Source organism: Schistocerca cancellata, chromosome 4 (assembly GCF_023864275.1).
Source record: "Schistocerca cancellata isolate TAMUIC-IGC-003103 chromosome 4, iqSchCanc2.1, whole genome shotgun sequence".
Taxonomy (NCBI): Eukaryota; Metazoa; Arthropoda; class Insecta; order Orthoptera; family Acrididae; genus Schistocerca; species Schistocerca cancellata.
In genome coordinates this window covers 78,060,206-78,204,384 of record NC_064629.1, presented here as the reverse complement: position 1 = coordinate 78,204,384, position 144,179 = coordinate 78,060,206, and the positions used below count along the sequence as shown (strand labels likewise).

Genomic DNA, 144,179 nt, shown 5'->3' with positions numbered 1-144,179 from the left:
AGGTTCGAATCCTGCCTCAGGCATGGATGTTTGTGATGTCCTTAGGTTAGTTAGGTTTAAGTAGTTCTAAGTTCCTTTTTTTTTTTTTTTTTTTTTTTTTTTTTTTTAATGAGTCTACGGTACAGGAATGATGAAACACACAGTATAAATGAAAATAAGAAACATGCCTACTTAAAAACTTTAAATTCTCTGGATGATCAAGATTTGAGACTAGATTATAAAAGAGAATCAGCTCTAGTGAAAATGGAAGTGAGGCAAGTTAGAAAATTGCTGGGAAAATTTTATTACAGGTATTGAACGTGATGTAAGAGTGAGACAAGACAAAGCACACAAAATAATGAACCATTTAAACAAAGAAGATAAGAGCAATCTAGAAATGAACACAATATCTGAAACTACTTGGTTAAAATACTACAGAACACTCTGGGCAGATGTGCAAGATACTCATATGGTTCTGGCTGATGCAGACAGGGCTTAATAACACCAGAGGAACTACAAGATGCAATAATTTCTAGCAAAAAAAAAAAAAAAAACAGGAAAACTCCAGGATGTGATAAAACCAATATAGAACAGAAAAATATGCACCAAATACAAAGAAGGGAAAGCAGAAAGGTGGAAGAAGTATATAGAGGGTCTATACAAGGGCAATGTTCTTGAGGACAATATTATGGAAATGGAAGAGGATGTAGATGAAGATGAAATGGGAGATATGATACTGCGTGAAGAGTTTGACAGAGCACTGAAAGACCTAAGTCAAAACAAGGCCCCAGGAGTAGACAACACTCCGTTAGAACTACTGATAGCATTACCAACTGGTGAGCAAGATGTATGAGACAGGCAAAATACCCTCAGACTTCAAGAAGAATATAATAATTCCAATCCCAAAGAAAGCAGGTGTTGACAGATGTGAAAATTACCAAACTATCAGTTTAAAGAGCTATGGCTGCAAAATACTAACATGAATTCTTTACAGATGAATGGAAAATCTGGTAGAAGCCGACCTCAGTGAAGATCATTTTGGATTCCGTAGAAATATTGGAACACATGAGGCAATACTGACCCTACGACTTACCTTAGAAAATAGATTAAGGAAAGGCAAACCTACATTTCTAGCATTTGTAGACTTAGAGAAACCTTTTGACATCATTGACTGGAATACTCTCTTTGAAATTCTGAAGGTGGCAGGGGTAAGATAAAGGGATAAAAAGGCTATTTACAATTTGTACAGAAAGCAGATGGCAGTTATAAGAGTTGAGGGACATGAAAGAAAAGCAGTGGTTGGGAAGGGAGTGAGACAGGGTTGTAGCCTATCCCCTATGTTATTCAATCTGTATATTGAGCAAGCAGAAAAGGAAACAAAAGAAAAGTTCAGAGTTGGAATTAAAATCCATGGAGAAGAAACAAAAACTTTGACATTCACCAGTGACATTGTAATTCTGTCAGATACAGCAAAGGACCTGGAAGAACAGTTGAACAGAATGGACAGTGTCTTGAAAGGAGGATATAAGATGGATATCAACAAAACCAAAACAAGGATAATGGAATGTAGTTGAATTAAGTCAGGTGATGCTGAGGGAATTAGATTAGGAAATGAGGCAGTTAAGGTAGTAAATGAGGTTTGCTATTTGGGGAGCAAAATAACTGATGATGGTCGAAGTAGAGAGGAAATAAAATGTAGACTGGCAATGGCAAGGAATGCGTTTCTGAAGAAGAGAAATTTGTTAACATCGAGTATAGATTTAAGTGTCAGGAAGTCCTTTCTGAAAGTATTTGTATGGAGTGTAGCCATGTATGGAAGTGAAATGTGGACAATAAATAGTTTAGACAAGAAGAGAATAGAAGGTTTCGAAATGTGGTGCTACAGAAGAATGCTGAAGATTAGAAGGGTAGATCACATAACTAATGAGGAGGTACTGAATAGAATTGGGGAGAAGAGAAATTTGTGGCACAACTTGACTAGAAGAAGGGATCACTTGGTAGGAAATATTCTGAGGCATCAAGGGATCACCAATTTAGTATTGGAGGGCAGCGTGGAGGGTAAAAATTGTAGAGGGAGACCAAGAGATGAATACACTAAACAGATTCAGAAGGATGTAGGTTGCAGTAGGTACTGGGAGATGAAGAAGCTTGCACAGGATAGAGTAGCATGGAGAGCTGCATCAAACCAGTCTCAGGACTGAAGACCACAACAACAACAATGTAAAAATAAGAATACTTGGTTTTATGAATATGTTCTGACAAATTAGTTACCTACATACCTGAAAAATGGAACCCATCCTAGATACACCCAGTTTAAAAGAAAGGAAATAGACACAAAAGTCAGAATTACAGAGGTATCATTCTTCTAAATGCTTGTTATAATATATACACTACAATTTTAACAAAACAACTAGCACCAATTGGTGGGACTATATTATCAGATATCCAATGTGGTTCCCACAAATGAAGGTTATAGTTAGACCGTATCTTCACTATGACAGAAGTAATAAAAGAATACTGTGAATTCAATTTACCAACTCTTGCCTTCATTGACTACAAATAAGCATTTGATAAAGTAAACCGGAATAAGTAGTGGGAAATTTTAAGAAACAGAGAGTTCCCATCACATCTTTAGGAACTGTGCAGGGTTTATATATGAATTACAAAATACAAATAAAAATAGTAGGCAGCAGACATAAGATGACTGAAATAAAACCTGGAGTTAAAGGGTGTCCCCTTTCACTCACTATTGTGTGCATAAAAACTTGGGTACAGACAATAAAACATTTTAAAACTAACATTGTTAATGTTAGCACACTGCTTTTCCCTGTTGACTAAGTCATTGTTAGGCTGAATGAAAATGGCCCATAAGAAGCTGCTTTTAATTTAAGTACAGTAGACAGAGAATAAAATCTGAACATCTCCATTACGATGACAAAATCAATGAGTTTTAGGACACCAGTCCATACAAGTAAAGATCGAAATTGATAAACAGATTATAGAGCAAGTTAATACGTTTAAATATTTAGGGTTCAGCTGCTCAAATACAGAAAACTGGCTACACTCAGTACAGATTGCCTCCACTGAGGATCCATTTTAATGGTCTGCTTTCAGGTACTACTCCTTCAGGGAGAAACATCCAGAATGAGAGGTGGTAACTGGACTAGAGGGCCTCCATCACTTCCCACTGTACACTATCTGTGAGGGTTGAAGGCAATATCAGTGACAAGAAGTGATGGACACTATGTAAAGAGGTTCATTTGGTAGTTCACACAGAGAGCATATTGAGATGTTTAGTTTAGTTTAGTTTAGTTATGTCATGTTCCACAGATCATTTTCAAGATTATTTTATCGATATGACGTGGAACAAGTCAGATAACAAGATACATATACACACAAATGAATAGTGCTAATATTAATACTGCTGAAATTTTTAGTTCTACACATGCCACTACATTTAGGGGTACTTTTTATTTTATTTTTTTCTGAAACAGAAACTCTTCCATGGAATAGAAGGAGTTGTCCAAAATAAATGAATCTAAGCTAGATTTAAAACTTGATCTGCTACTTGCCAGACACACTATGTCGTTGCGCAAATGATCAAAGATTTTTGCTGCTGAATAATGTACTCCTTTTTGAGCAACTGACAGCTTCAATAGGGGATAGGAAAGGTCATTTTTCCCTCTAGTGTTGTACACACAAATTGAGATGGATTATCTATAATGAATTTCATGTACTCTGATGGTGCAGTTAAAATACCTAACTTCCTTCAATAGGTGCCTACATGATGTCCTTGGGTGAACACCACTAATTATTCTCACTGCTCTCTTTTGTGCAATCAATACTTCATGTCTAAGTGGTGAGTTACCCCAGAAAACTATTCCATAACACATTATTGAGTGGAAATATGCAAAATACATTAGGACGCTGATCTGTTTATTACCAAGACTAGCGATTATACGAAGAGCGAAAGAAGCTGAACTTAATTGTTTGAGAAGCTCAGCAATATGCTTCTTCCAGTTCAAGTTGTCTTCAATGTGAACACCCAAAAATTTGGAGAAATCTACCCTGTTAACTGAGCCCTGTTAATATGCTACATCAATTGTTAGTATGACTCTATTCAGTGTACAGAACTGGATATAGCGAGTTTTTTTCAAAATTAAGGGAGAGTCCATTTTCTGAGAACCACTTAATAATTCTTTGAAAGACATCTTTAACAATATCTTCAGCTGCTTTTTCTGGAATGGGATTTATTACAACACTCGTATCATCTGCAAAAAATACTAGTTCTGCTTGCTAAATGTTAAGTGCAAGGTCATTCACACGAATAAGGAACAGCAGAGGAACCAAAATTGAACCGTGTGGGACTTCCTTTGTGATAACTCCCCATTCACTAGAATTTACCACCCTCACAACATTATTTGTGTTATTCAGCTTTTTTGCTTTCTGTTCGTTAAGTATCATTCAAACCAGCTGTGTGTATAGCCTTCAATTCCATAAAACCTGAGTTTTCCTAAGAGTGTGACATGATCCACACAGTCAAATGCCTTAGAAAGATCACAAAAAATACCAATTGGCAATAATTTGTTATTTAGGGCTTGTACTATTTGATGGGTAAATGTGTAGATAGCATTCTGAGTCGAGGAATCCTTCTGGAATCTGAACTGTGACATGCTAAGTAAATTATTTTCACTTAAATGTGAGACTACTCTTGAATACATAACTTTTTCGAATATTTTAGAAAATCAAGTCACCAATGAGATTGGTCTATAATTATTTAAGTCACTCTTGTCCCCTTTCTTATGAAGAGGTTTGACAATTGCGTATTTCAATCTGTCTGGAAAAATTCCCTGTGCCAGCGAAGCATTACATACAGGGTGTTACAAAAAGGTACGGCCAAACTTTCAGGAAACATTCCTCACACACAAAGAAAGAAAATATGTTACGAGGACATGTGTCCGGAAATGCTTACTTTCCATGTTAGAGCTCATTTTATTACTTCTCTTCAAATCACATTAATCATGGAATGGAAACACACAGCAACAGAACGTACCAGCGTGACTTCAAACACTTTGTTACAGGAAATGTTCAAAATGTCCTCTGTTAGCGAGGATACATGCATCCACCCTCCGTCGCATGGAATCTCTGATGTGCTGATGCAGCCCTGGAGAATGGCGTATTGTATTACAGCCATCCACAATACAAGGACGAAGAGTCTCTACATTTGGTACCGGGGTTGCGTAGACAAGAGCTTTCAAATGCCCCTATAAACGAAAGTCAAGAGGGTTGAGGTCAGGAGAGTGTGGAGGCCATGGAATTGGTCTGCCTCTACCAATCCATCGGCCACTGAATCTGTTGTTGAGAAGTGTACGAACAGTTCGACTGAAATGTGCAGGAGCTGCACCGTGCATGAACCACATGTTGTGTCGTACTTGTAAAGGCACATGTTCCAGCAGCACAGGTAGAGTATCCCGTATGAAATCATGATAACGTGCTCCATTGAGAGTAGGTGGAAGAACATGGGGCCCAATCAAGACATCGCCTGCCCAAACGTTCACAGAAAATCTGTGTTGATGACGTAATTGCACAACTGCGTGCTGATTCTCGTCAGCCCACACATGTTGATTGTGAAAATTTACAATTTGATCACTCTGGAATGAAGCCTCATCCGTAAAGAGAACATTTGCACTGAAATGAGGATTGACACATTGTTGGATGAGCCATTCGCAGAAGTGTACCCGTGGAGGCCAATCAGCTGCTGATAGTGCCTGCACACACTGTACATGGTACTGAAACAACTGGTTCTCCCGTAGCACTCTCCATACAGTGACGTGGTCAATGTTACCTTGTACAGCAGCAACTTCTCTGACGCTGACATTAGGGTTATCGTCAACTGCATGACGAATTGCCTCATCCATTGCAGGTGTCCTCGTCATTCTAGGTCTTCCCCAGTCGCGAGTCATAGGCTGGAATGTTCCGTGCTCCCTAAGATGCCGATCGATTGCTTCAAACGTCTTCCTGTCGGGACACCTTCATTCTGGAAATCTGTCTCGATACAGACATACCGTGCCACGGCTATTGCCCCGTGCTAATCCATACATCAAATGGGCATCTGCCAACTCCGCATTTGTAAACATTGGACTGACTGCAAAACCACATTTGTGATGAACACTAACCTGTTGATGCTATGTACTGATGTGCTAGATGCTAGTACTGTAGAGCAATGAGTCGCATGTCAACACAAGCACCAAAGTCAACATTACCTTCTTTCAATTGGGCCAACTGGCGGTGAATCGAGGAAGTACAGTACATACTGACGAAACTAAAACGCGCTCCAACATGGAAATTAAGCATTTCCGGACACATGTCCACATAACATCTTTTCTTTATTTGTGTGTGAGGAATGTTTCCTGAAAGTTTGGCCACACCTTTTTGTAACACCCTGTATATCACTAAGGACTCCACTTATTAAATTAGAACAACACTTCAAAATTCTGTTAGAGACTCCATCAACACCACGTGAGCTCTTGTTTTTCAGTAATTTATAATTCTCTTAATTTCAGTGGGGGATGTTGGTGCTATTTCTAAAGGCCTAAATTCCTGGGGAATGACATTGTTAACATATTTTTTTGCTTCTTCAACTGAACCCTTTAACCCTATTTTTGCTGCTACATTCAGAAAGTGATTGTTAAAAATACTTGCAACTTGTGAATTATCACTCACATCATCATCATTTAGCTTTATTACTATGGTATGCTGTGCACTGTCAGGCTGCCCCGTCTCCCATTTTACAATATTCCATATAGTTTTAATCTTATTATCCGCATTATTAATTTCTGTCAGAGCACATAAGCTTCTCGACTTCTTAATGACTTTCCTTAAAATAATATTACAGTATCTTTTGTAGTAAGCAAGTAACGTCGGATCCTGACATTGAGGCCTGTCCATATATTTCCCTCTTCCTATTGCACGATATCTTAATTCACTTAGTAATTCATGGCTTACTTGACTCTGTAATGGCTTTTTTGGATATCGTTTCAGGAAAGCAACTCTCAAATATTGAGACAAATCTATGGTGGAATAAATTGAATTTGGCATCAGCATCATTTTCTTGTATACTTCATCTCATTCTATCTCTTCTAGGCTGCTCTTAAAACTCGGTACCCTGTTCGCATCAATAAGCCTCCCTGCCTTGTATGAATCTGCCTGAAGCCTGTAAGGTGCTATACCATGTGTTATTTCCATTAACTGCACATCATGATCAGATAGCCCATTAACAACTGGGTACACATTAATTGTTTCTGCCTGAGCACTGTCTATGAAAATGTTATTGATAAGCGACCTACTGTTCTGCTGCACACGAGTTGGAAAATTTACAACAGATACTAGACTGAATCTACCAAATGAAGATTCTAGCTCATTTTTCCTATCCTCACAAACCACTAACTGCTTCTTTTAGTCTGACAGGTAGCTCAATAATGCCTCTAGATTTTTCATGAATGGCTGAAAGTTACCTGGAGGGGATCTGTAGATTGTTACATTTACTATAGAAGTATATTGCAGTAGCAACTCACAAGCACATGCTTCAAGGATCTGAGGAACACAAAAACTATTTGTTTCAATATTTTTGACTTTGTGTCCAGTTTTTATATAAGTAGCAACTCCTCCTTTTTCCACATTGACTCTACATGAATAAGATGATAATCTGGAATCCCTTAACTTCTCCATCCCTGTGGTTACATGGTGTTCAGAGAGAGACAAAACATCTATACCTTCAGAAATTACCCAATTTTCTAGGCATACAAGAAGCTCGTCTATCTTATTTTTCAATCCTGTAATGTTCTGATGATATACACAAATTTTGTTTCTTTGGATACAGCTACAGACATTATGGCACTGTTCTGTTTTAATTTCTTTCAATACTCTCTGTCTGTAACCTGACTCTAACCTAAAAAATGTGTCCCTCTGACTCCACTAATCACAAATATGTTATCTTGTGTGCACGTGGCCCCCCCTTACATTTTCTGCAAAAAGATCAACTAATCTATCCTTCCCCCTCCTTTCAGGTGCAGGCAGTTTCTGCCAACAGTAACAACCAAATCCCCCCTCCCCCACTCCCCCCATAAGTTCTCTGTTAACATGGTTGACAGCTGTATTAACCCAGGGCTGGTCATGGCACTGCAAAACGCCCACAACAAACCCCACACAAGTGTAAGCTGTTGCTGCTCCTATTACATCCAGGTCACACCCAATACTATAGTCCGAATTGCTAGCCAGGCTGTTTCCTGCTCCTTTTACTGTAAGAACATGGTCCTCACCATCAAAATCTTTGCACAAGGCCCCTAAGTTTTCTGTAACCTGGCTAAGCTTAGGTGATGAGTCATGAGTGGTAGGTGTCAGACAAAGGCAGACAGCTTACCTTTTGTCTGATTGTATCATGTGAGCTGACACTGTAGGATAGTAATGCTTAATTTAATCCTTTCATAATGTGGTTCAACTTGGAAGTGACCTGTAACTGTTTATTTATTATGTGTGTTCAATAATCCTTTTTGTACCTCTAATTCTTCGTATATTTCACAAGAATCTCACTTTGTAGTGAAATTTCACACTATGAAGGCACCACAGTCACATGACTCAATTTGAATAAGTGTCTGATGAAAAAATTAGTCAGTAGCACATCAGTCTTTGATGACTGAGTGATATTTAAATGACTGCACTTAGACTGTATCTAGCAACTGCTCGGCTCAGAAGTGTATTTATTTTTTTAGATAAAGATGGATAAGAGCCTGTGACTGTTGTGTAAGGGAACAGCAAGAAATAGTCACTGTCTGAAACAACTGGATGCTGCACTGGCCACGGTCAATGGACTTCAGGGTGCTCTCCTGTACTGCAGTGGTTTGAGGCAACCGTTGCAAAAGCTGTGGTATCTACTCACCTGAGGGCAAATGGCAAACAATGACTTGGTCACGAATATCTGGACAGAAGGTAAAAGTGGGTACTGGCCACATGGCTGCCCCCTTACATCTCTAAACCCAATTTTAGATCATGCACATTGCCTGGACATGTGAAGACAATGTAACTGGCAGTCACTGGGATGTAGCAGGCAGGTCAGGGAGGAAGGCCAGCAGACATGCAGCAGGGGGGAGAGTGGGGGTGGTGTGTCTTTAGAGATGTGAAACAGGCTCTGTCAGGGATTAATGAACGCACTGGGTGCAGGCTGCTACAAAAAGTGTCTTATGTCTGGATAAAATATGCCTACCACCACAATTCAGAGACTACTGCTACAGCAAAATGGGCAAAATTCATACGAGTTCAGAAGTTTGCTCACTTGGTGAGACACAGCAGTTTCAACCAAACAGCCTTGACAAGATATGGGATTTGCACAAAAGGATCTGTTGGTACAAACAAGAATCATATATTCAACAGATCTGCCACAAAAGTCTGATGTCTCACACAAAGAAGATTACAGTTTGTATATTTGATATCACTAGTGATAGCAGTGTTGTACAAATGCAAAGATTCCATCCTCAGATAAAGGCAGAGCTGGAGTGTAATATCTCCTCCAATATGTTTAAACCTTAACTGCATGCAAGAGGTTTTTCCCCTGTAGCTGATCTTTGACACGGTGAAAAACAAAGGTAGCCAATCCCGTGTAAATTCCTTTTTCTGTGTGGTTGTCTGTTGCACGCTACTTAATACCATTGTCACCCTCATTGTTTCATTGTTACATGCATTTCAACCTGACGCAACTACCTGCATCCCTCCATATTACAGCAAAGTGACCAGATGCGACCACCTGTGCTATTCAGTATTCCAGTGAAGCAACCCGATGTGAGCATTTACACGTGTCCACCGTCACTGTCTTTCATATCCGTCAACTCGTAAGTAAATTTGTTACTATCTCTTTTCTGACCAGTTATACACTTGAGGAAGTAGTCATTGAATACAGAGACGGTTTCAGTTTTTGTTTCCCTCATCATTTCAAAACATCTGCAAGTTTCTCACAGATGAGGAAATTATGTCAGAGCTGCTCTGAACTGATGATGAACAGTCACTGCCTGAGGAAAGTTAAGAAGATGGAGAGAACAAAATTGAAATAAGTAAGCACGATACAGATTCACAAGTGGTTGCCTCTACCACTGACAAATCATAGAAAACATTTCTTAGTAAAGCTATATGGGTAAAGATGAGGAGACTAAATTGCATATGAAACCTGTCAGTCATAGGTGAAGACCAAACAGCTGTAACATCATTCCTCATAAGCCATGCACTTTAACACTCCCTATCGCAGGAAAGACTCCAACGGAAATGTTTTGTTATTACTTAGATGATAAATTAACAGATGATGATGTTATGGACACTAGTTTGCACGTAATCAACATTCATGGACAGTTTGACAGATCTCGTGATGCACAAGGCAAAGACCATGTGGAGATGCATGCCTTTGTGGGTCTGCAGTTATATGCAGGAGCTTCCCATCTCCATTTCAAAGACGTGGGTCTGGCATATTTGCATTTAGTATGCCATATAGAAGATACCTGTTTTTACTTCACTGTATTTTGCTTCAATGTTAAACACACTAGGGATGAGAGGAAAAAGACTACAAGTTAGCTGATGAGCACGACCTTATCATGCCATTGCAAGAAAAATATCTGAAGTTGTATACTCCTGGAGAATAAGTGACAATCGATGAGCAACTTATTCCATTTCAAGGGTGACATTCCATATGACAATATCTGCCAAAAACCCAAAGAAATATGGCATAAAGGTTTTTGTTTTGGTAGACTTCAAAAAACTGTATCTTATGAACTATGAAATATATGTAAGTACACCGCCAGATTGTCCTTTCAACAAACCAAACAAGCATTCAGAAATAGTGCAATGTTTTGTTACTCCTCTATAGATGCTGGCCGCAGTGGCCGAGCGGTTCTAGGCACTTCAGTCTGACACCGCACGACTGCTACGGTCCCAGGTTCGAATCCTTTCTTGGGCATGGATATGTGTGGTGTCCTTGGGTTAGTTAGGTTTAAGTAGTTCTAAGTCTAGGGGACTATGACCTCAGATGTTAAGTCCCATTGTGCTCAGAGCCAGTTGAACCTCTATAGGTACTGGCAGAAATATAACTACTGACAAGTGGTACACCAGCGTGTCTCTTGCAAGAACTCTATTGGAAGAAAAGGTGGACATTTGTAGGAACATTGCAATAGAATAAAGCAGATGTCGTCCCCCCCCCTCCCCCCCCTCCTCCCACCCCCACCATTTTTGCCCAATTAACAAAGAACTCTAGCTTCAAGCCTGTTCAGTTTTACACAAGCTATAACAATGGTGTCGTATGATCCAGGCAAATCATGATTAGTTGGACCCATCTCCATGATGTACAATAACGGAAACACTGATGAAGATGCACTCTCTCAGAAAAAGCCAGAAAACATTTTACAACCATACAAATGGTGGAATAGACTCGTGTGATCAATTATGTAGTAATTAGCATGTTGACAGAAGAATGAGATGATGGCTACTGGCAGTGTTTTGTCATTTGGTAAACATGCCTGCTCTGAATTAATATATCCTTTACAAATTGAGCTCTGGGTGCTCAAGCTTTATCTCTCATCCACAATAAATATTGCTCAGTTATTCATTAATAACTTTATTATGCTCACAGAGGATAAAAGAACTAACTATAGATAAACAGTTGTAGATAACAACAGTCACTATGCCAACTGTGGAGAAGATGCTTTTTATAGTCTGCAATGTTTTTGCTCACTTAGTTCATTGAAGTAATTGGTGGTGTTGCTACAAAAGTTACAAGGTGTGAATTTTTGAAGAATGTGGCTAAGGACTTAATAACTGACTATATTTTCCAGAGACTGAATGGTCCTTACATACATCGAAAACCACAACAAAAATAAAACTTTATCTACCAGAGAGAGGAACTGGTACCAGCACACAAGGCTGTGAAAAACACGACCAGCTTGCTTCCATTGCCTAGCATGAGATGAAGGTGTCACATGTGTCCAAGTAGAATGACAGCAAGTATTCCACAGAATGAGAGATCTGTTCCAAATATGCACGTAAACAGCACAATAAAGTGATCTGGACAGTCTGTAAAGATGACAAGAATGAACATTTTATATAATTTAAGTGTAAAATACTATGCCTCTGTCTTAAAAGGTTACTGAAACTTCATGTTCAAAAATCAGTTAGTTGGAAACAACAGGCAATCAAAATATCATAGAAATCATCATCATCCTTTCAGAAGGGAATAGAAAAGTATATTTTAAATAATTATTTCAAGAAATGATGTATTGTTTTCTTCTTTGTGTTTTAATTTTACGTCAAATAGACACAACCGAGTAATTGCACATTGAAATAACATATTTGTATTTAAGGGTTAAGCCTATTAAAGAACAGCAGTTTTCACGAATCAACCACAGGGCTGATTGTCATTCCCCTTTTTAAGCAGTAACGTGAAAACAGCACAAGCTGACGAAGGTCAAAGAAAGCAGCAATGCTGGAAAATTTCTGTTGCAGCATATTGAAAATTTCTAGAATTTATTAACAGTGTAAATAGTTTATGTTATTATTCTTCACATTCCTCTATTAACACATAAGTGAAGCCAGAATCAGTGGATCCATCAAATGCTATAAATACCTACAATAGCTCCTATTTGCTATTGTAATGAACAAACTTAATGTGCACTGCTCTACACAGTGCATTTTATATTTACTCTTATATTTATGAAGAGAGCTCCCAGATTTTGAACCATTTGAACAACATTTCAATGACTTAAATGAGAGACAGCATAATTTCTAGTGGTAATTCATGTTAGTTCATTTTGGCTAAAGTTCTTGTGTTATTCAAATTTGTGAACACTCCTGCACTTAGTGACACGCTGCCCCAAGTGCCATGCATCCACAATGATCTGTAGATCACTGAAGCACAGTTGAACTCTATTGACCTTCAATGGCACATGATGACACTTCACACTAGGAAATCAAATGTCAAGAAATAAGTTCTTAAAATGGTTCAAATGGCTCTGAGCACTATGGGACTTAACATCTGTGGTCATCAGTCCCCTAGAACTTAGAACTACTTAAACCTAACTAACCTAAGGACATCACACACATCCATGCCCTAGGCAGGATTCGAACCTGCGACTGTAGCGGTCGTGTGGTTCCAGACTGTAGTGCCTGGCCGGCTATGAAATGTTGTAATTTACATATTTCTTGTTACTTCACATTCATTTTATTTCCATCTTAATTTTGGTTACTTATTGGTTTAGTCACAATATATCCTGGAACATGAGGGACAGGCCAACATACACGGTCTTGGAAGTTTATTCTATCTTCTTCCTTTATAATACTAATGCTGAAGACGTCACAATGTATCCAATTAATAATGTCAAGAATTACACTTCTAAATTAACCTTCTTTTAATTACTTTCCATAATAATCTGTACATTATGCACGCATCAGTGACCTCTAAGACAGCCTTACAGCCATTATCTATCAGGTTAAAGCATGCATGGCAGTTTTGACTCCTATTGTTATTACATGGTTATAACTTGTTTCAGTGCAGCAGAATGAGAGGTATATCATGTTTATATTATATTTTCTGTCCTTTATTTTTAATCTCTTATTGTAGTAGATAGTAATGTTATTTCTTTTACTTCTGTTGTACATTTTGAAGATGGCTATCGTATAGCCAAAACTGGTAATTGTGTGTGTGTGTGTGTGTGTGTGTGTGTGTGTGTGTGTGTGTGTGTGTGTGTGTGTGTCCAAGAAACAGGTAGAAGGCATAAAAACAAGAGAGCAGATGACCGTGGTTGGCTGACCATGAGAATAATAAAGAAAAGCCAGACAACCTGCGACACAATAAAACATCAACCCTAAATGCATTAGAGTGGAGAACACAAAGGGAGAAACGACATGCACTAAAACTTATACAGAGTAATAAAACCCACCGTCACGTATAAAATGTTAAACTAAATTAGCCGATGAGGCGATGTCAGCTAAAATTAATGGCAATGAGTCCGGTAACTGAAGAGTCCATCACAGGGCAGCCAAAGAACAGCCGGGTGCCGCACCAACACTGAGGTGGGTCATCACGGCGCAGGAGGTAGCCGTGTGTCGACAAAGTGTGGCAAATGCAGAGCCGGCAAAGAACCAGAGTGTCCCTGCGAGACACCTGCATGGAGGTCTGCCACACATTCGTAGTCTCCTTAATGGAATGCAGTTTGTTCGTGCATGCTGAGGTTGTGCCATTTTGTCTCCCAAAGCCGCAAAACCTTGTGGCGTAGTACTGAATGCAGGTCAGTTGCAGAGAAGCTGATCTCCATAAGCGGTTTCCCTACAGCCTGTTTGGCCAGCCTGTCGGCAAGTTCATTCCCTGGGATTCTGACGTGACCTGGGGTCCAGACAAACACCACTGAACGACTGGACTGTTCCAGGGCATAGACGGAATCCTGGATGGTTGCTATCAAAGGATGACAAGGGTAGCACTGGTCGAGAGCTTGTAGGCTGCTCAAGGAATCAGTACACAGAAGAAACACCTCCCAAGGGCATGAACGGATGTGCTCAAGACCATAAGATATAGTCACCAGCTCGGCAGTGAAAACACTGCAGCCATCGGGCAAGGAATGCTGTGCAATATGTCCTCCATGGACAACATACGTGAAGCTGACACGAGCATCAGCAACCAAGCCGTTGGTGTAAACCACTTCGTGGCCTCGGTACTTGTCAAGAATCGAGAGGAAGTGACAGTGGAGAGCTGTGGAGTTAACTGAGTCCTTAGGGCCATGTGAAAGGTCCAGGAGAAGCTGTGGCCTAGGTGTACATAACAGAGGGGTACGTGAATGGACCTCAAGTATAGGTGGTAAAGGCAAACTCCAGTTCAGAAAGAAAGGATCGGACACGAACTGCAATTGAAAGCCCTGACCTGGGCAGCCAATGTAGGAGATGAATTGCCGCGGGTGGGAAAAGCAGACGGTAATTTGAATGCGCAGGAGAACTACGAACATGTGCTACATAACTGGCCAGCAGTTGTGCATGTCTAACCTGCGTCCACAAGGATGCTGGTCACCGGAATGGTCCTAAAACCTCCCGTCGCTAGGCAAACACCACAGTGGTGCACTGGGTCGAGTAAACCCAATGCTGAGGGCACCGCCGAACCATAAACCAAACTCCCATAGTCAAGGCGGGATTGACCAAGGGCCCTGTAGAGCTGCAGCAGCATAGAGCGATCTCCACCCCTGTTGATGTTGCTCAGGCAGTGGAGGGTATTGAGGTGCTGCCAGCACTTCCACTTAAGCTGACGAAGGTGAGGAAGCCGAGTCAATCGGGCATCGAAAACCAGTCCTAAGAATTGATATGTCTCCACTACAGTGGGTGGATTTTCATTACAGTAAAGTTCTGGTTTTGGATGAATGGTACGACGCCGACAGAAGCGCATATCACATGACTCTGAAGTTGAAAACTGGAAATCATGGGCTTTAGCCCTGCGCATTGTGGATAGCTCCCTGTAGGCGCTGCTCAGCAATACAAGTACTGGTGGAGCTGTATGAAATGCAGAAGTTGTCTGCATATAGACACACTCATTACAGAGTCCTGCAGGACCCCATTCTCCTGGATATGGGGGGAACTATGGGAGGCACCAACTTGTACACAAAAAGTACGAAGCGACAGGAAATTCTGGATAAAAATCAGGAGTGGGCCTCGCAGACACGACTCATACAATGTGGCAAGGCCACTTGTACAATGTGGCAAGGATATGATGTCGCCCGTTCGTGTCACACACTTTTTGTACATTAAAAAAGACAGAAACCAGGTGTTGGCGTCTGGAAAAGACTGTTCGAATGGCAGATTCTAGGGCACAAGATTATTAGAGGTAGAGTGACCCTGGCGGAAGCCACCCTGACATGGAGTCAGTAGACCACATAACTCCAGGACCCAACACAACCACCAACACACCATACATTCCAGGAGCTTACAAAGAACATTGGTGAGGCTGATGGGCCGATAGCTATCCACATCAGGCGGGTTTTTACCGAGTTTAAGCACCAGAATGATGGTGCTCTCCTGCCATTGGGATGGAAAGACGCCATCGCACCAGATCCGGTTGAAGATGACAAGGAGATGTCGCTTGTAGTCAGATGATAGATGTTTAATCATCTGACCGTGGATCTGATCTGGCTCAGGGGCAATGTGCAAGGGCACTGAGGAGCTCCCACTCCGTAAATGGGGTGTTATAGGGTTCACTGTGGCGTGTAGCGAACAAGAGGTCTTTCCTTTCCATCTGCCATTTAAGAGTGCAAAAGGCTGGGGGGGGGAGGGGGGGCAGGTAGTTCTCCGACGCAGAGGCTCGAGCATAGTGCTCAGAAATCACGTATGTTTCGGTAGATGACATGCCATTGATGTTAATGCCAGCGACACCTGTTGGGGTCTGGTACCCAAAAAGATGTCTGATCTTCGTCCATACTTGGGAAAGTGACGTATGGCATCCAATAGTCAAGATGTATCACTGCCAACAACCTTGATTCCGTCATTTGATAAGCTGGTGAACATGGACACGGAGCTGCTTAAAGGCTACGAGGTGATCCAGGGAAGCGTGCCGCTTATGATGCTGCAGTGTTCGCCGATGCTCCTTCTTTGCCTCAGCAACTTCTGGCAACCAGCAAGGGATCGTGTTTCACCAGGGGCACCCGAAAGAGTGCGGGATCATGTTTTCTGCCGCATTAATGACTGTTATAGTAACCTGCTCGACCATCACATCCATGTTACCGTGTGGGGGAGAGTCGATGGTGACCACAGGGGTGAAAGTTTCCTAGTCTGCCTTGTTTAAAAGCCCATATGGTCAAGCGACCGTGGGCCTGACGCCAGGGTAGTGACAGAAGATGGGGAAGTGGTCATGACCACACAGGTAGTCATGTGCTCTCCAGTGGATAGATGGGAGAAGTCCTGGGCTGCAAATTGATAAATAAATGGCCAAGTAACTACCATGAGCCACGCTGAAATGTGTGGCGGCCTCAGTATTTAAGAAGCAGAGGTCGGACTGAGACAGTAAAGTTTCGACATCTCTGCCTCAGCCACTAAGCACAGTGCCACCCCACAAGGGGTTATGGGCGTTAAAATCTCCCAAAAGTAGGAAAGGTTTAGGGAGTTGATCAATCAGTGCAGCCTATATGTTGAGTGGTACAGCACCATATGGAGGAAGATATATGTTGCAGACAGTTATTTCATATGTCGTCCTTATTCTGACAGCCACAGCTTCACGATGGGTTGAAGGGGCACATCTTCACTACAGAATGAGTTTAGGACACAAATGCAAACTATATCTGACACTCGATTATAGTCGCTACGATTCCTGTAATATCCCTTATAGTCGCGGAGGGCAGGGGTCCTCATTGCCGGGAACCAGGTTTCCTGGAGGGCAACACAGATAGCAGGTGTAAAGCTTAACAGTTGCCATAGCTCAGCCAGGCGGTGGAAAAAACCACCATAATTCCACTGGAGGATGACATTGTGAGACTGGGAAGACATGGAACATTCAATGAGGCATTTTACACCTCAGAGTCACCTGCTGCCACCGATTTATTGCCTAAGCAGTCTATATCCGTTTTTTTCTGAGGGTCTGGCGAGATCTAGGTCCTCAGTGGACGCCAGAATCTCCACCTCATCCGCAGACGCAGAGCTTGGAGGTAGCGGTGGTGTGTTTGCGACCACAATACACTTGGTCTTCGGGACCTTCTTTTTGGATTTCTCTCGCTGTTCCTTGGGTTTCCCTAGCTGGGAGGACTTCACTGATTCAGTCTCGGGGCCTGAGGATGAGCGTGAAGCCCTGTGACCAGCTACTTTTGGGCTCTACAGCCACTGGCGAGTGTCATCTTTCCCACTAGCAGAAACATGGGAAGGGAGTGACCAAAGGACCTCTTCCTAGCGAGAGCAGCCGAAGAAGTTGTATGCCTCTCTGGCTTGGAAGTGGGGACGGATGTCCCCGATGGTTGAGGGGGGGGGGGGGGGGGAGCAGGAGGGAGTGTTGCTCCTGAATTAGATGGTGCAGGAGTAACAGGGAGGGAAGTGCCGCCCCCCCCCCCCCCCCATTAAGGGGGCAGGTGTAACTTTCTGGCTCTGAGAGGTGAGTGGGGTTGGCAGAGCTGATGGGGCTAGAACTGTTGTAGCAGCGGCGTAAGACGATGTCATGCGTACAGGATGTAGGCATTCAAATTTCCTCTTAGCCTCTGTGTAGGTCAGTTGGTCCAGGGTCTTGTACTCCGTGCTTTTCCTTTCTTTCTGGAAAATCCTGCAGTCTGGCGAGGAAGGCGAATGGTGCTCTACGCAGTTGACACAGATGGGAGGCGGGGCACATGGAGCATTGGGATGTGATGGACATCCTCAATCTCGACATGTGACGCTGGAAGTACAGCGGAATGACATATGGCCAAACTTTCAGTACTTAAAGCAAAGCATAGGGGGAGGGATGTAGGGCTTTACATCACAGAAGTAGACCATCACCTTGACCTTCTCGGGTAATGTATCACCCTCGAAGACCAAGATGAAGGCACTATTGGCAACCTGATTATCCCTCGGACCCCGGTGGAGACGCTGAACGAAATGTACACCTCGCCATTCTAAATTGGCATGCAGCTCATCGTTGGACTGCAAAAGAAGGTCCCTGTAAAATATGGTACCCTGCACAATATTTAAGCTCTTATGGGACGTGATGGTTACAGAAACATCCCCCAGCTTATCACAAGCAAGTAACACCCATGACTGGGCAGAGGATGCTGTTTCTTATTTATTTATTTAATGTTCTGTGGGACCAAATTAAGGAGAAGTCTCCATGGTCATGGAACGAGTCAATACATGAAATTATAACACGGCATTAGAAACAGATAAAATGAAATGTAAAAAAACATATTCAGGTGACAAGTCATAAGTTTAAATAAAGAAAATCAACAATGTAACACTGGAATTTGCTTAATTTTTTAGCTCTTCCAGGAGCTCCACGACAGAATAGAAGGAATGAGCCATGAGGAAACTCTTCAGTTAAAACTTAAAAGAGTTTGGGCTACTGCTAAGATGTTTGAGTTCTTGTGGTAGCTCACTGAAAATGGATGCCGCAGAATACTGCACTCCTTTCTGCACAAGAGTCAAGGAAGTGCATTCCACATGCAGATTGGATTTCTGCCTAGTATTAACTGAGTGAAAGCTGCTAACTCTTGGGAATAGGCTAATATTGCTAACAACAAATGACATTAAAGAAAATATATACTGTGAGGGCAATGTCAGAATCCCCAGACTATTGAATAGGGGTCGACAAGAGGTTCTCGAACTTACACCACATATAGCTCGAACAGCCCATTTTTGAGCCAAAAATACCCTTTTTGAATCAGAAGAATTACCCCAAAAAATAATACCATACGACATAAGCGTATGAAAATATGCGAAGTAGACTACTTTTCGTGTTGAAGTGTCACTCATTTCAGATACTGTTCTAATGATAAATAAAGCAGCATTTAGTTTCTGAACAAGATCCTGGACATGGGCTTTCCACAACAGCTTACTATCTATCCGAACGCCTAGGAACTTGAACTGTTCCGTCTCGCTTATATGTCCATTCTGTCTGATAAAAATATCGGTTCTTGTTGAATTGTGAGTTAGAAACTGTAAAAACTGAGTCTTACAGTGATTTAGCATCAAATTATTTTCCACAAGCCACGAACTTATTTCATGAACTACATTATTTGATACTGTTTCAATATTACACACAAGATCCTTCACTACCAAGCTCGTGTCATCAGCAAACAGAAATATTTTTGAATCACCTGTAATACTAGAAGGCATATCATTTATATAAATAAGAAACAGCAGTGGCCCCCAGCACCGATCCTTGGGGAACGCCCCACTTAACAGTGCCCCATTGGGACTGAACATCACTACCACTCTCAATATTGCGGAGAATTACCTTCTGCTTTCTGTTCTTAAAGTAAGAGGTGAACCAATTGTAAGCTACTCCCCTCATTCCATAATGGTCCAGCTTCTGCAGTAATATTTTGTGGTCAACACAGTCAAAAGCCTTCGTTAAATCAAAGAAAACACCTAGCAATTGTAACCTTTTATTTAATCCGTCCAAAACCTCACAGAGAAAAGAGAATATAGCATTTTCAGTTGTTAAACCATTTCTAAAACCAAACTGAACATTTGACAGCAAATTATACGAATTTAAATGCTCCAGTAACCTTGTATATACAACCTTCTCGATTACTTTAGCAAACACCGATGGCATAGAAATAGGTATAAAATTGTCAACGTTATCAATGTCTCCCTTTTTATAAAGTGGCTTCACTACCGAGTACTTTAATCGGTCAGGAAACCGACCACTTCTAAAGGAAAAGTTGCAGATATGGCTAAGTACTTGGCTAACATACATAGAACAATACTTCAGTATTCTGCTAGATACCCCATCATATCCAAGAGAGTTCTTGGTCTTTAGTGATTTAATTATTAACTCAATCTCCATCTTGTCAGTATCATGGAGGAGCATTTCAGGTAACAGTCTCAGAACACTTTTTTCTGAGAGCGCTATATGATTCCCTGTTGGGACTATGTTTCTATTTAGTTCACCTGCTATATTCAGAAAGTGATTATTAAATACTGTACATATATGCGACTTATCAGTAACACGGACATTCCCACTATGCACTGATTCTATATCCTCGACCTGTATCTGCAGACCAGCCACTTCCTTTACGACTGATCATATGGTTTTAATTTTATCCTGAGACTTAGCTATTCTATGATCAAGACTGACCCAGATCTCATTTTGGACAAGCCCTCCACCTCTCCAAACTTGTCCTCTAAATGCTCAACAAAAAACTGAGGCTTCATCATCGTGAAAGATTCCCGATCAGCTCTCGAACATACAAGGTATCGGGGTGAATAAGATCCACTGCCATCCTTAGCCTGACGTTCCTCCCATGGTATGGCCAGGGAGGGGAATGATTTGGGTTTGTACTTCTGTGCATTGAATTGAGCCCATGAACGCTTAGAGACTGCTAGTGTTTGACCACCAGCAAGAGATGATGTACTATCCTTCATCGCATGTCATCCACCCTGGTGACACGACCAAGGGACCTCTCCATGGGCACCACCCTGCAACAGCACAGGCGGCCTGGCAGGATGGCCATTGTCAGAAGTCCCGATGCCCCAGGGGGATGGGCATCTACCACATGGCATACATGGGGAGTTAACGGCGCTGGCATCAGCAGAGCGATCCGTGTGTGGTCAGGGGGCTACAGCCAACAGGGTACATGGCGGCCCCACCACAACGGACTGGGTACTGTGCTGCATATCAGGTGCAACCAAGCAACCAAGTCCATTATCATCGTCAGCATAGAAAATGATACTGCACAATTGATGGAAAAATACGCACCCAGGAGGGTGACCTCGCCAAACAGTTGGAGAATGAGCAGAAGTGCAGATCCACGTCGATGAAGGATGCGATAGGTCTCAGCACATGATGCAACATGTAAGGCGACCTTCCCCATTTGGCTTGCTCTTCGGAAAAATTTTGAAAAATGGAGGTCAAACCCTACAGGGGACCATCAAAAGGCCGAAACATGTGAGACTCCTTTTAGCCGCCTCTTATGACAGGCAGGAATACCTCAGGCCAATTCTAAACCCTGGACCTGCAGGGAGGACACCATTGAGGAAAATGTGAAGGTTGATTTCAGTTAATTAAAATCACGTTTCTTTATACGTACCATATATCATATGTTGGACCTCTATGGCTACAGTTTATGCGCCAGTGAACAGCTGGGAGTAGTTTACCTCAGTTCATAATTGCAACAATATTTTTCTGTTCTTAGGGTAGGTATTTTTTTTTTTAATAATATGATGCACTTGTCCAATGTGGTCTGTATTGTTGAAATCAGAAAACTTTAGTTTTTTAAATGCAGTTATTAATGCAAGGTTTTGGACAAGATCGGTAATAGTAATAGTTCTGGTATATATTTTGAAAATGATGATCCTGAAAATGACATTCAAGGAACATAGCTGGCAGAGTCTGAACAAGTAATGTACACACAATGAAAGTACAGTAGTGCCCATACAGTCTCCTGAAATTAAAAGTCAAAGAGATCCAACTCAACAATGTTGGCTCAGTTTAAATGAGTATGTGATTTTTAGGTAAATGTAATGTCACTACACATTAAGGAGTATCAGTGATTGTGGAACAACTTTCTTAACCCCCAGGGACTATATTACCTCGATGTTGTGGATGAAGTATAGTATTCAATAAATAAGACAACTGTACTATGAAAGTCTAGCTTGGTTTGGTTGTTGCTTGGTAACAGGCAACCAAACTAAGTATAGTCTGTAACAAGAGAAGCAGTGTCTGTTCCTGGATTGTGTGGCTATTTCAGGCTTATTGAAGGCTTCAATATAATTCACAGTGGAAAAAAACTCTTTTGTATGGGGAAAATTGTGAAAGTGGCAACCCATCTCTCCTGACGATAATACAGTAAGAACTATTTCCTTGCTAAGAAGCAAGGACTTCAAAGTCTAAGGAAGCCACCCACTACAGAAAGGAGGGTCCAGAACACTGAGGTGGCAGCCCCATCACTGGCCTTGCCTAACAATGGACTGGTACTCCATAGTAAGGACATTCAGCTTACTTGAAAAACTACAGAAACAATCCTCTGGCAAGGCCATAACATCAATAAAGTGAACAGTTTATATATTCACGGAGTGGGAACTTATGCAATGCTGCTAATAAATGATGATAAATTTTCAAACAATTATATTACTCCTTTCCTAGAATTTCATCTCATTCTTCACTCATTTGATGCCAACATCAGTTTCCCACGCCAACTCTGTCAGTGATAATTAAGTTTATATTTGAATACATAAAGCGATATTTGACTTATTGAGCTGTGTTGCAGCTCACGATGGTAGGTTGGCATCGTGTAATAGGGATAGTGGCATCTCGTTTTCCTCTCATGTTACTGGCGCCACTACATTTGCAAGCGTTGTCTGTCCACCAGTGGCAGCAGCAGCAGCAGTTATCGATACCTAGTACCATAGTACTATCTTTGGAAGGCCATCAGGTGTTTTCTGGATCGGAGTGTGTCGGATAGTTTGGTAGGGACAGAGCAGCAGTGAGGTCCGGCAGCGTGAGACTAGCTGGGACCGCAGACAGCACACAGACACTGCCGGCTCGAGGAGCTGTAGTTGCGAAGTCGACAACCTCGTTCTCCATCAGACCCAGGATGTTTGAGTTGAGTGAACAGTAACACAGTAGTGAAACCTCCACTATCTTGAGATCACGCCATTTGTTCATGTGTTGCTGCTGGCAGGGTCACTGAGACGAAGAGCAATTAGTGGAGTGTTTGGAGTTGGTGAAATTAATTAGCCGTCCTCCATCTTTTATTATTAATCATTAAATTCCTTGTTTTTATTGATGAAGTTCAACCAGCGGTATTTTTCTGCCTAGTGGCTGTTAACGTCCCAGTTACCTGCCCTGGAGGTTAGCGTATTTTCGCGGCAGTGTACCTTTCCTCGCCTTGCCGCTGCTGTCCGGTAAGGCATGTAGTTGAACAGTCTCCTTGTTTGTGATTCGGATATTTGTTTCTTTTGGACTACTTTGCTTGTAGTGGGTCCTCCTGCTTCTGGATGTTCTAAACACCGGATTCTGAAGACGCAGTGCCATCCACCAGTTCCGCCTTGCCTGGGTTATTCCATTGCTGTGTTGGTTATCAGACATTAGGTAGATGTTGCAAGAGTGTTGGCCTGTGTTTAAACCGTCACTAGTCTGAGTTGCCATCCAGTTAAGTGAATACAACTCTTGACCGCCTGTCTCATCGTTTATGAAGTTGAGCGACTTTCCCAGATCGATCCTTGGAGCACTGTCTGAGGCCCGCTTCTCTCTTGATTTGGTCAGATTGTGATAATTGTCAATGAGGCCTTCAGCCATGAATGAAATTTGTCTTAAGAATTTTTAATTAGATATTGTCTCTTGATAGTGAAAATTTGATGATTGTTCCTTTTTTTCTAATATTTTAGTATCTCTTGGAGAAGTTTAACTCATTCTTAAGAATCTGCTATCTAGGCCTTCAGCCATCAAATTGTTTTTGAGTTATTACTATTGGGGCCTTCAGCTGACAAATACTTTGAATTTCTTATCAATAAGGCCTTCAGCTGTGAATGCAACTTGCTTAAGAAATTGTTTATTAGACATTGCATCTTAACAGTCAAATTTGATAATTGTTCCTTATTGTCAACCTTATTTGCAACTGTCTTCAAGTAAGTGTACGTGATTTAAACAAAAAACTGAGCAACCAACGGTAACTGAGTACAGCCCCGTCCACAATGAATCCTGCCTTTCCCTAAGTACCACGTCTCACTTATACCTTTGGTTTAAAAATTAAATATTGGAAGTCAGGAAAGTAACAACAATAATATGTGATACTTTACCTCCAGAAACAAAGAAATTTATGGACCATTATTTTTACCCATTCTGAGTGGTCTTCTGTAAGACAGAACAATGTAAGATTGTAGATCGTTAATGATACCAGAAACAACAAGAGGTATTAGTTTTAAGGCTCCTGTAAACGATCAAATAATATGTCAAACTTTTTTATGTTTGCCAAATATCTGACGACGTACAGTGCTGCTTGAAGTATTTGTCAACATAGAACATGCTTCACGCGTATGAGAGAAATTTTGATTGGCGGAAAATTTGACAAGATGGCCGTTGTTGTTTGTGTTGATGTTTTGCTGAATATGTTTAGTCAAAACGAGTTTTACTACAATTTATCTCAATGTGTCATGAGTTCCCACAACTACAGAAACTACGATGAAGGAGAAAAACACAATAGCACTGAAAATTACCTAAATAGTAGAGGTGTTACATATTTCCCAGCCATATATTTTATAGGAAGAGAGAAGGGAGCCATGTCATATTCTAAGCACATCATCCAAGTGGGAGTGTAATAAATTTAAAAAATTGAAGCTCTCTGGTTCTTCAACAGATGGCGTATGCTTATAAACTCTCATTAAATGAGCAAGTAGAAAACTTGGGTCTCCTTTTTCAACACGAGGACGAAGTAACTCTAAAGAAATTATTAAAAGTTTTACTGTACATTCAGAGAAAGTTGATGTAATCATCATGTTTCAGGTGTAACATCTCCTTTAACAGATATTCATGTGTATATGTATCTCACTCATTTTAAACTATCCTCTTAACCTGCATCTTCTTCTTCTTCTTCTTCTTCTTCTTCTTCTTCTTCTTCTCCTCCTCCTTCCTCTTCTTCTTCTTTAAACACAGCATCAGAGTCAATGTCAGAAATGTTTTATCTGCATTTGTAACCACTACAACTACTGTTAAAATACAAAAAAATTGGTAATTTGTGGTAAGATCTTACAGGACCAAATTGCTTACGTCATCAGTCCCTAAGCTTACACACTACTTAATCTAACTTAAAGTAACTTATGCTATGGACAAGACACACACACTCATGCCCGAGGGAGGTCTTGAACCTATAACGGGGGGGAGGGGGGGGGGGGGGGGCCACACGGACCATAACAAGACGCCTCAGACCACGCAGCTACCCCGCACAGCTGTTAAAATACAGTGTGTGCTTCAGAAGTGAGGTTAAATTGACAAACTTTGTTGGTACATGTACAGTCTTGTCTGACAAATCAGTGGCTTGATAAGAGCAAATGTGACAAACAAGTTTCACTGTTTATGAGGGCCTTTACAAAAGTTGTAACCAAGAACTGAAAATTAATGCTACTTTAGCCATAAAATATTATGATCATTTCAGCATTTACTTAGCAAGCAACACGAACACTACAGTGTGATTCCCCAACTGATTGCTGTACAGTCCATGTACCGGGTGGTTATAATTAAACTTTTCCTATCTGACATGTTATAACATGGAAACTAATTACCGTATGAGTACCAAAGTTGGTAGCATTAATGTCCAGTGTATAGGGTACATGACATCCATGTGTCGCAGCACCACTGTCCAGTTCCAACTATGACCACCAGGTGCCATGATCGATCATCGTGATTTATAGTCTCTCACACCTGACTAGTCGCAGGCACTTGTTTATGTTTCAACGTGAGCTTGGACAAAAGGAGCAGGGCATTATTGGTGAAGCTCTATTATCAAAACAACAGTAATGCTGCAGCTGCACTTCGAGAATATCGCTGGCTGAAAGGATTATGAAAGGGTCCTCTTTCTCCACCTGCTGTGCAGAGCGTGATGAAGTTCGAATCAACTGGAGAACAGGGTGTCGCTCAGGGAAGAGCCCAACAACCGGTTGCACCAAAGGTGGCTGATGAGCTCACTGTTGCAATAGCAGACAATGCTGCGCCAATTCCTGCAGACAACGCTGCACGCAATTCCCGATCCTCAGGCAGTGTGCGTGTTGTGTCACAACAGTTGATCATCCCATGGTCCATTATACAGAAGTTGCTTTGAACCATTCCCAAATGGTATCTGTACAAGATCCATATCGTACAGCAGCTTGTACCACAGGATCCAAAACGACGTGTTGACTTTGTTTTCCACTTTCTCACAAGGACTGAAGGTGACAAGGGCTGGCCCTGGACCGTCCTATGGGCAGACGAAGTTCATTTTTCTTCGACGGGTGAGGTGAACACACAAAATTGCCCAGTGTGGGGATTTTCACCTCCAGTCACTGTGCACGAAGTTCCTCTGTGTGGTGAATGTGATACAACTTGCTGTGGTTTCATGGCTAAGTTCATCACTGGTCCATTCTTTGTAGAACAGATTGGCACTCAAGGACCAAATACGTGTAGTGTGACTCGCCAGCGGTACTGTGTTATGCTTAGCCAGCATGTCATACCCACCCTACAGTAGAGAGACGCATTGAACTCAACAGTTTTCACGTAAGATGGGGGCCCACTGCACATCGCTCAGGAAGTTCACCAGCTTCTCCAAAACACATTTGGAAACGATCGAATTATGAGCTGATCATTTACAAATGCTTGGCCGGCACAACCACCTGACCTCACTCCCTGTGATTTGTGGTTGTGGTGCTACCTGAAGGACAGGGCTTACCAGGAGAACAATCACACATGTGCTGATCTGAAGCATAGCATATCAAGAGAGGTAGGCAGCATATTTACGGGACATTCTTTGTTCTCCTGTGCAGAATGCAATCCTGTGCTTTCAGACTCTTCTGGACACTGATGGGTGCCATATTGTGCCCCTTTTGTAGCAGTAATGTTACTGAAATATAATGGTATGATGTAACGTAGCAGCACATTAGAAGTGGTTCAATTGAACTGAGTCTCCATTATTTCTCTTCCCCATGTCCTTGACACTAATGCTACCAAGCTTGTCCTTGTGCTGTGATTAGCTTCCATCTTATAATATGTTAAATAGGGAAAGTTTAATTATAACCACCTGGTATAGGAGGCAGGGATTGTTATGTAACCATCTGGATCGCGTTAGTTATGATAATTATGAAGCAGTTCAGAAAATGGTCCATCAACAATAATAAACTACTGCAACAAACAGTATCTGCAAACCAACAAACCCTTGTTGCCTGCAACCCCTTCAGTTTAGTACTGAAGTGAACAAATTTAACTTAGGTAAAGTAGGTACAGCCATAATACCTTTATCCATTATGGATATGGAACACTGCAATAGTGATGAATAAAGATTTTCAAGAATAACTACAACCAATTGTCTTTTTTGATGGTTCAATTTTTAGAACACCATGACCACTTTCATATCATTAAGCAACTTTTAATTAAAAAGTGAGTATCATGTCTTGATGAGTTGCTAGGCAACTTGAAACCAATCGCGATATAATAAAAACTGAACCATCACAAAAGGCTACTGGCTGCAGTTACTTCTGAAAACCTTTATATAAGCCACAGTTGTTATCAAAAAAATCTGTTATAAGTCTTATATTATTAATACTTATTGTTGATGATGTAACTACATTATAAATAGTTTGTTTACAAACAGTCCATTTAAAGAAACAATCAAAAGTTTTGAATCTACAAAATGACATTCTCATAAAATTTTTACCTTGCTGCTAATGATTTGTTTTTAGGACTGATATACTTTATTTGAAAGCCATCATTTCCTTGTTTGTAAAGAACATTTTGTCTCCTTTGAAACATGGAATGTATGGCATAGCTTTACTCAAAATTATTATTGTTACATGAATTCCAGAATTTTGAAATTCTAAATGTCAATCTTTTCCAAACTGCAGTCTTACTGCATTTTAGCCATTTTTTCCTGATACTAAAATGCATAATGTTACTAGGAAAATATTGATTAATGAAATGTTTCAGTTGTATAATTTTCTTTCTAGAAAAATCTTGGCAGGCTTTAAGAGCAACTACAAAAATTTTAAGTGCTCAAAACTCCAACTATAAGAATAGAACCCTATTTCAGAGTCATCTATTATACCTATTAGATTATTGATTATTTGATTGCCTATTCTGTACAGTCAGTCTGTGTTCAGCTATATGAACTTCAGGCTCAAAGTTTTTAAAAAACTCAAGAAAGTGTGGCTGCCTGATCACTTACCAAGAACCAGGATGAACCAACCATCCTAGCAACACATTAAAACATTCTCCCTAATAATTTAGGGAGCAAGTCAGATACCTTATCAAATCTTAAAACATACCACGTTTATCTCATTTTCTGGTAAAACAGAGGATATTGGGAGCCTAATCTCATTATACCTGTCTGAATACAAAATATATTCATTTAAAAGGTAGTGCACTGTAAGCTGCATACCACAAGCACCAAACATTTGGGGCACCAGAGCAGGAAGCCATGTGTCATCTGATTGTGCCTTCTCCAAAGGAGAGTAACTATGATTTCATGTTGCCTCAGAAGATGGAACTGCCAAGTAGCTGGTTTCACCAAACTCTCTCTTCTTCCCACCAACACACAACCCTGTAGCTCAAAAGTATACAGCACATAGGGTGCACATCATGTTCAGCCACAGATGTATTATCAGCTCAAAAAAATTCCAGGGATATTACAGTAGAAGGAGAAACAAAAGAAATCCTCTAAGCAGTGAAAACAAGTCAAGAAAAATCGCTCTGGAAACTAGGTGTTTATGTCAAGTTACTGATGGTCTGCCAGGGCCTTTACACCATTTGTTAGCAGTGTATAACACCATGCCCCTATCATCTACCAGTCATGCATTTCCTTTCTCTTTGAGTCATGCCACATTCTCTTCCCTTATATTAATTAATTTTATATTATAAAGTTCCTTTTTCCCTCCCTCGTCCATCCATTCTCTCATGCCCATCGCTTTTACCACTCATAATTAAAACCTAACTTTCCATAACTTCTAATTATTGTTGTACTTATCGTGCACAAATACGCAAAATGTGCAAGTTTTTCCTTACCTGCAATATTGTAATTTGTAATTTCTAAATATAGTATAACATGCTTATTGTAATATACAGGGGTTGGGCACAAATACGGAAACACTGTGAGAAACACATTCTCGAACATAAATGCAGATGCTAGCCAAGGCTGTGCTGTTGTATTTGTCAATGAACAGTGTCTCTGCAATGTCATTAATATGTTACAAGTGTCAGTGTAGTCAGAACAGTGCTCTGTGTAGTTGCGAGTGCATTACGTCTGAGCAAAATGAACGTGGAGGAAATTGTCAGTGCTTACACGGTGGGTACTTTCGTGAACAAGGCAGCTGAAGTGTTTGGTGTTTCAAGAGGCACCATATCGAAGATTTACAATGTATATTGGGAAGAAACCAGAAAAATATCACCCACTAAGTCACAACATGGACAAAAGTATGTATTGAGGGACTGTGACATACGGTCATTGAAAGGATTTTGACGAAAAATAGGGGGACGACAGCTGCAAAAATCAGTGCAGAATTAAATGTCATGTTCGTAAATCCTGCCAGCACCAAAACAACATGAAGGGAGCTTCATAAGCTGGGAATGGCAGGGTAAGCTGGAATTCCAAAACCCGTTATCAGTGATGCAAATGCCTGTAACAGGAGAATGTAGTGAAGAAAGCATAAAATCTGGACTATGGAGCAATGCAAGATAAACATTTGGTTCGATGAATCTTGTTGCACACAGTTTCCAACTTCTGGTCAAGTTTACATCCCAAGAGGGAAGGATGATGGGATTTCAGTGGTGATTCGGATAGCCATATCACAGCATTCCACGGGTTACTCTGCAAGATCACATTATTACAGAGGATTCTGTGACCATTTTAGCTGATCGGGTCCATCCCATGACAAAATGTTTGTTCCCCAATGGTGATGCCGTGTTCTGAGACAACAGATCACATCGTCTAGGACTAGTTTTGAGATCACGAGGATGATTTGACTGACCACCACAGTCACCAGATCTCAATATTACTGAGCCTTTGTGGTCTACTTGGGAGATCACTATCTACCTCAATCATTGTTACTGGAACTTGCCACTATTTTGCAGGAAGAATGGTGTAACATTCCCTTGAAAACCATACGGGACCGGTATTTATCCATCCCGTGACGACTGGAGGCTGTTTTGAATGATGACAGGTTTCCTGCACTATATTAGGCATAGTAACGTGCTGTGTTTTTGTTGTTTCTACATTTTTGGCCAACCCCTGTATGCAATGTAAATATGTAGGATAGCATGTGTAGATGCGAAAGAGGGCTCAATGGCCTTAATCTTGCCAGGTTACATAAATAAATGATTATTAACAGCACAAACTGCATGGGAGGAACCACAGCCTATTGTCAAAATGGAATGGAATGGACTTCTTTGAAAAACGAACTTTTGTGAGAGCAATTCAGCAATATAAATATGCTTAACTGGCTGTGAAGTTGCATGTTAAAATACAATCTCAAGAAATTTTCCAAAACACATTTTATCAGTAGGTAAAATGATTGCGCCAACCTATATGGAATGGCAGTTAATATTTGCAAACATCAAATTCACTTTCCCTTATTATTCTTACCTACTCTCAAATGAAATACAATCTTTCTACCTGAATGTGCCATCGGGAACTGGAAGAATAGCTGTTCTCCTTAACAGAATCTTCAGTCAGTTCTCGGTAGAACAACATTATAATAAATTAAAAGCACCAGTTTGCTTTTGTTCCACAATATTACTTTTCTTGTGTTAACCGGTTTTCAGCTTACAAGGCCATCTTCAGACATTTACTGAGTATTGTCACCAAAGAGGTTACAATGTTTGCAAACAACATTGGAAGAGAAGTAACACATCTAGACTGAAGCAGAAACATACAGTAAGTAACATCTTTAACAGTGTGGTGGTAATGCAATGAAAAAGTAAAAAATTGGACTGTAAATAATTAACAATGGAGTAGACAGGAAACCCTTTAACACAAAATAGGAACAGTATGCCTCCATAGCAGTTTCTATTAATAAACAAAACTAATAAAATAAAATTAGTACTAGACAAGGCTACATCACAAGCTATGAAACTTGGAGAGTGATACACAAACCAATTAAAAGAAGAAACAATTATCAATGTAACTACAGATTCTGTTTCATACCTCCTGATGTAGCCTTGTCTAGTACCGTCAAATGGGGTGATTTTGGACACCAGGGCGAATTCGGAGAGTATGGCTTATTTGCTCTTTGCCACTGCATGGAAACAAAGAGTTACTTATTTTAACGTCTGTGCGCCAGTTATTTTAAGCGCAAGATTGCATTTATCACTTTCCACAACTTTTATTTTGCGTCAATTGTTTCCCTAGGTGAATAACTGATGAACAGTCTCAGTGTTAAAAATCCATGCATTATCGTAAAGTGGAAACTTTCTATCATTGCGCCGAGCGGGAAGTTATTGTAACCGTAATTGTCGATGCGCTCAGTAACTAACAGCATTGAGACAATTTCTGTACAAATTTGTCAAGTTTCTTGTGCAATGTTATAAAATAATGACGGTTTTTGTAAAATTGTGTACTGTGTGGAGTGATTTTGGACAATGCCAAGAACTTATAAGAACAGGAGAGGTGCTACAGTATGGTGTAATTATGACCCAGAACTTTTAGATAAAGCTGTTCGTGATATTCAGAGTTGTAAATTATCGTACAGAAAAGCGTGAGATTTGTATGGTATACCTAAATCAACCCTACAAAATAAAGTGCAGAAAGCACATTCGGGGGGTGGGGGGGACAGCCAGAGCTAAATGAAGAAGAAGAAGAAGAAGAAGAAGAAGAAATGTTGAAGCAAGGTATCTTGAGGGCTGCACATTGGGGATTTACCTTCACTAAACTGGATATTAGATATTTAGTTAAAGGCTACCGTGATAAATCTGGCTGAAAAGAGAAAAAATTTCGTACTAATTTGCCAGTAGAAGAATGGGTGCATTTATTCCTCACACGACAGTCAGAAGATCTTTCTGTTTGATAAGGTGAAAATATTAAACGAGCTCTTGCAGAACTTATCTGTAACATATAAAAGTCATTATATCATTCCATATCACTTATTCGTAACAAAGGGCTACCATAAAATGTGTAAAATGTCACCAAAATCAAATAAAAAAAACATGTAGAATTTTAAAAAAAGGCAGTAACTGTCCAAATTCACCCTCTATATACTGTAAGTTCTGACAGATATTTAAAAAACGCACGTGTCCGAAATCACCCCAATCCAAGGGGTGACTGGACACTTTTATTTAATTGCCTCAGATAAATATACCTACACATACACGTTCTGGGATATTTTACTCGTTACACATATACCCTACCACTTCCATAACAATCAATTTAATCTAACAATATAAACGAAAGTTACAATCAAAATAAACGAAAAAACCGTCCGAAATCACCCTGTTTGATGGTACTAGTTTCATTTTATTAGTTTTGTTTATTAACAGAAAATGTTATGTAGGCATGCTGTTCCTATCTTGTCTTAAAGGTTTCCATGTCTACTCCACTGTTATTTATTTACTGTTAAATTTTTTACTTTTTCATTGCATTACCACCACACTGTCAAAGATGTTACTTATTGTACGTTTCTGCTTCAGTTTAAACATGTTACTTCTCTTCCAATGTTGTTTGTAAACATTGTAACTTCTTTGGTGACAATACTCAGTAAATGTCTGAAGATGGCCTTGTAAGCCAAAAACTGGTTAACACAATAAAAGTAATATCGTAGAACAAAAGCAAACTTGTGCTTTTCAATTATTAATAGCTGTTCTATTCACAGAGACAACTTCTCAATTTGCATATGGCACATTTTCTGTCATCATTGGCCTTTGGAGACTTAACATGATCAAAACCTACTCCTTACATTGTAGTTAGTATTTGTTAATTCTAATGCACTTTCGCCAATCTAATCTATGTATTGTGCAAATCCATAACAAACAACACATATTTTATATGTAAAATGTACACTTTTATTACAATGGAAAAAATATAGTTCGGAATTCACATAAAATTTAAAATACAATATCCAGGTTGATCAGTGTGTCACATTTCACTGTTTGTCAACCAGCAAACTGAGATCATGAGTGTATCACCACTTGCAAACAGGATCCAAGAGTTTTGGTATTTAGGTAGACTAGTTAGTTTACTCTGACACTTGTTGCAATATAATTTTTTATTTTATTTTATTAGCATGTTTTCAGGCTACACTCAAACTCCCATATCCCGAGATTCTATCCAAATTAGAACCTTTGAAACCAAAATCCATGCTTTTACGGTGATGTTTCTTAATGGCCTTTATAGGCTTCAAAGCACTCTTGATGTCATACTGATGGGGCTCTTCTCTGCAAGAAGGAATTGATTCACTGAAGAAACCTATTGATCTCTGAATATTATTGACCCCAGCTCTGTTGTCTGGAGATGATGGACTGACAATCTCAGACGTAATGTTCTCCACTACATCTGATTCATTAAGAGACTGTGAACACATTTTCTTTTTCTTTCTTTTCTTCATTTCAGGGGGCTCTTTATGTCCTTCAGAAATCTGAGTTTTATGTGGCTTACCCACTTTTTTTACCTTGATCTTAGAGCCTCTAGTGTCAACTTCACTAATCATACTGGCATTTTCAGAATCTTTGTTTCCAATTTCTTCAGCATCTGACGTAACTTCCCTAAGTTCTTCTATCAATATTTTACCGCCTTCTTTGTCACTCTCGTGTTCAACCACTGGCTTGTTTTTCTTGTCTTTCTTCTTCTTCTTTTTCTTTTTTTTCTTGTCCTCCTCATTTTTATCCATTTCCTCACCCTCATGGGCCACAGTATCACATTCACTCACTCCAATTTGTGAGCTTGAAATCTTGGTCGCTGTAAAGACTTGTTGGTTGTTTCGTGAATCTTTTTCACGTTTTCTCTTTCTTTTAAACCTGATCTTTTCTAAAGATTCTGACGAAGAATGACTGGCAGAATTATCTTCCATTTCACTTTTCCACTCCTGAACTATATCCATACCTGTAACAGAATTTTCATTCACATTTGAGATTTCTTTCAAAATATCATTCTGCTTCTCTTGCTCATCTTTATCTTCATGCCTGTAAGGCCCAGGTTCACCTTTTACCCTACGCTTGGGCAAATGTGAGGATAAACAGTCATCAATAGTTTTTTCTTCACATACATTTAAACTCTGCCCAACTGTATGTTCAGCAGAAATCACGCCATCCTCTGAATCAGCTTCGGAGATGTTTATTGTATTAGTGTGGTATGAATACTGTATCTCAGATGATTTACTGTTAGCAGAACTGTACTTCTTTCCAAATATACAAGCCAGGTCATTAGCACTATATCGACTGACATCCTTTCCCCTTGTAAACTTCTGGTAACTGCAAAGAAAAGAAACAGACTCTAAGCAATAGCTTCAAATACAGAAATTTATCATTTAACAATCAAACTTCATTTACAAACAATACCATAACATGCTTAATTGTTCCAATACTTTCCAGTTACATGCTTTTACTCTATTCAGTGTTAGTTAATAATATGAACTGTTAATTGTTGCACGATGGAAAACTTGGTCACAGTAGGCCCTGTGCCACAAGTGACAGATGACATTATTAAAGATTATCAACAAAACACGCTTAAAAAGCAAAACTTGTAGGAGACCAAGAAAAAATATAAGGAAAGAAAGGGATGTAACACCCTAGTCTATAGAATTATAAAGGCCTAAAATGAAAAATTTCTCCAAGTTGCATATCATCCTGTAAACCACAATAATGAAAAAAATAGACTTTTACATTACAAGTTAATTCCAAAGATAGTTAAAAATCAGACGTGACTTACTCAAATCAGACTCTACTGAAGGTTCTGTAGCCGAGCTACTACATCACAAATGTTAGTTTTCTATATCAGCATACATTTCAATGATAACAAAATTATCATAGGGTATACAGTGAAATTGTTGCCTTTTTTTCTGCTTAACACCAAACACAAGTTACGTCTGAAGCAACAACACACGTAATAACTAACACAAGTTACGTCTGAAGCAACAACACACGTAATAACTAAGTACATAGGTTACAGATTAGCTGTGCATCATTATCAAATACATTACAGTCAGTGCATAACTCAGTGGAAGTGGACAGGTCTTGTCAGTGTTCACCTGGACTGATTTAGGGATGCCACGGAAAGTCTAAATCAATACAGTTGCATAGTGGTTTAACGTCCACTGCAGAGAAATATGAGATTAGTTTATGTATCATATTCTCATCATAAAAAAGGTCTTAAAAAACAGAACCAATGTCAAACAAATCATCAACAAATCAGCTTATACTAGCATAGAGGTGTGCTGTTTATTTTAACCCTTTTGCAGGCACATTTTTTGTAGCGACTCAGTGAAGTTAATAAAAAAAAAATATATATTCATTTCTTGGATAATTTTATTTTTGTGATTTAGGACAAAAAACTATGGTGGCATGTTTATCTCCCACAGCTCTTTTGTGAGCTGTTATTTTGGTGATAAATGTAACAATTTCCCACTGTAGAAATGAAGCAATCTTTTCTGACTTCACAAGTGACAATCAGAAACTGACTGTTGTAGCAGTTTTTATACACACAATACAGCTTATTATTACAAGATGTCAGGCACATTCAGAGGAAGGAAGACATATTCCCAAAGGCCTTGAAAAACCATTAAATTGGTGGTAAGTATGCTTCCCAAGATCCACAAAAGACACAAATTTTGTGGCAGGTATACCTTCCAAGCCTCTTGGAGAAACTATTTAAATGGTAACCGTATTTCCCAAGGGCCTTTAAAACAACATTGTTTGGTGGGATTTATAATTCCCACAACCATAAGAGCTGTATATAGTAACAAACAGAAACTACAACTGGTGCAGCAGATTACTGCTAGTTGCCAGGAGTGTGCAGAAGTGATACGACATATTCTCATAAATGCAGTAAAGAAATTCAGTTAGTAGTAAGTATAACCCCCAGGGTCCACGAAAGGATTAAAAAGTTGTGGTGTCAAATGCAGCAGTGTTAGTTGTATTAGATGTCAGAACTGTGTATCAACCATTATAGGCAATGGTACATTGAGATGAGACTATCATTCTGTACTGCATCACATGATAAAAGTCATAGTGTTCAGTAACAAATATATTTATCATTCCTGTGAACCTGGATTGTTTCCAAGTTAAATATTTCAGACTGTTCAATTTTTAATAAAGTGATCTAATATTTCGAGTTTGTTGTTGTACCCTCCAGAAATAGAGCCAGGTTTGCTAGGAACAACTACAGTAGCCTCTGCTCTGGCAGATGCCACAGTTTGAGTATTCTCATAACAGGTTGTTGTTGTTGAGGTCTTTAATCCAAAAACTGGTTTGATGCAGCTCTCCATGCTACTCTACCCTGTACAAGACTCTTCATCTCCAAGTAACTACTGCAACCTACATCCCTCTGAATCTGCTTACTGTATTCATCTCTCGGTCTCCCTCTATGATATTCACCCCACACACTTCCCTCCAGTACTAAATTGGTGATCCCTTGATGCCTCAGAATGTGTCCTACCAATCGATCCCTTCTTTTGGTCAGGTTGAACAACAAATTTCTCCTCTCTCCGATTCTATTCAGTACCACCTCATTAGTTACGTGATCTGCCCATCTAATGTTCAGCATTTTTCTGTAGCATCACATTTCAAAATTTTCTATTCTCTTCTTGTCTAAGCTGTTTATCATCAATGTTTCACGTCCATACATGGCTGCACTCCATACAAATACTTTCAGGAAGGACTTACCGACAGTTAAATCTATACTTGATGCTAACAAATTTCTCTTCTTCAGAAATGCTTTTCTTGCGTCTAAATTTTTTATCCTCCTTACTTCAACCACCAACAGTTATTTTGCTTCCCAAATAGTGTCTCATTTCCTAATCTAATTCTCTCAGGATCACCTGATTTAATTTGACTACATTCCATTATCCTTGTTTTGCGTATATCTTCTTTTCAAGATACTGTCCATTCCATTCAACTGTTCTTCCAAGTCCTGTGATGTCTGTGACAAAATTGCAATGTCATCAGCAAACCTCAAAGTTTTTATGTCTTCTCCCTGGACTTCAACTCCTATTCCAAATTTTTCTTCTGTTTCCTTTACTGCTTGCTCAATATACACACTGAATAATATCAGGGATAGGCTACAACCCTGTCTCACTCCTGTCTCAACCACTGCTTCCCTTTGGTGCTCCTCGACTCTTACAACTGCCATCTGGTTTCTGTACAAATTTTAAATAACCTTTTGCTCCCTATATTTTACCCCTGCCACCTTTTGAATTTGAAAGAGAGTATTTCAGTCAACATTGTCAAAAGCTTTCTCTAAGTCTACAAATGCTATAAACATTAGGTTTGCCTTTCCTTCACCTATCTTCTATCAGAAGTTGTAGGGTCAGTATTGCCTTGCATGTTCCTATATTTCTCCAGAATCCAAACTGATATTCTCCAAGGTCGGCTTCAATGAGCTTTTCCATTCATCTGTAAAGGCTTCGTGTTAGTATTTAGCAGCCATGACTTACTAAACTGATAATATGGTAATTTTCACACCTGACAGCACCTGCTTTCTTTGGAATTGGGATTATTATATTCTTCTTGAAGTCTGAGGGTATTTTGCCTGTTGCATAAGTCTTGCTCACAAGATGGAAGAGTTTTGTCACGGCTGGCTCTCCTAAGTAGCTCTAACGGAATGTCATCTACTCCCAGGGCCTTGTTTTGACTCAAGTCTTTCAGTGATTTGTCAAATTCTTCACTCACTATCATCTGCCTTCTCATCTTCCTCTACGCCCTCTTCCATTTCAATAATATTGCCCTCAAGTGCATCTCCCTTGTATCGACCCTTTATATACTCTTTCCACCTTTCTTCTGAGTGAAATGCACTGACCCAAAATGTTATCACTATTGGTATTTATACCATACTGCAATCTGCAACAGTTTTGTTCGTGCAGCTTTTTTAAACAGTCATGTGGCATGTGTTTGTTTCAAACAGCTAAACTGGAACGCTATGTTGGCAAAGTTCTTAGTATCAGCAATGGAAATTCAGTCAAATCTAATGACAATCTACAACCTACATCTACATCCTAATTGTCAACAGTTGTGAAATCACAGATGAAAATATTAATACTGTGCTGAACATGATAGTAGACAATTAGCAGTTAATGGTGTTTGAAAGAGCTCACACCATAGGTATATATGAACAAGACGTATTTCAGATTTTATATGAAAAATTAATTATGGGAAAACGTTATGCAAAATTGGTTCCACTTTTGTTCACTGATTGTCAAAAGCAAATGTGAAGACTAATTTCTCAACAGTGTTTTTGAGACCATTTAAAAGAAATCTGACTGGTTTTGTACATTCATTTGTTACTGTGCACGAGACACGAATCAACGCATGACAACAGAAAGGAAACAGCAATCAAAGCAGTGTGTGTAAACTAGTCACTCTGCATTATGAAAGGCAATTGCCAGCATTTTCTGGGAGGTGAAAGGGATTTTTCTTATTGATTATCTTGCAATAAATGGTGAATACTAAGGCATTCATTTATCAGGACAGTGTATCTGCCCCAAAAGATGCTGTGTAAATGGTAAAGCAGATTTAAAATACTGATTGTTGGAACATCCACTCCATTCACCAGACAGACATCACTTCTCTTTCAGTTATTTCTAAATCTACAGAAATTTGCGGCTGGAAAATATTGAGGCAAACGAAGAGATAATGGTAGCCATAGACTGGTTTATTGCTAGACCTTCCAGAACTGCATTGCAGGGATGACTGAAATGCACTGACCTAAAATGTTATTAGTAAAACAAATAAATGAAATAGAGAGGCATTTTAATAACAAAAATAGTCTTTCATTGCCAAGCTGCTAACTTTTCACCTTGCCTTCATATTTTGTCCAAACTAATTATACTAATAGGGTAGTAATAATAATACCAACTGGTTACATATGAGAATCGAGCAAGCTTGATAAAGGAGCATTTTGGAGCAACCCGAGTGTCATGAAAGTCAGTTTCAAAGAGCTGGAAACTGAATCCATAAAAATGTATGTGATTGGAAATGTCAGAACTTACAATGGAACCTCTAAAGATCCTGCAGATAGTCTTCATGACAAAATCTTGAAGAATGAAATTACAATGAAATCCAGACCATTAGCTGCTTACAGGTGTTCATAAATATCAATGGGGACAGTTGGAAATGTGTGCCCTGACTGGGACTCAAACCCAGGATCTCCTACTTACATGGCAGACACTCTCTCCAACTGAGCCATCGAGGACACAGAAGACAGTGAAACTGCAGGGACTTATCTCTGGCACACTTCCTGTGAGACCCACACTTTCAACTTATTGCCCCTACCCACTATACTCATTATACTCATTATACTCATTATACTCATTATACTCATTATACTCATTACCGATTCCCATAAGAGTTCGAGCAATGTGAGTGCATCCATACTGGAGAAGATCATTGGCTGGTAAACCTTATCTATATGAAGATGGTATCTGTTCTTTCGGACATGTCCAAAAGAACAGATACCATTGGCGATCTTGCAGCTCTCTAACAATGAAATTACAATGAAATCCAGACCATTAGCTGCTTACAGGCGTTGATAAATATCAATGCACTCACATTGCTCAAACTCTTACGGGAATTGGTAGATTGACTGCCACGAGTTATGAGTATTGTGGGCAGGGGCACTATAAATGTAGTGTGTGGACAGTAAGTTGGAAGTGTTGGTCTCACGGAGGAGCATGCCAGAGATAAGTCTCTGCAGTCGCACTATCCTGTGTGTCCTCGATGGCTCAGTCGGATAGTATGCCTGCCGTGTTAGCAGGAGACCCTGGGTTCGAGTCCCGATCGGAGCGCACATTTTCAACTGTCCCTGTTGGTATTTATCAATGCCTGTAAGCAGCTGATGGTCTGGATTTCATTATAATTTCATTTTTCAAGAGCTGCAAGATCACCAGTGCTATCTGTGGTTTCTGACATGTCCAAAACAACAGATACCACCTTCATATATCATCTTAAAGAGGTTGCATCAGAATTCCAGCACGCATTTGCCAATTAACACTGGCAACAATTTATTCTTAAACATCAACAAAGATGTAACCATGCCTTTTTCACTCTTACTGTTTCTTCTGTCTGTGGTCTCTAAAGTGATTCAGATTTGCCACCCAACCGGAGTAACAATAGGGAGAACACGTCAGAGATACTTGGGCTACATACTTTGGCCACAGCTTGCTCCCTTGCAAAGTGCTGCTGCAGCCACAAGCATGTCATGGAGAGTTAGCCATTGATGAGAGTATGCCAGTAAATACTACAGTCCGGCTCTTGCTACTTCATCTCTCGCTAGTCTTTGAAGTCTTTAATAATGTGCTATTGAACAGCAGTTTTGATCTTGCCTCACATTTGTGACTTGGATTGCTCCCTGGACTTTTGTACATGCTTAAGGTGCCTTTGTTAGGCTCTGGACTTGTTTTTGGTTATCCTTACACTTTGTGGGTTCTGCTGTCATTGAGCTCAAGAATCACCTGTTTGTTCTGCAGGTCTCTGCTTTACCACTAGCGCAATGATCATAAACTGTGTTCTACCTATGCTGAGTAGGATAGAAAAGTGGCAACAAGTGCTTTCCCATTGTGCAACTATCACAGTGACACATGGATAACAAGTTTATAAAGTTATGGCAACAGTAGTTGCAGCTGCAGCAGCAACTACATCTGTGGCAACGGCAGCAACAACAGCTCGAAAAACAGTGGGAGCAACAGCAGCAGCATGAATAATGGTGGGAATTCCAATAACAGCAGCAAAAATAGCTATTGAGACTACTGCAAAACCAACAAGTCTGCAACTGGAATTTCCTAGCTTCCCCCTGTGCAGTTTGCTTGCTTCAACGTGGCACATGAGATCTGGGAAGTCTATTTATGTGGTCTTGTTCTTCATTGCAAGGCAGGTCAAGTGAATGACCCATAATGTGAGACTGCACATTGTCTTCTAGTTATAAGATGTATTAAGTAGTGCAAAAACTATGCCCATTTTCGAACACCATTAGAAGGAGCTTTTCTGATATTTGTGGTTTGCTGGCTAACTACTATGGTCACCAAACCCATGCAGCTGCAGCTAGGCTTAAAATTAATCAGTGCGTTAAGCAACGTCTGCAAACATTCACAGCATGGGCTGCTAACTTGCAAGGCTTTGCACACAAGTGTAAAATTTCCTGAAAACCTTGTTTTAAACTCTGATGTTGTTATCTGACAGAGAAATTAGATTTGACTGATGGAGAAATTAGAGTGAAATTTGATCCCACCTCAAGTGATGTGTTAATGACTGCCAAAGCTCACAAAGAAACTGCATCAGTGCAAACTATTTTTTACGATTCCTCTGGTGTCGACATTGTTAGTAGTATTAGTTGCCGTTGTGCTCTACGATCAACTGATAACTTCCAATCCACATCATCATGTGACTCACTGAGCACCCGTTCATCCTGTAACATGGGATTCAGTAGTTTGCGATCCACCTCCCTTAAATTATCAGTAGACACACAAAAACAGAAGCACTCAGTTCACTATCATTGCGCCCCAAAGTGAGTGGAGGGTCAGCAACGATTTCTCCCTATTGTTGCTAAAGTGTCCCAGGAAAGTTCATGGAAGATTGTGGCTCACAGCATAAATGGTGTCACTGCCATTTCTGTGACATCACCTGTTTTGCATGCCACAAAGTGGGGCAACTAGTGAGTGTCTGCCTCATCCGACATGTGTCAACAACATTGGCTACAAGTGCCTGCATGCTATCTTGCCAGTGCAGTAGCAGCAGCTGGGATGTAGAGGCTCATGTTGCCACTGGACATTAATGGAGTGATCGAAGACTTCCAGATGGACACAGGTGCAGCCACATCTCTGATTAATGAGAACACATACAAACACACTGGCTCCCCACAGCTGAGGCCCCTCAGCACAGGGTGGTGACTTATGATGGCCAGTCAGTACTGTTATGGGATCAGATCAAAGTCCAATCTAACTAAAGAAATTAGTCCAGCGACTAATCCTGCTAGTAGTCAACATTGGGACAAAAACTATCATTTTTGGCTTATATGCTTTTGCACTTTTTGGGTTTCAAATTCAGGTCCAGGTGAATTTCATTTCAACTGCAATACCATTCACAGAACTTGATATGTCATGTGTATAATCTAAGCAACTGTTTGAATCTACATTAAGTTGTGTAACAGGGTTCCAGGCTCATGTATCCTTAAAGCAATCGGCAATACCTATGTTTTGTAGAGCTTGTTCAGTGCCTTTTCCCATGCGTGAACAAGTTAAAACAGAACTAGATATGTTGCCAAGTATGGGAGTTATATCAGCAGTATTGTCAAGACAGTGGGTCACTTAAGAAACCAAATGGATTACTCAGAATTTGTGGTGATTGTAAGTCCACCATTAATACTCAACCAAATTTCTATCTGTATCCAATTTCTGGGCTGGAGAAATTATTGGCAAAATTGGCTGAAGGGTCATTAATTTTCAAAGGCAGATCTCACTGACAAAGCAGTTTCTAGATATTACCAAATCATTTGTCATATATCCATGTGTCACTATAACAGGTTGCCATTTGGGGTCACAAGCACTCCTATGTTCCACAGGTATCTCGAGTAAATCCTCCAAAGTATTCTCAACGGTAATAACTATATAGATGACTTGCTAATTACCAGGGACAGGTGGGAAAAGCACCTGTGCAACATACTGATGTTGCTCGAGTGGCTCAAAGCCAGTAGTCTGCATTGTTGTCTCGACAAATGTAGTTTCTTTGATCTGAGTGTCAAGCACATGGGACAACCCCTAACAACTCCAGTCACACCTCAGCAAAGTAAATTACAACAAAAGATTCTCACAATGCTTTCAAGTAACTCAAAAAGCACCTTCGGTCAGCCCCTTGTTTAGCAGTGTCCACCTGGGCAAACTCTTGCCATTGTTATGTCAGGTTATGACATTGGTGCAGTTCTATCCCACGAATAAGCTGACAGCACAGAACAGTCCATTGTGTCTGTCTCTAAAACATTAAATGTGACACAGACGAATTATTTTCAAATTGAGGAAGAGGCAATGGCCATCATACATGACGAAAAGAAGTTTTAAGTCTATTTATATAGCACTAAGTTTCACCTAATAACTGATCACAAGCCTCTCATTTCGTTATATAGCCCCAATCCAAAACTTCCTAATAAGATAGCACAGCAGCTGCAATGGTGGCCATTATTCCTTATTATCCATGCCTATGAGATCCATTATCAGCCCACCACATAGCACTCCAATATAGACGCACTTTCCCCCTTGTTGTGTGGCAATGTAACTGACAGTTGTCAGTGTTCTCTTTAACTTTCTCTCTGTCACATGGATGGCTACCATCACCATCACAGCAGCTACAGTCCATGCCCTATCCATCATCTTTGCAATAGAGGGGCACCTTCCATTGTGGTTTCCAACACTGGCCCTCAGTTCACAGTGTCTGCATTCCAGGACTTTTGTCAATGCAATGGGATCAAGCACCTGACTGCCACTTTCCATTCTGCATCCAATTTGGAATCCCAGCAAATGGTCAGGACCTTCAAAACACAAAATGATGAGAACAGCTGACTCCAAGAAAGCATTCAACAGCTTCCTCACCACTTATCAATCCACTCCACTAACTGACAAAATTTTACATGGGCAGAGACTCTGCAGCCTCATTGACCTGCTGTGCCCACCGCCCATGCACCGTGCCATACCACCGTGTGGGCTCCCAACCCTAGGGTCGTATTTCCAGCCAGAACCCCGGGTATTCCTAAGGTGTCATTGTTGGCAATACGGGGTGGCACAGGAATCAGCTTCATCCACAATGTGACATACGCCATTCCCTTTCCATTCAATTGCCAACTGAGCACGACCACCGCAACCATGCCAGGGACAGGCCTGCCCACCAGCCTATCTGCTACCGCTATAATATCCACCCTCACGTTATGTGCGATGGATTCAACAATGACTAGTGATGAGAGAGCCACTTCCAGCTCCCACCACCACTACTACCGGCCTCCTCACCACATCATCGACGAAGGTTGAGTGCTTTCGGACTGAGGTGCCTGTGGAGGCAAAACCATCGTTCCCATCTCCATCATAGCTGGTACCCATTCCCCGGCAGGCTGGCCTAAGCTGTGCCCTGGAACCCACCGATCAGCCAGGACTCCCACAGACAGTACCGCCGTCTTCTGGCCCAGCTGATCAACGTTGAGGAACTACCGTGGGAGCCGCCGGCACGGATTTATCACGTCTCCCCCCTCCCCCCCCCCCCCTTCCTTGATGGTGTCAGCACATGCTGGGCCATTTACGGCTACCCAGGCAATGACCTCCGTCTGTGCGAATGCGCACAGGTTTCCCGAACTCTTACGGGAATCGTCACCTCAGTTAGTACGAGTAATGAGTGGATGGGCAAATATCTATTAGGAACATTACGAATGTAGATCACGGACAGTTGGGAATGTGGGTCTCACGGGAAGTGTGCAAGGGATAAATCCCTGCAGTCGCGCTATTCATCTGTATCCTCGGTGGCTCAGATGGATAATGTGTCTGCCGTGTAAGCAGGAGACCCCGGGTTAGAGTCCCGGTCGGGGCACACAATTTCAGCTGTCCCCACTGAGATATATCGACAACACCTGTCAGCAGCTGAGAGTTTCAATTAATCATCATTCACTACTCGTCGTTTCTGCTTAGTCACCTACATGTTTGGTAGTGGACGATAACTTGTGCGAACACCTTCTCTTCGACGTGAAACCACACTGGCGGTATGCGACATCAAATGGTGCACACGCATCAGTCTCTCTACCAACAGATGGTGCTACCATACCAACAGTTACGTGGTGCCACCTTACGTGTAAGGCAAAAGTAGACAGACTGACCAGGTTTCATTTGAATGAACCTAATACATAAATGGACTACAATTATTTCTTTTCCCCTTACAGCCAAAGGTATTGCTCAAGCACACTCTATTCAGAAGCACTTTGCTATTCACTTTTTTTGTTTTTTAAATAATTATTACATTATCTCCTGGGAAAAAATACATACCAGAGTATCATACCTGATGATGTAGGACTACACATTTGACAACTTTCTGGTGTACCTTCAGTAATGACGTGTGATTGTGTGTCTATACAGCTCACAGGCCTGCTTATAGAAGTCACCTCGGTCCCTGGCACACTCTGGTGAGCCACCAAAGAAACAGTATTATTTAAATGATCACAAACGAGTGCTTGGTCTATTCTGTAACCTGTATTACTGTTGTCCACTCAACATGTCCAAGGCTATGCACAATACGTACTTCATTGTATCTTACGTATTGCTCTATAAAGAACTTTGTTCCATAAATCTTGTTTGTTCTTGCTACAGCAAACTTGGCAACGAGTGATGGTTACACTTTCTCCACATGTTGGTGTCAGTGCTCTAAGTCACATGACAATAATCTCAATGGAAGAAATACTCTAACATATCACTGCCCAATAACAAGCTTTCGTGGAACAGCAGTAGGCTCTCACCACCGCTCTCAATCAAATGGCACCTGCTTGTTCATAGCAGGTCACTCACCCATCGGTGTACCCATTGCCCTTTCTGGCATATTACAAATTGGCTGAAGACTGAACTCCTATGAGACATGGTTACACCAACATTTCCAAGTTTTTCACGTGGGAGATGCAAACCTGTGTAGGGATTCTTTCTTTCCTGGCTTTTGTCGTGCCTTTATCAGTTGTTGTGCCAACTTGTGCCTTTGCAACAACCACCAGCTTATCATTTGATGAAATGTGCAAGCTTCTCTGAACCTATTACTGTGACAGAATGCATGTCATTGAAACGTGTGTAGAATTTTACTATTGTCAGAAATGTCCAAACAAATCTTACAAAGCCTAGGCTTCAGAATTACGTGGGTTGAACTATCTTTGTGAATTTGTCACCAGTACCCATCATGAATCCTATGCTGATCACACGGTTTGTGACGTCATTATTTGCCTGCCCCCAGAAAGGGAAGTCTGCGAAAAAGCACTTCAATGTGAAAATCCGACACTTACAAGCGTGCCCAATATAGCATATTGTGATCAGATTGTTGCACGGGGGGAAGGTACTGGAAGTTGGTCAGTCAACCATTGTTAGGCATGCTGCAAGTGTTCAGGATAACAGGGAATCCATTTTAGAAGTACAAACTTTAACTCAGCATCACATGGGGCATCAGTTATGGCCACAGCAGCAAGAGGCCACGTCAAAACAGTGACTGCATACCCCCCCCCCCTCCCCCTTCCGTCTTGCCCATACAGCTTCATCCAACATCAGCATGCTGTGTGACCTAATTGTTGGGCTGTTTGCAACTGTTGAAAGAAAGGCCACATTTCATCGGTGTGTAACTCCTCTTAAAACATGGCAGACACAGTAGTACCAATGGACATACATTGTATCTCTACAATGACTGTCTTCCCAAACAAATTGTTTATTAACTTGTGTGTTGGCACGGAGTTGGCACACAAATACACAGGCAGGTCATTCAGACCCATTGCTTATGCTTCTAAGACTCAGCAGCAATATTCTCAGACTGAAAAGGAGGCTTTAGCGATTGTGTTTGTGCTCAAGAAATTTCAAGTCGTCTTGTATGGTTCTAAATTCCATTTAGATAGGATCCAAAAGCCCTTGATTGCTCTTTTTAACCCTTCAGCTCCTGTGGCAGACAAGGCAGCGCATCATTTGCAGCAGTGGGCTCTCTTCCTCTCCTGTTATTATCAGGCCCATTATGGTGCAACATGTCAACACCAATGCCTTACCTCACCCGCCAATCGGACCAAACCCATTGTGTGATCTTGATGAGTTGCTTTGTTTCTATTTAGATATTGACAACCAGAATGTGGTCAATGGTTTTCCCATCACCAGTGCCACAATAGCATCGGCTGTCACCGTGGATCCTGTACTTAGTCAGGTCCTCTCTTTTGTGCAGCACAGTTGTCCAGAAAACCCCCAGGCCATGCCTCGGATCGATGCACAATTACTTCTCCGTCCAGCACCGCCTTTCTGTGTTTGATGGGTTTCTTTTGTTAGCTATGGAGGATGCTCCTCCTGAGGTTGTGATTCCCGCCTCCCTACACCATGATTTAATGCGGCTTCTGCATGTCAGTCATTGGGGGACCTCTCACACCAAAGCTGTGGCCCACTGGCATGCATATTGGCTGGACATAGATGGGAACATTACACAGCTTTTTGCTGCTTGCACTCACTGTGTTCACAGTGTTGCCACAAGTTTCCCCAAGTGAAATCCCTGATTTTCAGACAACTTTTAGCATTTTTCCCTGACAAATTTTGAGATGTAACAGGTAAGTAAAGACATAAGTTGACAAAAAACATGTAAGGTCTTCTGTATTTCTGTGAGCAAAAATCTTACTAACATCAACATCTTTTGTAATGAACTGTTTTTAGATGGAAAAAGCAATCCAAATGATATGTGTGTTTCATTAAGACCACTGTTGTTATTTTATTTCAATAGCACAAAATATGCATTTCCTTGGAGTCGCAAGACAAATTTAAAATGTCTTCACTGATTTCAGAAATAACCTCAGAAAAAAGTAGGCCTCTTGAAAGAAGTGTATAAGGCACGGAAGAGTTGTGTAAACCAACACCATAGGTGACCACCAATAAAATGTTGGTTCTACTATGTTTCTTATTGTCAATTATTACCCACTGTGTTATGTCTATTATTTTTCTTTCGAGAAATATATGAGTATGTAGCATATAAACTGCCAGCAACTGCCACAGTTTGCTTCTTCTTATCATCCATACTTTCTAATATGTAAACTACTTTCGAAGTGCCAAAATCTATTTCTATAAACAAAATGTCTATAAAACACCGCACTGTACAATGTACAATGTACTTGTGGTGAGACAGTCACAGTTCCTGAAATCCATCAACTGTGGTCTCTGGCCTAGCAGCAAGAAATTGTGACAACACTGACTGCAAGCTGAGGGGAGTGGTAGGAAAGGGAGAAGCAGTAAGAATGGGGGCATAGGGAAGTGGTGCACATTCTCAGCTGCGCCCAGCCAGCGACAATGCATGACATCTCAGTAAACAAACCATTTCATCTACTGAGACAAAAATGAGATTTTTCCAGTGTACCCCCCCCCCCCCCCCAAATTTACCTTATATGTTTGAAATTCCCTGACTTCCAGAACTTGGGGCAACCTTGGTTCAGGAACAGGCAGCCCCACAGGTATCTTTTTTCCCCGGCTGACACCATAGTATCTGTGAGCAGTGTGTACATATCGATTTTGCTGGGCCCTTCCTAAATCACCTGTGGCTCAAGGTAGTGAACGCCTATTCCTTACCTACATGGAGTGTTGTCTGTCCACGTCCGTGGAGACCTCTATTTCAACCCTGTCCAAGATTTTTGCACTTGAGTGAATTCCATATACCATGGTTACTGAAAACAGTCCCCAGTTTGTTTCTCGACAATTTGCATCTTTTTGTCAGGCTAGCAGAGTTCGCCATCTCACAGATCCTCCGTTTCATCCTCGATCTAATGGTGACGCCGAACTCATGGTTTGGACATTTAAAACTCAGGTGCAGAAGTATGTATCCGGCAGGTCTTCCCAAGTTGCTTTAGACCATTCTTCGGGTTTGTACCATTTCACTGCGGTGGGGAACAAGAACCGAGCAGTGCTGCTACACGGATGCCAATCATGAATCCTCCTCCACCTGCTGCATCTGACACCGAATCTGCCATCATCGCTGGCTCTGTGACAATTCCAGCCATGTATGCCTGTTTGGGCTCGTGCTTTCAGACATCAGATGAACTCTGTTCCTGCCGTCAATGAGCACTGCCGGGGCCACCACCAGTGTGTCATCTACACTCCCGATGGGCAGATGTCCGGTCCCTTCGACCAGCTGCGGGTGCGCATGTCGGGGTCTGTTCCAGAGGGCTACTGCCTCCCCCGCCCCCCACCAATACCAATGCCTGTTCCTGTGTTGCAGATGGTCCGGTTTGCGACGCAGTGGGGGTGCTGCCTGGCACATCACTGCCTCCACCCCCACTTCTCGACTGTCATCGCCAGTGCAGCCTCCACTGCACCTGATGCTGCAGCCACCGCTGCCTCTGCCAGAGGCGTTACACCATCGTCTCCAACGGCCCCACTGACGCCTCCAACGACAACCACTGACCTCGATGAGCACGTCGCTAAGGAGATATCAATACCCAGTCCTGCCCTACAGACTCTCACGAGAAGAGGGATGGCATGCCAACCTGCTCCCTCATCAGCTCTGCAGCCACTCGACGATGTCTGCCTGCCACATGCTGCAGCAGCCGTCATCGTCATCAGGCGATGAAATGGATTACCAAATAAGCAGCAACCAGTCGCGATTTTGCATATCGATTTCAACTGATTAACAGCCAGCATCGGTTATTACTCAGAGAACATACACGTTGAAACACCGATGATGGCTGTTAATCAGCTGAAATCGATAGAAAACTGCTATGTAAACAAAGAGAACTTCATCTCAGAGGTTCAAGGGAAGAAAAAACATAGCTGACAAACAAAAGCTGAATGAAGTGAAAATGAGCATACGGAGAGCAATGAGAGAAGTGTTCAATGACTTTGAAGGTAAAAATCTGTCAACCGATCTGAGTAAAAACCCTAAGAGGTATGGGTCAAATGTAAAATCAGTAAGTGGTTCAAAATCATCTATTCATTCACTCAGTCAACATATTGGCAATGAAATGCAAGATAACAGAGAGAAGGCTGAAATAGTGAATTCAGCTTCCAAACTTGTTTCACCACAGAAGATCATAACACGTTCCCTCCTTACAATCATTGTATGAAAGTCAAAATGGCAGGCATTGAGATAATTGATTGTGGAATAGAAAAAAACTACAATTGCTTAGTAGTGGAAAGACATTAGGACCAGATGAGACACCTGTAAGATTCTACAAAGATTATGCAAAAAACATGCTCCACTTCCAGCAGTAATTTATCATAGGTTGACGAAGGGTACTTAGCAACTGGAAGAGACAACAGGTTTTTCCCATTTTTAAGAAGGGCCGTAGGAAAGATGCACACAATTATAGACCTATATCATTGATGACAATCTGTTGCAGAATTATGGAACACATTTTATTCTCACAATTATGACATTTTTGGAGAAAGAAAATCTCCTCTGTAAAAATCAACATGGATTCCGCATAGAGAGATCCTGCGAAACTCACTTGCTCTGTTGGTCTACAAGATCCACAGCACTGTAGACAACAGCACTCAGAATGATGCCGTTTTCCTTGACTTCAAGAAGGCATTACACACTGTCCCGCACTGCAGTTGCTCGCGTTTATTCAAAGTCTTCACGTATGCCTCTGAATTGATGGTTGACCCTCTTGGCATCACATACATGAGAATGACATCATCAAAATCCCATAAGACTGTCACCATGACTTTTCCGGCAGATGGGGTTGTCTTGAATTTCTTCTTTTGTGGTGAATGAGTAGGATGCCACCCCATGGACTGCCTTTTTGTTCCCGCCGCGAAGTGGTGCACCCAACTTTCACTCCCCATAAGAATCCGTTACGGAAAGGCCTCTCCATCGGTCTCAAAACACTCAAACAATTCAGATGAAATAGCCTTTCTTTGAATCTTGTGGTCTGCTGTGAGCGTTTGTGATACCCGCCATGAGCACCTCGTTGAACATCTTGCAGACGCACTTCCACTGCTGACCAACAACTGTAGAGCCAAATGTCGAGTTGTGATGCGTCAGACGGCATGAATAATGGCATCCGCATGATTCAGCATGTCTGGAGCACTGGCTGTGAAAGGATGTACCGAGTGTGGCTGATCAAGGAGCTCTGTTTCTGCATTTCCTGAAGCTGTAACTTTCCTGGCCTATGACTCAACTGTACTCCTATCAACTGCAGCATCATCATACACTGCACACCAATGTTTACGGAAGTTTACCATGGTTTCTTTTTCTGCCACAAGAGTTCAATAACAGCTTGCTTCTTGTAACATGAGCTGTATGTAGACACCATTTTGATGCTGTACTGCGGCTCTGCCATCTGCCAGAATGGTTCAAAACTTCACTGGCACACAGAACAAACATCAAATGTGAAGCACCAACAAGGACATTTGTCTGTGTATATTAAGGGCTTTTTTGAAAAAATGAAGGGCATTACTTACTGAATGACCCTCATATTACCTGTGTGTGAACATGAAAGCCGTAGACATTTGTAGTGAACTTCACGCAGTGTGTGGAGAGAACATTGCATTTATGTACATCTGCATGAGGCTTATCATATTCACTCTTGCATGAAACTTTGCACTTATGAAAAATCGAGCGAAGTGGTGCAGTGTTTAGCACAATGGACTCTCATTCGGGAAGACGACAGTTCAAAGCTGTGTCCAGCAATCCTGATTTAGGTTTTCCATGATTCCCTTGAACCGCTTCAGGCAAATGCCGGGGATGGTTCCTTTGCAAGGGCAGGGCTGACTTCTTTCCCCATCCTTCCCTAATCCGCTGGGACCGATGACATCCTGTTTGGTCCCCTCCCCCAAATCAACCAAGCAACTTATGCAAAATGGTATGAAATTTATCTCATTAATAAACATTTGTTAAGTTTAAAAACATAGCTTTAAACACCAAATGAACAACAGTTACTATAGAATTAATGGTGCTATGGAAAATAGATGGATGGCTCTTGTCTTTTGGTCCTACAGAGTGTGTGAAAGCAGTTTTTGTCTTTATTAGAACATAAGTTTACCTTGCACTTCTCACACAGCTTTTGCAGCTAGGACATTCGTACATTTTTCTCTTCTCATTCTACACTGACCAGTCCTTCAAGGGATCTAATCTTATATCCTTTGGAGGTAACAATGATCCCTTGTATTTACGCCTGTTGGTCTCTATCTGATCTTTGCTAGCTGGTCTACCTCTTTTTTCACTCCAAGACCAGCCTGGTGAAGAGTTTGAGCCAATTCAGTTCTAAACTCATTCTGGTTCATTGACGTGACTGCTAGTTCTTCACAACCCCTCCCCCCCCCCCCCCCCCCACCCTCCCTCATCCTCCCTCCCAGTTATAACACCTTCTGTAGAGGATCCAGGAATTTATTACAATTATGTCAATTAGATGGAAAAACAAACTTAAATTCCACCTTTTGGATCTAACCTTTATATAGCATCTGTCAATGTTGCTGTCTAATAAACCTACATTTTCCATATATGAGCTACAAACAGAAACACCAAGACCTGCTACCATTCTGTGTTCTCTTTTCGTTTTGTCAAACATTTTCACTTCAGATTTTGGCAGCTCACCGACAAAAGTAAACAGGAAATGGACAATGGTATTGTCTAAATACAAAATGGAGGAAATGACCATTCTGTCAATAGTAGTAATATATTCCTCAATACTCGCATACTTCTTTCTTCAGTTCCTTTACATTTTGAAATTTATAGTTTGGTATATTATTCCTTTGGAACCTACTCACTGAATGCCTTGCTTGAATTGGTAAATATCTAGATCTATAGAGGTATAATATCTGACAGAACAGATCTTGTAGATCTGGTCCCTTGGAACTTCCCTTCTACTACAATGTTTCCTGATGCTACTATATCTGGTTCATGATCTAATCTGAATTTTGGATTATTTTCTTGCCCATTGTAGATTTCAATTTGCAATTACCATTTTTATCACTCAAAAAGATAAGTTTATACCCTCTTTATGCGGTTTCTCTTTCATGGCAGGAATATCTCTGGTAGACGCACGTCCACGAAGCTCTTGCTAAGTTAAGTTATTAATATTTAAATAAAAGCTAATTTAGTTAATATTACATTTTAGACTAGTGCATTTACTCCTTCTCTGGGCTATCTAGTGAAGATTTTGCTTTTTTGTATTTAGATAAAAAAGAAAGTATTTGAGAAAGGCCGGTATTCATTAGTTTTGTTTACATTTTAGGTGTAAATTTCATGTGAGTGCAGATCTCTATTTTTGACTAGACTTGATGGTTCAAAATTAAATTAATTCATGTCTGTCATAAAGAGTTTAGGTAGTTAATTAAACTTTCGAAAGTAAGTTTAAAAGTTTGTTCGCATTAGCATTTAGTTACGTATTAGTACAGGCTGCAAAATTTCAGTGCTCTTGTGCCAAGTTATTCTCTGCTTTTGTATAAATTTTTCTATCAAATCATGTGTGACAAATGTGGTGGTTGCCGTAGAAATCTGAAGGAAGAGGTGTTGTGTGAAGACTGTAGGTTATGGTTTCATTGGGGCGAATGTAGCAGCGAGGAAATGGGGGTAGATAGTGAGGCTCTTCAATGGCAGTGTAGGTTATGGAGAAAGCACATAAAAATCGCTGAACTGGAGGAAAACATTTGTGCCCTTAAGGCTGAATTAGAAAATGCGAACTTGGAATTATGTAGGCCAATGGAGGAAAAAGAGGCAGGATGCTCAGAAAAGGCAGCAAGCAAAGAGTGGAAAAAGGAAACCATTGAAAAAAAAAACTTTCAAAATTCAATTAGTAAATCAGTTTGCTTGCTATCTGAAGTCGTGGTGGGAGGGCCTCATCCGGATGTAGTTGAATGTACATTGAAGCAGAATATTAGCTTAAAGAAAAAATGCTGGGATCAAATCAGAATAGGAAAGAAGAATTCTGCTTCTAGGTAACAGTCATGGGAGGTATGTAGGCCAGCAGCTTCAGGAGAAATTAAGTGCAGAGTACCATGTCACAAGTTTTGTGAATCAAAGTACTAGCCTTATGCTGTCTATCAGACAAAAAAATGATGATCTGTGGTGATTTCGATGTAAACTTTCTATGCAATTCTGATAGGAATAGTGCAACAGAAGTTATTAATGACATATAACTTAGAATCAGTGATCAATTTCCCTACACGTATAGCTCAAGACAGTAGCACTCTAACAGATAATGTATTTGTGCATCAAGAGGATGTAAAACTAACATATGCTTTCCCTGTGATAAATGGATTATCAGACCATGATGCACAATTGATTAACTTACAAAATCTAGCAGGGAGTACAGTTTAGAAAGCATTAAGTAAAAGTGTAAGGTTGCTCAAACCAGCATCTACAGAGCACTTCAGAAAAAGTTTAACAAATGTTAATTGAGGAGATTTATGTAATGAGACAAATGCTAATGATAAATGCCACATATTTCTTGACAAACTTATATCCCATTTTGAACATTGTTTCCCAAAATAACTACTAAAAGTAACACCAAACAGTTTTCGAAGAAACCTTGGATTATTAAAGGTGTTAAAGTGTCTTCAGAAAGAGGAAGAGAACTGTATGAGACATCAAGAACTAGTTAAGACACAGAAGTGATTTTACACTATAAAAATTATTGTAACCTACTGAGAAAAGTTGTCAGAAAATCAAGAATATGTATGTTAGAGATACAATTAACAACTTGGGTAATACAATCAAATCAATATGGAATGTTTTTAGATGGGAGACAGGAAAAGTAACCACTGGGGTAGGTAGTATCACTATTAAAGAGAATGAGACCATCTTAACCAATAGTACACAAGTAGCTAATGTATTTAACAAAAATTTCTTAAGTGTTAGGTGAAGAAATTGACAAGAATCATTCAAAAGAAAAATCCAAGCAGTACATGAAAGAGTCAGTTTTGAGAAATATTAGATTAATTTTCACCTAACATCCTCTTGTTAAATAAGGAAAATCATTACACCTTTGAAAAATAAATGTTCTGCTGGAGTATATGACACCTCTAACAAGATATTACAACAATATGGAGCAATTACAGCTGATGTTCTGAGTCACATATGTAATGCATCACTAACTCATAGTATTTTCCCAGACAGGTCAAAATATGCCATAGTCAAGCCTCTCTACAAAAAAGGGAACACCAAAGATGTCAATAATTACCGGCCTGTATCCTTGCTTGCAGCATTTTCAAAAATAGTCGAGACAGTAGAATACACAGTACTGGTTAGCCATCTCAACAGTAATGGGATACTTAGTAAATCAGAGTTCAGACTTCAAAAATGCTGTTTCACTCAGACAGCAATATATAGGGGGCATTCAAATGAAACCGGGTCACTAGTGTAAAGTAATGGTAATGACTGTATTAACTCAAAAATGTAGTTATACACAGTACACATACTCAAAAATAATCACCAAAACTGTTGGCACATTTATACCATTGCTAGACTAGTCGGTCAATTCCATCCTTGAGGAAACTAGTGGGCTGCTTTCGGATCCAGGCCTAGACCCAGTCACACTTCATCATCCATTGCAAATCGATGTCTGCAAATAGCTTGTTTTAGAGGTCCAAACACATGAAAGTCACATAGTGAACGGTCAGGACTGTACGGTGGATGTTGCAGCGTTTCCCACCAAAACTGCTGCAATGACATCTTCACCGCATTGGTCGTGTGGTCTTCACCGCATTGGCCATGTGTGGGAAGGCATTATCATACAGGAGGATAAGGCCATTGGACAACATGCCTTGGTGTTTCAACTTGATGGCTCATCTAAGGTTCTGTAAAGTGGCTTGATAATGCTGGGCATTGATGGTGGTTCCCCGTTCCAGGAACTCTGCAAGTAGTGGGCTCTTGTGGTCAAAATAGGGGGACATCATGACCTCACCAGAAATGGTGTGCATGGCCTGTGATTTCTTTGGAGAGGGTGAAGACGCATGTTTCCACTGCTTGCTCAGACACTTGCTTTCCAGTTCAAAATGGTGACACCATGTTTTGTCACCTGTGACAATATGCAACAGAAAGCCGTATTCCTCCTCATGATAACATTGCAAATGACTCAAAGACAGCACCATTCAAGTATTGCACTGTTAGGTGATCAGTTGGTGGGGAACCTACTGCACACAGATTTTTCAAAAGTTCAAGTGTTGATGCATTATGGTGTGGGCGGTGCCCAAGCTAATACTCAGTAACAGATGATCTCGTCCACGGTGATTCTGCGGTTGTCCAAGACTAAAGCATTCACTTCCACAACCATTTCCAGTGTGAGCCTGTCCAGGACAAGCATCATCTTCCAGTGATTCACACACCTCAAGGAATTATTTGCGCCATCCCACAATACTTGAACACCTTCATCAATCAATACATTTCACAGTCTCCAACTCCCTCCGCCACCAAACATTGAATCACTCCTCGTTGTGCCTGCTTACTCGCCTGCATGATCGGTAGTGGACAATAACTTGTGTGACCATCTTCTCTTCGATGCGAAAACACACTGGTGGTATGCAACATCAAGCGGTGCACACGCATCAGTCTCTCTACAAATATATGGCGCAGTTATGTGGTGCCACCTTACATGCAACGCAAAGGTAGACGCACTGACCAGGTTTAATTTGAATGAACCTCGTACAATATCACTGCCCACATAATAGAATCTTTAAATAGTAAAACATCCCCAACAGGAATTTTCTGCGACTTATGCAAAGCATTTGACTGTGTGTACCATGACATTATGTTATAGAAATTACAATTCTATGGCATAAATGGAACAGCATATGAGTGGTTTATGTCATATCTACAGAACAGGAAGCAAAAAGTTTCCTCATATGGTTTAAGTGATTTAAGGAAGTTTGCTACGTCATCTAACTGTGGTGAAATTACATTAGGTGTTCCACAGGGTTCGATCATGGATCCCCTTGTGTTCTTGATATATGTGAATGACCCTTCTTATCAGATACAAAAAACTAAACTGACATTGTTTGCTGGTGATACAAGCATCATTATTAATTCATTAAAAGGAAACTCCAACAGAAAATGATACAAATGAAGGGAGCGGATGAACCTCATCTAGCTGTAGGTCACAGCAGGATGCAGCAAACTTCCAGTGAAGAAACTCAGTGTAGGACAGTAACAAAAGAGAGTGAGAAGAAAGGTGTCTTGCTCCATAGTAGTGTAGGCCAGATACTACAAGACATATAAGGAACAGGGTACCAGGTTACAAGTATTGTGAAGATAATTGCTAGCCTTAGCCAGGTGACAGAGGACATAGGGAATTTGGGCAAAGAGGATCATGCTATTATACAATGAAGAGCTAAAAAAAAAAATAGGTGTAGTTGCCTAATACCGTGTAGGGCCCCCACGAGCACACAGAAGTGCCGCAACACGATTTGGCATGGACTCGACTAATGCCTGAAGTATTGTTGGATGGAACTGACACCATGAATCCTTCAGGGCTGTACTTAAATCCATGCGATTACGAGGGGTTGGAAATCTCTTCTGAACAGCACGTTGAAAGGCATCCCAGATATGCTCAATAATGTTCACGTATGAGGAGTTTGGTGGCCAGTGGAAGACTTTTAAACTCAAAAGTGTTTCTGGAGCCACTCTGTGGCAATTCTGGACATGTGGGGTTTCACATTGTCCTGCTGGAATTGCCCAACTCCATCGGAATGCACAATGGACACGAATGGATGCAGGTGATCAGACAGGATGCTCAAGTATGCGTCACCAGTCAGAGTCATATCTATATGTATCAGGGATCCCATATCACTCCAACTGCACACGCCCCACACCATCACAGACCCTCCACCAGCTTGAACAGTCCCCTGCTGACATGCAGGGTCCATGGATTCATGAGGTTGTCTCCATACCCGTAGAAGTCCATCTGCTCGATACAATTTGAAATGAGACTCGTCCAACCACGGAACATGTTTCCAGTCATCAACAGTCCAATGTCAGTGTTGATGGACCCAGGCGAGGTGTAAAGCTCTGTGTTGTGCAGTAATCAAGGGTACACGAGTGGTCCTTCAGCTCCAAAAGCCCATATCGATGATACTTTGTTGAACGGTTCACATTCTGACTCTTTTTGAGAGCCCAGCTCTGAAATTTGCAGCAGTTTGCAGAAGTGTTGCACTTCTGTCACATTGAACGATTCTCTTCAGTCGCCGTTGGTCGCGTTCTCACAGGATCTTTTCCAGCCGCATTGATGTTGGAGATCTGATGTTTTACTGGATTCCTGATATTCAAGGTACACTCGTGAAATGGTGATACAGGAAAATCCCCATTTCATCGCTATCTCGGAGATGCTGTGTCCCATCGCTCATGCGCCAACTATAACACCACATTCAAACTCACTTAAATCTTAATAACCTGCCATTGTAGCAGCAGTAACTGATCTAAGAACTGCATCAACACTTGTTGTCTTATGTAGGCATTGCCAATCACAATGCCACATTCTGCCTGTTACATATCTTTGTGTTTGAATACGCATGTCTATACCAGTTTCTTTGGCACCTCAGTGTAGTAGGTGGAGCAGGGAACAGCCTGGCTACAGGCAGTAGTTACAGCATTTGGGGTGACCTCGATGAAACAGGTGTAGCAACTACATGCACAAATGTGAGTTTTGTGGAGGTCCTGCTGTGCCATGACCAGCCCTGGGCTATGACTGATGTGAGCCATGTGAACAATAAGTTGAGGAGCTGCTACTGGCTGAAATGAAATATACGAGTGTCGTGCCAGTTGCACTAATTGGGAGATGGGAATATACTCGGGGTTGCCACAAGTTTCCCCAGGTGAAATTCCCTGGTATTTCCCTGATTTCTAGACACGTTTTATCATTTTCCCTAACAATTTCCGAGATCTCAAGGGTAAGTTAAGATGTAAGTTGACAATCTGTCGCCGGCCGCGGTGGTCTAGCGGTTCTGGCGCTGCAGTCCGGAACCGCGGGACTGCTACGGTCGCAGGTTCGAATCCTGCCTCGGGCATGGGTGTGTGTGATGTCCTTAGGTTAGTTAGGTTTAAGTAGTTCTAAGTTCTGGGGGACTTATGACCTAAGATGTTGAGTCCCATAGTGCTCAGAGCCATTTGAACCATTTTTTTGACAATCTGTCATTGCAGTTACAGTATAAGAAACAATAGAGCAAACAAGCAAATATCTAAAAAAAAGAAATTACAAGCAGATGGCGTTTCCTGATGTGAGCAAAAATCTTAAGTACTAATATCAACATCTTTTGTAATGAACTGTGTTTAGATGGAGAAAGCAATCCAAATGGTGTGGTGTTTCATTACGACCACTGATGTTATTTTATTTCAATGAAACGAAACACATTTGGTGACAAAAATACGCATTTCCTTGGAGTTGCAAGACAGATTTAAAATACCTCCACTGATTTCAGAAATAAACTCAGAAAAAGTAAGCCTCTTGAAAGAATTGTATAAGGTGGGGAAGAATTTTGTAAACCAACACTGTAGGTGACCGCCAATAAGATGTTGGTTCTACTATATTCATGATTGTTGCTTATTACTCGCTGTGTTATATCTATTATTTTACAGGTATTGTGTGATTTTCCTTTCAAGAGAAATATGAGTACATAGCATTCAAACCGCCAGCAATTGACAATTTTCTTCTTTTCGTCCATACTTTCTAACATATAAACTAATTTTTAAGTGCCAAAATGTACTAGAACAAATAAAAGTCTATAAAATGCCACACTGTACAACATACTCACAGTTAGACAGTCGCAATTTCTGAAATCCATTGCCCATGGCCTCTGGCCTACTGAGGAGCACCGCAGTCCTGGGTCCATGATAAACTATGAAAGTCTGTTGCATTACACCACACACAAACAGATCTGGCCTGCAAACAGATCAGTGAGACTATATCCAACGAGCAGGACCTGCATTAGTGGGAAATTGTGTGCTTCAGATCGGCAGAGATACCCGCAGAAACGGCCTGTGGTTTTGGCCCGTCACGGGAATCCACTCGTGTGGCCAGCTATTCACGTGTCACACATGCCATGTTGATGAAATGAGACTGCGGTGATCAATCCATACAACAGATAACGTGCACAAATACTCTGAGAATTAGTACTGATGAGGATAGGTAGCATCTCACTGTAACTATGATCGCTGAGCTATAGACAGGCACGTACAAAAAACAATCACACTCTCTCAACTAAATTTTCGGCCATAGCCTTTGCCAGAAAATGAGAGCACACACACATTCACACAAACACTTAGACACAACTCATGCACACATGACCACTGACTCCAGCCACTGCATCAACAGTCTCTGAGAATCCGATCCAAACAAGCCTCTCGTCAGCAGCTGCTAGGCTAGCAGCAAGAAATAGTGGCAGCACTCCCCCTATTTCCCTGATGTGTTTGAAATTCCCTGATTTCCATAACCTGTGGAAAAACTGACACTAGACATAGCCTACACCTGAATAGGAGAGGGAAATATATGTTGGTTGAGATTCTTGCAGATAATACATGGGTGCCCACAAGCACAGACAGCACAATCCCTGTGCCTACTGATGTCAGAGAAGTAGGTTTTTTAGGTTGGAATTAGGGTTCAAGCACCCTGTTTTAAAAGAAGTCAAAATAACAGAACAACCATATAAATTGCTTAAGAGCACACAGAGAAGTAAGATTAGCTTATTTCATCAAAATAGTAGTAGGTAGAAGAGTTTCTTGTCTGTTTGGAAAGTTTAGAGAGCTCTGAAAAGACAGACTTCCTATGTCAATCAGAGTAGCAGATAACTACAGGGATAGATAAGTTACATTTAAAAAAATTACACTCTAGCAGCTTACTCATGCAGAATTAATAGGGAAAAGGAGGAGTTATATACGAGTACATATTAAGACAGAAGACATGCTCAAAAATATTGAAACAAGTAGTTTCTGTAGTGATCAGCACACAGAATTGTGCGCTTGTGAATTAAAACTGAAAACTAGTTCATTTTTAATTGTAACTCTATATAGATCTCCACAGGGAAATTTTGAACTGTTTATGAGGAATCTGGATCCTGTACTGCACTACCTGACAGACAGCAGCAAGCAGTAAATGGTCTGTGGTGACTTCAAAATAGATTTTCCTAAGGACTGTGATAGGAAAAATTATCTGTAAATCTTATTTGAATCCTACAATTTGATCTCAGTAATTAACTTTCCAAAATGGGAGGATAAAGACAGTAGGAATTTAATTTATAATGTTTTCTTTGGTGACACTGAAAGCAGGAAAAAACTGTTTAACCAGTAACAAATGACCTCTCTGATTATGATGTACAGTTAGTTAGGATAAATAACATGTGTCTTACAATATGGGCACTCCTCTGTGGAAATCAGAATAATTAATGCCTCTATAACAAATGTTTTCAAGAATAGTTTACAAGACATGACCTGGGACGAAATTTATGTTGAACCAAATGCTAACATAACATGTAATCTATTCAATGATAAATTTATATCATTGTTTGAAAATAGTTTTCTGCATAAGCTAAAGGACGTCAGACAACCACGCAAAAAATCATACACCACTGGAGGGATAGAAGAATCTTGCGAAAAGGAAAAGGGAAATGTATCCATTGGCAAAAATGAATAGAAACCCTACAGTAGCTGCACACTACAAAAATTACTCAAAATTACTGGGAAAGCTAATTAAAAATTCAAGGAACATGCATATATTGTCATAAATCAGTAATTCTGACAACTGACTCAAGGCTATATGGAATGTAGCGAAGTGAGACAGGAGAACAAAACACAGAACAGAGTGACATCACTATTGAACTGAAAGGAAGGACTATAAATGATGAGTCACAGGCAGCAAATATATTCAATAATCAGTAGAAAGTATAGAGACAAACAGTTCAAGAGAAAAATCATTGCAATATGTTGAAAAAACAACGCTCATAAAATTCAATCATATGAATGAACCACCAACTTCTCCTTCTGAGATTAGGAAAATTATACATCCTCTCAAGCATTGAAGCTCATCTAGTTTTGGTGGTGTTTCCAATAGAGTGTTAAAGATTTGTTCCCATACAATATGCCCAGTCTTATCTGAAATATGTAATACATCATTAACTCAAAACATTTTGCCATTGTCCAACCCCTCTTAAAAGAAAGGTGATAAAAGAGATGTCAATAACTACCTACTTGTTTCACTGCTGACATCTTTTCCAAAAGCTTTGAGAAGGTGATGTATTCAAGACTAGTATATCACTTTAACACCAATAGTATCCTCAGCAACTCACAGTTTGGGTTTCAGAATAGTTGCTCTACTGAAAATGCCATTTACATGTTCACTCACCAAATTTTACAGGCATTAAGCAATAAAACAGTGGTGGCTGGAATTCTCTGTGACCTATCTAAGGTGTTTGACTGTGTGAGTCTGAATAATTCAACCAATGTAGTCGGTGGACGTAGTTCTGACAGGAGAAATCACACATGGAGTTGGTTGGTTGTGGTTGGTTTAAAGGGGGGGAGGGACCAAACTGCTAGATCATTGGTCCCTTGTTCCGATTACAACAATTCCACAAGGGTGAGAGTAAAATAAATGAGACATACAACACAAAGCTGGAAGAAACGAAAAACCACAAGAACGACAGAAGGGCAACCAACACTACAATAAACAAAATAGGACAAGAGTACCATAGAGAGATGTAAAAGAACAGGTAGAAGGGTTTAAAACAAGAGAGGAGATTACTATGGCTGGCTGATCACGAGAATAAAAAGGATAAGCCAGCCACTATGCAACACATTAAAACCTCCAACCTAAAAGCAGAAGGGGGGAGAAAACAGAGGGACAGAGGACAGGCGCTAAAACTTATATAGAAGGATAAAAAAACCTCACGCATAAAACGTAAAACCAGATGAGCCGATAAGGCATTGTCTGCTAAAATCAGCTGTAACGAGTCCGGTAAATGGAGATTATGATGCAGGGCAGCCAAAGAAGAACAGCTTAACAGTATATGGACCACTGTCAACTGCACTGGCACTGAGGTGGCTCATCACGGTGCAGGAGGTAGCCGTGTGTCACCCAAGTGTGGCCAATGCGGAACAGGCAGAGAACCACGGATTCCAGGTGAGAGGCCCGCATGGAGAACTGCCACACATTCATAGACTCCTTAATGGCATGCAGTTTTTTTGTGCATACTGAGACTATGCAGATTCCATCTCCCAAAGCCAAAGATCCTGGCAGCGTAATAATGAATACAGGTCAGTAAGGGGGATTCTGATCCTCAGAAGTAGTTTCCATGTAGATTTTTTATCCAGCCTGTCGGCAAGTTCATTTCTTGGGATTTCGGCATAACCTGGAGCGCAGACAAAAACCTCTGAATGACTGGACCGTTCCAGGGCACATATGGACTCCTAGATGATCGCTACCAAAGGATGGCGACAGTAGCACTGGTCGATAGCTTGTAAGCTTCTCAGGGAGTCAGTACACAGAAGGAACAACTCACCAGAGCATGAACAGATGTACTCAAGTGCACGAGATATAGCCACCAGCACTGCAGTGAATACACTGCAGCCATCGGGCAAGGACTGCTGTTCAATATGGCGTCTATGGACGCAGGCAAAGCCAACATGACCGTCAGCCATCGAGCCATCGGTGTAAACCAATTCAGAGCCCTGGAACACGTCAAGAATCGAGAGAAAGTGACAGTGGAGAGCTGCTGAGTTAACTGAGTCCTTAGGGCCATGCGAAAGGTCCAGGCAAAGTTTCGGTCTAGGTTTACACCACGGAGGTGTACATGAATGGACCTCGAGTAGAGGTGGTAAAGGGAAGTACTCCAGTTCAGACAGAAGGGATTGCACGTGAACCGCAATCTTAAGCCCTGATCTGGGCCGCTGATGTGGGAGATGAACTGCAGTGGTTGGGAAAATGAGACAGTAATTCAGATGATTAAGAGAACTACGAATGTGTGCAACATAACTGGTGAGCAGTTGTGTATGCCTAACCTTCAGTGGAGGGACACCGGCCTCGCCCAAAAAGCTCCCGTCACAAGTCGAATGGCACAGTGATGCACAGGGTCAAGTAAAGGCCATGCAGAGGGCGCCGCTGAACCGTAAACCAAACTCTCATAGTCAAGGCAGGATTGAATAAGGGTTCTGTAGAGTTGCAGCAGCGTAGAGCGATCTGCACCCCAGTTGGTGTTGCTCAGGCAGCAGAAGGCATTGAGGTGCTTCGAGCACTTCCGCTTAAGCTGACGAATGTAAGGAAGCCAAGTCAATCGGGCATTGAAAACTAGTCCTAAGAAACGATATGTCTACACTACAGTGAATGGATCATCATTAAGGTAAAGTTCTGGTTCCAGGTGACCAGTATGATGCCGACAGAAGTACATGACATACGACTTCACAGCTGAAAACTGGAAGCCGTGTGCTAGAGCCCATGACTGCGCCTTGTGGATGGCTCCCTGTAGGCACCGCTCAGCAACACCAGCACTGGACTAGCAGTATGAAATGCAGAAGTCGTCCGCATACAGAGAAGGTGAGACCGATGGCCCTACAGCTACTGCTAGACAGTTAATGGCCACTAAAAACAGAGATACACTCAATACAGAACACTGCAGGACCCCCATTCTCCTGGATATGGGGGGAATTATGGGAGGCACCAACTTGGACACAGAAAGTACGGAGCGACAGAAAATTTTGGATAAAAATCGGGAGCGGGCCCCAGAGACCCCACTCGTATAATGTGGCAAGGATATGATGTCGCCAGCTCGTGTTGTAAGCTTTCCTTAAATCAAAAAAGATGGCAACCAGATGTTGGGGTCTGGAAAAGGCTGTTCGGATGTCAGACTCGAGGGACACAAGATTATCAGTCACAGAGCAACCCTGGCGGAAACCGACCTGGTACGGAGTAAGTAGGCCACGTGACTCTGGGACCCAACATAACCGCTGACATTTTAACAGTTTACAAAGAACATTAGTGAGGCTGATGGGCCGATAGCTATCCACATCAAGCGGGTTTTTACCGGGTTCGAACACAGGAATGATAGCGCTCTCCCGCCATTGCGATGGAAAGACACAATTGCCGCCGATCTGGTTGAAGATGATGAGGAGATGTCGCTTGTAGTCGGACAAGAGATGTTTAATCATCTGACTGTGGATCCAATCTGGCCCAGCAGCTATGTCAGGGCAATGTGAAAGGGCGCTGAGGAGATCCCACTCTGTAAATGGGGCATTATAGGGTTCACTGTGGCGTGTAGAGAACGAGAGGTCTTTCCCTTCCATCCACCTTTTGAGAGTGCGAAATTCTGGGGGGTAATTCTCCGATGCAGGAGCTTGAGCATAGTCCTCAGCAAAGTGTTCGGAATTCGCATTTGCATTGGTAAATAACACGCCATTGATGTTACCGCCAAGGACACCTGTTGGGGTCTGGTACCCAAAAACACGTCAGATCTTCGACCAGACTTGGGAAGGTGATGTATGGTAGCCAATGGTCAAGACATACCTCTCCCAACACTCCTGTTTGCATCTTTGTATAAGCTTGCAAACACGGGCATGGAGCCATTTAAAAGCTCTTAGATGCTCTAGGGAAGGGTGCCGCTTGTATCGCTGTAGAGCTCCTTTGTTCTTTAGGGTGCGCCGGGCAAAAGTCAGTACCTTCGTAATCACCGGAAATAGCTGAGGCAATTAAAGTGTGTCGGCGTGTCATTTCTTGGGATTTCGGCATAACCTGGAGCCCAAACAAAAACCACTGAATGACTGGACCGTTCCAGGGCATAGATGGACTCCTAGATGATCGCTACCAAAGGATGGCGACAGTAGCACTGGTCGACAGCTTGTAAGCTTCTCAGGGAGTCAGTACAGAGAAGGAACAACTCACCAGAGCATGAACAGATGTACTCAAGTGCAAAGCGAGCAAATTTTCGACATCTCTACCTCAGCCACTAAGCACGGTGCCACCCCACAAGGGGTTATGGGTGTTAAAATCTCCCAAAAGTAGGAAAGGTTTAGGGAGTTGATGAATCTGTGCAGCGTTGAGGGGTACTGCACCATCTGGAGGAAGATATATGTTGCAGACAGTTATTTCCTCCCGTTGTCCTTATCCCACAGTTTCACTACAGACTGAGTTCAGGACATAGATGCAAACTCCACCTGACACTCTAATACAGTCACTACGGTTCTTGTAATATCCCCTATAGCCACAGAGGGCAGGGGTCCGCATTGCTGGGAACCAAGTTTCCCGCGGAGCAATGCCGAAAGCAGGTGTAAAGCTTAACAGTTGCTGTAGCTCAGACAGGCTGTGGAAAAAACAGCTGCATTTCTGGAGGATGACGCGATCGTGAGGCTCGGAAGGCATGAACGCTCAAGGAGGCAGTTTACACCTCAGTGTCACCTGCTGCCTCCGACTGAGTACCTGTGCGACCAATATCCATTGTGTCTAGAGGGTGAGGCGAGCTCTAAGTCCTCAGTGGATACCAGAATCTCCACTTCATCCTCAGACGCAGAGTTTGTAGGTAGTGGTGGTGTGGGTGCCACCACAATTTCCATGTTCTTGGGGGTGTTCTTTTTGGATTTCTCTTGCTGCTCCTTGGGTTTCCCTGGCTGGGAAGACTTCACTGGCTTAGTCTCCAGGACTGAGGAGGATCGTGAAGCCCTATGACCAACTGCTTTTGAGCACATCAGCCACTTGGAGGTGTCATCCTTCCCACCAGTCGAAACCTGGGAAGGCAAGGACCCAAGGGTCCCACTCCTAGTGAAAGGAGCCGAAGAAGTTTTACGCTTCTCTGTCTTAGAAGATGGGAAAGAGGTGGGGGGGGGCAGTGCTCCTGAGGTAGGTGGTGCGGGGGCAACAGGGAGAGAAGTGCCACCCACCATCAAGGTGGCAGGTGTAGTCTTACGGCTCTGAGAGGTGACTGGAATTGACAGAACGGATGGGGCTAGAACCCTTCTTGTATCGGCGGCATAAGAAGATGTAATAGGTCCAGGATGTGGGTGTTCAAATTTCCTCTTAGCCTTAGTGTAGATCAGTTGGTCCGGGGTCTTGTATTCCATTATTTTCTGTTCCTTCTTGAGAATCCTGCAGTCGAGTGACCAAAAAGAATAGTGCTCTCTGCAGCTGACACAATGAGAGGCGGGGCAAATGAAGTATTGGGATGTGATGGATGTCCACAGTCACAGCATATGATGCTGGTAGTATAGTGGGAATACATATGCCAGAACTGCCAGCACTTAAAGCACCGCATCAGGGGAGGGATATATGGCTTGACAACACACTGGTATACCATCACCTTGACCTCCTCGGGGAATGTATCACCCACAAAGGCCAAGATGAAGGCACCGAGGGCTACCTGATTTTTCTTTGGACCCCTATGTACGCGTCGGATGAAATGAACAACTTGTTGCTCTAAGTTGGCGCACAGCTCGTCGTCAGACTGCAAAAGAAGATCCCTGTGAAATAAAATACCCTGGACCATATTTAAGCTCTTATGGGGCGTGATTGTTACAGAAACATCCCCCAGCTTGTCACAAGCAAGTAACTTGCGTGACTGGGCAGAGGATGCTGTTTTGATCAAGACTGAACCAGATCTCATTTTGGACAAGTCCTCCACCTCCCCAAACTTGTCCTCTAAATGCTCAAAAAAAAAAAAAAAATTGAGGCTTCATCGTCATGAGAGATTCCCCATCAGCTCCTGAACATACAAGGTACCGAGGTGAATAAGATCCACTGCCATACTTAGCCTGACGTCCCTCCCATGGTGCGGCCAGGGAGGGGAACAATTTGGGATCGTAATTATGTGCATTAAATTGAGCTCGTGATTGCTTAGAGACTGCTGGTGTTTCACCACCAGCAAGAGATGATGGACTATGCTTCATGGCGTGTCATCCGTCCTAATGCCACCCACTCCGACCAGGGGACCTCCCCACGGGCGCCACCCATCCACAGCAAAGGCCACCTGGCAGGTTGGCCATTGCCGGGAGTCCCGATGCCCCAGGGGGATGGGCATCTACCTCTTGGCATACGTGGGGAGTTAACGGTGCAAGCATCAGCAGAGGGCTACAACCAACAGGGTACATGGCGGCCCCACCACAACAGACTGGCTACCGTGCTGGATATCAGGTGCAAAGAAGTCCATGGTCATTGTCGATGCAGAAATCGACACTGCGTAGTGCATGGTGGAAAACACTCCGAGGAAGGTGTCCTCGCCCAAGAGATGGAGAATGGGCAGGACTGCAATGTGACAACGAGAAAGTGGGCTAAAGATCTCAATGCACGATGGACACAATGTACCTTGTAAGGCGCCTCCCCCCAATTGGCTCGCTCTTCGGGAAAATTTTGAAGAATGAAGGTGAAACCCTACAGCGGACCATCACAAAAGCCGAAACGTGTGAAACTCCTTGTAGTCGCCTCATACAACAGGCAGGAATACCTCAAGCCTATTCTAACCCTCGGACCCACAGGAACTGCAAAGCCATGATGACTAAGAATGAAGAAGATCTCAGTGCACGATGGACATGATGCACCATGTAAGGCACCCTTCCCCAATTGGCTCGTTCTTCACGAAAATTTGGTAAATGGAGGTCAAACCCTACAGGGGACCATCACATACAAGCCGAAATGTGTGAGACTCCTTTTAGTCACCTCTTACGGCAAGCAGGAAAACCTCAAACCTACATATGGAGTTCCCCAAGGCTCAATCTGAGGTCCACTACTGTTCTTCATATATGTAAATGATCTTCCAACAAATATACAACAAGCAGAATTAGTTCTTTTTGCGAGATGACACTAATATCGTAATGAATCCAAGCATGCATACAGAAACAGAAGAAATAGAAACAATGTCCTTAAAAGTATCATCGACTGGTTTTATGTGAACAGTCTCGTCATCAATTTTAAGAAGACACAACATATTCAATTCTGCACATCTAGGGGTACTATACTAATGACTATGACAAGAAAATAATAAATAGGGTGAAAACTTCAAAATTCTTAGGTGTCCATACTGATGAGAGTTTAAACACGAAAAAAGCAAATTTTGGAACTTCTAAAACAACTTTGTTCAGCCACATTTGCACTTACAATCATTGTAAATCTTGTCAGTAAGTTAACATATTTTGCATATTTATGTTCAGTAACGGTGTATGGCAGTGGTTCCCACCAGGTGGTCCATGGACCACCAGGGGTCCGCGAGCTATGTCAGAGGGGTCTGCAAGATGCTATTAGAATAAGAAATATATTCCAGAATGAGATTTTCACTCTGCAGCGGAGTGTGCGCTGATATGGAACTTCCTGGCAGATTAAAACTGTGTGCCCGACCGAGACTCGAACTCGGGACCTTTGCCTTTCGCGGGCAAGTGCTCTACCAACTGAGCTACCGAAGCACGACTCACGCCCGGTACTCACAGCTTTACTTCTGCCAGTACCTCGTCTCCTACCTTCCAAACTTTACAGAAGCTCTCCTGCGAACCTTGCAGAACTAGCACTCCTGAAAGAAAGGATACTGCGGAGACATGGCTTAGCCACAGCCTGGGGGATGTTTCCAGAATGAGATTTTCACTCTGCAGCGGAGTGTGCGCTGATATGGAACTTCCTGGCAGATTAAAACTGTGTGCCCGACCGAGATTCGAACTCGGGACCTTTGCCTTTCGCGGGCAAGTGCTCTACCAACTGAGCTACCGAAGCACGACTCACGCCCGGTACTCACAGCTTTACTTCTGCCAGTACCTCGTCTCCTACCTTCCAAACTTTACAGAAGCTCTCCTGCGAACCTTGCAGAACTAGCACTCCTGAAAGAAAGGATACTGCGGAGACATGGCTTAGCCACAGCCTGGGGGATGTTTCCAGAATGAGATTTTCACTCTGCAGCGGAGTGTGCGCTGATATGGAACTTCCCGGCAGATTAAAACTGTGTGCCCGACCGAGACTCGAACTCGGGACCTTTGCCTTTCGCGGGCAAGTGCTCTACCAACTGAGCTACCGAAGCACGACTCACGCCCGGTACTCACAGCTTTACTTCTGCCAGTACCTCGTCTCCTACCTCCCGAGTTCGAGTCTCGGTCGGGCACACAGTTTTAATCTGCCAGGAAGTTCCAAGAAATATATTAAATATATTTCGTATGATAACAGATTTTTTTGTTTTGGCTGCTCAATATTTTTTCAAAAATGACTATGTCAATGTTTTTTCTAAGTACCAAAAATAGAAAGGTACCAATCATGCTCAATGAGGGGGTCATTGAGAAAATTTTGTTGAGAACCCCCGGTGTATGGGATTATGGTCTGGAGTAACTCATCTTTAAGAAATGTAGTCCTCATTGCTCAAAAAAGTACAATCAGAATGACATGTGGTGCTGACCCACAATCATCTTGTAGACATCTGTTTAAGGAGTTGGACATTCTGACTGCTGCTTCACAGTATGTTTATTCCCACACGAAGTGCTTTTTTCTTTTTCTTTTTCTTTTTTGTTGTAAATAACCCATTACAGTACAAAAGAAACAATGATCTACAAAATTACAATACCAGAAGAAAAACTGACAATCATTACTCTACATTAAGGTTGGCTTTAGCACAAAGAGATGCACAATGCTGCAACAAAAATCTTTGATCACTTACCCAGTGATACAAACAGTACAGTAAAATTTGAAAACAAACTGAAAAAGTTTCCCCTTGACAACTCCTCCCATTAAGTAGAAGTAGGTCTGTTATTGTAATGTGTAAAAGGTGGTGGGTAGGAATTACTAACTCACATCTGTATATTTAAAAAATTAAAAAAATAACAACGAAATTATAAATGTTCTGCATGTAGCCGCATTTACAAATTAATTTGCGATGTGAATGTAAAATGACTCATTCCACATCATTACAATTTATTGTGCAAATGGATCCATGGAACGTGAAACTGACTAACAAACAAACAAAAAAAACATTGGACTATCTTCCAACGCGCCACACTACAACCTACAAAAATTCCCAATGGAAGTGCATTTGTTGGAGTCCAGATACCTAAAAACCTATATTTCACACTCACCTTACCATGAGTCAAAATAGAGAACAGATCAACACAAACTAACAGCGTAACAGAATTTTAGCATAATTTAACCCTTTAACTGCTCTTGACGTGTTAACATGCACACCTTTGTACCTGTCCGTGTGTGCTCTGAACATGTTTACGCGCGCCACCAGTCCTCCTATCTGGTACTCCGAACATGTCTACGCGTCTTCCTATAGTGAAATGACATTCCACCCCCAACAGCTATATGACAACAAGTTCATGTCCCTAATTCCATTATTCCCTATCATCATGAAGAATGATATGTACTGCCCAGCTCTTGTAGCTGATTGTTCAGCATCTGTCATCAGGATGTACATTAGATGAAGTGTTTAGAAGGTACAATGTGAATCAAAAGTACCTAATATGCTTCAATGTCTCCACAGTTGCATTCAGCTCTGCACTTCACTTCACTTCAGAAAGTACATTGAAAAGTAGATCTAAGCCATACTTCAGCAAAATCACTGAACTGTAAAACTATTTTGACCTAACAATAGCCATATGTTAACACTGAAAAAAAAAAGTTCTAAAATAACATATAAAAATGATTAAAAAACACAAATTGCAGGTCCTTTTTTTTTTAATTTTATTTGTCAAATTGAAGTTACGCTGGGCCTCTGAAAACTATATGGTGGATTTTTACTGAATTTATACATTAGCAATTACTTTAGTAACATCTATTTCTAAAAAATGTAGAATCCATAGTACCTCATGATTAACAGGCAGTTATTAAAATAATGTTCAACTGGAGAAAATTAACAGTATTATACACAGTCACCTGGCATATGGAATACATTTTACATGCCTGGCCACACGATGAGTTTTTAAATGTTCAGACACCTGGCCTTATTCCATCATGACTAACTCCATGCAGTTCTTTCAAACACAGTACATCAGTCTGTTGGATGAATATAATTCTCATCCTTAGTCCAGCTACAATTTGGTAACAGCTCTGTAAAACTGAAAGATACAGTCTGTCGATGCTTCTAGGATAATCAGATGCTATACACCGCTATTTTTCTAATTGAAAATGAGGATGCAAAAGTCAATTTATTTTTAAAATTAAGAACAGTGTAATGAATTTAAAGATCTGGAAAATTAAAAACAAGACAAGTGGTTCAATAGGAACTTGCGTATTTTCCAGTACAGAAATTTATATCCATATCTTGTTGATATGTATTTCAAATTTTTATTTCAGAGTATCATTCATGTCCAAAAGCAATGCAAAATTCATTTAGGGGCATATATCTTATCTCATTTCTATGTGAGGAATTCTTTCCAGCCATTAATGCCTCTTATGTGTCTATCAGCTATGGAAAGGCAGCCTCCAACAGCACACCAGCCAACTGTCTAGTGAAGCAAGCTACAAAAGAAGGACAAACGACTGACCAAAGAGCAGAGAAAAGACAGCCTCCAACAGCACATCAGCCAGTTGCCTCCAGAATCAGCCATCACAGAATATTCCACTCGATTTCACCACTCCTGCCCCACCTGGTGGAGCATCCTTGAGCTTAACTCCATCTATTGTGTTTGTCGTCATGCCTTAACCCTGGAATGTTGCCTGGACTCCTATGAAGTAGCATAGCTTGATGGACTCCAAACTTTCTCCAGTACTGTGTTACTATTGACGCAATAGACCCGTGTAGGTGACAGAACCTCCTGAAGACTATTTCTTCACTGGAACTACAATTTTTGAATTACTTTGTGGTGAGGGCTCCATGATAGTTTGTGTGAATAAATAAACCAACTGCACCCAGCCAGGTGGCATTTATTTGCTGTAGAACCCGGCAGACGCAAAATTTAAGTTTTCATTTAAAAGTAATGTCATATTAAACATTGTACAGACCTAATATTTGAAGGCTCTGAACTATGAATCTCCTAGATTTGGCTATAGAAACTTCCTCTCCATGCTTAGCACTGTATTAGGATTAATTTGTAAGACAGACATCAAAATTAATTTAGTAAAAATTTCAATATTAGCTTTTTACAATTTTTTTGTAGGAAAACGTTGTTAAAAGAACCATTTGACTCTTACAGCATGATACAAACAGCATATTTTCCAATTGAAGAATAGCAAAACAACAGCACAGTCACAGACAATATCTTCATGATTGTTTAGCTCTTAAGTCACAGAGTGAAATAAATTAATAACAGCCTGCCACATTATGACACACAAACGTTGAAACTTAAATCAATCAAAAAATTGTTCTACTTTAGCATAATAAACAGATGGTTTAGAAACAAGGGTCCACTTGAAATGCAGACATTTAAACACTTAAGAAGAAGTCCACAGTACAAACAATTTGACTGCAGAACTAACATGCAACCAAATTAAATAATTTATAGTACTAGAGTATTATGTTGAAGGGCAGTCACAGATCAGTTTAAGATTTGCTTTACAGAAAATACCATCATAAAGCACCAAAGAATTTCAGTGGACAAACCAAAACTGTCCATTACATCAGGAGAACAGGGAGCTCACAAAATAAAATTAGTACGGCATGTTCACTTGTGAAACAAATAGCAGGATAGAACATGGATGTCTATTTTTACATCTTTCATAAGGGGAAATAAAATTTTCATTGTCCACTTGGATTGCACAACCTAATTACCACTTTCTGTCAACAGCTGGCAAATTTTACAGTTTTAAGCAAATATAGAATTATAGAAAAAATACACTGCATAAATTATTAAATAACTAAAAAGCAAAGATTCACATGGAGTATGAAATATCAAGTAGGCTTATGACAATCAGGTTACAGTACACTAGTGCTGTATTTAAATTTGTGCAATGTCTTTCAGGTATAGTCATTTTCCAGAAATACTGAATTATACAAAAATGATAAAATAGATAACTGACACAACTACAGGCCTATTTCATCACTGCTACTAGTGTTTTCAAAGGTTTTTGAGAAGGTAGTGTATATCATAATAGCAATATACCTCAGTACACATAAACCGTCTGACCTGAACTAGATCCTAAATGTGATACTTCCTAGACAGCTCTTCATTTATCTTCAGTCCTAAAAATTTGAAATGTTTTGTTTATTGGTTACTCATCCATAATGAAAAACATTTTCTTTTCAAGAGAGTTCTGTGAGAACTGTGTGCACTGTTTTATTGTAACGGAGTGGCAATTTGCTCTCTAAAAGCCATGAGCTGAGACACTGATATCTTGTTCAGGGGCAGCTCTGTTTTCATATAGAATATTCTTAGCCTCGAAAAATTGGCAATCAGAGCAATTTACAGTGTCAATTCATAAACTCTTTGTGACTAAGCGTCTTGCAATTATACATTCTGCCACGCCTGTAAATATACTCCCTTTTGGGATTTATGGTTAATAAAACCAAATGGAATTATCTGCACCATTCACTCGGAGCCACTGGATAATGACATTTGTGGTTTTATGAGTTCTAGACAATGCAGTCATCAGTCTTTATATTTTAAGAGAACTCTGTTAACAGCAACCTTTTTAGGTGGCAAAACTATTTTCTATGACACATTACTGTGATCCACTACTTGACTAAAGTAATAAAAATCAGAGGAGGAATGTCCAGATATATAAAACAAAACACTTGATTTATAGAAACTAAAAGAGAAGTAACCTATTCCAGCAAACTGGAATAGTGTCAGAGAGTGACTCTGTAGGAAAGTACCCAGCTGAAGGACACCCAGTGCTGTTATTGCAGGAAGAGGTCATATCTCACATCCATCCAGCACAACATTCATTACTGAGAAGATGTACAAAAAACACTTTTGTCAGATATGTTAAAATGAGCAAACAAGACAGGTAAGGTTGCGGGTGCTAGAAGGATTGAATGTATAATCCTCTGACTGCTGTGGATGACGCAGTTATTCCTGCTCCGCCACTACCCAGGTGCTACTGACAAGTTTTCAGCATAGCCCTTGCATTTTCCAACAGTACTATTGATGTGTTTAAGCATCCTATTCCATCAGCCCTTTGGTGCTGTGGATGGCTTTATGCACACTGATTCACAGGTACCTGTGTGCCCCAGACACATGTAAATACACAAGAGTTGTATTTCTGCATTGGTCTTCCAGTAGCTGTTCAGAGTTCCAGTTTGATGCATAGTTTGATGGACTTTGCTTTGCGTGTTTCCATCAGATTTAACTTCGGTTTTTTTTTTTTGTCCTATGAGAGATGTGTCACGTCCCTAGTTGCACAAATAGAGAGATCATGGAGATACTCCATAGGAGCCACAGTGACTAGATTTCTCTAATTTCAGTAGCAACAACGAATCTTCAATGGAATCATGAATTATAAGTAATCCTCAGCCCTGTACATCAGCTGGTACAGCACACCAGCTTGATGTTTCTACAAGAGGTGCAGTCGGTAGCTATTCAGAATCTGAAGAATCAGAAAGTGATAACAAAATGCTCTGGAAAAAGAACACACCTTATGACACTTTCGATTGGAAACAAACTGATTTCCAGCCATTTAAGCATGCATTTCTTGCCTTGGCTTCAGGACACAAATGTCAACTGGTAAATGACTCAAGCATTTTGCCATTTTTAATTACATTTCTGTCAGGAGACCTGTTGCAGTTATAGCAGATGAAATGAATCAACTTCAAGTGTACATCAGAGCAAATACTGCAGAAGCTGCACATTCTTGTATGTCAAAGTAGAAAGATGTTGGATTTCAGGCACTTTGTTTTGTTGCTATTTTTCCTCAAATGCTTGAAGTTAAATAGTTGAAAATAAGTGATTATTGGTCCACAAATATACTTTTAATATCCCAGTTTATAGAAAAAAGGTCCTAAGACCGTTTTGAGAATGCTACACTTTAGTGGCAACTCTGCAAATACTGGAAGGACAATTTGTTTGAAATTAGGAATACCACCAATAATATTTTTGAAATTAGGAATACCACCGATAATATTAATATGACATTTTTCAGTACATTTAGTGCACATCAGAAGTCTTGTACTGGCGATATCTCTTGTTGTTCAAAAGTCAATTATCTTTTAAACAATTTATTCCATCCAAGCAAAGTTAATTTGGAATAAAGACATTTGTGCTGTGTGACTGTCAGACTGGGTAGATTTTGAATTTCATTGCACATACAGGCATAACAGCAGTAATTGGTTTCCACAATTTTAGAACAAGTGGTAAAGCAGTGGCAACACTTACTAGACCATATTTGTAACGGGACATACTCTGTACGTCCACAACTGGTAGTCCAGCCAAGACCTGTTTCTCTGTCTTCACAGCTACGGAACAACTGCATATGGCACTGTTAGTAAGAACAGGATCAGCAAGCCAAAACTGCAGATGACACTGAACGAGGAGAAACCGAGTTCAAATCAACTGATAAGATGCTTTTATCAAGTGATGGGATAAAAGAGAAGTGAGAATGTTGACCACATGTAACACAACACAAATTGACGAAACAGAGAAGACTGAAAGAAATGCTGGCAAAAAAATCAAGAAAACCCAATGTATAGTAGATTACAATTCGAGTATGGAAGCAGTTGACTTTTGCGACATGCTACTGAGCTCAGTAAGACCAGTGTAGAATGGTACAAGGAGTATTTTTTTTACATTCTGCATCTGTGCATTTTAAATGCTCGTGCTTTTCACAGGTTGTTTACTCAAAGAGTTTATCTCATTAGGTAAACTGCAGAAAAATACACAACAGAATATAGAAAAGCAGAGGAAAGTGCTCTGATGATGAGAATCCTCTACGGCTTACTGGGAAGCATTTTCCAGGTGTAACTGAGAGTGAACATTAGAAGAAAAGTATGCTAATGTTCGGATGTGTGGTTTGCACAAAACAGAATGAGTACCAAGAAACCAGGTACCAACGCTAAACTTGCAACATACCAATATGTGGTGAAACCTGTTTCAAGATTTATCACACAAAGAAGCATTACTAAACCAGGAACTAAACCTAATAGTTGAAATTAATTAACACTTCTTAATGAATTACTTATAAAAAGAAAGACGTAAAAAAGGCAATATAAAAATTCATTTTCAGCTTTGATAAGCTTGGGTAAAAAGGAAAGACAAAAAATACAGATACAATAGGTGTAAAAAGTGTTGAAACAGTTTCTGACTTCATCTCTTCAGGTGATGTAGTTACTGGCAAATGAACAGGCTTGGTGTTTCAGAAGCTACAATATCTATTCTGCACATTACGTAATTACACAGCATACGCTGCATTAGTAAAACAAAACTTACACATCTTTGCATATTTATAATATGCTGAAATTATTGTTATATAATGTAGACAATTGTATTTTCATGCCCTTACTGGCAAGACTGTTTGGGATGTATGGCAATATGGCCAACTCTACGTTCTGAATTTTTTCTTGCCTGTGACAAGAGATGTTTGCTAATAGGAACTTTTATTAATCATGAATCACATGCATTATTCTCTTCACCATAAGAACATTATACCGTGTATTCTTTCATGTTTGCTGCTATCTCATTTAAATCCTATCTGCCAAATAAACTACGAAACTAGAGTGAGACAACAGCAAACACGGAAGAATATATATATAATAAGAATATACATATCATTTCATGTTTATATTCGTATTATTCTAATGCTGAATAGTGATAGAGTCCGAAATGAAGCACGGCAACTGACTAGATTTTTAAATCTAAGGTGACTAATTTCTGTGCAGAATGTAATGTACTACAGAGGTGTCTGCAAAGATTTTCAAAGGGAAAAAATTTTTCGCTAAACTTTCGTTCAGAACATCATCTATCATACAGAGTCTATTATTTGGTTCTTGTTGATCATTAGCAAAGAAAGCAGCAGTGTAAGTAACAACAAATAGCAGTTTCATGCCATTGTTTCACTAATGAGACAATTCTTCTCTCTTTTTTTTTTTTTTTTATTGTAAGCGGCGGTAGCGTGCATACAAGCAAGCCACGTCGCGAGCGGCAACAGGTCGTAAACACTCATTATCAGAATGTGACAAACAATGCATGACACAGTACAATAATGCATTTTCAGCTTAGACTGACGTAAACACCTATAACAAAGAGAAAGGCACGTATCAGGTCAAAGCAAAATAAGCAATCGATTCAAACCAGACGAAGCACGTTAAAAAGAAAGGGTACACGTATAAATACGGACGGAGCACTTGACGCACAGCAATGGCTACGCGGTAAAGCTTAACTGCTAAGTTTATGACTCGAAGCAAACTACTGTAGCTGTAACTTCATACATTCGATCTAAATTGTCTCTCACGTTACAATGGACCAACTTTGTTTTGATTTGGAGGTGCGGTCTAAAACTTTTCTCTCCCCTTGAATTTCGAGTCTCAAATTTTAGATGCGGCTTAGATTCGGGAAAATTTTTGTTCTCTTGATTTTGAGTCTCATTTTTCAGGTGTGACTTAGATTTGAGTGCGGCTTAGATTCGAGAAAATACGGTAACCTGCCGTTGTAGCAGCATTAACCGAACTAACGACTGTGCCAGACACTTGTCGTCTTATATAGGCACTGCCACTGCAGAGCCGTATTCTGCCTGTTTACATATCTCTGTATTTGAATACGCATGCCTATACCAGTTTCTGTGGCGCTTCAATGCATATACCTATTTGTAAGATTTTTGGAATCCTCAAATCTGGATTGCAGAAAGGATGTGGTAGAGCCAGGTACTTTCCTATGCTTCCTACAAACTGAAAAGTATGGGAATGAAATGTAGGCTGTGCATTATGGCTTCTGGAACCAAATGAAGTGTATAAGAGGATCAGTGGTGACAAGGGATTCTTAAAAGGTAGGCTGATATCAGGATAGATACTCCTCGGATTTGAGCCACCAGAGCTGTTATTGGTTCACCATGCTTTTGAGCACTTTGCACACACTAGAGCGATGGTGCCATGCATGGTACGAGGTTTGTCAGTAGAGACCAATGCCTGTGACTGAGTATGGGTCACCATTTTAATCAGGACAGAGAAATTTTGCATTTTGCTAGTAGAGGTTACTTATCAAAATTTTTCTTTAATATTTTCAATAAAAAAACAATATTAGGCTAAGTAAGGACTCGGCATCAATTCGGGTACAAACTAAAAACTGCAAGGGGAGAAGGGGTGGGGGATTAAAAGAAAAGTTATGCTTATTATGTCAAAATTAAAATACAGTACAATCAAGTTACAGCCATGTCGCATGTCGTACCATAGCCATTTACAGTAGAACAGAGGACAAATAACTTTGGTTCAACTACTTCAAAAGTTATCAGTAAACATTTGTCAACAAATTATCAAAAACTAACATGCACAGACATCATTTAATTCACATTTTAATGTCTTTAATGTCTTTTTCTGTATAATGAAACATAGAATTCTATGATTTTCATTAGATGGCCCTGAAATCAATAAAGAAATTAGTACTCTTTAGCAGATAGCCATTGCTAATAATTATGATGCAAAAATTGTAGTAAAAATACATAATAAAAATAAAATCAAGAGCAGACCCACCAGTGAATCACAACAAAATACAATCAACGAAAATACAAGACAAAATATCTGCAATTGCATACAATGAACCTGTGAGAGAAAAACTGAACATACTTTTCAGAAAAATACTGTAAGAGTAGCTTTTAACGACTACTAATTTGAAATTAAAACTATGACATAATATCACACTTAGGACATATAAGTTCTCAGTAAGTGGACTGCATAATATTACATGTCAAGATTTCAAGAGAGAATACATTCATTTCAATGAACATATATAAAAGAGCAACATACCAGCATTGGGGTTTCATATTAGCAAAGAAAAATGTAGTATTACAAACAAGAATGAAAACTTAAAAACCTTGCACATACATAATTGGCAAGCAAAGACACATGGACACCATTGAGGAATTATGAATTTACGTTACTAAACAAAAAGACCTGAATAAATTGTTAAATGACCACAATGATCATGCAAGAGATGAGTATTTTTAAAATTTTTGAGGACATTTTATACACACATTATTCCACCTGCCATATGGAGTCATACGTGGACACCACAAGTACATGTTGGGTTGAATTAGCCTTCTACCTGCCTAACCACTCTTAGCGAGAGTGCTGTTAACAAAGTGACGAACATGCACCTGGTGAGCAGGATGCTGGTCAGATAAAAAATAATCTGCATTTTAGACAGCCCTAAACATGTTCAGTGTTTCCTTTTAACAATAATGATTATATATATGTAAGACACAATTATTCAATATGAGATTTTAAAGGATGTTTAAAAATTTTTAAAGGTACGAACTTATTACCATACTGTCATACCATTTTACATAACTACACGATTGTTACAGACGCATCTGTGTCATAAAATACGGTAAATGTCAACTTTGTAATGCAGTTTTATACATTTTATTGACCAAAGTACTTACATATGTTCTTAAATTTTTTACTGAAAAACTTTTTATTGACTGGAAGTATGAATTAAAAAATGCCTTCAGTCACAACTTTACATGTTTTATTGAGCAAAGGATTAGCTGTTATATACAGGACCCTCCACATGTATATTCACTTCATGACATTGTTTTATATTGCTGTATTAAAATTTTGATGTAATCTGCAAAAATTATATTTCAATTTTTAAACATATTTGTCTTATAGATCTGACGATGGCCGATGTCAGCTTAAGTTGGTTATTTGGTTAAAAATTCATATGACTTGCAAACAATAAATTATTTTCAAAACAATCACTGCAGTCTCCAACTAAACTAAAATGTTGTTCTTTCCAAAGATTTTTTTGTCCTGTTACAGTTAGGAACTCTCTAACAGTCACTCCCAGTGCATGAATTTAAATTTTTATTGTGTTGGTGTTTTTAATCCATCAGAATTCAGCCTTCCCTCTGGGAGTTTTATTTATAAGTTGATGCGACAGGCAGGTAGAATAACACTAAGCATTTTTCAAAAGCCCTGAATTCCAAGACAAGTCTATCACAAACAAAATGTGTATGGTGGCACAGAGGTTGCTCACTATCTAGCATTTATCCTCAACATATATTACCTAGCATTTCTACTCAACATATATTAGTCATTTCAGCTTATTGCTGAACCCAATGGTGAAGTATCTCTCTCAACTTCCAAATTACAATGTTACTTCTCATTGTGTTTGGTAAAGCAAGTGCGGAGATTAGCACAATAAATCTGGTTACTGTCCAGGTGCCAGCTCAGGAACAATCAATTTATCAATATTAATACTTATTCCTATTATTCAATTTATTTCAACGAGTTACATTTACCAGAACACAATCAAGCGAACCAACAAATTCACAAATGACCATGACTTAAAACACTGTCTATTGCTGTACAAGGGCTTCTCTCTTTCTCTGCTTTGATTATTCCAACAATCCTTGGTCAAAAATGTTCTTAGCCCTTCTCTTACATTATTTACTTCAATTCCTACCCCTAGGTTTCCGTACCTTTCACTGTTGACATGCTCCTGGTGATGGACACTTGAAGAAGAAGAAGAAGAAGAAGAAGAAGAAGAAGAAGAAGAAGAAAGTAAGAAAGGTATGTTTCTTAAGAATTCTGATCTCACTGTCAGTTACAATTTTCCTCCTCCTCATCTTTATACTGAGTCTGAAGATATTCACAAAAGCCATCTTCAATGCACAGATGTGTTAACTCACCACAAATTGCTAATCAAAACTGAATTTCAATAGCGCAGAAGCTTTGGTCTGCTATCCCCAGCTGAGATCTAAGCAAGGGCAAGGAATAATGGTGCAATAATTGCATTTTATTGGGGAAAATTTACAAACACAACTCAATAGAGAAACTGTAGATTAAAATAGCTCCCTAAAGATATTCAAAACAAATTGGCTTATAATGATTCAGAGAGGCAGTAGGAAGGTAACAGAGTAGATTCAGCTTCATAATGACAAGTTAGTGAAGACAGAAAAGAGTAGCAATTATCGATGAACGCTTAAATATATTTTATACTTACTGCACCCTGGCTCGGGATTTCTTCGATTTTTCTTCCAATGAAACAGGCTTAGTTTCTGATGTTCCAGGCGGTCTAATTTCTTCACATGTGGAACTTGCGAGCTCCGATAGCAAACTTTCAAAATTCTGTTGGTGATGGATCCACTCATTGTCACTACTATTTTTACACCCTAAGCCTGTAAAAAAAAGTGACAACAAACAAAATCAGTTATATAATTGATCATGGAAAGTGTCGAATTTAAGCAAAACGTTTGTAAGGGTGCTGTGCCCAAATCACTGACTTAAGAGAGCTAAATATCTGCAACAGGTTGTCCCAGCTCGAGTGCCATATGCCCACAGGCAGAGGTAAATAGGAGTGGACAAAACTGCTGACATACAGGTGGTTACAGAGCTGGGCAGTAGTCTACGAGACACTATGCCTCAGTTGAGAGTCCGCAGCAGGAGTGGCCAAATAGCTTGTACATGCCTGGAACAAGGCAAGAATGTGGTGCAATAGGACCACCTTGCAAGTAGCCTACTCACTTATGCCTGCCTGCACATAAGCTGACAGGCACTCGTAGGTGCTGTCATCCGTGAGACAGAGTTGGAATTGTTTAATCTACAATTTAAAACAAGGAATGAAAACAGGCAAAGTAACATGGTTTCTCTTGCAGCTTTAATTACTATGGAATTTCACATAAAGTGGTAACTCATAAATGCATACACTTCTAAGAACACAGACAAATGCATAGTTGCTCCTCAAAAAGACAAGACAAGAGTGTACAGTAAACACAGTTTCTTAACAATAGTATGGAAAACTATACATTTTATGATATGCTGGCCTGCTGATAAAACCTACAGATACTGACAATTGGTATTACTTTTTAACTGACTAGCTGATTATCTAATACATACTGAAAGAAGTTCACGCAAAATCTGGGAGTCTGCACCTGTGCACACTAACAACACAAGCGTGCTGTTTGTGTACAAAATGCTACTGCCTTTTTATCAAATAGTCCTAGTTACAGTAGAAATAAAACGAAGGCACAAAGAACTTAAGCTGAATTTATCCTAATTTGATCCAGAGTGAGCAAATTGTGATTTTAAGCTGTATATTTTAGGAGTAAAGGTAAGCAGAGGCACTGAATTGTTGACAGACACATAAACAATACTGAAAACTACACTAGCTTTCATATGAATTCTTCTCACTGCAATGAAAAATGCCTTTGTTTTAATGATTGTCAGCTTAACTCAAATACCGTATGCGTGACACTCTCCCCCCTATATCATGATACAACAAAACAAGCTGACCTTTAAACTTTTTAATGTCCTCCATCAATCCTATCTAGTAAGGATCCCATAATATGCAACAATACTCCAGAAGGGTACGGAGAAGTACTCTATTTAGTATATTTGCTGCATCTTGTAAGTGTTCTGCCAATAAACTGCAGTCTTTGGTTCACTTTCACCATGGCTTTTTCTATAAGATGGTTCCAGTTTAAGTTATTTCTAATTGTCATCCGATCCTAGAAGTCCAGTCAGCATAGCCTCCAGTCCCTAGTCAAGTCCTTGAGCCATTACCAGAATCTCTCTCCCAAATCCATTTCCATCCCCATCATAATGACCACTCTCCCCTCCACACACCCGCCTACTACATGCTTAACAAAATCCATAAACCTAACAACCCATGGCCTCCCCTTATAGCTAAATACTGTGCACCAAATGAAAGAATGTCTGCTCTCGTTGACCAATTACTCATAGACATACTACAGTTACAATCAACTTCTTTCACCAACTCTCAACCATCCTCACTCCATTAACATCTGTATTCCTTCTCATCATTATTGCAGCACCTCCATAGACTGGAAGCTTCCGGTGCCCAAGGCCTTGGCACTTTTGAACACTACCTCTCCGGATGTCCTTCCAACTCCAAATCCACCTCTTCATTCCTTATACATCTAACTACTTACATCTTCAACACATATCTACCACAAATTTGACGGGAAGATATACACATAAATCTGAAGAGTGGACATGGGCACTCACATGGCACCCCCCCCCCCCCCCCCTCTATAGGTTGGTTGGTTGGTTGGTTAAAGGCGGGAGAAGGGAACAAACTATGAGGTCATCGGTCCCTTGTTCCTAATAAAACAATGCCACAAGTGTGAGAATAAAGCAGACGAGACATATAACACAAAACGGAAAGAAAGGAAAAGCCACAAGAATGAAGGGAAGGCAACAAACACTAAAAGGAACAAAAGAGGACAAGAAAACAACAGAGAGATGCTAGAAAGATGTAAAACATGACAGCATGAAAGAAGATTACAGTGACTGGCCAACCATGAGAATAAAAGGGAAAAGCCAGCCACTCTGCAACACATTAAAACCTCCACCCTAAAAGCACTAGGGTAGAGGACAAGGAGGGACAAAGGACATGCACTAAAAACTACATAGAAGTATAAAACCCACTTCCACAGATAAAACGTAAAACTAAAGCTGCTGTGGAGGCATTGTCGCCCGACACCGAAGGCAGGGTGCTGGGAAAGTTAAAAGTCTGCCGCAGAGCGGCTAAAAGTGGGCAGTCCAGCAAGAGGTGGACGACTGTCATTTGGGAGCCACAGTGACACTGAGGTGGGTCACTCGCAACGGAGAAGGTAAGCATGCATTAGCCATGTATGGCCAATGCGGAACCGGCAAAGGACAACTGATTCCCTGCAAGAGGCCTGCATGGAAGACTTCCACACATTCATAGTCTCCTTAATGACACGCAGTTTGTTGTGCATGCTGTTATGCCATTCCATCTCCCAAAGCCGGAAAACCCTGCATTGCACGAAGAACGCAGGTCAGCTTCGGAGATGCTTATCTCCAGAAGCGGTTTCCGCGTCGTCTGATTGGCCAGCCTGTCGGCAAGTTCCTTGCCAGGGATTCCGACATGTCCTGGGGTCCACACAAACACCACGCAACATCAGGACTGTTCCAGAGCATAGATGGACTCCTCAATGGACGCTACCAGGGGGTGGCGATGGTAGCACTGGTCGATAGCTTGCAGGCTGCTCAATGAGTCAGTACACAGGAGAAATGACTCGGCAGGGCATGAGCAGATGTACTCAAGAGAACGAGATATGGCCGCCAGCCCTGTAGTGAAAACCCTGCAGCCAACTGGCAAGAAATGCTACTCAATATGTCCTCCATGAACATAAGCAAAGCCTATGTGACCATCAGCCATTGAGCCATCGGTGTAAACCACTCCAGAGGCCCGGAAGACGTCAAGAATCGAGAGGAAGTGACAGCAGAGAGCAGCGGGGTTAGTGGAGTCCTTAGGGCCATGCAAAAGGTCCAGACAAAGCTGTGGCCGAGGCATACACCATGGAGGCATACGTGAACAGACCACAAGTAGAGGTGGTGAAGAGAAGAACTCCAGTTCGGAGAGAAAGGACCGCACGCGAACTGCAAACGTTGGCCCCGATCTAGGCTGCCGATGCAGGAGATGGACTGCCGCAGGCGGCAAAAGGAGAAGGTAATTCGTATGGTCAGGGGAACTATGAATGTGTGCTGCATAACTGGCGAGCAGTCGCGCACATCTGATCTGCAGTGGAGGGACACCAGCCTCCACCAGTACACTGGTCACCGGACTCGTCCTAAAAGCTCCTGTCGCTAATCGAACTCCACAGTGGTGCACAGGATCGAGTAAATGCAATGCTGAAGGCACTGCCGAACCATAAACCACACTCCCATGCACCCCAATTGGTGTTACTCAGGCAACGGAGGGCATTGAGGTGCTGCCAGCACTTCTGCTTAAGCTGACGAAGATGAGGGAGCCAAGTGAATAGAGCGATGAAAACCAATCCTAGGAATTGATATGTCTCCACTACAGTGAGTGGATCATCATTACAGTAAAGTACGGGTTCCGGAGAATGGTACGATGCAGACACAAGTGCATGACACACGACTTTGTGGCTGAAAACTATAAGCCATGGGCTACAGCCCATGACTGCGCCTTGTGGACGGCTCCCTGGAGGCGCTGCTCAGAAACAACAGTACTGGAGCAGCAGTACGAAATATAGAAGTCGTCTGCATACGGAGAAGGTGAGACGGGGGGCCCAACAGCTGCTGCTAGACCGTTAACAGCCACTAAAAATAGAGAGACACTCAATACAGAGCCCTGTGGGACTCCATTCTCCTGGATATGGATGGAACTATGGAAGACCCCAATCTAGCTTCTCCGGCTTAGAAGTGGGGATGGATGTCCCCGATGGTTTGTGGAGGGGACAGGGGGGTTGCTTCCAAAATAGATGGTGCAAGAGCAACATGGAGGGAAGTGCCCCCCACCATCAAGGGGGCAGGTGTAGTCTTCCAGCTCTGAGAGGTGACCTGGGTTGGCGGAGCTGATGGCACCAGAACTGTTCTAGCGGCAGCGTAAGATTATGTCATATGCACAGAATGCAGGCGTTCAAGTTTACTCTTAGCCTCAGTGTAGATCAGTCAGTCCAGGGTCTTGTACTCCACGATTTTCCCTTCTTTCTGGAGAATCCTGCTCTCCGCACATATGGGAGGTGGGGCACATGAAGTATTGGGATGTGATGGACGTCCACAGTCACGACATATGATGCTGGAAGTATATCGGGAATACATATGCCAGAACTGCCAGCACTTAAAGCACCTCATCGGGAGAGGGATATATGGCTTAACATCACACCGGTAAACCATCACCTTGACCTTCTCGGGGAATGTATCACCCACAAAGGCCAAGATGATGGCACCGATGGCTAACTGATTATCCTTTGGACCCCTATGTGCGCGCCGGACGAAATGAACACCTTGTCGCTCTAAGTTGGCACACAGCTTGTCGTCAGACTGCACAAGAAGATCCCTGTGAAATATAATACCCTGGACCATATTTAAGCTCTTATGGGGCGCGATTGTTACAGGAACATCCCCCAGCTTGTCACAAGCGAGTAACTCGCATGACTGGGCAGAGGATGCTGTTTTGATCAAGACTGAACCAGATCTCATTTTGGACAAGCCCTCCACCTCCCCGAACTTGTCCTCTAAATGCTCAACAAAAAACTGAGGCTTCACCGTCATGAGAGATTCCCCATCAGTTATTGAACATACAAGGTACCGAGGTGAATAAGATCCACTGCCATACTTAGCCTGACGTTCCTCCCATGGTGTGGCCAGGGTGGGGAACAATTTGGGATCGTACTTATGTGCATTGAATTGAGCTCGTGATCGCTTAGAGACTGCTAGTGTTTCACCACCAGCAAGAGATGATGGACTATGCTTCATGGCGTGTCATCTGCCCTAATGCCACCCACTCCGACCAGGGGCCCTCCCCACGGGCGCCACCCATCCACAGCAAAGGCCACCTAGCAGGATGGACATTGCCAGGAGTCCTGATGCCCCAGGAGAATGGGCATCTACCCCTTGGCATACATGGGGAGTTAACGGCGCAGGCATCAGCAGAGCCATCCCTGCGTGGTCAGGGTGCTACAACCAACAGGGTACATGGCGGCCCCACCACAACAGACTGGCTACCGTGCTGGATATCAGATGCAAAGAAGTCCATGGTCATCGTCGATGTAGAAATCGACATTGTGTAGTGCATGGTGGAAAACACACCCAGGAAGTTGTCCTTGCCCAAGAGATGGAGAATGAGCAGGGCTGCAATGCGACGACGAGAAAGTGGGCTAAAGATCTCAATGCACGATGGACACAATGCAACTTCTAAGGCGCCCTTCCCCAATTGGCTCGCTCTTCGGAAAAATTTTGAAGAACGGAGTTCAAACCCTACAGGGGACCATCACATAAAGGCCGAAACATGTGAAACTCCTTTTAGTCCCCTCGCAAGACAGGCAGGAATACCTCGGGCCTATTCTAACCCCCGGAGATGCATGGGGAGCACCCTCCTATACTAACCTGTTTAGGGGCCATCTAGAGGTAACCTTTCCAGCTTTCCAGAACCTCTTATATAGGATTATTGATGATATTTCCATGATCTGGACTCAAGACCAAGACATACTATTGTCATTCATCCACAGCTTCAACACCTTGTCTCTCATTCACTTCATCTGGCTCTCCACAGCGCCATGTGCCACCTTCTTGAATGTTGATTTCCACTTCTCTGATAACTCGATCTATACTTCTGTTCCTATCAGGCCCACTAACCATCAACAATACCTGCATTTTGACAACTATCATCCCTTCCACACATCACCACTCTCATGTAGTTGGTCTACCCATGGATAGCACATCTCCAGTGACCACAATTTCCTTTGCCCTATATGATAAATACATCATCTAAATGGCAGATAAATTTCCTGCACCACATTTTCACACATTCCTATTCCTCCCATCACCCCCAAAAACCAGCTACAAAGTAGCAGCCCCTCATTTCCAATATCATCTGAACCACATCAGGGGTTCAACTATTATTCATCGAGCCAAGAAATGAGAAATATTCTACCCAATCCCAATCTCTTGCCACATGAGTCATATCCATGTGGAAGACCCAAATGCAATACATATCTGATACACCCAACCAGTACGTCTACTCCATGCCCAACACAGGATTATCCTAACCCGTCAGTGGTAGGAGCACCCGTGAAAGCAACCATTTCATATACCAAATCTTCTGCAATATCTGCACAGCATTTTATGTGGTCATGACCACCAACCAGCTGCCCACCCAGAAGTATGGCCACTGCCAAAGTGTGGCCAACAACAGAACTGGCTATTCAGAAGCGGAACATATTGCTGAGCACAAGACGCTTGATTTCAATGGCTGCTTCACAACCCATGCCATCTGAATCCTTCTGCCCAACACCAGCTTCTCTGAACTACACAGATGGGTTTTATCCTTATAACACTTGCTTTGTTCTCATAATCCTCCTGGCCTCAATCTCCCCATCACACATCCGCCTCCACCCTGCCACAGGCCCCTAACTTTACTCATCCTGCAGCCATATCTACATCCCTAGTCTCCCATTTCTCTGTTATGTTGCCCCTTCTCAATTCACTCTTTCATGTCATCGCCATAATGCACTGCATGAATTCAGTGGTGCCTGTGCCCTTGTTACATTCCCATTCCATGCACCAGCTACCTTTCACCCAGCCATCAGCCACCCTTCCCCAATGCTCATTTCCACTCCCCGCCACCTTTCTCCTCACGCCCCAGTCCAGCTGTAGAACTGCATTCCCAACACAGTGTATTCAGTTGGCTCAATGTAGCTCTGTGTGTGTGTGTGTGTGTGTATGTGTGTGTATGTGTGTGTGTGCGCGTGTGTGTGTGTGTGTGTGTGTGTGTGTGTGTGTGTGTGTGTGTGTGCGCGCGCGCGTGCGCGCGCGTGCGCGCACACACATAGCTTGCAGAAATTATAGGGACATGTCTAAATTTTGTTGAATCTGTATGTATCCTTAAAGCAATAGCATTTTGTCTATGTTTTACTTTATGTTATTAGACACCGTAATTATGGGTTTTCAATTAAAATTCCACTGTTCTAGCTCTAATACATTTGGAGATGGAATGTTGTTCCATTTTGTAAACAAGGCTAAAAATTCCTATTTTTCTGACTAAAATGTTTTCTTTCTTCACAGCTGCTAGAACTACTGCAACAAAATTTTTACTTCCTTTTTGCTGTAATAAAACAACAGTAAAAATTTCATATCTCTGGGATTAACCATTTCAGGGAAGGAAAACATTTTAGTCAGAAACCCAGGGGCGCTTTAGACCTAATTACAATACAGAAAAACTTAAATATGCAAAAGTGTTAGAGATGGAGCATTGAAATTTTAATTGAAAACCCCTAATTCAGTTGTCTAAAAACATCATGTCTTAAAACTTTCTGCAAGTATAGTATAAAGATAAATCTATTTCCTCATATGTGAAAGAGCAAATGTGATACTGGGTTAAAACTGTTACAAAAAATAACTTGGAGTAATGAAATGATTATTATCAATTAATATACAGTAAATAAAAATTTCTTTGTTATAGATGCTATTCAGCTCCTTATCGGAGCAATCAGTGTGCCTGACTGCCACGTGGAGAACTGGGCTTTGTTCCCAGTAGTGCCACAAATTTTTCCTTGGTGAGAAGACTGGAATCTTGTGCACTCAGACTCTTGGCACCAATTCATGAGCTGCTTGAATAAGATTTTCCCAACTCCAAAATATGGAAAGCTTACACTGACAATGAGAAAGGTGAGCTGACTGCATGCGACTCTGTATAGCATCCAAATGATCCCATAAAGCAAAAGCAGTGGCCAAGCAGGGTCACATGCTTCTCTCAGCCTGCTTGTGAAGGTTACTCTTTATAGGAAATGTGATGGTGAGAAGCGAAACCATTAAAAAAATATTCAGACATTTAGGAGAAGAGTGTCAAATGTTTATTTTTTTTAAATGGTACTATCTTGGGGGGGGGGGGGGGAGACTAGAAGTAATAGTTAAGACAAAGACATAAAAAGTGTCTAGTCCATGTGAGATGGGCCAAGGCATTGATTGCTCTTAGGTACAAAACTGTCTTTGAAAAAAGATAAGAAGAAAGGGGCCCAGCATTATCTTTGATAGTGCCTTTACACTCATCTTCTCTTTGCTTACCACGCGAGTTTGAAAGAGAAAATTTAGTATAATGAAAACAGTAGTGTGAACACATATAAGATCAAAGTTTGTTACAGGTGGAAATATGTACAGTAGATTAGGAGTGTAAAAGTTTGGGACAATGTTTCATAAACATAACTGAAGTGATAAGAAATATTTTTCTAATCAAATTAAAATTAAATATTTGGTTGTAAAAGATACTTTGAAACATACATGAGTAAGTACTTGAGCACAGGCGAGATAACTAATATTTAAGTGTCTACAATGGTCAAAAATAACCTCACAATTTGGAAAACTGCAATATCAGACAAGGGAAAAAAGTGTCAATCTCAATAATGTAGTCATTTCAGTACCTTTGGTGTCATTCTTGGCCGACACTTTGACGTGTTCTTTCATCCCCTGCAAGTTTACTCCAAGACCACATCCTTTCTTCCATCCCATCTTCTCCAACATTCGTTGACCAAATTTATTATTATCTATAAAAGAAAAATAGAATCATATAATTTACAAACAATATCTGTTGAGGATGTGCAATAGTCACACAAGGGGTACACTGTTTGTTGTGGTAAGAATGGAAGAATCAGATGCAAACCACTGCACACAAATAACTTAGTGTGTTGTTTATAGCAAACAAATTGACACACAATCTCGTGTAGGAAACCTTAACCATAAAACTAAACAGAACTGCTCCACAAAAATTGTATCAACCGGTTTTTACAATTTGCAAAATATAATGTTCCACTGACTTCTCCAATTTTATTTTGGCAAAATACTTATAATATCCTTGCTGGGCCTGCAGCCAGCTCATATAATCATCTTGACATGATATTTCACCAATCTATCTGACTGCCATAGGTGAGAACACTGGTTGCTAAACCTCACCAGAATGGGTGCCTATCGTAAATAGCAACCCTTTTATACACCGTGGACAACCAACAGTGCATGTGCAAAAGGCTGTCACAACTACCCCCAACACAAAATTAAAGTACAGTACCCCAGTTATGTAAGGTGGCAAGAACAATAAGTCACTACAGAATATGTAGGTCAATACTTTGTGCCAGCTGAGTCAGAGACAATTATTTTTTAATATCAGACAAAACAGGAGTCCATGTTTCACTTACAGGATTTCCATTCTCCCTATTTATAATATTATCTGCCAGTCTAATTTCAACTAATTCCCTTGTAACACAGTCCCAATAGCAAGATGCCGGATCAACTATCTGTGTCTCATCATACAACATTCTGTACCCCTCAATTAGAAAGCACTTTGCCACCGCAGATCTCTCAAGTTGGAGTAAGCAGATGTGGCGATGTTGCTCAACTTATTTGTCGTAAATATTGCAGATGGTCTGGTCGACATATATTTTTCCTTAATGCCAAGCGATTTTGTAAACAACAGACTTCCTCAGTCCTAGATCATCTCTAACCGAGCCATAGTAGCTCCGATCTCAGACGTCAGAGGAAACATACCAAAACCAACATATAAATGTGCAAAGTAGAATGGTATATTGCAATCTCCAGCACACTTGCTACTAAAGAGTCAATTAGACAACATGATCCAAGCTACCACTCACAATAAGTAAACAAAATGTTAAAAGATGCAGATGATATACGAACAAAAACATCACAGACAACAATTATCTGATCTCTCACTTTAAAGAATACATTGATGTTTGACACCGTAAATTAGACCTAAGGAACCTACCATCAGCTACTATTCTATTGTGGAACATGATTGTCTATCTGTTAGTCCGTTAAACAGTTTTCAGTGGTGAGAAATCCAAACCACTGAAAAGTGCTGCTAACTGAAATGTGACCCTCTCTCCCTATACCTCACATCATTAACTTCAGTTAAAACCTAAAATAAACCCAAAGCACACACTTAGCATGCACAAATACTGTCATAATAAGAACAAAAGCTAAACACACACATTTTAAAAATGCAATCCTCAACTGAAAAATGCCATCATACAGAAAACCTAAAATAAATAAATAAATAAATAAAATTCAATAAAAACTTCCAATACATGTGCTAAACAACACAAAAAAACAAGTACAATATCTTCCCCACCTACTTCCCTACAAACAAAAATGCCTCCCTTGCCCACCTACCAAAAGCTCCTTCCAATATCCAATACCCCTCCTTCCTACCTCAAACAGCAATAAAACTAAAATTAAATGGCAATTCTTCAATTTCAACAACAACTCTATGTCCCACTATGTGATACAAACTTAATTTATTCAGAGCACACTTTCCTACAAAAAGAAAACTAATTAATAATAGACCATTTGCTAAAAGTCATCTTGTTGGTTGGTTGATTTGGGGGAGGGGACCAAACAACAAGTTCATCAGTCCCATCAGATTAGGGAATGATGGGGAAGGAAGTCGGTCATGCCCTTTCAAAGGAACCATCCCGGCATTTGCCTGGAATGATTTAGGGAAATAATGGAAAATCTAAATAAGGATGGCTCGACGCGGGTTTGAACCGTCGTCCTCCCGAATGCGAGTCCAGTGCGCTAGCCCCTGCACCACCTCACTCGGTAGTCGTCTTGTTGACTTAAAACCATATAGCAGGTCAAGTAAACTATACTGTTGATCAGCAGTCGAGAAGTTTTCAAACAATATTCCACACAGTACGGACATACACACAGTGCCCTCATGACATTATCACATGAATCCGTCGCTATTGTGTGACTGAGCCACCTCCATCATTTTAATTTCCTTCTCACAATGGTGATACATAACAGTTTTCCGTAACACAATAGTTTTGTAGATAACTTATCATACTTCTCACATCGACCATCACCATGTCAGATCCACAGCACGCCATTCCGTACAATTACTTCCCTGACGAAGAAACTCAGCATTAGAGAGTGCCACCTGCTACAAAACACCAACTCATAAACTAAATTTCAAATAAACCACTCATCAGAGATCAGAAACGGAGAAAAGATGAGTAAAATGTTGAAAGCTTCATACATTAGAAATCAAGACACTGCTGTTACATCAGTGCTATACTGTCCTCCTTCCTTACCACTGTCATTCTCTAAGTATGACGAGTCTGAGAACAATGGTGCCGCAGTTGCTTCCTACTCATCGACTTGCTCCCTCTTACTGAAGTGTGCAGGTGTATGAGGCAAGCTGTGACTTGGAAGTTGAGAGCATTATCTTTCTGCTGTACCGTAGGATGAAAATGACTGACACTCAGGATCAGATGGCCTCTAATGAAACTGTGTTCATGAGACTGTCGAGGTTGTAAGATGAAACATTTCTGACACTGTGCATACAATTGGAAATGTGCTCTATAAGAGAAAGAGTGATGTCTGAAAGAAGTTCAATGCTACAGTCCACACTTCATAGGCAAAACATAGAAAGTTCGTACAATGCAAACAAAATTTAAAATTCTTGTTTATTTTGCCTTCACCATGAGAAAACATATGTGTTCCACCAAACGAAAACTGGGCACAGAGCAACATCGTGCCCTGCCACCAAAAAATGCACTATTTGTGAATCAGAGGCACCCTTGTACTGCGAAGATCTTACATAATTCAGTATGGTTCAATAATCAGTCGTAAAGGTAACCCAAGCAATCATACCTGTATGAAACAATGCAAGTCGTGGAGTTGATGTGAACGCTATACTAAATCATCCAAATATGGTTACGAATTGAGTAATTTCCACAGCAGACACTATTAAAAAGGTGCTGGTACCACAAGTTGCTGCTGCTATTATTGTTAAAAGAGCTGCTTTCCATGATAAGCAGATGGATGACACATGTGAAACATCCTACATTACATTGATTATACGCACTATCAGTGCAAAGTGGTGTATGGAGGACAGAGTATTATTTACTGCTCCATAGCCCATGAGGAGAAAACAGCAGCTAACCTTATACTGTAGCTTGTTTGCCATTTTGATTCCTTGTAAATTCCTAGGAGTTTAATAAAATTGAGCTCCTTTCATAACAGATTAGGATTCGAATCTGAACAGTTCTCAGGTATCCGACCAGGTAGCGTCGTAATTTCTCCACAATGTTTTGGCACACGTACATGCTGCCATCTTCAGGTGGATCCTGACGAATGCTGTGCCGTTCCTCTCAATGCCCTATATGTACTAGCCGTTACCCCCTCCACCATTCCTGAGGTGCCGCGACCACAAGCGCCATACCGAATTATGCCAGGCCACTAAATCAGCTGTGGCTGACCATAGAAAGACTGGCCATACTATGGACTATGAAAACACAAAAATACTCTGTCAATCCTCCTACTTCTGGGACTGCATTACTAAAGAGGCTATCAAAATCCAACTACAGGACGATCTAATTAATAAAGACAGCGGCCTTCGACTTAGTCAGGCTTGGAACCCCGCACTCAGCCTGGAGAGAAATATGCAGTCCCAGAGATCGAGGACCGCCACAGACGGCAGCAGCAGGGAGACTGCAGACCCCAGTTCAGACCCAGGCGCCACTTCCCCCACCACCTCCAGTAGCCACCGTGCTGGCCACACCGAAGACACGAGGAGAGGAACGGTGGAGGGAGTAACGGCTAGTATATATAGGGCGCCGAGAGGAACAGCACAGAATTCATCAGGATCCACCTGAAGATGGCAGCGTGTATGTCTGCCAAAATATTGTGGAGAAATTACGATGCTACCCAGTCAGATACCTGAGAACTGTTCAAATTGGAAATACGCCGGGAAAACTTCAGATCGCAGATTAGGATTCTAATATACATCGATTGGCCAGAATACTCTGCAAACTAGGGATCTGAAAGTTTATAGGTAGGTTTGTGAAGGTATGTGGCTTGAGATGTCTACACACAGGTCATGAAATTCATGTAAATAGTGGACTGCTGATTTGCATACGCAGTGATGGCACCCGATAGCGACCCAGGTGGGTTCCATAGGATTTACATCAGGTGAATTCGGTCACCGAAACATCAATGTAAGCTCACTATAAAGCTCCTCAAACCACTATAACACAGTTCTGGCTCCAAGACATGGACAATCAAACTGCTCAAAGGCGACATCGTTGTCGGGGAAGACATCATATTTTAAGGGATGCAGGTGGTTCTCAGCTGTCACTGTGTCTTTGATTACTACCACAGGTCCTATGCAAGTGCAGGAGAATGTCTCCAACAGCATAATACTGCTCCCACCCCCTTTGTCTGCGGCATGCTGCATGTTTCAAGCTGCCTTTCACCTCGATGACAGCATTCGTGGAGACAACCATCGACCTAGTGTAGTGAAAACATGATTCAGCTGAAGAGCTGAAACATTTCCATTGATCAACGGTTGAATCCCAATGGTCCCACGCCCACTGCAATTGTAATTGACGATATTATTGGGTCAACAAGTCAACACGTATTGGTGGTCTGCTGCGGAACTCCATGATCAACAATGTACGATTAACGGTGTGCTCTGAAACACTTGTGCGCGCAACAGCACTGTACTCTTTTGGCAGAGATGCCACAGATCACCATCTATCCTACTTTACAGAGCAGTCAAGCCTCAAAACCCCATATTCTGTGAAGAGTTATGGACATCCAACAATTTATTGCCTAGTGGTAGTTTCACTGTCCTCCTACCCCTTTCACAGACACAAAGATCATCGGAGGGGCCGGCCACTGTGGCCGAGTGGTTCTAGGCGCTTCAGTCCGGAAACGAGTTGCTGCTACAGTCGCAGGTTCGAATCCTGCCTCGGGTATGGATGTGTGTGATGCCCTTAGGTTAGTTAGGTTTAAGTAGTTCTAAGTCTAAGGGACTGATGACTTCAGATGTTAAGTCCCATGGTGCTTAGAACCATTTGAACCATTGGAGGGACAATAGTATATGAACATTCGACCAGCTTTGGCATTTTCAAGATACTCATTCACAGGCTCTGTTTTTGTTTTTAGGGCGCAAAAACAAGTAGGGTCATACACGCCCATGCCAGAACTGTAGAACACAAAGGAAGTTAAAAATGGCTACACATTAAGCCCAATTGACGGAAGGAAAGACAGCTAAAACAGAGACTTGCAGAAAGGCCCATAAAATATGCCATAAAGAAACAGAGGTCCTGAACTAAATGTTAAATGCCCTTCGTCATATGACTAAGACGGATAAAAAGTAGAATGCTATCTACAGCCCACACATCGTTTGCTAAAACGACCGATACCTCAGATGGCAAACACAAATGAGAATGTACCTGGTTAAAAACAGGGTATTCCGTCAGGAAATAGCAAACCGTTAAAGGTTGAGGGCAATGAGCACAAATTGGTGGGGGATCACCACTTAACAAAAGGCAATGGCTAAAAAGACAGAGCCCAATACGCAACCTAGCTAAAATGATCTCCTAGCGGTGAGAGGGCCGAGAGGTGGTCATCCAAGCCACTGGGAGAGGTTTAATTCCCTGAAGCTCGTTCCCATGAAGGGAAGACCAGTGGCAGTGCCAAAATGACACCACCTGCTGACAGATGGCAACACAGAGACTATCAGACAGAATGGAAGAGCTAGCGGACCAAGTTATGAGGACTGCAGCCTTCTCAGCAGTGTCAGTGACCTCATTTCCTGTCAGACTGACATGACCAGGAAGCCACATAAACATCGCAGTGGCTCCACCAAGAGCGAGCAAATGACAGTGTTCCTGGATCCGTTGCACTAAGGGATGGACAGTTTACAGCACACAGAGGCCCTGAAGGGCACAGAGAGTGGGAGCAGATGATGCAACTGAAAAGCCTGTGTTGCCAGATGTACTGCATGGCCTGATACGGGGTGAAGAGCTCTGCTGTAAATACTGAGCAGTGTTCCGAAAACTGATACTGAAAAATGTCGGTGCCAATGACAAAGGCACAATCAACACCACGGTCAGTGCGAGATCCATCAGTGTACATAAAGGTACTATTTCAAAGTTTCGTGCGAAGGTCGTGAAACTGGCTGAGGCTGGAGTTTTGTCCTTAGGAAGTGAATGAAGACCGAGGTGAACACTGGCCGCAGCACAAAACCAATGTGATGAAGGGTTCACACCCATCATGGAGGGAGCAGGTAGCATGAAGTTAAGCTCCCAGAGCAAGAGCTGAAAGCGAACTCCAGGAGGTAACAAGAGAAGAGGAACACGCCCCATACTGGTCATCAAAGGAGTCGTCAAAGGAGGCATAGTATGGGTGACCAGGCGTGGCAGACAAACAGCACGCATATTGGCTGAGGAGAAAGTCACGGCAGTATGACAGTAGTAGTTCAGTAGCTTCTGCAAACAAATTCTCAACCAGGCTAGTGTAAAGGTGCCAGTGGCCAAACGGATGCCACAATAGTGGATAGTATTGAGACGGCGTAAGAGGGATGGATAAGCAGATGCATAAACGTAGTCTAGTTTCGAACGGACAAGCGACGGTTAGAAATGGAGGGGGTGGTCCGATCCGCTCCCTAGGAAGCACCACTAAGGAGACATAGGGCACTGAGGGACTGTATACAGCGGGCAGCCAGGTAAGACACGTAGTATGACCAAGAATGTTTCCTATCGAGCAAGACTCGCAGGAATGTCGTGTCAGTGAACTGAAGAGCAACAGGCCAAAGATGTAAAGACAGTGGAAGAAACTAATTGTGCCACCAGAAATTCATACAAACGATTCTGTCAGTGGGAAAGTGAAAGACATTGTCAATGCTCCACAAGTAAAGACGATCAAGACAATGCTGAAGATGCCACTCAAGGAGGCAAGTCTGTGGAGAGTTGCAATAGATAGCAAAATCGTCAACGATAAGGGACTCTGAGTAGCCGGGCAGGAGACAGGCCATAATAGGGTTAATGGCGATAGAAAAGATAATGATGCTCTGCACGGAACCCTGAGGCACACTGTTTTCCTGTATATATGTGTCTGACAAGGTAGAACCCACACGTACCTTGAAAACTCTGTCTTTTGAAAATTCCTGAAGGAAACACAGCATGCAAGCCATGGAGGCCCCATATGTGGCAAGTACGGAGGATACCAGTCCTCCAGCAGGTGCCGTAGGCTTTCTCCAAATCGGAAAACATGGCTAGTCTGGCATTTCTGCAGAAAACTATTCGTACATGGATTGACAAAGTGACGGGATGGACAACTGCAGTACAGTACACTCGAAATCCACACTGTGCAGTGGTTACTAAATTGCGAGACTCGAGCCACCATACCAGCCGGGCATGAATCATGCATTCCATCACCTTGAAAACACAGCTGATGAAAGAAATGTGGCGATAACTAGAAGGAATGTGTTTGTACTTTCCAGGATTAGGTATGGGTATGACAGTGGCTTCACACAAGCACGTGAGAAACATGCCACCTGCCCAAATGCAATTGTATGTACAAAGGAGGAAGTGCTTGCCCGCCAGAGTAAGCTGCTGCAACATCTGAATGTGAACATTGTCCAGCCCTAGGGTGGAAGATCGGGATGAAGTGGGAGCATGATCAAGCTCCCTCACTGTAAAGGTGGCATTGTAGCACTCGCAATTCTGAGACGAGGAGAGTATCACCCAAAGCTCCTCCAGTCGTTTCTGATGGAGGAAGGCAGGATGATAGCGGGTGGAGTTCGAAATCTCCACAAAATAGTGGCCCAAGGTGTTGGAGATAGCAATAGGCTCCACTATGACATCACCTGCTACTGTCAGGCTGGAAATTGGGGAATGGACCATGGTCCCAGACAGCTGTCAGAGGTTGGCCCACACAATGGAAGAGGGAGTGAAACTGTTAAAAGAACTAGAAAAGGAAATCCAGCTACCTTTTTTGCTATCCCGAAGAATGTGAAGACACCGTGCACACAACTGTTTATAACAAATGCAGTTTGCCACCATAGGATGATGGTTAAAAATGCAGACAGCACGTCTCTGCATGCGAAATGCATCACGGCGCACCTCAGTCCACCAAAGGACTGGGACACGGCATGGTAAAGAGGAAGTGCAAGGAGTGGAACATTCTGCAGTGGATAGGATAACATTTGCAAGGTATTCTAGCCGGTCATCACAACTGAGCAAATAATGTTCGTTGAAGGTCGCCAATGAGGAGTAAAGCCTCCAGTCAGCCTTAGAAAGCTGCCATTTGGTTGTGCATGTAGATGGCGTAGGCGTCAGCAAACTGATGGCACACGGGAAATGGTCATTCAAGTACGTGTCAAGGAGAATGGACCACTCGAGATGATGGGAAAGCTGGGCAGTGCAAAAGGAGAGGTCCAAATGGGAATAGGTATGTATGGCGTCTGAAAGGAACACGAGTGCTCCTGTGTTAAGGCAGATGAGGTTGAGTTGATTGAGAAGGTCAGCCAAGAGGGTACCTCTCTGACAAGTTCTGGGAGAGCCCCAAAGGGGATTGTGTGCTTAAAGTCACTGAGCAAAAGAAAGGGGTGAGGAAGTTGCCAAATAAGCTGGAGGAAGTATACCCTGGCGACACCAAATGACAGAGGCATGTAAACGTTACAAAGGCAAAAGGTCAGATGAGGAAGAAAAATGCGGACTACAAAAGCTTGAAGCTGGAGTCAGGGAGATGGGTTGACTATGAAAGTCATCCTGGATGAGCAGCAAGACTCCCCCATGAGATGGAATGCCGTCCTCGAGCACAAAGTCAAAGCAGGCCGGGAAGAAACAAGAGAGATCAAAGCAGTCGTACGGGTGTAATTTTGTTTCCTGGAGGCAGAGAACAAGCGAGCACTGCAATTCCGAGAGTAAGTCCTCTTTGCTGGATTGTTGGATCAAAGGCTGTGAATGTTCCACTGGAGGAGAGTCATGATGAGGAAAGGGGAGGAGGGAAAAAATGAAGGGTTGTCACCTCGGTGGGTGGCGAATGCCAGCCTTCAAAGACTCACCACTACAGGGCATAGGGGCTGGAGGACCCTGCTCCATGAGATCTACAGAGGTATTGGCACTGTCCTTCTCTTGGTCTCTGGAGTCCAGGGCAGAAAAACTGTTGGTGGTGCACAATGGCAACACAGTGGTCGGCTGGGCAAGAGTATCACATGGTGACACCGTCAAAGAGGATACCCGAGTCGGCGAAGGAGATGACCATTTGCCTTTGTTTGGTTTCTTGGAGTGTTTGCGATTGGCAGAGGTAGACTCAGATGTTTGGTGGCTGGAGGGACATAAGAAGTCTTTGTTTCCTTCACTCTGGCCTGCCAGTTGTGTAGCAGGTGACTTCGCCCTGTGGGGCGAAAGTTTCGTGGCTTGTTGCATACCTGGAGCAGGAGACAGGGATGCGATCATGACACTGGGCGATTTTACAACCGCAGTGCTGAATTTGAGGTCGCATGTCTGCACAGCCATGTCCTTGGTGGAGTAAGATGTAGCAAGAACGGTAAGTGTTGGATGGTAGAACGCAGGTTTTCCTACCAGCCAACAACTTGCGATCGACCGGGTAAGGCACTTTTTCCTTCACCCAGCTCTCCTGGATGGCCCGCTCATTGATATACATGGGACAATCTCAGGAGAAAGCTGCATGGTAGCGATTGCAACTGATGCAGTGGGGAGGAGGAGGAGGTGACAATCGCCCTCATGAGCATCCCTACCATAAGTTACACATTTGGCTGGGTGTCGACAGGACATTCAAAATTGTTTGTAACAAAGACACTGGTAGCAGCACATCGGGCTTGGAATGTATGGTCGGACTGTGATAACTTCATAGCCTACTTTGAGCTTGGACAGAAACACCAGTCTATCAAAAGTAGAACTGTGACTTAGGAAACAGTAAAAAACCGAAAACGGAAACTAGCAGCAATGGGAACGAAAGTCATAAAACTGGAGAAACTAAAAGCAGAAGGAAGGCTTAAAAATTCACTACAGAAGGGGGTTGGTTGTCCCAAAAAAACTTCAAATGACTGACGTCATTTCACTGGCACGAATGAACTCTAGAACGCGATCGGCCGATCGCGTGTCATCTGCTAAAATTGACGATATATCAGGCGACAGCTGTAGACGGGCGCGTAACGGAGTAAAATAGGGGCACTCAATTAAAAGGTGTCTTACCGTCCACAACTGAGAGCAGTGGGGACAGAGTGGGGGAGGATCGCCGCTTAAAAGATGTCTATGGCTAAAAAGACAGTGCCCTATCCTAAGTCTAGTTAAAATTACCTCCTCCCGATGACGCGTTCGGGAGGAAGAGGTCCAAGCACAAGGAAGAGTTTTCACGTCCCGCAATTTATTTTGGGGAAGTGTCGACCAGTGCGCGTGCCATAAATGAACAACACGACGACATAAAACGCTCCGTAGATCGGTGACGGGAATCGATGGAATAGCTGGCCGAAGAAGAGAGACTGCAGCCTTGGCTGCAATATCGGCCGCCTCATTTCCGCAGATACCAACGTGTCCCGGGAGCCAGAGGAACGCCACCGAGACGCCCCCCAGATGGAGCAAGCGCAGACGCCGAAGAATAGACGGCCGAGCAGAGGAGTAGACTATGCTTCCATAGTCCAATTTCGAGCGCACTAAGGCGCGATAGAGGCGGAGAAGGACCACTCGGTTCGCTCCCCAGGAGGTACCATTCAGGACACGGAGGGTGTTGAGGGATCATAGACAGCGAGCCGAAAGATACGAAATGTGGGAGGACCAGCAGAGTTTTCTGTCAAACATAAGACCCAAGAATTTAGCGACGTCTGAAAACGGAAGGTTGACAGGTCCTAGATGTAAGGAGGGTGGAAGAAACTCCTCAAGTCGCCAAAAATTAACACAAACGGTCTTACTGGGAGAAAAACGGAAGCCGGTTTCAATGCTCCAAGAGTGGTGGCGATTGAGACATCCTTGAAGACGTCGTTCAAGAAGGCTTGTCCGTTGAGAGCTGTAGTAGATCGCAAAATCGTCCACAAAGAGGGAGCCCGAGACATCAGGAAGGAGACAATCCATAATTGGATTGATGGCAATGGCAAACAGTACAACACTCAGCACGGAGCCCTGGGGTACCCCGTTTTCTTGGGAGAAAGTACGGGAGAGAGTAGTGTTCACCCGCACCCTAAATGTGTGCTCTGCCATAAATTCGCGAAGAAAAAGGGGCAGCTGACCTCGAAAGCTCCAAGAGAACAGTGTGCGGAGGATACCTGTCCTCCAACAGGTATCGTATGCTCTCTCCAGATCAAAAAATATTGCTACTGTTTGGCGTTTCCGGAGAAAATTGTTCATGATGTAAGTGGAGAGAGCAACTAGATGGTCAACTGCAGAACGATGCTTTCGGAATCCGCATTGGGCAGGTGTTAAAAGACTGCGCGATTCCAGCCACCAAGCTAAACGGTAATTCACCATACGCTCCAAAACCTTACAGACACTACTCGTGAGAGAAATGGGGCGATAGCTAGAGGGGAGATGTTTGTCCTTTCCAGGTTTCGGAACAGGAACGACGACAGCTTCCCGCCATCGTCGGGGAAAAGTACTGTCGGTCCAAATTCGATTATAAAGGCGAAGGAGGTAACGCAGACTATGGGTTGATAAATGCAGCAACATTTGGACGTGGATACCATCCGGTCCTGGGGCGGAGGAGCGAGAAGAAGAGAGTGCATGTTGGAGTTCCCGCATGGAGAAAACAGTATTGTAGCTTTCGCGATTTGGAGAGGAGAAAGCAAGAGGTCGCTCTTCCGCTGCACGTTTCTTCGAGAGAAACGCTGGCGGGTAATTGGAAGAGCTCGAAATCTCAGCAAAGTGCTGACCCAATGAGTTAGAAATTGCGACGGGGTCCACTAATGTATCATGCGCAACAGTGAGCCCAGAGACCGGGGAGAAACTAGGCGCGCCTGACAACCGTCGAAGCCGACTCCAAACTTCTGAGGAGGGAGTGAAGGTGTTAAATGAGCTAATAAAGAATTTCCAGCTTGCCTTCTTGCTATCGCGGATGACGCGACGGCATCTCGCACGGAGCTGCTTATAGCGGATACAGTTGGCCAAAGTAGGATGGTGACGGAAAATGCGAAGAGCACGTCGCCGCTCACGTAGTGCGTCACGGCATGCCTCGTTCCACCAAGGAACTGGGGGGCGCCGGGGCAATTTGGAGGTGCGTGGTATTGAACGTTCCGCAGCTGTAAGAATAACGTTGGTAATATGTGTGACCTCATCGTCGACACTGGGAAAGCGACGGTCATCGAATGTCGCTAGAGACGAAAAAAGCTTGGGCAAACTTCCAGCGTCGCGGGCGCATATATGGCAGTTGCTGCAGTCTGAGGACACATGGAAAGTGGTCACTCGAGTGTGTATCATCAAGGGCGAACCATTCGAAGCGCCGAGCTAGCGGAACAGTACCGACCGCAAGGTCCAAATGAGATAAATTTGTCGTGGAGGCAGACAAAAATGTGGGGACCCCAGTGTTGAGGCAAACTAGATCCGCTTGGTGGAAGACGTCTAGCAATAGTGAGCCACGTGGACAAGGATGTGGAGATCCCCAAAGCGGGTGGTGGGCATTGAAGTCCCCAACCAGCAAATAGGGGGGTGGAAGCTGACCAAGAAGATGAAGGAGATCAGCTCGTGCCATTGGTGTGGACGATGGAATGTATACAGTACAAAGAGAGAACGTGTATCCGGAAAGGGAAAGACGGACGGCGACAGCTTGGAAGGAAGTGTTTAAGGGGATTGGGTGATAATGGAGAGTATCACGGAGAAGAATCATGAGTCCTCCATGGGCTGGAGAGCCTTCAACAGAGGGGAGATCATATCGGACGGACTGAAAATGAGGGAGAACAAAGCAGTCATGGGGACGCAGCTTTGTTTCCTGAAGACAGAAGATGACCGGCGAGTAGGATCGTAAGAGGATCGACAATTCATCCCTATTGGCTCGAATGCCGCGGATATTCCAGCGGATAATGGACATGGGGTGAACAGAAAATGGAGGAATGTGACAAAAGTTGCTGTCAACTCAAAGACTGCTCGGAGCTAGCGACCGACAGCATGGAATGGCAGTCAGCCGAAGGCAGAAGATCCTGATCCATAGGTTGGTCAGGAGCAGCTCCTGCCACCAGCGATCGGCCAGTTGACCGGCCATCAGCAGTGCGCCTCGGCGACACAGAAGATGGCCGAGGGCGATTTCCGCCAGGTGGTGCTGTAGATGGGACACGCCTTGGCGGAGAAGGAGAGGAACTGGGTTTCTTTGTAGCCTTCTTAGAAGTATGATGTTTAGATGAAGGAGGAACCGATGGTTGGGAAGTTGCGGTACGTAAAAACTCTTCACGAGTATGCTCTTTTTTGGAAGGCTTGGTGTCCGACTTTTGGGCTCGAGATTTAGCAGAACCCGATGAAGGGTGAGCCATAGAGTGGGCAGGCGAAAGTGGTGAGGTTGAACGGGCGATCTTTGCGCTGGCCGATCTGACGACCGTGGCACTAAAGGTGAGGTCGCAAGTCTGCGTGGCTGCCTCCTTTGTTGGCCGAGGAGAAGCAAGGACAGTGCTGTATTTTCCTGTCTGAGGCACGGTGGGCTGGCGACTGGCGAATAATTTTCGAGCAGCAAAGGTCGACACCTTTTCCTTCACTCTTATTTCCTGGATGAGCTTTTCGTCCTTAAAAACGGGGCAATCTCGAGAGGAAGCAGCGTGGTCAGCCATACAGTTGATGCAGCGAGGGGATGGAGGTGGACAAGCACCCTCATGGGCATCCTTGCCACACGTAACACATTTGGCCGGATTGGAACAGGACTGGCTGGTGTGATTGAACCGCTGACACCGATGGCAACGCGTAGGGTTTGGGATATAAGGGCGAACGGAAATTATCTCATATCCTGCTTTGATTATCGATGGGAGTTGAACTTTGTCAAATGTCAAGAAGACAGTGCAGGTTGGAATGATGTTCGTGTCAACCCTTTTCATAACTCTATGAACAGCCGTTACGCCCTGGTCAGACAGGTAGCGCTGAATTTCTTCGTCAGACAATCCATCGAGGGAGCGTATATAAACGACCCCACGCGAGGAATTTAAGGTACGGTGCGGTTCCACCCAGACAGGGAAGGTGTGGAGCAGAGAAGTACGCAGCAATTTTTGTGCCTGGAGGGCACTGACTGTTTCTAACAACAGGGTGCCATTCCGTAATCTGGAACAAGACTTTACAGGACCTGCAATTGCGTCGACACCTTTCTGAATAATGAAAGGGTTGACCGTGGAGAAGTCGTGACCTTCGTCAGACCGAGAAACACCAAGGAACTGTGGCAACGATGGAAGAACTGTCTGTGGCTGAGACTCAGTGAACTTACGTTTGTGAGCAGACATAGTGGAAGGTGAGGAAACCATTGCGGAAGAATCTCCCATGATTACCAGCGTCTCCGATGGCGCGCTCCTCCCTTGTGGGGGCCCTCACTGAGGACACTCCCGCCTTAGGTGATTGTTCACACCTCAGGTCACACCTCCCGACAAACGGACGGAGGGGCCAATCGGCACTTTCTGAAGGTATCAGCTCAGGTAATCACCCCTCCCTGGGCCTGGCCGTTACCAGGGGGTACGTACGTGTCCTATCTGTCTACCCGGGGCGGGGAATTACGCGTTACCCCGTCACCGGCTACGCATGGAAGTGCGTGGGTCGACCTTCAGACACGCACAGGGAGGAGAAAAGAGAAAGGGAAAGGAAAGAAGAGGGGTCTCAAACGCCGCAGCAGAGAAAAGGGCAAAGAGAAGAGGAAAGGAAAAGAAAAGGACAGAGGAAGGACGAAGACTTGCAAGTGTAGAAAGCAAGGAAGTTGGAACAGTTTCGAGCGTCCGTCTCCGGACGTAGGCACAAACCATACTCCCAGATGGGGAGAAAGGGAAGCAAAGAGCCAGAGGTGAGGGGAGGAGGGGCGAAGATGCGGGATGGGGAAGGATGCGGAAAGGGAAGGTATGCAGCCCGGAAAGGAAGGAAGGCCACATTAGCTCGGGGTCCCGTGCTCGCTACGCACGTATCCACAAAAGAGTTGTGGACCCCCTGGGGGGAAGCAGTTGCTGTGCTTGACAATCACAAGTAATCTCCAAAAGCAAAGTGCCACTGTGTAAGCAAGAGCAGGATTTCACAGGGCCAGCAGCTGCATCAACACCTTGCTGAATAATTAACAGTTTGATAGTAGCAAAGAACTGATTGTCTTCAGTACATGAAACCACAAGGAACCATGGTGCAGCTGGGAGGGTCTTTGAATCTTTAGCCTCATTCCATTTAAGTTTAGTAGATGTTGACTGTGACGGCAATGATTGGCTCATTCCGAGGAACTCCCCCATGATTGTCAGTGTCTCTGACTATGTGCTCCTTGCAATGGGGTGGGGGGCCTCAGAGGGGGAGTGTATCCACCTTAGGTGACTGTTCACATCTCAAGCCACACCACCTGACCACCTGACAGAGGGACCAATCGGTGATTTCGGAAGGTAGCAGCGGTAATCACCCATCCCTGGGCCTGGTCTGTATCGGGGTACGTGAAAAGGAAAAACCTCAAAAGCCGAAGCAGAGGAAGGATAGGAGAAGAGGAACAAAGAAAAAAAGGAACAAAAATCAGTGGAGAGACTGTTCTGATATCTGCTACTGGAAGTGCTGGACACATTCCCAAAAACATCCCAGGCATGTTCCCCAAGGGAGGGGAAAAACAATAGTAAGAGTATAGACAAGCAGCACAGAAGGGAAAAGATTCCGCAAAAGCTGAGGCATCATGGTAGCCAAGCACAAACCTGCCAAAGAGCTGTAGGGCCCCTGGGGGGGGGGGGGGGGGGGGGTCACAGGATCTGCATAATAATAATCTTCCCTCTGCGAAAGTTGTTTATCTCATTGGATTTCCCCATTTGTAGCCCATATCTTCTCTAGGGTTATCTCCCGTCCATGTCTGCTCCGCTTACATACTTTCGTTACCATGTCATGTGCCCAAAACACCACCAGGCGGCATCCAACCTCGCAGTGGGCGGTGGTCATAATTTTTTGACTTATCAGTGTATTTAAATGATTTAGGAGATAATTTGAGCAGCTGTCTTAGGTTGCTTGCAGATGATTCTGTCATTCATCATCTAGTAAAGTCATCAGACGATCAAAACAAATTGCAAAATGATTTAGAAAAGATATCTGTATGGTGCAACAATTGGCAGTTGACCTTAAATAATGAAAAGTGTGAAGTCATTCACATGAGTGCTAAAATGAATCTGTTAAACTTTGGTTACATGATAAATCAATCAAATCTAAAGACCATAAATTTGGCTAAACACCTATGAATTACAATTATCAACAACTTAAATAGGAAAGAACACACAGAAAATTTTGGAAGGCGAACCAAAGACTGCGCTTTATTGGCAGAACACTTACAAGATGCAACAGTTCTACTAAAGAGACTACCTACAATAAGCTCATCCGTCCTCTTGGTGTACTGCTGTGCAGTGTGGGATCTTTACCAGGTAGTTTTAACAGGGTACACTGAGAAAGTTTGAAGAAGTGCAGTATGTTTTGTATTATTGAGAAATAGGGGACGCTACAGGATTTGAGGTGGACATCAATAAAACAAAGGCATTTCTCATTGTGGCAGAGCCTTCTCATGAAATTTCGATCACCAACTTTCTCCTCCAAATGCAAAAATATTTTGTTGAGACCAACCTACATACAGAGAACCGGTCACATAATAAAAATAAGTAGAGTTCGCACAAAAAGATAGAGGTTTTGATTATTTCCACATCCTGTTCACGAGTGGAATAATAGAGAATTATTGTGAAGATGGTTTGATGAACCCAATGCCAGACACTTCAGTGTGATTTACAGAGAACCCATGCAGATGTAGATGAATACACTATGGATAGTTGTCGATGCATTCGGAACGCGCCTGGCATGCCTGGGATTTTTAAACATGTATGGACATCGATGAGGAGATTTACTTCACATGAATGGTGACCAGATGGCCTTGTGTAAGCTTGTTGTAATGTGTTTGTCATCAAGGGCATATCCGCAGACTGGATCCTTGGGGACTCTGCTATAAGGTGTCCATGTGCTCAATCATAATGGTTGGGACACACATGCCCGGACCGTGGCCGTGCCAAGACACGTCAGAGTATCGGCCGTCACCCGGACAACGAAATACATCAATAAAACAAATGTAGTGGGCCCCACTTGACCGGGCCGTGCACGGGGAACGTCCACGGACTGGGGCCGGGCCAGGCGGGATTCGCCGTGTTTAATTTTTCACGTGACGGACACGGCCTGACGGTAGAACTGCGCAAGACTGTTCTGTGTACAAAACATGGATGTGGAACGACTAATAGAAGAAGTTCATAAGTTTCCTGTTCTTTACGATCAGGGAAGTGAAAACTACAGGAATATCGAGTACAAAGACAGAGTTTGTCATCAAGCTAAAAGAGGATTTTTTCAATTGTACAAGACTCTGAGGTGAAGCAACTCATGAATGACGTATCAGTCCATCAATTCACTCCATCATCCTCCAATTCCTCAGCAAAATCTGTTTCAACACCATATCCTTCACCTGTGGAAAACGAGTCAACAGAACCTACACAGCAGCTTTTGGATCTGCAAAGGGATTCCCACAATTCGTACATAAATAACCAAAGCGATCATCCTCCAAGTTCCCCTGCATCCTCATCAGCTTCAGAAACTAATTCACTGAATAGTCCTCATTTATTTTTCTTAGGGTAGTAGAAATTTAACTGTATTATTTACTGACTTATGTATTTATCTTTCAATTACTAAAGTAATAAAATAAAAATGCTGTCCTTAAAACTTCATATTTATTTGTGTTCTGTGTACTTTTCTTTAACCTACCTTAAAAAAACAGCCAGTCGTTCTTTGGGTGAAACTGATACTCTCCAGAAAGTGTCCTATTCTCTCAGTCTCGGTTCAAATTTCTTTAAAAGTTCACAAAAGCTGTACTGCGTCATCCTATAATATTCATAAAACTTAGTCTCATCATCTATGAGATGAGAAAATAATGTTCGGAACTCTCCCTGTACTGGTCTTGTTTTCCAGGCACTGTGGATCCATAATTTTCCTCTTCGTCTAAAGCAAGTGCTATAAGTCCTAATTCACTATTACGAAAATTAGTGAACATGGTTTACAGCTTTCACAAACAGAAACACAGATCACCGCGTGCCCCGGCCATGTGTGGCTCCTGCAGCAACGGACCGGAGCACGGCTGTCGCTCGTCCGACGCTCGGCCCGGCCGTGTGTGTCCCGATCTTAATACAATGTACTGGGGAAACCACAGGTTTCCTGACCTACATTTGTTAAGATTATTTGCTTGTTTCATTGTCCTCTACTAGTCTCTGTTTGTACCTAACCTGTATATGTATGTATGGACGGATGGATGGATGAATAAAAGAATCCTCACTAGTCAGTCATATTGCTAAATAAAAATCGTCATAACCAACCATTATGTACGTAGAAGCATTGTCATGAGTGATCAGTTATTCATGCGAACTAGAGTACTCTCTGTCCTTTTTACATTGCTAAAGTCCACTTGTACCCATCAACAGGCACATGTGATGAGTTTTCAATTAAATAGGCATCGATGGAGACTGGCAAGTTAAGTCTCCAAGTGTACGGAAACGGCGAGTTCGGAGATGACATCATAGGAACTGCTGGCGAGTTTAAAGCGAGTATACAGACATTTCTGATCTCTACTGCCCACATATGACATCACACATAACAGTTTCATTACATCACACATCAAAACCAATGGCAACTACCATTTGGCTATGAAAAGTTTACCCTTTTGACTGTGCTGACAGTAGCACAGAAAAATGGATCTAGTTGGAAAATATTCATTTGTCTACGGATGTTGCCAATATTTCCGTATGACTCAGCCCCACTTTATAAGCAAAAAACACGGGTAATACTGCCAGCACTGCAGAAAGGATGTGGAACTGCCTCTCCCTCAGCAGTTCTAATGTGGGGAGCATCACATACCCCCCTGCCATTCCTCACAGCAACCACAAAGGATCAACTTATTGTGGCCAAACAATACAATGACAGCATTATTAATATACTGTGTGGCCACAATTATGGGCTAGGAAAAGTGTAAAAGATCTTGCACACTCAGATCATTTATGCCAAATAATAACAGTAAAATCAGATATGGAAAAAAATCCCCAAGTTACAGGCATACTGAAGACTTATCACACCCCAAAATGCAAGCCTTTTAAAGGGAACCAGCAAACAAAAATTTGGGTGAAATGTAAAGCAAAGCACATGTGAATGTGAAATTCTCAGAAGTTCTCACCATTAATTAAACTGAAATTTGAAAATACATTTCCAAAGGACCAACATCATTAGCTACATCTCAAAAAACAAATTGATAGCAGCAGGCATTAGTAAATTCTCCTACCCTCTTACGTACCTAATTTCCACGAAACAGAGTCACAGCGACCCACAGTTCTCAAATTTCTTCCTACAAAAATATTTATAGAAGGATGCAGACTTCTGCCAAAAATGTCATCTAATGACAAAATAATACACAGTGTAAAGAACAAAAGGAAAGTAGTCTAGGATGTGATAAAACAATAAAAGGGGAGAGAAAACTGTGACAATGAAATTATCTGGATTGTAAGTTCTACGTGAATTATCGGATACCTTTACTGGTCACCTGATCTCACCATGACACTTTTACAATCATTCAGAGGAAGTCTATACACAGTAGTGTGGAAACAGCCAGATCATGTAGTATTAGTTGGAGGTGACTTTAACCTACGAAGTATAGACAGAGATGTCTACGGATTCATTGTAAGTGGCACAAACAGGCAGTTGTGTTAAGTAGTTTTGAACAGTGTCTTGAAAAGTATCTTGAACAACTAATTTGACAGCCCACATGCAATGGAAATATTTTAGACCTTGTAGCTACAAACAGGCCTGACCTTAGTGACAGTGTCAGTATAGAGACAGCAATTAGAATTCAATGGTTACTAAGGTTAATAAATCCATCAAGAAGGCAAGGAGAATATTTCTGCTAGAAAAAGCAGATAAGCAGTTGTTAGCGTCCCACTTAGACAATGAACCGTCTGCAGTTTAACAATCAAATTCAGAAAAGGCTGAGGAAACAGAGATTGTTGCACTCTCAGTTCAAAAAAGGGAAATGTCGAGAGGCAAAGGTTAGTAGAAATTTGTGTGCCTGTAAGATCAATGCGTGGACCATACAACTTCCCCCGTCATACCTTATGATGTTATGGTGTATGGGAAGGTTTCCTCTATAAGTGACAGGAGAAGGATACAAAATGACTTGCACCAAATTTCTAGTTGGTGTGATGAAGGGCAGCTTGCTCTAAATGTACAAAAATGTAAGTGTCTTGCCAAAAATCCAAGAAAATACAGGTCATACAAAACAAAACAAAAATCACTTAGCCTTGTCCTTTTCCAACAGGATATCCTACAAACAACGTACAAAAGGCAACAGATAGATTCCATATTCCCAGTTTCCTGGAAAGCGTTTGACATGCTGCCCAACTACCAACTGTTAACGAAGGCTTGAGCATATTAGTAGAAACCAGTATGTTGTTCTTGACAATAACTGTTCATCACAGGAATGCTCCAGGGAAGTGTGATAGGACCACTCTCATTCTCCATATACACATGATCTGACAGACAGGGTGAGCAGCAATCTGCAGCTGTTTGCTGATGATGTTATGGTGTATGGGAAGGTTTCTTCTATAAGTGACAGGAGGAGGATACAAAATGACTTACACCAAATTTCTAGTTGGTGTGATGAATGGCAGCTTGCTCTAAATGTAGAAAAATGTAAGTTAATGTATATGAGCAGGAAAAACAATCCCATAATATTCAAATACAGCATTAACTGCATGCTGCTGCACAGAGTCACATTTATTATTGTAGCAAGGTGTAAGAATGCAAAGTGATATGAAATGGAACAATCGCACAAGGACAGTAGTAGGGAAGGTGAACATCTGACTTCAGTTTATTGGAATTTTAGGAAAGAGTGGCTCATCTACAAATGAGACAGCATATAGAACATTAGTGTGATCCATTCTTGAGCACTGCCTAAGTGTTTGGGATCCCCACAAGGTCATTTAAAAGAAGACATCAAAGCAATTCAGAGGTGGGCTGCTAGATTAGTTACCAGTCAGTTTCATTAACATGTGAGTGTTATGAAGAGCCTTTGTGAACTCAAATGTGGACCCCTGAATGGAAGCTGATGTTCTTTTCACAGAACACTATTAGGAAAATTTAGAGAACCAGCATTTGTATCTGACCGCAGACTGATTTTACCACCACAAAATGTACATTTTGTGTAAGGAGCACAAAGATAAGAGAAACTAGGGCTCATATAAAGGCATATGGACTGTCATTTTACCCTCTTACTATTTGTGAGTGGAACAGGTACAGAAATGACTGGTAGTTGTACAAGATAACCTGAGCCAACACACATCGTACGGTGATTTGCGCAGTATGTATGTAGATGTGGATGTAGAAACAAAAGTGTAACAATGTACAGATAAGGATTGGGAATAAAGTGATACGTCATTCAAAGCACCAAACAAATTTTGTGAATGAACATTTTTCAAGTATCGCAGAAACATTTTCACGTAGGCCTAATTCTCAAAAACAGATATAATATCTGTTGTGGACTAAGGACAATGATGTTAATTCCATCCATAGGGCATTGAGTCAGAAATCATATAAACATTTAAAAAAATTATAGGTCAGCATGCCTACACGAAGCATCAACCTGTGCAATGAAGCAATGCATACAGGACATAAAATCTCCCTTAACAAACATAAGTGAGTCATTCACATCAGGAAACTTCCCACTGTATTTCCAACAGGCAACAGTTGTTCCTCTGCTAAAAAAAGGTAATGCAGACCACACAGAAAACTGCAGGTCCATTTCCATACATTCTAAAAAACACAGTCAGCTTACAATCAAAGTGAAAGAGATATTGTCAGTGCTCTGTTCTTTTTCTATTTGAGCATGTATGGTGTCATATGCCTCAGCATCATTATGTTATGGGACAAAGCTGCCACGCATTATCAGTAGGTTCACTTGACTTGAATCAATTACAAAAAGACAGATTAATATTTTTTTTGGTTAAACAGGATCTTCCAAATGTACCATAGTAACTGAAAAAAAGAAAGAAAAGTCCTTAAGAGTAAAAGCTCAGATCAGGGCCAGTGGCATACTTACATGTTTCATGCAGCAATGCTGTCAGCACTTGCTGTTAGGTGCGATGGGAATGAAAGGGGTATGTCAGCCCTGGTTCTACACAGCCAATGAGAGAGCAGTGGACAGATAACACGTTTTGAAGTAAGAGAGAAAGGAATATTGTGAAACAGTCACGTAAATATACCACAAACTCGGAAATTGTAAGAGTCAACTATTTGTGACAGCCAAGATCATAAATTCAATTTCTACAAATGAAATGAGCATCAAATTAAGCTGTGGCATTAGACCCCAACCTAGCCGCAACCTTGTAATTTGTGACATATTCTGAGCATTATGCTCAACATCAAAATCTTGAATCAAACCATTCAAACCTGTGTGCACATGCACACATTGAAAATCAATAAAATATTTTTTACAACAGTGAAAAAGAGAATGGTTTCTATTTCAGCACTAGAAATTATTTACCTCTTCTCGCCACTCACTGGTTATGTGAAAGTATCATTTTACTGGCTATGCAAAACTGATGTGTTGCCAGTTTATGAGCAACAGAAAAACACAGCTGTGATTGGTGCTGGCTCTGATCTAGACTTTAGCAGAGAAAGCAAATGAACCCCTCGAGGAAGTTTAGATTTGATCAATATGCAATAAAGTTACACTGAACACAAGTAAAACACCATGAAGTTCAGTTGAAAGAGGAAAAATGGCAATGATAAATTAAATGCAGATGATGACTCTACAGAGTGCATAACAAGACAAATTTCTAGGAATGAATATTGGTTCCCAGTTGAAGAGGTAGGAACACACAAAATACTTGCAAACAATATAATCAGCATTTCATGTGTTTATAGTCCTGTCATCAGTATGCAACAGTGTCTTGTAGTAGTGGTAGTCTTATTCATGGATCACTTTTGCACGGATTGTTGACATGTCATGATATTACATTTTCAGAAAAAAATATCATAATTCTTATGTATTGGTGTAGCCTGAGAAGGATGGGACAGGTAGTTCACCATGGCGGGTGGCCAAATGGAGATTAGAACACCCATCCTCCAGAATACAAGGCCAGTCTGCTTAGAGTAGTACAGCCTCATTTGGTTTATCCTTTGTGTACAATGTTGCATTGTTTATATATTGATGTAAAGCAGTTATCTCATAATGAAGAAGGCTAGTGGTACACTGTTCAATCATATCCTTGTAAAAATGATCCATGAATGAATAAAACAACTAATACTTCTCTTACTATAAAGCCATTATTAGCACATTTGAGATAAACAGCTTTATCACCCACCGACAAATGTAAACAATGTAATAGATAATAAATTCAAACAGAAACTGAAATCATATGTGCTATAGAGAGAGAGAGAGAGAGAGAGAGAGAGAGAGAGAGAGACTGACCAACATAGTTAAGCAGAAATCATGATGGAATGAAAAAATTAACATAAGAGAATCATGCAAATGGTCAATATATTGCAATGCTTTCACTAACAAAGTGATAATTGTAAAACTGACTTTCCACATCAAAGCCAGAGGTCACTATTTCATGTACTGAATGTGTCATAATTAAACTCTATACTCTGATTAAAATTACTTTGTGACTTACAAACTTCAGTGGTGGGGGGCATATGTACTGCTGGCATGCAGCCAGCCATGCTTCACAAGGCACTGCAGGTACCTACAAAACAGGTAACACAGTGAGCATGTGGCGGCACCCAATAGAGGGCACAACTGGATGGAGGCTAGCTCCTAACACTCAACTTGTTGAAACATCGATAACAAAGTAATTTTAATCAGAGTATAATGTAAATGACTCAAACTGTACTATCTGAACTTTGGAATTTTCATCAAAAGCTGCACACGCGCTTAACAAGGAATGTTTTAACCTAATACAATTTCCAGCCAAACAAGCCATTTACTAACAGCTCTGGTCGGGTCAACAGAAACCTCCAATCTTACTCGTCGGCTTTGACCCGTGACGTAAGCGTGTTGTGGTGTGTGACGTCATTACGGCGCGGAGTTTGGTTTGTGATTGTGGCGTGTTTGTAGATGTCGTGTTGGTGTTTGTTGTGCCCTCTGGTGGTGTGTTCATGGTTTTCGTTTGTTTGGTGTGTTGGGGCCAGTTTGCTGTTGCTCAGTGGTGAGTGCTGTGTTCGTGGTTTTGAAGCGGAATTTGTATTAGTGAGTTAACGGTTTTGTGTGATGGTTAATGTAATGATAATTGCTGTACGTCGGGTGAGTTTGTTATTGAGTGTATTCGGCTGTGGTTTTTTGTTCAGGAATGGATATGAAAGACCGCATGAATAGTGCTCGGTTGAGGGCGATGATGGGCGAGACACCGTTAGAGCTGATCAAATTTCTACAGCTATGTTTGTTTGCTATGGTTTGTGGTGTTTTTTGAGTTTTGTATTGGGGGATGTGATCGGGAGGTTCTGTTGAGCTATATAGGTCAAGGGAAGTGTTCGATCCCAATTTATGGGATCGGGAGTTACTGTAGATCTATATAGGTCAAGGGAAGTGTCTGATTGCGAATAAGAATGTGTTTTTTGGTATTTGGTCAGTTTTGTGATGTCGATTTTTTTCGTCGTTTTGCGTGGTGTTGTATGGCGTTCGGTGGCTACATTTGTGTATATTTAGTTTCTCCCCACCCAAAAACCCCCAATTTCCCACGCTTGTCCCGTTAGAGTCATTAGGCTTTTTGTGAAACCTGTGTATATGATATGTATGCGATGTTTTTATATCCGCCATATTGGAATTGTCGTTTATGGTTGTTTCCGCCATATTTGTGACGTCATGGGTCAAAGCCGACGGGTAAGATCGGACGCTTCTGTATTTCCCTCTGGTCAACAATCATACTGCATCTGTTGTGCGATATATCAACTGATACGTACTTCTGAATGCAGGATCAAAATGTACCCCTACAGTGTGGTATTGTGTAAGGTCTTTGGGATATTTAAAACTATATGACACATTTATATTTTCAGTCAGTTAATATTTTATTTATTTATAAGACTTTAGGTCAAATAACAAGAATTTCAACATTTAAGTCTTGACACAGTGATCTGTCTGCATACATTAAAAATAAAAATTCAATGTGTGTGTGTGTGTGTGTGTGTGTGTGTGTGTGTGTGTGTGTGTGTGTGTGCGCGCGCGCGCAATTAACATTCTATTAGAATATTTGGTTCATTCACTTAATAAGAACAAAACATACGAAATCACGGCCCTCTGACTGTGGGTTAACAAATATAAATATTACGAGTGTGCGAACTGCTGTCATTCAAAAATCATTTCACTACTTACAGGTTGGTTTAACAAAATACTATTGTTTTCTGTATTTGTGGAACAGCTGAGAGATCAAAGCCCACTACAACATCAAGCAATGGGGTATCAGATAAAAGTATCTTCCAGGAAAGGAAAATGTTAAGAATTAACCAATAATTGGGCCCCTGCTTCATATTAAACTATGGCTGAAGATTAATTTTTGCGAAGGCTCTTGATAAACACAGGGCGAAGCATTCAATTATTTGAAAGAATCTTTGCCCAATATTAGTGAAGGCAAGCTGAATGAAGGTGTGTTTATTGAGAAAAATTTTTGTAAGTACAAGGCCCTTGCATTTTTCCATCATTCTTTATGAACAAAGTTCCAGGACTTGTTGGAATCTATATCACATTCTATACCAATTTGTGGCTGCGTTAGCCACTCTTTTAACCATTAATAAACTATAGATCCCTTCAACAAGAAAACTGTGGCCAATAGCCAGATAAAGGCAGAGATCACACCTGTCTGCAAGAAGGGCAGCAACAATGGACAAAACTGCCATCCAATATTCCTGTGGATATTCATCTTCAGGCGAGGGTGACAAGCAGAAAACTTGTTGAAATGTTGCCACAGAATGACGTACTGACTCAGCTGATAACCCGAGAAGACTTAATCATACGCCTCGTTAAGTTTTCAGTGTGGTGACAGACTGTTGTGTAGCTTGACAAAATCAATAACATCATGTTATAGTCACCATACTGTTTACTAATTCTGACGCATGCTTCCTATGCCTCTGGTCACTGCCAATAACTCATATCAAACATTCCTCTTGCCCCAACACAAACATTAACTACATACTATGCTACAGGTTAGCCGTTGACACATTTATTTTGCATTCACATTCACAGGCTCTGTCAGCTCTCAACCAAACTATCACTCTTAAACCTAGAGTTCAGGCTATGCGACTGATCAGTTTGTCACTACCACCCAGATTTTAGGGGGCAGTACAGGTGTCCACTGTCTCTATAGGACAACAGAAAATTGTTCATTTATGATAATTTGATGCTAAACTCGCAAAAAAAGACATTGTTCACCATTTTCTAACTAGGTTTTTTCACACAAAATTTGGATGTTGTTAGTGATTAACAGGGTCAAGAAAGTCTTACCATGGAATATTGCTACCATCACCAATGAAACACTTGGGTGATCAAGGATTACCATAAACTATTTTATGTGTATATTCTGGGGAACCGGAGCTGTTGAAAGGCATGATGTAAGGAAGAACTCCACTGACAGCTGGTAAAATTGTTGTTTATTAAAACAGCCAGTTTCACGGCTTAAAGCCACATCATCAGGTGTAACAACATTAAAAGATCATAGGCATACCCATCGCCTATAGTAAAAATTTACTACACAGGGAATATCGTCAATTCGCTCACCATAGTATTGTCAATATTCTCTAAATAGTAAATTTTGACTAGTGGTGATTGGTATGCCTATGGTCTCTTAATATTGTTGCACCTGATGATGCGGCTTTAAGCCGCGAAACCAGCCGTGTTTTAATAAACAACAATTTTACCAGCTGTCAACGGAGTTCTTCCTAACATCATGAAGAATATTTTTATTTAGAGATACTCTGTGGCATTTCACAAGAGGGTCACAACCCATACCAAGTGGTCCAAGAAAAAAATAGTTGGTTGCTTGACCATCTCAGAAAAATTTTATATTTGCTGGGTGAATACCCCAATGTTTAGCATTAGCAGTCACAAAAATGTATTTTTTTAAAATATTGTTTATTATTTTGAAATGGGGGCCATATTAGTTCCAGGCCACATGTGTTTTTTCGTATTTCCAAGCATCTACATTTTTTACAATTATTCAGTAGTGGATTGTCCTAAGCCTTTCAGATAAATTGCATTTACTTCAACACACTCTGGGCTACAAATTAACATCACTATCACTTAGCTGAATGTATTCTTTAATATATTTGTAATAGTTCAAAGTTATCAGCCACAAATTAAAAAAAACTCAATTTTTGAACAGTAGTTTTCCAAAGAAAGATTAATTTCTTAGCTTTAATACTTTTTCTGCTATTACACTGTATAGTATACTTACTTTTTATACAGTATCAATGCTGAGCAGCGTACATTTAAAAAATACACTATTTTAAAAAATAGATTTTTTTAATTTTTCCATTTTGTGGGCTGAAATATCTTGGTTAGGGGGGGGGGGGGGGGGGACCAGATAAAAATCTGAAAATTTCACAGTTAATAGACCTTTATGATATCAAACTTGAGTATAAATTTCAACTGTGGGATTCAATTGGAAGTTATGGAGAAAAAATTACAAAAATACATTTTTAACATCTGCGATATCTGGTAGGCTAATCAAATAAAGTATACCCACTGCATAAAGTAACACACCACATTACACTAGCTAATGATTATTTGTCCAAACAATGCTGTGTTAATTGATTCAGCAGGCTAACAATTGCATCTGCAAGCCTATACAAGTCTGATTGTTGTCTTCCCCCTGACACCAACAATTGTCTACTCACACTTATTTAGCTAGAAGTTCTTGAATTAAGCAGTTGAAAAATGGTGTCTCAGTGTTATGTTAGTGTTATTATTAATGAAGCATGTTATAAAAGTGAGCGTGTATGGAGTGAATCCTAAAGACATTACTTTAATCGAAGACTGCAGTGAAGAAGAAAAAGTGTTGTTTTACTTATCAGTTTACTGCCGAATTCTTGGAGTCGAGCAAAAGTTTGTGATGAATTTAATGTGTCAGAACGTCTTGTTAAGTTAACAAGGCAATTAGTAAAAGAACAGGGAATTTTACCAGCATTACAACTCGGTATGGGATGACCCACGAGAAAAAGCATCTGCATAACATTTTCCCAAATAAGTTTACAAACTACGCAATGCATTAACAATATTATGATTTTTTTGATGTTTCGTGTGTGTGAATGATTTAGTCAGTACTTTGCATTTCGGCAAAATGACATGAAAGAAATTTGCTTGCACATCTGAATTCAACCTCGCAAAATTAGATAAATCAATCCACTTAGAAACGTAACAGTCTCAATTCGTTGACCAGCGTAATTATTGTACAATGTATAGATTAAAAATAACACTTAACAGTTATCTCATGTACATCAAACATTTATTAGATATGTATAAGGTAATACATGTCGTTCATGGTCCTAAATATGCCAGTGCTTAGATGTGTTACCCCAACCCTCACTAACATCTAATATTAATGTGAACAAGCTAGATGTGCCTCTTCGAAAGTACGAGCCAAAGTTAAACTCTATGATCACTCATACAGTAACCATACAGTCACTCAACTCCATTAACTCACCGTTACTCCAGTCTTTGCCATTAGGGTTGAGACTCCACTTCTTTTTCGTACGCCTCTCCGCAAGCATAGACATTATTAGGGTGTTTTAAAAGTCAAAAGCTAATATTTACAAGATATCTCTTTAAACCCTTACGTTCACAACATCCACACGCCACCACCAACACGAAATTGAAAAAACAAACTGTTTATCGACGTACAAAGTTCATAGCATTCAAGACAAACCAGCGCTTCTGCATGCATACCCACTCTCGCTCATGCCGTATCATTTGGCTGTGGAAACACACTACTGGCACACGACAGTCAGGAAAGTTAAAAGCTGTTTAACCTCACTGGCCTTTTGTAGTTGTCCCCACAACCGCACAATAGTGTCAGCAACTGTCCTTGCAGGCAGTAATGTGCTCATTCTGCTTTCGTTCGATTGATAGTGCATCTCTTGAATAGCTTGTTTTTTCTTAAATCTTCTGGCAGGAATCTCATTCTAACCTTCAGCTATTTCCATTAACCACTGTATGGTATAAAAATTATTCAGTATCGCAATGTTTCCAAAAGTATGTCTATGATAACTTAAGAGTATGGACTTGTCGAGGTACACACTACTGCCGAAATTGATTTTTACCGTATTCTGATTTTAGAATAATGATAAAAGTCTTTTGCTGTGGTCACTGACTGAAAAAAAGAGGTTCCTTTACTGTGACCTTCTAGAGCAGCATTTTTGAAATTTAGACTTCTTAAAATGTTATTTTAACGCTTTTCTATGCAATTTAGAAGTGCCAATACATCAACTGTACTGGTAAAAAATAAAGTTCTATCGTACCACATCTCAAAATCTGTGGTTCTAAGTTTTCTTTGTCAAAGGTACTGGTACAGAATGTCAGTGTATAGTGTCACAAATCACGCACTGATTAAATGTATTCTTGACCTAAGATAAAATCCCATTAAAATACAACGTTGTTTTCATTTGTGGAATCACTGAACGATGAGAGGATCTACACCATGGTTACAGAATTAGGTACGGGGATAGTTATATTTACACTACCAGTGACCTCTCATACACATGACTAGTTACAAGAATAAAACAAAGCTGAAACTGTTATTTTAGGAGCCTTACTGTCACATGTGCCTACGGAGTATTGTAGATATCAACTTTCATTTTACATAAAACTTATAAGTTGTGCATTCAGGAACGCTGTGAGACATTCAGGAACGCTGTAAGAATAGTGTAGTGATGATAGAGGGTGTCTCCAGTAGACAATAGCCAGATATCTTATTGTTTCTTGTAACTTAACGTGAGCTGGGATGGCATCTAGCACATGTATATCTGACTTAGAGGTAGAAATACGACTCAACATTAATTAAAAATTAGTTTTACTCGTTAGAAAGTTTTAGAATGACAGTTCATCTTCTGGTAATAACTCATTTACCAGCGAATTTAACGGTTCAAACCAGTTCTGCAAGAAATACATTTTCGTGTCCAGCATTCTAGGGTCAGTTTTCAGTATGTTTAACTCTTGGTAAAATATGCACAACTGCATTAAGTACCAATGACACCATCTTAAAATTATGTCAGTAACAATTTCGACCATATGTGCAGAAATACCAACTGACGTTTGAAGGTGGTTTGAGTTCGCCTGCTCACCATCATTGGTCAAAGGGCAAAGTATGATTATCCCAACAGGACTTAGGTTTGCTGCTTTGAAACTTCACTTTCATCTCTCCTCCATTAAAATTTCCGACTAAAGCAGTCACCTTACTTGTGAAAACACTCTACTGTGACTGTTAATATGAATGGCCAGCTGTTAAGATAGCCAGCAAAGTTAAAAAATTTCTGCGGTCATAATGCTTCCCTCAATATTGCCCAAGATCTTCCACTGCTGAAGATAAATGTTATCCACTAGAATTTAGCCTGTTCTGTTTATACCTGCATATTACTTGGTTAGTTTGCTCGTTTATTTCCCTTTTAAAAAAGCACTATGGCAAGAAAGTACGTTTCTCCCCAAAGTATTTGTTTACAAAAGGGTATAAGGGGAGACTTAGCCTACAGAATAAGATAAACGAGATTACAGGAATAGAAATAAAAAAAACAGAATGTGTTACAATAAATGAAAGATGGTTTTAATCTAACGTAATTAATAGTAACCTAAATTTTTCAGAAATGAATCTTAATTTTTTTGTAAAATCTTTATCTGCCAAGCTCTCAGGTAGGATAATGAATGCTGAATTTTTGTAAAGTCTTTATTAGTCAAGATCACATATAGGGAAATAAAGCCTCATATTATATAAATTTTCACTGTTGTTGAGACACCTTGTGTTGGCCATTTTTATTTTAGATTTCAGCTGATAGCTACATCATGGCAACTGCCACTATCTATTTCTGTTTATCACTTTTATATCAGTGATGTCATTACGATGTATGTCGACAACAATCACATATATTGGTCATTTTCATATTTTGTATAATTTTAGCAAATCCATGCTAACGTGATTTCTTTTATCTACAGGGTGTCCAGAGATTAAGTATCCATTTTGTAGAAACATATGCTTTATGATCATTGCAGGTACATTTAACATATTTTGTGTGTACTTTCTGTTGCCTGATATGCACTAATTATGCTGGTAATTAAAAATGCGTTTCGTTGTTTACAGCATGAATGTGCATGTTTTTTACTGTAAAATAGACGGTGGCTACTGCGACGTGGATGCTACAGATGTCGTCATATGATGACATCAGATGAGATTTCACTGCAAATTCCATCACGATGGTGCCACTGATAAAACAATCCATACATTGGTAAACATGTTCAGGTGCACTGGATCGCTGGCAGTGGAGCCTGTTGTTGCAGTGTTCAGTGCAAAGACTGGTTTGATGCAGCTCTCCATGCTACTCTGTCCTGTGCAAGTCTCTTCATCTCCAAGTAACTACTGCAACCTACATCCTTCTGAATCTGCTTGCTGAATTCATCTCTTGGTCTCCATCTACGATTTTTACCCTCCACACTTCCCTCCAGTATTAAATTGGTGATCCCTTGATGCCTCAGAACATATCCTACCAACCGATCCCTTCTTACCAAGTTGTGCCACAAATTCCTCTTCTTTGCAATTCTATTCAGTACCTCCCCATTAGTTATGTGATCTACCTATCTAATCTTCAGCATTCTTCTGTAGCACCACATTTCGAAAGCTTCTATTCTCTCCTTGTCTGAACTGTTTATTGTCCATGTTTCACTTCCGTACACAGCTACACTTTCAGAAACGACTTCCTGACACTTAAATCTATACTCGATGTTCACAAATTTCTCTTCTTCAGAAACGCTTTTCTTGCCATTGCCGATCTATATTTTATATCCTCTCTACTTTGACTGTCATCAGTTATTTTTCTCCCCAAATAGCAAAACTCATCTACTACTTTAAGTGTCTCATTTCCTAATCTAATTCCCTCAGTATCACCTGATTTAATTCGACTACATTCCATTATCCTCGTTTTGCTTTTGTTGTTGTTCATCTTATATCCTCCTTTCAAGACACTGTCCATTCTGTTCAACTGCTCCTCCAGGTCCTTTGCTGTCTCTGACAGAATTACAATGTCATCGGCAAATTAGAGAGATTCGAGTGCGCATGGAGGCTTTCCGATAGTCGTTCTTCCCGCGAAACATATGCGACTGGAACAGGAAAGGGAGTTAATGACAGTGGCACGTAAAGTGCCCTCCGCTACACGACATTGGGTGGCTTGCGGAGTATAAATGTAGATGTAGGATGTAGATGTAGATTCAGACTCTGCAGTTCACTGTTTAATGAGCTCTTCTTCTCCCACGTCGGGTGTTTTGATGACTGAGTTGTGCTTCCGCCTTCTCATGCGTACGTCTTTGCGCCTGGTTTGCCAGCATGCCCCTATTGGCACATCATGTAGGAATGCTGTCCGGCGCGTAGCACGCTGAGAGAGGGTGGGCATGTCCATCGGCTGTTAGCTCGCCACTCAGGTACACTGTCTCGGCGAAGAGCAGCAAACACCCGATCTGCGGGCACCAAAGGGTATCAGAGAAGGGGAGGGGGAGCTAATGTGGCTCCGCCCTTCTGCGTGTGCTTGGCATGCTGTGCTTGGCTTCAGCGCCCTTGGAACGTCTGCTGGGAACAGCTCATCAACAGTCTCCGACCGAGCCACCAGCTTGTGAAATTTGTTTATCTGTACTCAGAAAAATACCTCATGATAACTTTACATAGCTCGTGATATACAAATAGATATAAAAGGAAAAAGGATCCTACCATTACATAAAGGTTTCCATGAATAAGGTCCCCAAAATAACTATATGAGGTAGGCTCTCATTTTCACGAGAAAATAGTGTTAATACATGTAAACATTTACATGAACAAATTGCGCCAGGGCGACTTTATAAAATGGGCTCTTAAAAGTGATTCTTCAAAAAGAAAAATGACAATTATGGACACTTTCATTTTATGTTGGGCAAAATGGCTGTGTAAGTATGGTACTTGAAATAAAAAAATTCAGAAGTAAAATCAATGAATAATGAACTTAAAGTTAATAATAAAATATCAGTAATATCTGCTTTTTAAACTTTTACCAGACGATGCGCAAGAATAGGTCAATCGACGACTCCATCAATCAAGTGCTTCGAATTAGTATTGATACTGACAGAAAATATGCAGTAGTAATATTGATAGATATATAAGGAGCATTTGACAACATGTGGTGGCCCAGATTATTCTTATGGCTAAGAGAGCTGCAGGTCGCGGGCACCCTATACCACAACTTGAAAGACTACTGCCGAGATAATGTAGCCCAATGGAAAGAAACAACAGAAAGGTAGTCAAGAAAATAACAAAAGGATGTTCACAATGATCTATCCAAGGGCCCCTATTTTGAGATATTACAACTGAGCCACTTCTCTGTCTCACGGAAGAAAGCGTCAACACAGAAGGGATCACGGGCTATGCTGACGATCTATCAGTTTCAGTGATAGCTACCTCGGAGTCCAGCTAGACGAAAAACTATCATTCATGCAGCGTATAAAGCTGACAACAGACAATGCAGTAGCTATTCTACACGAACTCGCCAGAATAAATACGGTAGAGTATAGGATGCCACTAAAAATGATTAAGACATATTACTATGCAATATACAAGTCTATAGTGAGTTTTGCCTCTAGCACACGGGCACACAGATTACGCCTATCGACATATGTGACAGCCGCCAGAAGTGGTCAGAGGAATGTACTCCTGCGGCTATCAGGCGCCTTCGGAACAACATTTACTGAAGCCCTACGCGTAGTGCTCGGCACGTATCCTATAGATATAACAATTAGATATAGAGAGGCAGCGTATTGGCTGAGATGGGGAGAGCATCACAAAGTTCTGAAGATAACTCGTGAGGATATCCCGACTAGACACGACTTAAAGCGACAGAGATTAATGGAATGGCAAAGGCAGTGGGGTACCAGTGAAAAGGGCAGGCACGTATATGAGTTCTTTCCTAATATTGAAGAGCGCTTAAAAATGGGACATGCTGACCCAGGTTCAGGCACGATGCATTTCCTTACAGGTCACGGACTGTACCCAACATACTTTAACTGTATACATCAGGACAGAGCCGCCAATTCCACACGTGGAAACCTGGGCACACCAGAGAATGTTGTTCTCCACTGCAACAGACCTGGACCGAGTGAGGAAGTACAACTGCTACAAGACAATCTGAAGCGAGCAGTGCGGGATCCTGATGAATCAGTGACACAGCAGAGGAGTACAGGAGAGGGAGGCAACGCCAAGCTGCGCAGCAACGACAGTCCCACCAGGACGACAGCATCGGCGAGCAAACAGAGGAAGATAGGCACGGACGAGAGCTACCACGATGTGTCAAACCGAGAGTTGTAAAATTGTAATGTTCTGACGGTATACATAGATATTACAGCTATAATGTACTAATTGTAAGTTTTATGAACTGACTAATTGTAAGTTTTACGAATTAACCCAGTAATAATACACTCCTGGAAATTGAAGTAAGAACACCGTGAATTCATTGTCCCAGGAAGGGGAAACTTTATTGACACATTCCTGGGGTCAGATACATCACATGATCACACTGACAGAACCACAGGCACATAGACACAGGCAACAGAGCATGCACAATGTCGGCACTAGTACAGTGTATATCCACCTTTCGCAGCAATGCAGGCTGCTATTCTCCCATGGAGACGATCGTAGAGATGCTGGATGTAGTCCTGTGGAACGGCTTGCCATGCCATTTCCACCTGGCGCCTCAGTTGGACCAGCGTTCGTGCTGGACGTGCAGACCGCGTGAGACGACGCTTCATCCAGTCCCAAACATGCTCAATGGGGGACAGATCCGGAGATCTTGCTGGCCAGGGTAGTTGACTTACACCTTCTAGAGCACGTTGGGTGGCACAGGATACATGCGGACGTGCATTGTCCTGTTGGAACAGCAAGTTCCCTTGCCGGTCTAGGAATGGTAGAACAATGGGTTCGATGACGGTTTGGATGTACCGTGCACTATTCAGTGTCCCCTCGACGATCACCAGTGGTGTACGGCCAGTGTAGGAGATCGCTCCCCACACCATGATGCCGGGTGTTGGCCCTGTGTGCCTCGGTCGTATGCAGTCCTGATTGTGGCGCTCACCTGCACGGCGCCAAACACGCATACGACCATCATTGGCACCAAGGCAGAAGCGACTCTCATCGCTGAAGACGACACGTCTCCATTCGACCCTCCATTCACGCCTGTCGCGACACCACTGGAGGCGGGCTGCACGATGTTGGGGCGTGAGCGGACGACGGCCTAACGGTGTGCAGGACCATAGCCCAGCTTCATGGAGACGGTTGCGAATGGTCCTCGCCGATACCCCAGGAGCAACAGTGTCCCTAATTTGCTGGGAAGTGGCGGTGCGGTCCCCTACGGCACTGCGTAGGATCCTACGGTCTTGGCGTGCATCCGTGCGTCGCTGCGGTCCGGTCCCAGGTCGACGGGCACGTGCACCTTCCACCGACCACTGGCGACAACATCGATGTACTGTGGAGACCTCACGCCCCACGTGTTGAGCAATTCGGCGGTACGTCCACCCGGCCTCCCGCATGCCCACTATACGCCCTCGCTCAAAGTCCGTCAACTGCACATACGGTTCACGTCCACGCTGTCGCGGCATGCTACCAGTGTTAAAGACTGCGATGGAGCTCCGTATGCCACGGCAAACTGGCTGACACTGACGGCGGCGGTGCACAAATGCTGCGCAGCTAGCGCCATTCGACGGCCAACACCGCGGTTCCTGGTGTGTCCGCTGTGCCGTGCGTGTGATCATTGCTTGTACAGCCCTCTCGCAGTGTCCGGAGCAAGTATGGTGGGTCTGACACACCGGTGTCAATGTGTTCTTTTTTCCATTTCCAGGAGTGTATATCTGTTAATGTTAAGTATCGTACATTGGTGCGGTTTCAATAGTCATAATCGAAGTAACAAATCAATATGAGCACGAAATAAGTGTGTGTAAGGGTGTACGGGCTGCACGCAGCCGTAACACGCGCTCGCCAGCAGACCTTGCTTGGACAGTACGAGTGCGTCCGGCCGCAGGGAGTACGCCACTGGCCGCCGTTTTAACTAGCGCAGCCTCGGGCGCCAATATGGCTCTTTTCTTAGCTCACCGTGGAGCCTTTCGATACGACCGTAATTAAGATGTCGGACACAGTGATGAAGGGTGCGCGTAGCGTGCGTGTTTTATAATCAGCCTTTGTTAATAAAACTGTTTAAACGGTGTTCGCGTATTGCCGTACCTTAAGGACCCACCGCTTAAAAATCCTGACAAATATTTCATCTAATTATCATCTGAGGCAACAACACAAACAACCGCCTTATAGAAGTGGTGTCAGCTTGGGGATAATTACGGAAAATCTAAAGTCCTGAAGAGGTGCAGCACAATGTGAACTTCGAGCAGCAGCAGCAGCAGCACGAACATCTTCCGACTACGCAGGGACATCCGACGCTGGAATTCAGTTTGATTTATTGCAGTTTGGCTAGGATACGAAAGGCAGTGATGGATTTTTGTTTTACATTTGAGTGGATCATTGGCGTCAATTTAGACGAAATGTCGCAATCCAGTCAGAGTAACATTGTTGATCTACAAACTGTTATTAATGAACTGCAAGAAGAGATTCGCCAGTTAAAACCAGAAAGAAGCGAGCGTAAAATTCCGAAAGACTTGTCAAATGATAGTTCGTGCAGTACAGGTACAACTACAATAAAGAATATTTCATTATTGCCATCAGTACCAGTGCTTAGCAGGAAACCCGAAGATGACGTGAAAGTGTTTTTTTCGTAAACTTGAAGGTGCCGCCCCTTTAGGATCGTGGACAGATTCCGATAAGCTAGTGGTTGCCAAATTAAGAATTCAGAGAGCAGTATAAGATTTCATTAGCGCGGAGTCCACTTTCGTGAAAACAGAAGATTGCAATGAGTTTAGAACGAATGTTGTTCAGAGATTTAAAAGTAAAAACGCGATCAGATTTTACAGAGAGCAGCTTTACAGTTTGCGAATGCGACGAGACGAATCTATCGAGCAGTTTGCCGACAGAATTCGAAACATCAACGTTCAAACGTACGAGTTAGTAGAAGATGAAAATGAAAATTGCATTCAGTTGTTCGAAGCCGACTAGAGAGTCTCGGACACATTCATCCGTGGATTGAACGGAGAGGAAGTAAGCAAATCAGTTCGACTGGCATGATGTAAAACGTTTCAGGAAGCAGTAGAATCAGCTGTTGGTTTCGTTGAAGCACTAAGACGCCCGAATGACACGCAGAAACAAGAACGCAGAGTTTTCAACACAACAGTACAATTCTACAGATACAATAAGCTGGGTCACAAGAGTAAGGATTGTAAAGAGAAGCGAATCTGCTATCATTGCGGGATGCAGGGTCATGTTCGAGAGATTGTCGTAACAAGAGGAAAAGTAACGCGAACAACAGACAATTTGCCAGATCTTTAAAAGAGTACGGGGACGTACGGCAGATGTCAAATTTTTTCAGTATGTGATTTAACAAGTGGTTATCACCAGTTAACAGTGCATCCAGATGATCAAGAAAACACCTCATTTGTAACAGCAACAGGAGGATACAAGTATCTTCGTATGCCGTTTGGACTCCGTAATGCTCCAGCTATGTTCCAACGCCTGATGGATTCGGTTTTACGAGGGCTCATCCCAACACAAGTTCTTGTTTACCTTGTTGATGTAATAATTTTTGGTGAAAACATGAAGCAGCATACTCAGAGACTACAAGCTGTTTTTGAGCGTATAAGAAGCGCAAACCTGTCTTTATCAATAGATAAATGTCATATTGCACAAAGTAAAGTTAACTATCTTGGTCATGTTACAACCAGTGAAGGTGTTCGACCTGATCCAAAATTAATTGAATATGTAAAGAATTTTCCTGAACCACAAAATTTGAAAGAACTACAATTAGTCTTGAAATTGTCAAATTTCTACAGACGATTTATAGCCGGTTATACGAATATAGCACGTCCAATGACACAGCTACTGAAGAAAGGAGCCACATTTAATTGGTCAACAGAGTGCAAAAAGGCAATGGAAGAACTTAAAACTGCTCTAACCACAGCCCCAGTGTTAGCCTATCCGGATTTCAGTCAACCTTTTAATCTTTCAACAAATGCATCCAATTTTGCCATAGGTGCAATCTTGTCTCAAGAAGTTGATGCTCATGAATATCCAATCTCATCTGCTTCCAGACAATTAAACAAAGCAGAATGTAATTATACTACTACTGAGAAGGAGCTTTGTGCTTTGGTTTTTGGTATAACACATAATAGATGTCTCTTAACAGGAAGAGAATTTACAGTTATTACAGATCATGCCGCACTCAAATGGTTATTGAGCTTAAAGGATCCAAGTTCCAGATTAATAAGATGGACATTAATACTGAGTGAGTACCAATTTAAGGTTATTTACCGACCTGGTAAACAAGATTTGAATTCTGATGCAATGAGTCGAAAAGTCAATGTTTGTGTTACATTAAGTCGAGAAGAAGAGTTTAAGGCAGCTCAAGAAGAAGAACCACAACGCAAATTATGGAAAAATGATCAACTTTTTGTCGAAATAGATGGATTAGTGTACAAAATCACTAGTAAAGGAAACCACCTAGTTCTTCCAGAAAGCATGAAAGGACAAATCATGAGAGAACAACACGATTCTTTATTATCAGGACATTGCGCTATAAAAGCAACGAACATTTAAATAGCTCAAATGTTTTGTTGGCCGAGCCGCAAAGTTGACGTTTTCGAGTTTGTTTCACAATGTGATTTCTGTAACAGACGGAATAATGTAGGAAAAAGTGGAGCACCATTGCAAGAACTGCCAGAGCCAAGCGAACCATTTGAACGAGTAGGACTATATGTCGTAGGTCCGTCGCCTAAGACTAAAGATGGGAGCAAATACATATTGACAATGTTAGATCATTTCTCTAGATACCTTCTCATGATACCAATACCTGATCAGAGCGCTGAGACTATAGCTAAAGTTTTTGTAAAAGAATGGATTCTTAAGTTTGGATCACAATTAAGTATAATTAGTGATCAAGGACGAATTTTATGAGTGAATTACTTAAACAGACTTGTAAGCTCACGCAAATAACTGAGTTAAGGACTACACCAGCACAACCTGAAGGAAATGGAAGAGTCGAGCGAGTCCACAGAACAATTATTAAAATGGTTAGGCATTATGTGAGCAGAAAACACGACAATTGGAATGTCTGTTTACCGTATTTGGTAAGTGTTACAACGCCAAAATATACAGTTCAACTGGCCTAAGTCCATATGAGATCGTCTACGGAAGAAGAATGTATTCACCCTTGGACTTTGCACGATCGACTGCCGGAATCAGCAATGAACATGTAGGGGATCTAGCACGCAAGCTAAAGGAAGTATGGAGGGGAGTGAAAGAGCGAAATCATCAATCCTTTTTTCAGCAAGAAAGACACCACGACCGCCAAGCAGCAGTGCCAGAGTATCGAGTTGGAGATACTGTGTACCTGAGCAAAGTGGTGTTAAAGAAGAGTCAAGTCAAAAAGTTTAAGAAGTTTTGGAAAGGACCATATCCAATCTTGGAGGTGTTGTCACCAGTACTCTTAAGCTCCATCTGCCCTTTCGTTCGATTGTCGTTCATGTCAATCGTGTAAAGCCATTTCTGGGTAGATTTCCTGTAGTATCGCAGGACAACGAGGACTGACCGAGAGGCAGACCTGCTGTTCTCAAACTCAGGAAGCGAGAATCGCGAGGTCGCAGTCCAGACTTCGAGGCCGAGGCATTGCCACGTTCCGAGCGATCCTGTTCTAGACACCCCTACAACCTGCTTAAACGCGTGTAGTGTGTGAGAGTGCAATGCGTGTGTTTATTTCAGCCATGTGCTTATGTGAATGTGTTGTGAAAATTTAGTATTGAAGCTGTTGCACGAGTGCACAAGTGAAATTAACCTTTTATTCCACAGGTTACCACAAGAAACTCATTTGTTTTATGTTCATTGTTAACTCTAGTATTTAGAAATAATTAACCATGTTCATTTTTATTCTAATGATTACTATAATAGCGTATTCCACTAATGCTGTAATAGTAGTACCACAGAGTACAGGTGTTTTGTTTGAACCCGATCAGACATGGTAGTTTCAACAAGTAATGCAAAATTGGTCCTCAAGTACAATCTGAGTGAAATCCAGCAGCAGTTCAATTCTGTAAAAGAGCAAATTGATTTAATTCGTTCTGTTAAGGGTAATGATATAATTTTGGAAATCGGTACATCTTGGTATAATAACTGGACCACAGTCAAAATGCAGGTAGAGTCTACATTTGCTAATTATGAACAAGAGATTTGCCCTTTTTTAAAAAAGCTTTTGCCACACAAAACTTTAATTAGGCGTAAACATGCCTGGTCTGATTTTGCAGGGAGTATCCTTCGTACGTCGAGTACACACTCAAGCCGTACTTCCCTAACTGCAACTGTCACAATCGAGTTAACTGCTGGGATTCTCGTGCTGGAGACTTCCTGCAACAATTCCTCTGTGATATCATCCTTCCGCACAAACAATACACACTCGTTTGCCCCTGCCAAGGTCTGTTCCAGTGCCTCGTCCTGCGCATCTGCTAACTGTCATCGTTCAGTCCATCCATTAGGGCCTGCCTCATTGTGCCTGGAATTTGCTGACCTGACTTCAACTCCGGGTGGGGGACTTGATCCAACATTGTTCTCACGCCTTTCTCCCTGACATCGATTGCTGTTCCCAGAATGGTTTTTCTCCTCTCGATTCCGGTTGTTCCCACTATCATCGTAGTGATTCCCATAGTCACTATCATCATTATGTCATTTCTTGTATGGTATGATAGGCACTATCATAATAGTTGTTCTGACTACGTGCACGGGTATAATCCCATCGCCTGTTTCGACTACGTGCGCGATTACTATCATGCTGTCTGTTTCCGTAGGAGTTCTGCACATTATATTGTGCGCGCTCGCCTCCATCATATTGCAGATCCTGCAGCAAATTCCTAAGCTCCTCTACGTCATCTTTACACCTTCCTGTGAGGATAGTGTGTCGCAGGTTCATAGGGAGCTCCGATACGCAAATACTGATCAGCTCCACGAGCCTGAAAGGATCATATAGAAACTGATTTTGGTGCAACATACACTCGAACAGCTGAACAGGACTTGAGAAACTGGACTGATAAGGTTCAGAATCAGGATAAGTCCATGCTTAACGCGGTCCTGGGCCGCCTCAGACCAGTAAGCTGATAGAAAGATCCTCTGGAATTCCCTGACTGCACTGCATTGCCGCACTGCCAATCTCATGTGTACAGCTGGCTCGCCCTCTAGGAAGCCGCACATGTAATCAATCTTGTGTCCACTCGGTCAGGTGTGGGGTAGGGAAAATTCAAATTGTTGCAACCAACCACAAGGTGGATGCCTCTTGGCGAATTTCTGAATGCCTCAAACTTTCTCACCGAGAGGAAGTACACTCCTGGAAATGGAAAAAAGAACACATTGACACCGGTGTGTCAGACCCACCATACTTGCTCCGGGCACTGCGAGAGGGCTGTACAAGCAATGATCACACGCACGGCACAGCGGACACACCAGGAACCGCGGTGTTGGCCGTCGAATGGCGCTAGCTGCGCAGCGTTTGTGCACCGCCGCCGTCAGTGTCAGTCAGTTTGCCGTGGCATACGGAGCTCCATCGCAGTCTTTAACACTGGTAGCATGCCCCGACAGCGTGGGCGTGAACCGTATGTGCAGTTGACGGACTTTGAGCGAGGGCGTATAGTGGGCATGCGGGAGGCCGGGTGGACGTACCGCCGAATTGCTCAACACGTGGGGCGTGAGGTCTCCACAGTACATCGATGTTGTCGCCAGTGGTCGGCGGAAGGTGCACGTGCCCGTCGACCTGGGACCGGACCGCAGCGACGCACGGATGCACGCCAAGACCGTAGGATCCTACGCAGTGCCGTAGGGGACCGCACCGCCACTTCCCAGCAAATTAGGGACACTGTTGCTCCTGGGGTATCGGCGAGGACCATTCGCAACCGTCTCCATGAAGCTGGGCTACGGTCCCGCACACCGTTAGGCCGTCTTCCGCTCACGCCCCAACATCGTGCAGCCCGCCTGCAGTGGTGTCGCGACAGGCGTGAATGGAGGGACGAATGGAGACGTGTCGTCTTCAGCGATGAGAGTCGCTTCTGCCTTGGTGCCAATGATGGTCGTATGCGTGTTTGGCGCCGTGCAGGTGAGCGCCACAATCAGGACTGCATACAACCGAGGCACACAGGGCCAACACCCGGCATCATGGTGTGGGGAGCGATCTCCTACACTGGCCGTACACCATTGGTGATCGTCGAGGGGACACTGAATAGTGCACGGTACATCCAAACCGTCATCGAACCCATCATTCTACCATTCCTAGACCGGCAAGGGAACTTGCTGTTCCAACAGGACAATGCACGTCCGCATGTATCTCGTGCCACCCAACGTGCTCTAGAAGGTGTAAGTCAACTACCCTGGCCAGCAAGATCTCCGGATCTGTCCCCCATTGAGCATGTTTGGGACTGGATGAAGCGTCGTCTCACGCGGTCTGCACGTCCAGCACGAACGCTGGTCCAACTGAGGCGCCAGGTGGAAATGGCATGGCAAGCCGTTCCACAGGACTACATCCAGCATCTCTACGATCGTCTCCATGGGAGAATAGCAGCCTGCATTGCTGCGAATGGTGGATATACACTGTACTAGTGCCGACATTGTGCATGCTCTGTTGCCTGTGTCTATGTGCCTGTGGTTCTGTCAGTGTGATCATGTGATGTATCTGACACCAGGAATGTGTCAATAAAGTTTCCCCTTCCTGGGACAATGAATTCACGGTGTTCTTATTTCAATTTCCAGGAGTGTATTTGAAATCAAACTCCTGTGTTTCCTCTCGCGGAGATCGTTCGTGAAGGTTCCTGTGTTGCTTCCACCTGTTCCCAGTAACACACTCTTCCCTATTGTCCTCAGATCCTGCATCGTGTCTAGAATCCCTGTTCAAACTATCTTGCCTGTATTTGCGCATGAGCTTGCATGCTTCGGTGTCACACTTGAGGTGTACCTCTAAATGCTTTACACATTCACAAAGGTCGTATGTAACTTTCTTATGCTGCCTATTTATCTCATACTGACCTCATTGCGATTTCATTAGAGGTTGCACTTCTGACGTCTCGCCCACCCCAAACGGTTCAGCCTTGTCACTGCTCTCAGTGATAGACAAGTTTCCTATCTCCTGTACCATCTTTGCCATTTCGGCCTCCAGCACATGCATTGCCTGTGCATTCTCGCCCACCCGGACCTAAATGGCCTCCAATACCTGCGCCTCTACCCTTTTGACCCTTGTTTGCAGTTCCTTGTGCTGCTAGCTGCACGACTCACTTAGTGTTTGGAAAACCCCAAGATGCTGTTCTGCCTGCAGGCTAAGTTGCTCGTCGACTCGTGCCTGCCCCACTTCCAGTGCACTAAGTCGCCGATCGACTATTTCAATATGTTCTTTAAATTTGGGAACCATATCCTCTCTAATTTTCACTGTGAGACTATTAAACTATTGTTCCACATCTTCAGATAACTTTTTTGCACGATTCTCATTCTGTTCAGCCAGATTTTTTGAATGACTGATTTCAATCAGATAACTTTTTTGCTAGGTTTCAAATTTCCTTAGTTAACATTGTTTTAGGTCCTACTGAAATGGTATGTGGGGCCTTTTAAACTTATTGGATTACCGAATCCTAATGCAGATAAGTGCTCTGATATTCTCTTTTATAGTCAGTTATTTAGGGTCGCCACCCAATGAAGTTGGGAATAAATTAATTACAACTAATTAAATAAATTATTAACATGTTGCAAAGTAACCTTTAAAATGCCAGTACTCTCATCAAATGAACAGTGAAATTAATTTACTCAAAAGTGTGACAATACTGAATGAAGGCATTTAGTTAAATTAAAACATAATTTTTAGAATCTAATTAAAATTCAGAATTTTGGCCAGCAAGAATACTTTGGTAATATGAGGTTGGATGTACTAAGATCGATTTTGGAAGGTGTGGCTGCGTTGATGGACGCTCATGAACTATAAACACAATTTATTTAACCAAAAAAAACAGTTAAACACTATACAATAAACATATTGTAATAACGTTTGCCATTGCCTTAGTTAAGTTTAGTACTGTTTGACCACATGAAGGGGAAGGTATGTGAAAATTCTGGGAAGAGGACAGGATAAATGCATGTACTTACACAAGATCCATACTAAAGAACAAAGCTCAAGACACATTACACCTTCACCCAGGGCCGATGCAAGGCATGTGCGAAATGTGCGGCTGCACGGGGCGACACTTTCCGAGGGGCGACAAATCTGCCGCCCCACCTTTTTTTTTTTTAGGACAAACTCAACATTTATGCCCAAGAGGGGATTCGAAACCAAACCTCGGAGAGAGCAGCTTCAGGAACTGTGGCATGGTGCCTCGACTATCTGCCGGCGGCCCCTGTTGAACAAGTGGAGGGAGGAGAACTAATTTCTTTCTCGCCACTGTTGCAGCACCGTCGTGTTTACGCCGGTGGAACAGAGAGGGGGAAGCAGTCTGATGTGCACACCAGTATTCTTATGAGTGGAGCGCTGCCAGAATGTTACACACTGTGCATTTACTCACAACTAATTTTGCAGAAGAAGAAATCTAATTTGGAAATTCGAATACAATGTTAGATTCTGCAGTTGCATGTTAAGCCTGAAGCAATTTTGCTAAGCCATTCAGTAGCAGTTTCCGAGTGTTTTATTCTTCCCACATTATGGAAAAAAATTGGTTGAACATTACTACAGTCAAACATGTCCAACACCCACAATGGCTATGGCTAGAAGTATTCCGAATGGGTAAATACGCAGCGAGTAATTACAAGGGATAAAGACATTGCTAATAAGCCTGGCATAATTTGGGTTTCGACGTATTTTTGAAAATTTTTGCTATCCGTTTCTGCGTGATAGTCGGACGTTTTGGTTTTTGAGCCATGAAACACCTGTCTCTGCCTGCATGAACAACAATTAAACTGACTGGCACTTTTGTCCGACACTACTACTCGCACACTATCACTCTGCCAACATTCCTTTACTGTATAATGCGTGTGAATCCATGTTTCATCTTAGTAAACTGCTGGTCGCTTTGATTCTGCTGAAAACCTGAGAAAGTATGGTCTTTTAGCAACAATGCCCTCTCGTCCGCACAAAACAAAACGCTAATTTTGACAACTTTTAAAACGAAAATCCATAGACAGAACATTGCTTCTAAGGGTTTCCTTGCTAGCTTGGAAGCTCATTTCTGCTTGACAAAAGTTTTGCAGTTTTTCCAAAGTTTGTATTTCTTTCTATTGTTCGTAATGCCATAGAAATTGCTGCCTGATAATACTTTTTCAATATCATCGGTCACATACTTATGGTGAGCTTCTTGCTTCTTCTTCTTGGGCGCTAGTTTAACCGTAGCCTCGCTGTACCTCGTCACGTGACCTAGTTCCTGGCACTTCCGCATCACCACTTCGCCTTTCCAGACAATAGGTATTGTTATGTTCTCTGCAACGAAAGCTACAGAATTCGTTTCGGTAGTTGGCCGAGGGAGTCAAGATTGGTCAGAAGCACTTCCATTGCATTTCGTAAGAACAGAAGAATTGGTGCGTCTGAATTTCTTGCAACTTGGGATGTAATAGGTAAGTGCTTTTTATATAACGTACAATTAGTATTGCACATGCACATTATTCATAAGTTAGAATTTTTCTCCTTCAAGATTGCAGAATAGGAAACTTCATTTTTCTTATGATTTGTTACTTCAAAATTGGCAAGTTGGCAAATAAGCACGCGTCGTGCCAATAGCTAGAATGAAAATAATGTGAAGAAAAGTGAAGTGATACAGTGATGACTAATTTGTTACCCCTTATTCAATAATCAGACACGAAAGAAGTGACACCATGTCGAGTGTCAGTTCTTTAAAATGAACAACCGCAGTGCAGTGAGTTAATATATTTCGACTACCATTAGCAGCCGTCGATGCCCGGGTGTGTATTTATTGCATTATTATGTTACTCCATCTCCTTATTCTTCCTCTCTCCATTGCCTTCCGCCCACTCTTTGACCGTTTCACCTGCGTCTGTAGTGAAGTTCGGCCTGAAATTCAATTTCATGCGGCTCAATTCTTATGACTTCATCTCCTGAAAAAAAAAAAGGTTCAAATGGCTCCGAGCCCTATGGGAGTTAACATGTGAAGTCATCAGCCCCCTAGAACTTAGAACTACTTAAACCTAACTGACCTAAGGACATCACATACACTCATGCCCGAGGCAGGATTCGAACTTGCGACTGTAGCGGTCGCGCGGTTCCAAACTGAAGCGCCTAGAACCGCTCGGCCACTTCAGCCAGCTCATCTCCTGAACAGTGTATCCTACAGTAATGTAATTTTCCGTTTACATGCAATGGAATATCAGGAAATTGTCTGCGAAGTGTGTTGCAAATAAAGTTAGTACACTGACATCAACAGTTAGTTTCACGTGATCGTTCTTTACAGGCTGGATCAAAACAAGTCCGACGGTAGAAAAAGACTGTCTGGCAGTAAATATAGGAAAAGATGGGCGCTGTAGGAAGATGACGATAAGAAGCAGAAGGATGCACTACAACGATATTTCAAGCCAAAGAGAGAACGACCTAGCAGCGGCGAGGGTGGAAAAATAGATCCTGAAAGTACAGAAACTAGTGTAGCTACTGCAGCTACATCTTTATCTTCAGGACATGACCAGAAAGTTGACGAACACAGTGTTGCGACCACCATAAACAGTAGCAATGCTGACGGTGGGCCATCCACAACATGTTCAACAAACCTCGTCTGGACTCAAGACGTGCTTTGTGACGAAAGCTCTGAGATTGAAACCTCAGGCAGAACTGAAATTAGGGGACTGGATTCGGAAAATACCAGAGGAACATCAGCCGAGGTACTCACCACCGGAGAAGGGAGCCTAAACTGGAAGACACAATTGACTCAGATCCCGGAAGATGGCCGGAAATTATTACCGACTGCATTCGAACAACTTTGGTCATGCGAGGTCCTCCCGAGCGCATTAAGGAAGCTGAAGAATGTCCTAAAAACGTGGACAACCGGCGTTTCAGCCCTGTGAACTACAGCTATTCTTTGAAGAATTTAGAAGATGCAGATAGACATTGGTTGGTGCACTCAAAGAGCAAGGATGCTGTGTTCTGCTTTTGTTGCAAAGTTTTCTCGTCATCTACAGTAAAATTTGCAAAGAACGGTATAAGCGACTGGCGGCACTTTGCTTCGTATCTCGAAAGCCACGGGAAGTCTACCGGGCATTTGAATTCACATAAAAAGTGAAACGAGGGACTGAAAAAAATCACGAACTATCGACGCCCACCATTAAAGGGCTTCTGAATACTGAAAGCGAACATTGGAAAAATGTTCTTGAGCGCTTAATAGCAATAATTCATTTCCTGGGTCGGCAATGTCTGCCTTCGAGAGGAAGTACAGATACACTCTTTCAATCTGACAACGGAAACTTCTTGAAACTCGCTGAATTATTCAGAAAGTTCGACACTGTGATGATGGAGCACCTGCACAGAACAAAGCAAGGTGAGAAATAGGGTCGTTATTATGTTGGAAAAGAAACACAGAATGAAATAATTCATCTTATTGGATCATCTATAACCAACAACATTCTATTAATGATGAAATATGGAAACTATTACAGTATAATTCTGGACTGCACACCAGATATTTCAAAAGTTGAGCAGATGACAATTGTGGTTTGTTTGGTCCAGGAGACAAGATTGGACGGGGTATACGATGTCCGAATTCGGGAGTATTTCCTGGGATTTCTTCCAGTGCCCGATTCTTCAAGCTCCACTTTGACGCAGGTCGCACTCAAGTTCTTGGAAGATAAAAAAATCCTATTGTGTAGTATGAGAGGGCAAGGATACGACAATGGAGCAAACATAAAAGGAAAGAAGTCTGGTCTCTAGAAAAGAATTTCAGATATGGACAAGAGAGCATTTTATGTACCATGTAGCAGTCACTCATTGAATCTCGTTGTAAACGATGCGTTTATGTCTTCTAAATAAGCTGTTTCCATGTTTTCGACAATGAAAAACTTTTATGACTTCTTTTCGTCCTCTATTCGATGTTGGGATGTCTTGAAGAAGTATCTGCCTAACTGTCGCTGAAGCCACTGAGCGATACTAGGTGGGAAAGTCACATCGATGCACTTACTACCCTGACGTTTCAAATTGGAGGCGTTTATGATGCACTGGTTCAGATATTAGAAGAATTCGATGGCATGACCGCTCACGAAGCAACATCATTTGCGAAACAAATAAAAAATTACACCTTTCTCACTGCTCTGGTAATCTGGTACGAAGTCCTGCTTCAAATCAGTGTAGTCAGTAAGACCCTCCAGACCATTGACATATACATGTTTCGGAGGCCGTCGAAATGCTTGAAAAAGCGAAAGCATATTTTGAGAACTGCAGAACAGAAGAAAAGTTTGTGTCTTTCTTGACGGATTCCAAAGAATTAGAGCTAGAAGATCTAACGTAACCATGGATAAGTGTTCCCTGGCGACGAAGTAAGAAGCCAATACACTTTATCTATGAAGGAAGGGATGAGACAACAGATGACCCAACAAAACGTTACAAGATTGAATCCTACTATTGTCTTTTAGCTGTAGTAACCACATATTTGGATGAGAGATTCAATCAATTGAAATCTCATTGTGATTATTTTGATTTTCTCTACGACATCGGCGAACTGAAGAATGCACCTCCTGACAGCCTGGACACAAAGTGTAGAAACCTCGCAGCGATTTTGCGAAATCATGAGTCAAGCGACATTGATGCACTGGAGTCGAGGAAAGAACCTAAAAGTGCTTTCAACATTGTTGAAACCTGGAATAGGTCCAAAAGAGACGCTGAAGTTTATAAGAAGACATAACTTTTGCCCTAATGTTAACATTGCTCTGAGAATTCTCCTAACACTCCCAGTGACAGTTGCGAGTGGAGAGAGGAGTTTCTCAAAACTGAAATTTATAAAGACATACCTCCGATCAACGATGAGCCAAGCTCGTTTGAATGATCTTGCAACATTATCGATTGAGCACGAGTTTGCAGAGGACTTCAATTACACAGATCGTGTCAAACAGTTTGCACAATCAAAAGCCAGGAAGGTTCGATTTGTCTAGTATTTTTTTAAAAATTTTTATAATATGATCAGTGTCTTAGTAATTTACTGTGTTGTTTCTTATTTTGTTCAACATTAAATAGTTACTGTAAATATTATTGTTCGAATCAAATTATCGTTAAATTGTAAATAAATTTTGTTTTCTGTTGAATACATTATCTGTTCGCAACCATTGAAGAATGTTTATTTACGTTAACTGTAAGTTCATGCGGCGTGGAATTAGCCGAGCGGTCTAGGGCGCTGCAGTCATGGACTGTGCGGCTGGTCCCAGCGGAGGTACGAGTCCTCCCTTGGGCGTGGGTGTGTGTATTTGTCCTTAGGATAATTTAGGTTAAGTAGCGTGTAAGCTTAGGGACTGACAACCTTAGCAATTAAGGCCCATAAGGTTTCACACACATTTGAACATTTTTGTAAATTCATGAGGCTTATTAAAATTAGCTGGATTTCTTCAGTGAGGTTTGACTCCATTTTTGAGCTGGTGCCCAGCGACTGCTATGTACAAATCTGTAGGGAATGTCACCAATCAGTCACAATTTTTGTTTTTATTTTCCAGATGTACATATATTTCGGGCACAGTGTGGCTATTCTCGGTGCTTTGAGTTATGTTTACATCTATACCGTCATGCTGAACGTAACTGTCGACATGACGGTTTAGATGTAAGCACATATTAAAAGCTTTGAGACTGACCACTCAGTGGTATATCTGAAAAGTAAAAACAAAAATTGCGATTGATTGCTCACATTTTCTACAGATTTATTTAAATAAAATTGAGCAAACGTTTTGTTAAAAAAAACCGGGGGGGGGGGGGGGGCAATTTAGCAGCTCGCACGGGCACAGGGCGGCACTTGGGCTTGCGCCGGCCCTGCCTTCACCAAAGAGTCAGGGTAACAGATTCATGCATTCCAAAGTAGTTATCTTTCGACAAATGCAATCGCTTAAAATTTTCACAGATAAATAAAACCGATACAAGGCGGGGAAGGGGGGGGGGGGACCAAGTGGAATCTAGATTTTAAAAAAGGTAGCACATTTACCAGGTGGCTGAATATTTTCGCAAAACGGTTAAATTACATGCGCGACATGCTAAAAAAGATAAAATGAACTGCAAGAAATTTATCCTTCGATGGCCACAGAGAGCTCATGGCTCAACTGGCTCATCCAAGCATCTAGTTCAGACTAATAAAGCAAGAACGCAATCCATTCGAAATTTCACACAGTGAAGTACACTATCCATTATTTACATAGAATATTCAACACAACCTAAATTCACTTTAGGGAACACGAATGATTACCGCTGAACAACACAGAAGGCAAGTTAGTGCAATGTGGTACAAAGCATAGAGGTAAATTTGTCAAATCCGAAAGAATTCAAACCGCAATAATAAATGAAAACATTCACACGAGAATGTATCCACGCACACCTACACTCTTCGGAAGATCTACTGTAGTGTAATGTCGGCATCACTAGATGGGAAGCCTTTGCATACTAGAAGTTCTGGTAGCACAAAGAAAGCACCAGAGCAAACTTATTAAAATTGGTAAATTGCATCATGGCCCATACTGCGTAAACTGTGGATCATATAATGAACCTATCGCTATAATTAAAAGGGAACTACATTACTTCAGCTAGCCTGAAGACTTATACATCTCACTCTAAACTCAGTCTCAAGCTACCGACCACACTCGCCGACTAACGACTGTCAAGCCCTTAACCACACCAGAACAATGAATCCCCACAGGTAGCCAGAACAGACCAACGAGGTTGCTTCCGGTACCACTGTTGACAAAGACGACTTAGAAGGCACAAACATTTTTGCTTCGACTGAACACCCAAAGTAGGCCAGACTGACCACAGCAGACAGCAAGTTCCATACTACTAGCTACCAATGGAAACACGAAAAATACATTCGCATGCACTTTCACACAGACAGTAATGAGAAGGATGGAAATCTAGGAGCGTAAAATATATTCAATGTAAATCTAATCTAGGGCTTGCATGTGAACAATTGGATATTTTAAGTATTTTTATAGTGATTTCTTTGGAATTGGTATTATTATATATTTCTTGAAGTCTGCGGGTATTTCAGCTGTCTCATACCAGATGGAAGAGTTTTGTCATGGCTGACTCTCCCAAGGCTATCCACAGTTCTAACAATATTGTCTATTCCATGAGCCTTGTTTCGCGTTAGGTCTTTCAGTGCTCTGTAACATTCTTCACACAGGATCATATCTCTCACCTCATCTTCATTTACGTCCTCTTCCATATCCATAATGTTGCGCTGAAGTATGTCTCCCTTGTATAGACCCTCTATATACTCCTTCCACCTCTCCACTTTCCCTTCTTTGCTTAGGACTGGTTTTCAATCTGAGCTCTTGATATTCATACAGGTGGTTCTCTTTTCTCCAAAGGTCTCTTTAATTTACCTGTAGGTGGCATCTGTCTTACCCCTAGTGAGATATGCTTCTACATCCTTACATTTGTCCGCTAGCCATTCCTACTTAGCCATTCTGTACTTTCTATCGATCTCATTTTTGAGACCTTTGTATTCCCTTTTGCGTGCTTCATTTACTGCATTTTTATTTTTCCTCCTTTCATCAATTAAATTCAATGTCTCTTGTGTTATAGAAGGATTTCTACTAGCCCTCGTCTTTTTACCTACTTGATCCTCTTCTGCCATCAGTACTACACCTCTCAAAGTTACCCATTCTTCTTCTACTGTGCTCCTTTCCCCTGTTCTTGTCAATCGTTCCCTAATGCTCCATTTGAAACTCTCTACAACCTCTAGTTCTTTCAGTTTATCTAGGTCCCCTCTCCTTAAATTCCTACCTTTTTGCAGTTTCTTTAGTTTTGATCTACAGGTGGTAACCAATAAATTGTGGTCAGAGTCCACATCTGTCCCTGGAAATGTAGATGTGTATAAATTATTATACCATTAGTGCTTCTATTTCAACAACAAGTTTTATAATATTATGTCATCTGCACGAATTTCTACCTGTGCATCTTCATACTCATATTCATATTTATGCATCCTGTCTATTTCACTCTAACAATTTCAATACAACA

The 144,179-nt window shown here is 41.8% G+C and overlaps 1 protein-coding gene and 1 non-coding gene across 2 annotated transcripts; both read right to left on the bottom strand.

The window, feature by feature from the left end:
* Window positions 1-33,356: 33,356 nt before the first annotated feature.
* On the bottom strand, window positions 33,357-120,516 carry LOC126184734 (PIN2/TERF1-interacting telomerase inhibitor 1-like). The gene is made up of 4 exons (XM_049927271.1): window positions 120,320-120,516; window positions 91,056-91,178; window positions 82,130-82,304; window positions 33,357-34,783 (listed from the first exon to the last, which is right to left on the bottom strand). Exons 1-4 carry the CDS (start codon window positions 120,390-120,392, stop codon window positions 33,607-33,609), a joined length of 1,548 nt encoding a protein of 515 aa, XP_049783228.1. The 5' UTR covers window positions 120,393-120,516; the 3' UTR covers window positions 33,357-33,606.
* On the bottom strand, window positions 69,760-69,834 carry Trnas-cga (transfer RNA serine (anticodon CGA)). The gene has a single exon. It is a non-coding gene; the product is annotated as a tRNA-Ser (tRNA).
* Window positions 120,517-144,179: the final 23,663 nt, after the last annotated feature.

What these genes read in the sequence shown, in the direction of transcription:
- LOC126184734 (XM_049927271.1), bottom strand. Translation starts at nt 120,392, where the DNA reads ATGTCTATGCTTGCGGAGAGGCGTACGAAAAAGAAGTGGAGTCTCAAC. An exon ending in TGGCAAAGACTGGAGTAACG is followed by an intron (nt 91,179 to 120,319) that starts GTGAGTTAATGG and finishes TTTCTTTTATAG; the next exon opens with ATAATAATAAATTTGGTCAA. An exon ending in GGCCAAGAATGACACCAAAG is followed by an intron (nt 82,305 to 91,055) that starts GTACTGAAATGA and finishes TTTTTTTTACAG; the next exon opens with GCTTAGGGTGTAAAAATAGT.